Below are 132,233 nucleotides of genomic sequence, written 5' to 3' on the forward strand. Positions count from 1 at the left end.
TCTTATAAATTTATTTTCAACTCTAACTAAGTTATGTGTTAAACAAAATGAGGGTTGTTGTGCTTGAAAAATATAATAGGACAACAGTTGTTGTTCATAGAATACAATTTAGGTGCACATGTTCCGTGCCAACTGGAACAGAACAAGAGTTTCATTTGTATTGGTTAAAACTAAGTTTTAACACTATATATAGCTTCTACAAGCTCAAACCTTCATAGGGAAGGTGATTTTAGATAAATCCAAGTATCGTAGGGCCATCAGTGGGTTTTGACCAAAACCCACTGATGGACCTACACATCTCTTATTGTGACCATTGCAAGTCTTGTGAGTTCCTAGTATTCCAAGGACTCTAATAGTGCTATCCATTACTGATTTAAAGATACCTAGAGGTGATCAAACATTACGAAACATCTCAGCCTTATTGTGGGCCTGATATACTAGAATATCAGGCCCAACGTTAGGCGGATAGGTTGGGATCTTAGCTACATTGTTCAGTCGATCACTTCCAAGTTTTTGCTCCCTAAATCTAAAACTTGACACCATTTCTCCCTTCTATAAACTATAAACTCACTACGGATTGCGAAAAAAGTATAGAAATTCTAGTAGGCTAGGTCAATCAGTGGGTTTTAAGGCTACGGCGTGTGATTGGAAATTGCTAATAGTAGTGTAATATAGCTTTAACCTCTAAGTTGTCACTCAAAAATAAAATGGTGGTGCTTGGTGTTGCTGTAAATTAATGATGTTCATTTAAAGAAATATAATAGGTGCACATGCTCCGTGCCAACTAGCACGGAGCAAGAGCTTCATTTGTATTGGTTAAAACTAAGTGTTGACACCATATAGAGCTTCTACAAGCTCAAACCTTCATAGGGAAGATAATTTTATAGAAATCCAAGTACCATAGGGCCATAAGTGGGTTTTGACCAAAACCCACTGATGGACCTACACATCTCTGATTGCGGTCATTTCAAGTCTTATGAGTTTCTAGTATTCCAAGGACTCCAATGGTGCTATACATTACTAATTTAAAGATTCCTAGAAGTGATCGAACATACCGAAACATCTCAGACCCATATTGGGCTAATAGGTTAGGACCTTGGCCGCATTGTTCAGCTGATCACTTCCAAGTTTTTGCTCCCCAAATCTAAAACTTGACACCATCTCTCCCTTCTATAAACTATAAACTCACTACAGATTATGAAAAAGTATAGAAATTCTAGTAGGTTAGGTCCAACAATGGGTTTTAAGGCTATGGCGTGTGATTGGAAATTACTAATAGTAGTGTAATATAACTTTAACCTCTAACTAAGTTGTCACTCAAAAATAAAATGGTAGTGCTTAGTGTTGTTGTAAATGTAATGATGTTCATTTAAAGAAATCCAATAGGTGCATATGTTCTGTGCTAACTGACACGGAACAAGAGCTTCATTTGTATTGGTTAAAACTAAGTTTTGACACCATATATAGCTTCTACAAGTTCAAACCTTCATAGGGAAGGTGATTTTAGAAAAATCCAAGTACAATAGGGCCATTAGTGGATTTTGACCAAAATCCATTGATGAACCTATACATCTCTTATTGCACCCATTTCAAGTCTTGTGAGTTTGTGGTGTTGTGAGGACTCTAACAGTGTTATATATTACTGATTTAAATATCTCCATAGTTACTTCAACGTGACGATAGATTTCATCATGATGTTGGGCCTGATATGAATGATATCAGACCCACGATGGGCCTGATATGGGGTCATATCAGGCCCAACGTGGCCCTTGTAGGATCCGTCCTTAGCCGCATTGTTCATTGATCACAACCAAGATTTTGATCCTGTGATCTAAAATTTCATACCATATCTTATGTATCTAAACAAAATTACTAGGAGTTGAGATATTTTTTTGAAATTCAAATAGCCAAGCATCAATAGTTGGATTCAAGTCTATAGGATGCGCTTGGAAATATAAAACTGTCTTATAATTTTATTTGAACTAAAATGAAGTTATGGCTTAAACAAAATATAGTATACAGATTAAAATAAATAATATAATGAAATTAAATATATCTATAAAATATAAAATACATTTTAATAATATATATATATAAAGTAATATATAGTATAAATAAATAAAACATAAAATACTATAAAAAAGATTAATATATATAATAAATTATAGAGATTAAATAGAAAATAAATAACTAAAAAGTTAACAAATTAAAATAAATGAATTTTCAACGTTAGGCCTGATTTTGGGAGATATCAGGCCAACATTTGAATCACAGCGCAATCTCCCACTCTTCTGCCTCAGCCCAATCATCTTTTCGAAGGCAACGTACGTAGCTCCATTCGAGGCGTGCCTCTAGCATCACCAGCATCCGACCATTGGTTTTGTATGTAGTTCTGTTGCGTATTCAGTGGTAATATCTACAATGGTTTCACCTAGGGTTTGTGTTATTGTTAAGGGGTATTGTTAAAAAAGAGCACAGTCGTTATTATAGAATCTAAGAGTTTTTTTCCTATGTGTGATTGTTGATTTATGGTTGCTAAGTTCAGAATGGCTACAAAAGGAGCGTCGATAAGTGGAGGTGATGCTTGACCCAGTTATCCAAGTTATATCAACAGAGGAAGAACTAAAAGAATGAACTGGAAAAGTACCATTTGTCATTTCAAAAAATTTATTTCTTCTATTCAACCATCTGTAGAACAAGAACAGATGATTCGAGGGGCACCCTTTTCGTGGATCCTCGACCTCCCTATTAGTTCCTTTGTATGAGCTCAGGTCCAAAATATGTTTGATAATTGGGATCAGGAGGAACACAACTTCATCTTCCATGGAAAAAAAAAACTAAAATTTACCAAGATAGATGTTGCACTGATTCTAGGTCTACTCGATAATGGAGAGATAGTTCAGCTTGATTTAAATGTGGCCTCCAGCCAACTGTACGTAGAGTTTTTCCAAGAGTCAGATTGTTCTGCCAAACATTTGGCGAAACTTATATGGAAGTTAAGATCAAATGACAAGTTGTACTGTCAGCTGTATATCCTGTATTTTTTTACAACTGTTCTATTTTGTGGTAGTAGCAGCATTCTTAGAATACCTATGCTATCCCTAATTGACTGTGTAGATGATTTTGCCAACTTAGCTAGGTTTAACTGGTGCAATGTGGTATACAGTTTCATGGCTCCTCAGTTAGAAGCCATTGGCCCCCTTGCTCAAGGGATTTCTAAATATTTTGGCTATATGTTAGATTATAATTATCTCATGATATTTGTTATGAATATTACTTATTTTTATAAACATATTATAGGTATGGGTGTGTGAGTACATCAGTATCATTGATCCAGACCATCATGAACAATTTCCTAGAATCCTACGGTGGAGTTGGCTTAACTATCATATTGACACAGTCAAAAAGTTGATAGACCGTGTGACTACAGATAAAATTATTGTAGGTTTAATTCCGAAAGAGACAGAGTTGGATTTACTACCAAACTGGGATCCTCCAACTCAAGCCCTTGAGTTGGTTGGCTAAGGATCTTCACAACAAAGGCAAGAAGGTATACTACAGTGGCCAGAGATGGTAAACTGTAGTCAATGCAAGGAAAAGGGAGAACAAATTAAAATTTTAAAGCAATAATTACATAGAGCTGTTAAAAGTTTGGAGGATGCTAATAGCAACATAGCAACGGTCATAGATGAAAAGAATAGTCTCTTAACAGTAAAGGATATTTTAATTGCTGAAATGGAGTATGCTTAAAGAAAAAGATCTTCAAATAAGTCACCTTCGTGACATACAGGATAGGAGTGGCAAAATTGCTGACACTAGCAATGTTCTTGTGGACAACAAAATTTTAATTGTAAAAGACAAAATCATAGCCGATGCTGAAAATAAAATCAAAGATCTTTAAAAAAAATCCTGCAAAGCAAGGTCTCAGAAGAGTCATGAACATCTCCTACCACAGATAAAGAGGGCATAGAACCTAATCCGCCAAGACTACCAACTAATTTTAGACTATGCCCCCAAAAAAAACTCAAAGAAAACAAATAGCTGGGTGTAAAAAAAGGCAAACAAATTGTTAAGGATGTAGAACCAGAAGCTACTGCCCCATTAAAGATTGAAGACACATGTTCATTAAATATAGAAATAAAATGTGATGAACTTAAAAAGCTCAAGACCAAAATATTGAAGGTATGGTTGATTGTAGGTAATTCGTTACTTTGTAATCCTTATTGATATATTAGAATTTGATTTTTTTTCCAACAAGCGAAGACATTTTTTAAGAAGAATAAAGATGGTGTGATAGTAGATGCAATATTGAAGCTAAGTCAATTAAAGTCAGTTAGTTGGTAGTTTAATTGCATACTCATGTAAACCAGTTATGAGGATTGGAGTTGAATAATAATTAATAGTGCTAACTTATTTATTTTGTTTTTTGACTGATTATGTAGGATTACGATGCTTCCAATATGGTCCAATGATACTTTCTCTTTAGATATGCAATCTTTTAAAACAATATTTGATTGGACTCAATACACCAATGAGGATTGTATAAATGCTTATTGGACTATTTTAGCTAATGAAGCCAAAACCTCTAACTCACCATACTACCCATCCATATTTTATGGGGTTGGATTTCAAGTAAGTATTTGAGCATCTGATCTTATTTTTATATATAACAGATGTAGTAAACTAAAAATTTATCTTGTTTACATAGGAAATGTTTGGAATGATGCATGTGGACGCATTAAAATAGAGTGCTAAAACTGATGACGACAAGTCTATTAGATATATTTTCTATCCACTAAATAATGAAGATGATCATTGTCATCACAAATCGTAAGTATTTGTTTATGTTCCATCATCTTTACCTCAAAATAGACTCTTATAAGTTTAATATTATTTTCTTGTAGGTTAGATTGTGTTGTTTTTATGATGCACTATGTAGAGAGTTTGATGTTTCAGCGATCAACGTACTTTATACAAGCTGAAATGAGAGCTTATAGATTTAGACTTGGCCATAAAATAATGACTAACAAAAACCTTAAATTGTAAATTGTATATTTGTAATTTCAAATAAGTATAATATTCTATTCTTGTAATGACTGACACCCTGTCACATTTTAATTTATAAAAATAACAACCACCAATTTAAATTATCCCATATCTATTGTTCGACCTAGCCTATTTGAAATTATAAACTCATTCACAAATTAGAATCCGTAGCAAGTTTTTAGTTTATAGAACGGAGATATAGTCTCAGGTTTTAGATATTAGGATCAAAAAATTGGATTATGATCGGTTGAATAAAGTAGGCGAGGTGCCAACCAATCAGGCCCACAATTAGACTAAAAAATTTTGTAACGCTTGATCATCTATAGAGAGCTTTAAATAAGTAATGCATAGCACCGTTAGAGTCCTTGCAAGACTAGAAACTCATAACGCTTGAAATGGGTTCAATCGGAGAATTATAGGTCCATCAGTGGATTTTGACCGAAATCCACTGATAAGCCTATGACACTTGGATTTATTTAATTTCATGTTCCCTAAGAAGGTTTGAGAGGAAAGAAGCTAGATATAGTGTCAAATATTGGTTCTAACCACCACAAATAAAGTTCATGCCCTGTGCCAGTTGGCATGGAACATTTGAATTTTATGAATTTCCATTCAATGAACAACACAAACCCTATCAAATTTTAATATCCGGGGATAACACCTACCACCAATTTTTTTAAGTAAAAAATTACTTAGATATTTAAGCTAAATTACAATACAATTAGAAATTTCCAATAGCTTGTTGTAGACTTCAAATCAAGTGTTCAACCTAACCTATTTGAAATTCTAAACTAATTCATAAATTAGAATCTGTAGCAAGTTTTTAGTTTATAGAATAGAGATATAGTCTCAGGTTTTAGATATCGGGATCAAAAAATTGGATTATGATCGGTTGAACAAAATGGGCGAGGTGCCAACCAATCAAGCCCACGTTGGGCCTGATATGATATCATATCAGGCCCAACGTGGGCCTGATAAAAGATAATATCAGGCCCACGTTAGACCTGATACTATCCCATATCATACTCACAATCAAGTTAAAAATTTTTGTCTGCTCGATCACCTATAGAGAGCTTTAAATAAGTAATGCATAGCACCGTTGGAGTCCTTGCAAGACTAGAAACTCAGAACGCTTGAAATGGGTTCAATAGGAGAATTTTATGTCCATCAGTGGATTTTGACTGAAACCCACTGATAAGTCTATGACACTTGGATTTCTTTAATTTCATGTTCCCTAAGAAGGTTTGAAAGGAGAGAAGCTAGATATGGTGTCAAATATTGGTTCTAACCGCCACAAATGAAGTTCTTGCTCCGTGCCAGTTGGCACGGAACATGTGAATCTTATGAATTATATTCAATGAATAACACAAACCCTGCCGAATTTTAATATCTGGGGATAACACCTACCACCAATTTATTTTTAAGTCAAAAATTACTTAGATATTTAAGCTAAATTACAATACAATTAGAAATTTCTAATAACTTGTTATAGACTTCAAATCAAGTGTTCAACCTAGCCTATTTGAAATTCTAAACTAATTCACAAATCACAATCCATAGCAAGTTTTTAGTTTATATAACAAAGATATAGTCTCAGGTTTTAGATGTCTTGATTAAAAAATTGGATTGTTTTTGGTTGAACAAAGCGGGTGAGGTGCCAACCAATCAGGCCTACATTGGGCTTGATATGATACCATATCAAGCCCAACGTGGGCCTGATATAAGATAATATCAGACCCACATTGCGCATGATATTATCTCATATCAAGCCTACAATCAAGTTGAAAATTTTCGTAACGCTCGATCACCAATAGAGAGCTTTAAATAAGTAATGCATAGTACCGTTGGAGTCCTTGCTAGACTAGAAACTCAGAACACTTGAAATTGGTTCAATCGGAGAAGTCTAGGTCCATCAGTAGATTTTGACCGAAACCCATTAATGGACCTACGACACTTGGATTTCTTTAATTTCATGTTCCCAAGGAAGGTTTGAGAGGGGAGAAGCTATATATGGTGCTAAATCTTAGTTCCAACCACCACAAATGAAGTTCTTGCTCTGTGCCAGTTGGCATGGAACATGTGAATCTTATGGATTTCCATTCAATGAACAACACACACCTTGTCAAATTTCAAGTTACGAGGATAATAATAACCATTTATTTTAACTCATAACTTAGTTGCTTTGGAGTTCCCAAATTACATGCCTACTTTATATTTCCAAACAAACCTTGTAGACTTGAAACCAGTGTTAGACCTAGCCTATTTGGATTTATGAAAAATTCCAATGGTTACCAAGTTTTTAGCTTTCATAAGAGAGATATGGTGTAAAGTTATGTCTCTTGTCACTAATCTACACCATCATGGCAATTTGGATATTGTGAATTTTATTTCACTAAGCAAAAGTATTGTTATTCTTGTGACAATTTAGTTTAAACATCTTATATCATACATGTCATGCTATTCAACAGCAAATACTACATACAAAGATATAAAACTAATAATGCTACATAATTGTACCTTTACATTCCCTGCCCAACTTTTTAGCTTACAATACTATAGATAATTAATCCAATGTTTTACAGAACATGTCCCTCCAAATTGATATAATTACATCAATTCTAATTTTTTTCATGTCTCCTTGTTTGAAGTCCATCTTCAGATCATATAGAAGACATCAAATGTATTGCATCACAAAGAAGCCACAATCAACGTTGTAAATAACATCAGCAATTTAATATTCAATATTTTATATCAATATTTTCTATTCACACTGTTTGATCTCGACTTACCTGGCTTCTTGTTGTGGGCATTCTATTGTGAGAAACACCCATTGGTCGAAGAGATGATGCCTTTCAAACTTTGGATCAATAACAGCAAGGTGCTCACAACTATATTGTGTTAAATCTAATACCTATAAGATTGAACAGGAAATTAAAATTTTACATCAACTAGCAATTATACTATATTTCTAACATACACATGAATATTAGATGCTCAGTACCGCTGCTTCAAAATCATATTTGGATTTACTTCCACTTGCTAGAGAATTGTAATGATTGAACATCATTAATTTGGTATCCACCATCAATAAGAGGAAGTGTACATTATCACTGCACAAAGGTACACAAATATACCTAAACTCTTCATCTTCTTTATTTGTCTTTATCACTTGTTGCAAGCCAAACTTGCTTGATGATTTTATTGATGACTACAAATATACAAAGTCATACATACTTAATCAAATAATAAAATGTATTCAAATATTATATATTCTCAAATCATTTAGATTCCTTACTGTGAAGAAAGTTGAACAATATATAGATATGTTGTATGACCTACCAGACGAGCATGCTCCCCTAAATAGTATTTTACATTACATGTCAATTAACTCCCCTTTTGTCAAAATCTCTCCATTCACACCAGATAAGAAGGAATGCATATTTAAACCAAAGGGTGGATCCTCCCAAACTAATTCACTTGTAAACCTGCAAAGTAAATCAATGACTATAAATCACATAATAAAATCAAAAAACCATATAATTATCTATATTAGAGAACTATATAATTATCTTGACTTATCACTTAATTAAATTAACTATGTATTTAACATACTTTATGTTCTCCAATTATTTTTACAAGTAGGCCACATCTTCATCTTGTTTTTTCTTCTTCCAAGTCTTAAATTGCTTCTTCACAAACTATGCCCATAAACATAAAATCCATTTAATTAATGAATTAAAACAAACAAATTACTATTTTATATGAAAATATAGACTTACAGCAATGACTTGTTTCCTCATTTTATTACATTGGTCAATCCTAACAGCATCCTATTATTGCCTCTTCTTCAGAATTGCCTTCCATTATTGTGACAATGTCTATTTCTTCTTTTATATCATCCACATCAATTTTTCCTTTCCCCTTGTCCACAACATTAGGTTCTTTTATAAATTTGTTATCCTCTACTTCTGGTAAAATGTTCTCCATAGGCTCGCATATTTGTATATTTCTTCACTTTCTTTTAGTAAAATTTGGAGCCACAATGGACTATCAATTGGAGTATCCTTATAATCATAGCGACTTCTGTCACGTCCTCTCCTACTTCTTGTTCCCAAAGCTACTGGTTCACATTGAGGATTGACTACAGGATTGCATGATTAAGGTTGCATGCCTTTATTTTCTATTATTTTCAGTAATTCTTTCACCCTTTCATTCAAATGTATGTTCTTCATTGTTAGTTCCTTAATTCGGTTTGCTTGAATAATATAGTTATAACATCCCTTATTATTTTCACTTCTTGCTTCGTTGTCTTCAAATTATAATGTCTCCATTAGATGTGGAATGTCATCAATGAAATCAAGGTTCTCAACCAATGATTTTTCATATTGGGTAGGGATTAGGTCAATCATAACTTGTCATATTATTAAAAAAATGATAAAAAGCATATTAACCTAACTTAAGTGACAATTTTCAAACTTTACCTCTTCAAATGAGACTCGATCCACCAAATCCCTCACCGTACTAATATGTGAAGGAATATTCCTTCACTTATTTATTCGTGATCCTTCAATTTTGTATGGTTTTTGGATTAGAACATACTCCAAAAGTCATGCCTGATTCATCATCACAAGTGTTAGATATTCATACACGCCCACAAAAATTTGTTACATTTAATATCAAAAATATACTCACTGCCAAAAGACCAGCAAAGCCCTTTAGGTAAGAGAGGTTGGTATTGGCATGCATTGTCTGAGTTGATGAAAATATGTCCCCAATCTTAGCTAATTATGGAGCTATAAATTCATGGATGACTTCAACCCAGTTAAATCTAGCAAGATTCTTAAAATCATCTATTATATCTATAAGACATAAAGAGACCTTATATGTACTAGAAGAAAATAAGACACAAACAAATATATACAAGATGTAGAATATGTAAAATAATAAAATATCTTCTTCTTCTTCAACACGATTGGCATAAAATTTAAGCAACTCCTTAATTCTTGATCTGGTAGCTTCTTTTTTATTTAAGGAGTAAGTTAGAAAGAGGTCACCCGATGCTTTAGTTGAATTTATCGAAACCGAGGCACCACGGTTTGCAATACCAAGCAATAATAAAATATTTCTTTTTGTGAATGCAACTGGTACACCTAAAAGATTAATATCAGGCCCAACATTATATATGATAATATATTATATATGATAATATTATGGCAAATAAGACTTTGAAATGATACTATATCAGGCCCCACATTGGGCCTAATATTCAATCATATCAAAATCATATTGGGTTTGATATGAGATCATTTCAAGCCCTTAGTTGCCATGATTTACCAATAACCAGGGTTATTAGTGGACCAACATAAATAAATATTAAGATTTTCAAACTATTTTATTTTAATAAACTACTACTTCGTGCTTAAAATTCACAACTATAAGCTGTACTTGAGAATCTAAAGGTTTGAGAAGTTGAATCCCAATTTTGAAATATATTGACCAATATACCACAGATATACTGCATATCTTGTATGTCTAAGAAAATAATAAAGGGGGACTGTTTGATCATAACTACATGTCGATCATGTAAAATAATACATCAATGATGTCTTCCTTTCTTTGTAGATTTTTCAAAAAAAAAAATGTTAAAGTGACTTGACACGTTGTTTTAATATAGTTTCTGTCCAAATTGATTCAGGCTTTGCAAATCCGATGGTTTCGAAGGTGATACCTTTGTGGATAATTTAACAGCAGAGGATGAAATACCCAGCCCACTTCGTTCCGCCATTATGAAAGGAGGGTATTGGCAAAAACCCTAAACTTCACTGTAGAGATGGGGCCAATGTTGATTTTCGTCGAAAACTCTTGATGTCGCTTGACAGACACACGAAGACGCCTACGTACTCTTTCGTTGGGGGTGCGATCTCGCAACTAAAAATGTGTGAATATTTTTCGTAATCGGAGAGTTAGAAAAGTCCGAGGCTTGCACGTGTTGAGAGAGGGAGGGAGAAAATATTGACGTGATCAACATCTGAACCATCAATGAAATTTTTAAATCTAAATAATTCAAATGTACTTCGGACACCTTGAAAAATGGGATAATAAAAAATGATGTTAACGGGAGGAGTATACAAGGACTTTCATATTTATTAATACATCTTTTGATAATTATAAAATCATAATATATCTTTTTGATAAATATGTAATTCTATCTATGCCTTTTTTACCAAAAGCTGAAAATAGAATGATGCCTCTGTTGTGGCTCGTTGAGGGTAGGGTTAGGATTTTGAAGGTGAGAAGGGGGAACGCGCATCCGACGGTTGGTGTTGCAGCCGGCCCATAGGAAATTGGGCCGAACGTGGCCGAGCATACGTAAACCTAATGGGGCTTTTCCAGATTTATTTTCTCGATCTGTCTCCTGCCCCGATTCAAGTGCTTGAGGTTTGAGAGGAAGCTACCAGTCGGTGGCTGGAAGACCAATTGGGGATCAGGATCGAGTAGGCGCATTCTTTTCGCTCTGCCGACTATGTTGCCATCCAATTTGGTCGCTCGACGTCTCGTACCTTTCGCTCTTCCGTCTTTGCCATCAGCACCGCTTCCTTCTCCGAGGTTATCTTCACGACTTTCACTTTTTTAGCCTTCAGTTGAATCTGCTGTGGTCAATTTTTATAGCGATTCTCATATTGCAAAGTAAAATCTTACATTCAGGACAACAATTTTAACTTTGGTCTATTATTTGAAGGAATTCACTCTGCTAATGTGAAAATCTACCAATTTGCCTAGTTTTTGGATGCCTCACTTTCTGAAGGTCTATGTTTTGATCATACTCTCACATATAGCTTTGCTTTGTGAACTTGTGAACTTGTTAATTTTATCAATAAGACAATGGTTTGAGAAACTTAGATAAGGCTTTACCTGGATTGTGTGGAACAGGATGGATGAATGTCAGTTGTTAAGAATACCAAATCAGAATTCCTACATTTTTCCTGGTTGGAGAAAAAAGATACAGTGGATGAGCTTATTTTCAACAACTTTCTCAACCTGCATGCAGTATATTTTGATCTTTTATCACATTTCACTTTTGGCAATTTAATCTTTCTCCCTTCTTTTATTGATTAGTTCTTTTGATAACGCCAAAAAATGATAGAAAAGTAGTATGCTGGTTTTATTATAGGTATTTTGTTCATTACTTGCAGGGAGGCACATCTTTGGTGTGTAAAACCTGATGAGCTGAAGGATGCTTCCTTATTGCAAGAGTATATGAAAATTCTCTCTCCATGTGAAAAGGAAAATGTTTTATCTGTAAAAGGAGAAGTGCTGCAAAAATGTGCTCTGCTTTCTCGTGTACTTGTCAGAACTACACTTGCAAGATGTATGCTTGATTTTCTTCATGTTATTTATTTATTTAAAGGTGTAAAAATCTCCATGCACAAGCTTCTTATGGGGAGATTTTAACAAAAATGCCATGGTAAAAAAGCTAGATAATGTGGTATCACTTCTTTATTTTCCAAGATTTCTGTAATTGAGGTCTAGATGTTATCTAATAAGTTGTTACTTGTAAGTACCTCTGAACAGGTAGTAATAGCTGTACTGAAGTAATCGTGGAAACCTGGTGTTGCGCTTCCACAAATTTTGTTTTGGCATAAAATTTTGTAGTTGAGCAGAACTCAATTATAGAAGACAATTGCTCACAATTACTTTTTTGTTAGATTAATCTTATAAATGCAAGTGCCATGGCAAATCATTAAGCCAAAGTTAACATCATTTTTTCCTTTACAAGTAATAACACTTACGATACCTGCCTAACATCAAAAGAAATCTCTCAATCACTAGTTTTAATAGTAGTTCTAATATGGTCCCCGAGCAAAAGTGTCTCTTCATTTTATTTTGTGAGACAAAATATTATGGTTTTTTTTTTAACTCAAATATGCTATATGATTTTGTATAATACATGCACTCACTGACTAGTCACTACTGTTTGTAGCTTGCTGGCTTACCTAGAACTTTTCAGTTTTTCTTCTTTTAATTTTCCCCTCTCCCTTCAATGTCAATTATCAATATTATAGCTTTTTTTGTTGAAAATAGGTACAAAGTGCATTTATTTTTTACTTTCAACAATTTTTTTAAATGGCTCTCAATTATTCATGTGTCACATACAGCTTAGGGATTGTCGACTTTGCTCGAGGCTGTTATGTGTCTCATCATGAATGGTTTAGTTTCAATCGTTTATACTAAGCTTAACATGGAATCACTCTGAAGCATAATGTTATTATCTATGACCATTTACTAGGTTTTTAATTCCAACATAGCTCCTATTCTAGTTTGGTAATCCTGTGGTTTCCAGGTTTATGGATTGAAGGGTTATCTTCGGTATCATTGTAGACATTTATTAGCACAATGTTTTACTTGCCAATACTCTAGGCAACTGAACTAACTATAACTTACAGACTCACCATTGCAAAACCAAATTGAAATATGTTCATTTCTTGTTACGTATTCCTTGTTTTTCTCTTTTCGTATTGTTTGTTTTTTTATTTTCTTCTTGTTTACACATAGTTTTCATAAATTCTAAAAAGTACCTTCTTTTCTTTTTGTAAATACTGTTCTCTCTCACTCACAATATAAATTGTGTATCTTTTATGCATAGTGCATCATCATTGCTTCTCTGGTATATGCAGATTTCAAAACATAAATATGAAAATTTACGTTCACTAGAATTCTAAACAGGTTGTTTCTTTCATGTTAGAATGGATATGTTGATTGGCTTTAAGTTTGTATTCTCTGCAATACTAAACAGGGTTGTCTCTTCCATGCTAGACTAGATACTGATTATCGAATCAATCCAAGATCATTCAAGTTCAAGAAGAATAGATTTGGAAAGCCTGAGGTAATGGATGAGTTGACTCCTGGCTGTCATTGCTAAACTTTTTTTCATTCAAATCCACGTGTAATTAACTAATTGCAATTGTGAATTTCCAAACAGGTAGAATGGCAACATAATGATGTCAGTTTTCTGCCATCATTGCAATTCAATGTTTCACATACATCCTCCTTGATTGCATGTGGCATTACAGTAAATGATCCTGTAAAATTCTGATCAAATTCTCCTACCTTGTTTCTTTATCTCGAAGCTTTGGGTTTTGTGTTTCTGGTCTTGTAAAGACAAATTGATGGTTGCTTCTGCATTACAGATTGGAATTGATGTTGAAGAAAAACAACGGAGACCAAATGCCGATGTTCTATCTCTAGCTAGCCGTTATTTTTCTCCTCCTGAAGTTCAATATTTGAAATCTCTGGTGGACTCTGATAGTCAGAAAATTGAATTTATTAAACTCTGGACCCTTAAAGTAAGACTTCTCTTAGTTGACTTTTCATCTTAAACATTATGACTGATTTTTTTTTCCTTCCAGTTTGCATGCGTTGCTTTTAGGGTCAATTTTAACAACTTGTCTTGGATCCTGCAGAAGTTTTTAGGGCAAGATGATCCTATTAAATTTGATTGGATGTTCATATCCAAAGCTTGTTAGAAATCAGCTTGATCTTTTATAATATATGAGTTTCGGATCATAGGGGCCATCACCCATTGGCGTATTTTCTCTCTATTACATTAACTAAAACAAAATGCTAGATCTTGAAAGACTCCCAATTTGTAAATTTTCTTTCTTTTACAAATGTGAAGTTATAATTTTCTTCTAGGGCTTGCATGATAATATTCTCACAAAAGCTTAGTTGCTTAGTGTTTCCCTTTATGATTCAAATGAATTGCTTTTATGCCCAACACAGCTATCGTAGAATCTTAACGTATTGACATTAGTGGATAACTTTTGTCAACATGTTCTCTCAGTCAAGTTAGAAAATTTGTGGTCTTTGTTCTATTCTAAATGGCAACCAAAAGGAAAAAAAGTAATATGTTTAAGACAGCACAATTAATTTGTTCTCAAAAGTTCAGATCTTTGTACAATTCTGAATGACGTGTTTGTTTAGTGCATGTAATAACTGTCATTTTGCCCTCCGGACTACAGGTTGTATGCTTCATCTATTATTATGAAATATTTGAATGGTTACTGCTCTTGTTTATGTTTCATGTCAAACCTACAAACTGATAGAAATATCGAAGATAAGCATACAGTAGGAAAAAGTGCCGGGCATATAACTGATGGAATTGGTTATCTTACTTGCAGGAAGCCTATGTTAAAGCCCTCGGGAGGGGATTTTCTGGTGCACCCTTTCGGAAATTTACTATCCGGTTTGAAACAAGAGGAGACCTTGTTTCTGAGAAGCTGAAAACTGGAGTATGTGCCAATTATTCTATCTGCAAACTGCTCTTCGGTTTCTTATGCATTTAAAAGTGTAAACTACGTGAGAAACACAACAACAAAGCCTATTCTCTACTGTATTATTATTAATATTTAAATAAATTTTATCTTATTTTATTATTACTAACTAACTTTTATTTAATCTAGTTTCATATCATCTAACGATCTAACGGGAAGATCTCTGATATTGTTTCAGGAATTCAGAATAGCTGTGGAACCAGTTTCTGATCATGAAACCCTGACTGCAAACTGGCAGTTTGCGTTGGCTGAAATCACCGGGTCACACTTCGCTGCAATTTGTATGGGAATTGATGAAAACGACACAGGTAAACGAAACACTCGAACAACTTCATAAACTAGATTTTTTTTTTTTTCACTAGAAAGCTTTTTTTTTCTGTAGGTAAAGAGCATGATTTACTCAAACTAAAAGTTTGGAAGACTCTCCCTTACATGGAAGATGAATGTTTATCAGACTCAGAGGCAGTCATAAAAATTAGTGGATTGTCTTGATCATCGTTGTCGTCTGACTACGGCGCCGTCTTCTCCTCTGTTCCCCTGCTGAGCTCAAGAAAATTCTTTTTCCCTCCACATCATCCTCGACACTATGATGCTGACAAACTCCAAAAGCTCTCCATCCTCCTTGCCATCCTTTTTCCAGGTAGTAAGGCGGGATCTCTATCTTAAAGGTTCCTTTGCCCGAATCAGATGAGGGCGGCGGCAGAGGGTCTCTGGCAGCGGCGGAGAGGGTGGTTGATTAAATGATACATCAATAAATTAAATGTGGTTAATTAAATAAATAAAAGCAAACGAAATGTGTCAGAAAAAATTCAATTATAATTTTGCACTATTCATTCCTGAATGCAATTCATAGAAAAGAAAAATTATAATACACTTTATAAGATAAAAATTATACAATGCATACCCTTCAATGGGTGTCAACTAATTTGTATGTTTGATTATTTTGTAAGTCAATTTTTATTACGATTATGTGTAATGGTGGTAACTCTAACTCTAATCCTTCACAAAGAAGGAATAAAAGTATCGAAAACAGAGAAGTGGATGGACTTCTTCCAGTCTCACAACCTTGTTTAAAAGGGTAAATTTCACCTTGCTTGTACAGATAGTGCCTCAACCTTTCACAATGAGAGGGTGAGACCTATTACTTAAGTATGGATTCCACCATCCTAATGTGAGAGGTTGGGGCACTGCCTATACAAGCAGGATCGAATTAACCGTTTAAAAGACTTTATGCGTGCGTTGAGTTGTTCTAGATAATTAAGGTTATTAGATTGTTGTCAATAAAAATTTTATTTAATTTAATGAATCGATAGTTTTTGAATAATAATCTATCCAACATATTAATAAAAGGGGTATATAATCTGAAAATTTTGAAAAAATGAGATTTTTTTTAATTACGAGTTAATAAAAAATTTTAGTCAAAAATATCTTCTCATTTTTATATTTCGAGATAAAAATATTCCTAAAATTTTTATAACTAAAATTTTATTTTAAATTATAAAAAAGTATTAGTTTTTGTAATTGAGAATAATAAAGTAAAATATTAAATTAAGTTATATATTAAAATATTCAAATAAATAAATTTTTATTGTATTCCTTACTCTCTGGACCAAATAATATCATATTATATTTTATGTTTTATAATTTTGATTATATGATTATCTGTTAATTATATAACTAATATCATATATAATAATTTGAACCAAGCACAATCCTATAATATCCATAGCCATTGAATTATTTAATTTATTTCCATCATCTAAAACTCTATCAATCCATTCAGTTGTCTCATAGTTCGGAGATGTTATGAAAAGTACAAATAAAACTCCTAAGCTTCTTTTTTTTTCACTCACTCATCCCCGAAGCTATGGTATAATAGTAGGATATCTAGGTTGTTACCTAGATATTCACAGTTTGAGTCACAGTTATGATGAATTTATAGGAATTTTTCTTCCAAATAAAGCACGCAACTAAAGGATGTTGGGCTCCTGAACTGTTCATTACGAGTGCTTCCTGATTTATTTTGATGATAGATAAAAAATTTTTATGAGATTAAATTGATCATCCTAAACGATCAACATTATCCAACTTAATTAATATTTTTTTTCTTTTCATTCACTCGGATGGGCTATATGACTTTTGAACATACTGACCTCTCAATTCTCGATAAGTATCATGAACGGAGGGTTGGGCAACATAACACTCTGTGTTGCGTGCTGTCCATTATGATTGGGACATCTTTATTTTTGCAACCATTTTAGGGATAAAATTATAATTCTTTTGCCTTGCAAGCAATGGACAGTTGAGGATGGTGCAGCTGTACGTGTACATATCCACCAGCATCTGAATTTAATTAACTGTCAAAGTTTTGTAGAAAGTTCTTGCACAGTTTTTAATATTATCAGAATGTCCTTAGATCTGCTACAAAGCGAAGTTAAAATAATCGATGCTACAAAGCGAAGTTAAAATAATCGATTCCAATATGATTTAAGAAATACTACTGAATGGGGATGTAAAATGGATCTATCCATCAACTCATTCTGAATTAATCCAAAAACATATAGGATTAGAATTAGGGGTTTTTTATTTTGAATTGAGTTAGGATTGGAGGTTTTTTTTTAGATTGATTTAGGTTTGGATTGGATTGGGATTGAAATCTAAATTTAGGATTTAAAATTTTCGGATTGAATTAAACTTCAGATCAGATTCGAATTAAGATTTTTTTTTTACAATATTCGTTCCATCCGATCCAAACTCATATGATCCATCCACATTCCTTCAAGTAAATTTAACAAATTTTAATTTTTTTTATAAACTGAGTGTTAGAATTTCACCAAATTAATTTGAAAGTAGATAGTCTTCCCTTAGCATATGATCATATCTGAAAATATTGAAGTCCCCTCGGATGGGTCTAGTGACTAGTGCATGAGGTGTTGTCATAATGAGGTCTGGAGTTCGAATCTCAGCAAAGCCGAGGTAAATACCTCCTTTATGTGCTAGTCACTATTCCAAAGGCTAGTAGCCGTCAGTGATTTATCTCCTTCGTGTTGGCCCTGGGACGGATTGGCGGGGGCGTTGGGGGCGAGCATATTCGTCTTTTGCCACAATATTTGAAAGTAATGAAGGTGGCTAGTTAGGAATGCGACTCTGAGCTATCTAGCATAACACAGAGAGCATTAGTGTTAGGCCAAGAAAGGGATCTCCCACGTTAGCTCTCCAACGCTCAAGTCAGTGTCAGTGATTGAGTCAAGTAGATACTTCCGCCTGTAAATAAAGATCTCTTTTTATAGTGTCATTATTATTTCTATACACGCATCTCAAAATATTTACACACTTTCCAAAGCACTACTGAAAAAGGATAAGTCATAAAGTGACTCTGACACTTACTTTAAATAAGCCTGTAAATCTTTGTGATTTAATAGGATGGAAACTTTGGAAATACGATTTGTCTGCAGGATATTTTCTGTCTTTCATGGCACAAACTTCTAAAATAGAGTATGAAGACTTGGGTTTGGGGCTCATACTGGGCCGACTGGCCACCATTCAAGAGTGTTAATAGCTCGACCTTGAATAATATGGGCATTGACCCGATTTGCATTCGACCTATCCAATGGCTTCAAAGGAACGCTATGTTCGATCGGCCACAACCCCGATCGGCAGAGCAGTTGGTCAAGTTACTTAATACTTAGCAATGAGGTTTACCCGATTGTCCCAGGTTGAGGCACAAAATCAGACCGATCTGAAGGTCCGGTCGACCAGGTTCTCGCTACTCTGTGCACTCTACCTACACGTAAGATGATCTGTGCTCAAGCTTTAAAGCCCGATCGGCCACGCGTGCCCGATTAGCAATTCAAGGCCCGATCAGCCACGCATTCAACAAGCAGTTCAAGACTCGATCAACCACGTGGGCTTTCAGGCACACCCCTACTCTTGTTTGTGGCATTGACCATTTCTTGACTTTGACTACTACATCAGTCTGTCTTTCCTACCTTGACCTGCTTTTTGGAGATCTATGCTGAAACTAATAGATAGAGGAAAGAAATAGTGCAGAAAATAATTCTTTGATCTGTAATTTACAAAAACCAATAGACTTATTTATCCAAGTTATCCAAATAAAAATGAAAAAAATTAAATATGACATACAATTATAAGCATGCAATAAATATAATAGATTTGGAAGTATTATTTTTGTTATTTGATTCATGTCGATATTGATTGTAATGTCAAATATAATAAATTTCAATTGATTAAAATAAATTCGAGATTATTTTTCATTATTATCATTACCCCCCCCCCCAACAAACTCAACGGGAGTGTCTTAACGTTGAGTTTGAGTGCTAACTTTGTAAAACATTATTTGGATAATGGTTTAGTAAATATATCAGCAATTTGATCTTTAATAGAGATGTAAGAAATTGAAAGTTGTCGAGTTGCCATATGCTCATGAACAAAATGAAAATCAGTCTCGACATGCTTAGTACGAGCATGAAAAATAGGATTTGCTACAAGATAAGTAGCTCCAATATTATCACACCAAATTTTGGGTGTAGCAGTTGGGGAAAAGTGTAATTCCAAAAGAAGATATTGTAGCCAAATAATTTCTGACGTTGCATTAGTTATAATTTTAAATTTAACTTCAGTACTTGAGTGAGAGACTGTAGGTTACTTCTTTAAAAGCCAGGAAACAAGATTTCACCCAAGAAATATGGCATATTCACTAGTAGAACGTCTATCTTCGGGAGATCCAGCCTAATCTGTATCACTGTAGGAAATCAATCTTGTGAGGACTGACAATATAAAAGAAGACCATCTAAAATAATACCTTTGAGATATCGAAGAATTCTCTTAACACCTTCCCAATGGTGTTCAGTAAAAGTATGCATAAATTGACAGGCACGATTGCAGCGAAAGCAATATTGGGTCTTGTAATTGTGACATATTGTAGGACACCAATAATGCTTCGGTAAATCTAGGGGTCAGTCATTGAAGAGGATGATGAAGGTGCAATGAAACCACCTTCAATGATTGGTGAGGAGATAGGACATGCACCATCCATTTTAGCTCGTTGTAGAAATCTAGTAATATATTTACTCTAAGAGAGAAGACAACCTTCAGAATGTAAGAGAAACTCTATGTCAAGGAAAAAATGAGCATTGCCAAGATCTCGAATAGGAAACTCTTGACACAGAAGATTGAGTAAAGTAGTAATGTCATTTTGATCACTACCAGTTATTAAGATATAATCCACATAAATCAGAATAAATATTAAAATTCCTCATTACATTTATAACATAGGGAAGAGTCAGTTTTTGAGCTAGAAAATCTCTAAGTATGAAGCCAGATAGATAAATGATGAAACCATGCACGAGGTGTTTGCCCAAGATCATATATAGATTTCTGAAATTGACACACATGTGTTGGAAGTTATAGATGAATGAATCTAGGTGGTTGCTCTATAAAAATAGTTTAGACGTGCATGATAAGAAAATTTGTCTGTGTGTTCTCCAACAAAGGTTTTGAGAGAGGTGGGTTGAAAATGATAAAAATTATTTTTTGAGTCTCCATAGAGTTGAATAGTTCCTATCGTAGGATCCTTCACAAGACAATGATGAAGATGAAATTCAAAAAATATATTATTATCAAGAACAAATTGATGTACGGAAAATAAATTTTTAGTGATAAAAGAAACATGAAGAGTGATGCACATGTGAAAAGTATGACCACATGAATGAAGGAATGTATTTCCAATGTTGGATCCATGACAAGGCGAAACTTCTATAATACTCCGGTGTAACATAATGAGTCACTCCAGATCTAGATGTCATCTTGAGGTTTCAGAAATCGATGACGTTACATTAGGAGGGATGAAGAGTGAGAATGCTCCAGAATGAGATGATCAAGTACGAGATTGCCAAGATAAGGGAGGGGTCGATTTGATAATACAAGTCCTCCTCAAAATTTTGAATCATATCTTTTATAACAATTTTGAGCATAATGACCATAAACGTTGTCGACCTCGACTTCGGCCTCTGAAACCTCAAATCTGATTTTGATGACCATATTGGAGAGGAGACTGATTATATTGATCAAGTTGTGGAGCTTTGCTAATCATGTGTACTGATACAGACAGAATCTGACATCCTTTGAGATTGTATTTGTAAAAGTCTTTCATGAGAAGATAGCATACTGATCCTGTCCGAAAATGAGAAGATGGAAAGTTGGGGATGTGCCTGCTACGCTAACTACTGTAGAACATGCTCCGCTCTAGAAAACAAGTAATGTCAGTGCTCGAGCCAGGGAATGGATCTCTAGCATTGGCCCTTCGACGTTCAAGTCAGTCACCGGAAGTGTAGAAGGAAGCGGAGCAACGGTAACACAAGCGTAAATAGTAATCACACGTACCTCCAACGGTAATGGACCCCCCTTTATATAGAGCCCTGGTGGGTGACATGCACGCTCCTCAAGGCATGCATACGTTCTCTAATATGTCCTATGAAGGGACCCGTCAGGAAAGTACCTCTAACACCATACCTCAACAGGGCATGCATATCCCTAACAAGACAGTAAAAGCTTTCATCGTACGATCTGTCTATCGACCATGCCTCGTGTCAACGGTACTATCTCTCATAAGGATATCGAGAGATACGACAATGGTCCCGCTACTTGGCTGAGCGAGGTGGCCGCTCGGCCGGAACTCCTCCGCTCTGTCGGCTTCAGAGAGATGATAAGGGTCTCGCTTCTTAGCTGAGTGAGGTAGCCGCTCGGTCGAGATCCCTCTGCTCTGTCGACCTCAGTTGCTCTTCCTTGCAGTGATTGAGTGTAGTAGCATGCCCTCCCCGTTCGAACAAGCTCTCAGGTCTCCTTAACGTCCTGTTGCTCCACACTAAGCGTCTGGCTGTCTTACCGTATTATCCGAGCTAGACAGTTGGCCCGCCCTGACACTTATTGCTTGACCGGCTTTTGTACCCTCTTGCCGATTAAACCCTGATTACCCCGACCGACCGCTGTAGCCGGCCTCCTCTCAGCCACCGTAGGCGAGCCTTTTAACACCTTCGCGTTGACCACCTTGACTGTTGACCTGTGCTAGGTGAGCCCCACTCTATCGCCACATCACATACCATGAAGAGTTTCGAGTGATACTTGATCCATCACATTAAGAACAAAATTATCATATTGAGGACCCAAACCTATAGGAACATGCATTAATAGTTCTGGATCAGAGACCGGATGCCCAGTTGCAACTAGTTTGTTGGTAATAGTCTTGACTAATTACATATAGTCATTGATAAAGACATATGCTCATTGCACATATTATAATTGTAGACGAAGTTCGAGAATCCGTGCTTGAGAGTGGGATGTAAAAGGATGATCAAGAGCTTTCCAAACTTGACAAGAGGTGTTGAGGTCAATAACCATAGGAAGTATAGACTCAATAATTGATGAGATTAATCAAGTCAAGATTAATTGATTCTTCTTAAACTCAATAATAGAATGAATCATCTTTTTGAGGTGGAGATGAAGTACTATCAATATGACTAAATACGTCATGAATATAAAGTAGCGGAAGAAATTGTAATTTTCATAATAAATAATTATCAGTATCAAATTTAATAAAAAAAATTATATGGAAAGGGAAAGAGATTTTTCTTTTTTTAATGGTGCAAGGATATCCGTAGAATTAAAAGAAGACGTTTTTTTTTTTTTGGCACTCTGTTTTTTTGTCTTTTTTTTTTACTGATTTTTTTCCTGTGTTTTTTTTACAGAGCGAAGATGGAGAAGGGGAAAAAAACAAAAACGAAAAAGGAAAAAACGAAGAGATGAATAAAGCAAATAAATAGTAGCTATGTCTTATCATAATTAACGTTGCTAAAATTATTGTTGTCGACGGAAAAGGGTTATTAATAAAAGGAGAAGAAAAGTTATTACTATCGAAGTTGTTGTTGCCGTCGTTGAAATTGTCGAGGTTGCCATACTATAGATAATGATATCAAATTAGCACGTAGAAACTCTTATAGTTATTATAATAAAAATTCTAAAAAGGAAAATTAGAAAGAAAAGAAATGACTCTGATATCATGATAAAACTAAGAGATAGAGAAAAGAAATAAAATAGAGAATAATTCTTTGATAAGAATAAAATGAAGCTCCCAGTCTTATCTACTTTTTATAAGAAGTTATTTTTAAAATTCGAACTCATGATCTTTTAGTCATATGGTAATAATTTTATCGTTATGTTAAGGTTCCCCTTAAAATAGAAAATAATTATTTGATCTATAATATATAAAATTATTAGATTTGTTTATACAAGTTGTTTAAATAATAATCAAAAGATTAAATATGAAATATAATAATTATAAGTGTAATAATAAATATAATAAATTTAAAAATATTATATATATATATATATATTTGAAATTAAAATTTCTGATCCTCGTGATATTTCTTGTAGGCAAAAATTTAATTTGAGGGACAGAGGGGCATGTTGGGATATGCCTTGCACATGCATCTTTTTGTTTAGTCCAAAATGCCAAAGGGCACATGACACAGATCTTGTCCGGCTCTTTGCCTACAACTTTTAATGATCGACATCTCTGTGCATTGCATATTTCTGTGCATGAATCCATCCACACCTTATTAAAGCATCCATTTGGGTATCATATAATCAATTGCATCCTCTCTCTATATTTTAATATCCGTGATATATATATAAGGTATTACTAAACGGTCAGAATCTGACCAGCTAGAATATATACATGCATGCATATGCATAGGTATTTTAGTAACTTCATATGGCCACATTAATTATATGCATGTCCATGCATGCATTTTAATTGGGAGATAGAGATTTCTAGCTGGCCAGATTCTGGCCAGCAAGATTTACTCATATATATATACACACATGCCTTGGATGATAAAATATGTATTTATACAATGGAAATTTACCATTGCACCGGATCAATATCAATAACGAAACTTGTCCTGCGATATGATCAGATCTACATGAATCAACACATATTCGAAGTTATCCTTAGTAAGGCTCCTCTAATGTTTAAGTCATCTAGGATAATGAAAAATAGAATAGTATTAAAAAATATAAAAGAAAAAAAAAACTAAGACAAGGATTCATGCCATATAAAAATTGCTCATGCCATGGACTCAACATTTATAGAGAATTGTTGTCCATTAACCCTAATGAGTTATTAGATCTATCTTAGGGTTACGAATCGTGTATGAGTCACACCCAATTTTGATCTGGAGTAAGATCGTTCGACAGTGTATTGCAATAGAAGGGGATTATTATACACATCATAATTTCCAATAAATTTAAATTTGTGTACATTATCAAACCATGGATATTGCATTATTATATTCTAGAATTAGCTCTACTAAAAACTAAGTTACTAACTCAATTTAAGCCAATTAAATTTGTGTAATATGTTTACATTTCTCTACTCTATAAAGGATCTAATATTTGTAACTATTAGTCTAATTAATCAATCTATTTATCCATTGTGTTTAGATGCCTCCACATCATCTCAATCATAAACATCCAATTACACAAGGACTAACTAATTACTAAGGCTCCGTTTGGTATGCATGATAGGATATGATTGGATTGATTAGGATAGGATTAAAGGTAGGATAAATAATCCCTCTTGAGACCAAGGTATTATGAATCCTACTCCTAATCATTCACAATCCTATCTCTAATCAACTCTACCAAACGCTTGATTAAAAACTTTTTGAAAATATAATCCTATCCTATCATGCATACCATGCATACCAAACAGAGCCTAACAATATTATCAAACTTCTAAGATTTCAAAAGGACCGCATGCTATCAGGAATAGTTAACTATAAATTAATCCTATAATTTATTTTCCTTCACATAATCTAGAGTCGGACTATACATGAGCATACTTTTGTTACAATAAAATTTCAAAAGGACTCGATTTGATTTTTTTTTATTTTTTTTTTGATAACTTATACATTGATTTCCTTAACACAATAAATTAAATACAAGAGTAACTAGCTAATTTTCATTAACAAAGAAACAAATTCACAATTAAAGTTCATCTTGTTCGAAAATCTTGGAAAAGACTAGCTGAGGATGTGACTTCTATATTGGCTGGATGTAGACTCTGCTCTACTCCTGTAATACAAGAAATGTCAGTGTCGGGACAGGAAAGGGGTCTCGGCGTTGGCCCTCCAACGCTCAAATTAGTCATCAGAATAGTAGAAGAAAGCGGAACAACAGTAAGCGCAAGCATAAATAGTGAATAATATGTACCGATGCATGGACCCATTTTTATTTAGCGCCCCAACGGGCACGTGTACACTCCTCAAGAAGTGGCACATTATTCTCCAATTTGTTCTATGAAAGGACATGTCAAGAAAATGTTTTGACACCATACCTTAACAGGGCATGCAAATCCCTAACGAAACAGTAGAAGCTTCCGCCGTACGATTCGCCTGTTGACCATGCTTGGTTGTCAGCGGCGTTATCTCCCAAAGGGATATCAAGAGATATATAAAGGGGTCCCACTGTTTGACCGAGCGAGGGAACCACTCGGTAGGGGATCCCCGCCCGATGGGCCTCTGCTGCTTCCTTGCGATGACTCAATTCGATAGATTATTTCTGCACGACCAGACTAACGCTCTAGTTGTCTCAACGTTCCTCTGCTTTGTGATGAGCGTCTGATGATCTTGGCTATACGGGCATTCTGCTTGGCCTAGCTCTTTGCCGGTTGGGCGGTTCATGCCCGATCGACCACTGCAATAGAACCCCGCTCGGCCTTCTTTGATGGGTTCGTTGGTTATCTAGCGTTGACGTCTTGATTTTGATCTCCACATTAACTATTGTCTCCGTCCTTTTGACCCACACCTGATAGACCCCTTTTTATCACCGCATCAACAGCAAACACAAAGTCTGAACAATTTGATATATATATATATTTTGATAGACCCCCTTTTATCACCGCATCAATTAACAATCTTAACAATGTCAAACTTAAAATCTGAACAATTATATATATATATATATATACCCCCTTTTATTACTGCATCAATAGTCTTAACAATGTTAAACTCAAAGTCTGAACAATTTTATATATATATATATATATATATATTGATAAACCCCCTTTTATCACCGCATCAACCATCTTAACAATGTCAAACTCAAAATCTGAACAATTATAGGTTGATGCGGTGATAAAAGGGGGTTTATCAATAGATATATATATACCCTTTAATTTTATCACCGCATCAACCGTCTTAACAATGTCAAACCCAAAGTCTGAACAATTATATATAAGTGATGTTTCGGACACAGTTGAAATTATGAAGTTATCTACCATCCATAAACATTGAAAGCCACCGCCACCATTGCAGTTCCTGCTCTATATATACTCTTGCAATATGCACTTCAGCTTTGATCTGAGCTTCTAAAGCAGTCTTCATCTTGATCGAGATATACATATCGCTAGCTGTACGAATGGATAGGTATATCTTGGAGGGAGGAGGGGAGGAGTGCTTGAACCTGGAGCTGGGGCTGCTGCCGTCGTCAGCGCCAACGCCGGTGCCGGGGTTCACCTGCACGTACTGCCGCCGGAGGTTCTTCAGCTCGCAGGCGCTGGGCGGCCACCAGAACGCCCACAAGCTGGAGCGCAGCATCGCCCGGCGGAGCCGTGAGCTGGCCGCCGCCTTCGCTGCCGTGAGGAGCGCGCGGATGAGGCCCCCGCCGCAGATGCCGCCGGCGTTCGAGAGGAGGGAGGAGGTTGGTGAGGATAGGAAGAGGCGGCAGCCGGCGGAGCAGGATATCGACTTGTCTCTCAGACTGTGACACAGTGGCTAATTAATTACTAATTAGTTGTATGCATAATTAAGCGGCAGATGGTTAGTTAATTAACTACGCGCATGTTGCTAATTATATTAATTAGTAGAGGTTAATCGACTTAAATGTATTATGTGCCCTAATAATATTGTTGTGGATGAAACTTTAACGGTGTGATCAATTCAATGTATTATATTTACTAAGTATGTGATCAAGGTTACAAATAGATAAATTCAAATTAATAATTTTAAAATTATTATATTATATAAGTTATTGAAAGGTTGAATTAATCGAGATCATGAGTATTAATAAATTTTGTATAGTTCTATTAATTAGTTACCACATAATGATATTTTTTATATATAATTTTGTTATGAAGTTGGTGCATGTTTAAATATATTTTCCTAAAAACTTTACACGATTATTTTATTAATATATTTTTGGGCCCTTTAGTTAATTCTTTAGCTAGTTAGCTATTATAATATTGATTTACTGGCAAAGTAAACAATACAGCAACAGAAAACAGCAAAACAACAAAAGAACTTACAATTAATGGCACAAATTAAAAATAGAAGAAATTTTGTGGATTAATTCATTTATTTATTGAGGCAGATGTTTATTTATCATATAAAATCTATCCCTGAATTCTACAATATTATCTAAAAACAAGGAAAACTATAGAATCTGATTGAATCAAAAATCAACAGCCAACAGCAGTAGTTGTCGGTAGCACAGCTTAATTGATTCAGAAACAAAATTTCCAACATTCATAAAGTTGTGCAAGTGTCAAAGTTGAGAACAAACAAAGAAAACCATCGAGCTCGGAGGTCCAATGAAAAGGCAGCTCTTAGCGTGTATCGTGAATCGATAGACAATACTTCTATAGGGAAGAATTTTCCTTTCGGAGATTTGAAGCGAGCGAAATTTCACCTGACACCATAAGAAATCGAGTCAATGATAATAAATGAACATTGCTAATCAGGGACAGTCCCCCAAAATGATTAAGAGACAACAAAAGTAACTAGCATGCTCCCAGATACACTTAAAATTAGGCATTCTAACGATGGAGTGGTAGGTAATGTAGCTTGCAAACTGTTTATGAAACTATCTATTATAGGAAGAAAGGAGTGTCTTTGGATTAGAGATTCCAAGAAACTAAAACCAAGTCACCCATACTCTTAACTTTATAATAGACAAAATACCAGATCAATTTGCCTAACATTGCCATTTATACTATTTATCAGTATTTTTTTTTAACTTTCATTCTTGTATCATTTAGCTAATGTTTATTATTGTCATATGCTAATAGAGAGATACAAAAAAATGTTTAAAGAGGAAATGACATAATCATGACATTAAAATTAATAAATAAAGTTAACCTTCAAGTCAAAAGATTGAAGGTGAAAGTCACATGTAGAGTCCCTCAGGCACTCCTTGCTTCTTCTTATACATAATTTTTTCTTTGGCCTTTTTAAAGTCTACATGAGTTACCTGTACAGAGAAAAATGTGTTCAATTATATGCCAATTGAAACAAAGTCACAAGGAAATGAAAAAAAAAAAAGAGAAAAAACTTCAGATTTTTGAAACAGATTAAAGTTCTCAATCCACTCAAGGTTTCAGAAGTGTCGTGACAAAGATGTAGGACAAGAAGAATAAGATTTGATCACAAGGAGAAACAAATTCAATGGAACAAATTTCCACTCTTCTTTGATGAACTCAATGACTAAAGGACACAAATAACCACATAGCACCTAAGCTATTGAATGTCTATTTCCTAAACTTCAGTTTCAAATTAAAAAAAGGAAGACATGATATATTGGATACGTTTCTTGATGCAAAATAGGTTCTAAAATAAAATAATGCTTCTGTCTGCACTCAAAGGAACAAGAACACTGGATCACAGTCCCCATTAGACGTTTAATGGGAAATATTGAAGGCAAAAATTGGAATCAGCAGACTATCTAGTTACAGAACTGCAGTAATAGGTGTTATGAACAACAGAAGCAATCAACAGAATGGAGTAAATAGAGCTACTGCCCACGAGATAAACAAAAATTTACATAGATAAGTGACCAACAAAAAAATGTCACCAGCAATAGATCTTAGCTGTTCAGCATTCAGCAAGTATAGGTCCTTTAATATGTCACAGTAATCAAAATTAGTATCCTTTAAAAACTGAAATCTATTACAAAAAACATGCCATTGAGAAAGGCTTGGCATCCTTGAGAAGAGTATGATTAACAATTTATTCTATTGCCTTTTCCCTTTTCTTTGGGATGTATAGTGTGCGGATCCCTAAGGGAAAGAAATATACATTTAGCAATTTGACAAAAAAAAAGTTTTAGTTACCTTCATCCTACGCTCTCTCAAAGCAAGCAGGCCAGCTTCAGTACAGATTGCCTTGATATCAGCTCCAGAAAACTCATCCTTGGTCATGACAAACTCTTCTAGGTTGACATCATCAGCCAGAGTCATTCTGGATGTATGAATCTTACCAGAATATTTAAAACAAGAGAAAAGATTTAGTGAGAATCTACTGAGGCTAATAAAATTACGATCTACTAAATACAGTCCTGAATCTATTCATGAAAAATAACATACCTGAAAAATCCGTCTTTTTGTCTTAATGTCAGGCAGAGGGAATTCAATCTTTCTGTCAATACGGCCAGGCCGAAGCAAGGCTGGATCAAGGCTTTCAATTTTGTTGGTTGCAAGAATAACTTTAACATCTCCCCTTGAATCGAAACCATCTAACTGGTTCAGCAACTCCAACATGGTTCTCTGTATTTCACGTTCACCACCTGAATGAGCATCATATCTGGAAAGAACCATGATATTTTCTTCGATAGGATTAGTCATGATTTACAACATGGAATAAGGTGAATATCATTTCTCATTGTTTAATACCTTTTGGTGCCAACTGCATCTATCTCATCAATAAATACAATTGAAGGAGAAAGTTCATCTGCCACTCTAAACAATTCTCTCAGCAGCTTAGGTCCATCACCCAAGTATTTCTGGATCAACTCACTTCCAACAACACGCAAGAACGTTGCAGAAGTTGAATTAGCTACAGCCTGATAATAGAAAAGTAATCAGAAAAAAAAAAGTGTTGTACATATTAGTGCAGCAGTCAGCAATCTAGTGAACAAAATAATAAAGGAAAGAAGGTATAATCTCAAAACTACAAGAAAGATAATTCTACTACTACTAAATGCAGTCAATGATCACTTAGCCAAAGCGCTCATCTAACACAGCTATTAAAAAACATGAATTGGTGTAAACACTGAATATACTTTGTTGAGCTTGATATCTATCTAAAATAAAATATTGTTTCTATATGCCTAACAACTTTAGAGATCTACTATGTGAGGTAACATTTTCTATCCTTGTTACTAAGAGATAATTGAGTGTCATATCTATATCACTTGTGACTTTGTTTCATGAAGATGGATGAACATGAAATTCTTGAAAGTAGGACTTTGTTAAATATCATTCATATATTAAACAAGGAGGTATTGATGAAGCTATTATTAATAGGATAAAGGTGAATGATTAAAATGGATGGAAGCTTCTACTTGTGACCTTTAGCCTAGAAAGAAAATTATATAACATTGTGGTCCAATCAGCCATTCTTTATAGATCAGTGTGCAGAAGTTTAGGGGAGAAAACACAAAATGCTAATTTAAATGTGTTGGATTACTAGAAAAATAAAATAACAAGCATTACTATCTAGGAGTAGGCTGATAGCTTAAATAAATGACAAAATGAGAAAATAGATTGAGATGCTATGGACATGTTTACAGGCAATCGACGAGTTGAATCAATTAGAATTGAAGTTGAAAAGGACGGAAGAAATAAAAGATAGCTCTAATAAATATCATGAAAGGTGATTTAATTTAATACTGGTGTAGAATCCTACATGGAGTTCAATGGAAGGATAAGATCCAACCTCAAATAGCTAGGACTGACACAACCTGATGATACTTGTGACTTTATACGTTAAATGGCATGCACATAGGTATATTTACACGCTAATACTATATAAGTAAGTGCTCCACTTTTTACTAATTTCACACTTGAAGTTACAAACCTGACTTCTTAAAGCACAGTGCTCAAAACTGATAACCAAACCAATAATCACAAATATCTGAAAAGTTACAGATATTTATAGGTATATGCTTATGAACATATGCACGGTGATAATTTTTTTTGATTTCCAGATGTATGTTGTTTAAAGAAGTTTATATGACTCAGAATATAATCAAATTGGCAAATATCCACAAAAAGAACAAGAGGCAAAAAAAAAAAATGTAGAAAAGTTCATGTTACAAAAATTCATATGCTAACATCACATTTACATTTATCAAAATCAACAATGGTGAAATAAAAATGCTCTCACCTTGGCAAGTAAAGTTTTACCAGTTCCAGGTTCACCGTATAATATTACTCCCTTGGGAGGCCTAATTCCAATATCCTCATATAACTCAGGATGAGTAAGTGGAAGTTCAACAGCTTCTTTAATTTCTTGGATTTGAGCATCTAAGCCACCAATATCAACATAAGACTCCAAAGGAGCCTTTTCAACTTTCATAACAGAAACCATAGGATTCACTTCATCCTGAAGTATTCCAACAACAGATAGAACCTGCAAAAGATTTAGCATAATCAGCAGTGTAAATTGTAAACCACGTTATACAAACTTTGGAAATTTTCATTACAATAAGATAAAACAAGAAGTCCAACGCAAAAATAAGACAAATAAAAAAGGATTAGAAATAACATAGACATGAAGATAACAGAAGGAAGAATTAGATACAGAAAAGCAGATGCGAAAACAAGAAGAAAGGCAGCAACAAATTCTAGAATGGAGTCAAATATGTTGCTTGAGAATAGAAGGTAAAAATTCTAAAGCAAAATTTTTTCTTCTTTGAAAAATAGTGAGGCAGATGTGTTCTAACAGCTTTCTTCTGCCACATTCATGGACAGACTACATTGCATATTGATTCTGTCAAACAGACAAGTCTAAGATAGACAAATGCTTTGAAAGCTAGGAATAGAAAAAAGATGAGGCAAAAGCAGGCAAACAAGTGCCAACAAGCTACATGAGAGACCTCTATCTGTTGTATCATTTTCTCCAGCAAACAGACAAATAAATCATTGGTATCCTCGAACAAAATATAGGGCTGAAGGTAACATAAGCAAAACGCATGAATGAAAACATTTGGACACGCGGACAACGATACCAGGAGCAACAAGGAATACATAGAATTATAGATGACCACAACCAAGATTACGATCTGAGGAGCCATAAGGCTTCTCCGTTTCTGGTCGTTCAACCGCCCATAGCAATATAGTAATTAGAGCAACACAAAACACATAAGAAATAAGGGGGAAAAAAACGATCACCTTGTTGTGCATGAGGATTGCGCAGCCCGGTTCCAACTGATCTTTGTCAACAAGCGTCAGTATACCAACATAGTACTCCGGACCAACCGAGGAAGACACGATGGCATGGTTCTCGTCCATGAGCTCCTTAATGTTCCCGACGCTCATCGGCGAACCACGGAGGTCGTCGACCTTGGATCGGTCCTCCTCATTCTTCTCCTCATGGGGGCGCAGGCGCTCCTGGTTAGCGACGAACTCCTCGTCCATGAGGAGGTAGTCCTTGATGCGCTCCAGCTTGAGGAGGCGAAGGCGGCACTTGGAAAGCGGGGTGACGGCGGGAATGCGGCCGGAAGCCTCAGGTCCCTTCTGCTTGCGCTTCTTCCGGCCGACCCGTGACGGCGGAGCCGCCCGCTCGAACTTCTTCCCCTTGTTGTCGCCGTCCTGCTTGCGGTCGCCGGGGAGCTCCTGCCACCCCATGCCGCCAGGAGTACCCTGCCCCATGGATCCTAAAATTTGGAACAGGCGAAGAGACCGAGTACAACAATGTCGGGGAAATGAGAGTCCCTGCTTCGTGCCTTCGTAGTAGAACGGTAGGTAAAAACAGAGTAAGCTTCCTCGGTCCTCTTCTTTTATACACACAGGTCACAGGTGACTTGAAGAACACGATTCACACGAAGCTGCAACGGCCGCTGTGCTGGGCTAAGTACGGACCATAGGCCCAATGCACGCAGGCCCACAGGCTCTTATGACGAATCTCTCCGAGGAGGAGAGGGGACCTACGCAAAGCTCTCCTAGTTACTTGATTAGTTGAAATCATAATGTCGCGTAATCTACACGAAACACTGGATCCTGTAAACACCCCGTATACATTAAGACCACTGCATCAGGATCAAATTTTAGCCGTTCAGCTAAACACAGTTAGTGGCTCCGCATGATACCGTATCCGTGTGATCAGACGTCCCTCCTCGTCGTACGATATCCTGTCGTACAACAGACACGGTACGCGAGTATTCGCCGATAAAATGGAGAAGCTCGAATCTGGAAGCGACGTCGAGTTCTTGTGGCTTCGGCCCGGTTCCTGTGCAAGTTGACACGGCCGACCTCAACGTAAGAGTAATCTTGATCTTTTCTCTCGTTGCTGTTGGGATTCGGAAGTTTAGACATTTGGTTGGTAGTATTTTGATTGGTGATGATTAATTTTTGCAAGTATTTTCATAACATATGTCAAATTTCAGTGATATTGTTGCGTTCCCTACTTTATGGGAAGTGCTTATTTGTTTTTAAAAGTTTGGATTTTTTATACTCTCAGCAAAACTCGATCCCTTCTGATTCATCTTGTGTTTGCTCGATTGCACAGGAGAACCCATAATCAGTCTTTTGGGGGTTTCAATATTCTGAAATTGGGCGGATAAGTTCATGATTTAGATCACTGAAGAGTTCGATTCTGCTTTTGCCTTCTGGTTTATTTCCCAGTGGCTTTGTTATTGCTTTCTTTTCCAGGTTATTGTTTTTCTTTGGAAAATCTGGATTTTCTTTGCTTTCTTATTTTAATGTTCTAACTCATATTTTACTTGGTGTTTTTGTAGCTGAAATATTTTAGGTCAATGAGGAATTCAGCTCGGCCTCTTCAACAAATCCGATATCTTTTCTGTTTTTACCGAACAGACATTTCATTAAACAAAGCAGGGAAAATTGATCAAGTTTCTATTTTTGTTAACCCTATTGCTTGTCATCCAAATGGGGCCATTTATGGTAGAGAAATCAATAAAGACCTGACTTACAGTATGCTGTTTTCCAGGGCTTTATGCTCTACCTCAGAAAAGTTCTCTATCAGAGGTTTACTTTTATCGTCATTGTTTATTACCATGCAGAAGAGCCTTATTGTTATAGTCATAGCTGAAATTCTGTTTTGCCTTTACCTCAGCAATCATAATTGTATACTAATTAATGCTATATGAATATACGAAGTATGGATTTTATTTATATTTTTTATTTTGTTATACTGTCTACTTGAAATAGATTCTTCTAATGTTGGAGGAGTTGGTCCTTTGTTGGAGTATGAAAAGAGAATTGCCGTGGGAGAGCTTGTTGGTGGAGACAGCTTCCAGGTTTGGGTTACTGCTCTCTTGTATCAATGGTGCCTCTGGGCTGACAGTATCATTGGGTGATCTGAGATCTCTTTGATTGTGACCACAGATAGAATCACTTCGAGCACTACAAAGGCTTTATGAAGAGCTCGTGGAGCATGAAGATGATTGCCAATTGGATAGGTATCTGTCATCAAAAAAATCTGGGAGGTAAGTGAAATGCACAATCTATTAGTGGGACATCTCGTTGAGCTTCTACTCCAATCTATATTTATATATTGTTTAATTGTTTTTTAATGTGTGAGTGTGCAGGAGTAGGTGGTTGTGGTCTCGTCTTATGCCTCGGTCTAATTATTCACCAATCAAAGGACTGTACCTTTATGGAGGAGTAGGCACTGGAAAGACAATGCTTATGGATTTGTTCTACAATCAGCTGTTTGTCTCCTCTAAGTTCTTTGTTGTTATGATTCGGAGAATTCATTGCTTGTAACAATCTTTTTTAGTATATAAACTATTAGTTGATTATAGGAATCTACTTGTATATATATAGAGAGAGAAATGATAGCTTCCACACCCTTATCCGGCACATTCATGGGCAACCCTCACAGGGCGCCCGAATTCTCAAAAGTGAATCGGAGCACCCAAGAGTGCCTTCGGGCACTCGGACCTATGAGAGTCGCCCATGATGTGCAGAATAAGGGTGTGCGGGCTAAAAACTTCCTATATATATATATATATATATATAGTTGTCATTTTTTTAGTAGGTTGATTTTCACTTATGAGGAACCATGATGTAGAGTGATTTACCATTTGAGAAGCTAGTATTTGTTTCAGTTATTATTTTTAAACCCTTGCCATTATATATATATATTTTTTTTTGAAAAGTGAAAAAAAATGAACAGCTGTTCACTCGGTGAGGATTTGTTAGGAACTGATACAGTCACAGCACATTCCAAAATTAGAATGGAGTCATCAACAGCAAGTTTTGCTGCTATTCCCTCCAAGACCATGAAAAGATACGGCCAGAATCTAGCAAAGAACAACATATTTACACCTTCAGCCATTGGCCAATCCTTTTCCTTAAGTGCCATCCTTGGCAAACATTTTACCCATTAATTTCCTTATAAATGCCCAATAGTGTGTTGGTGATCTTATCATCCAAATGCTAGTAGCCATTGTATTTTATTTATTTTGGATAGCAAATGGAAACAGCCTTGGCGCAACGATAAAGTTGTTACTTTGTGACCAAAAGGTCATAAGTTCGAATCCTAGAAATAGCCTCTTGCAAAAAGCAAGGTAAGACTGCATACAATGAATCCTTCCCTGAGACCCCGCATGACGGGAGCTTCGTGCACCAGACTACCTTTTAACAAATGGAAACTTTTTTGCTTTTCAAACCCTTTTGTCTTTGCTTAAGCTGTCCACTTTCTTTCACTTCTGTATCTAATTCCATCTTTATTTGTATAGGCCATCATATTGGAGGAAGAAAAGGATGCACTTTCATGATTTTATGTTGAATGTGCATAGAAGGCTGCAGGTGAAGTTGGGTTGAAATTTATCATTGATATATTTTTATTAGGTTAATGATCATTCTAAATTTTTGTTTTCTTGAACTAGTCCCATGGTATTGCTGTATGCTCATTTTGACTTCATATATGTACAAATTCTGTCTTAAAAAATATAACCGTAGGTGCATAAAGGTGTAGCAGATCCACTTGAAATTGTTGCTGCTGAGATATCAGATGAGTCCATTCTGTTATGTCTTGATGAATTCATGGTATGCTTTGATTTTCAGATTAGTTGTTATTCTTTCTACTTTTGGGATTATTGTATTTGACGATTAAATAACTGTCAAAACAAATGCTTGTAGGTAACTGATGTAGCAGATGCATTGATACTAAACCGTCTTTTCCAACATCTTTTCAGCAATGGCATGGTCTGTGTTATTTGATGCTTTTTGTACTTCAATTTTTTTTAAATATATATAAAGCTGATTATTGAAGTGAAGTCTTGGCACAACGGTAAAGTTGTTGCCGTATGACCTGGAGGTCACAAGTTCGAGTATCGGAAATAACCTCTTGTAAAGTAGGATAAGGTTGCGTATAATAGACTCTTCCTCAGGACCCCGCATTGGCGGGAGCTTCGTGCACAGGTTGCTCTTTATATATAAAGCAGATTATAATGTGTGATTTATTCTTTGGAAACTTTGTTCACCTTTTTATTCCTTTCCTGGTGCTGCCCATTCTTCTTCAGGTTCTTGTCTCTACTTCAAATCGTGCTCCTGACCAGCTTTATGAAGGTGGTTTGCAAAGGGACCTATTTTTACCTTTTATTGATATCTTGAAGGTAATGAATGGTTTACTTGAACCTGTAGCGTATCTTAGTATATATTAACTTCTAACTTACCTTGTGTCACTTTGAGAAAGGAAAGATGTGTAATTCATGAAATTAGCTCATCAACCGACTACCGGAAGCTGCGTTCTGTAAGTTTTGTGCTTTATTCATCAATCAATCCATTCATACTTGCACAATTTCCTTAAACGATAAATTGCACTTCTTGCAGGCGGAGAAGGGCTACTATTTCATTGAGAAGAAACCCACTGGACTTCTTACAGAGATGTTTAATCAGTTAATAGGGCCTGAGAAACCTTGTCCTCAAGTTGTTGAAGTTGTAATGGGTCGGAAATTGCAGGTCCCATTTCAATTAATTGGATTCTTCAAAATTCATACTCTTGTTGGAAATAAGTCCAGCATTTCTGTTCTCATTTAGGTCCCACTTGGAGCTAATGGATATGCGTATTTCACTTTTGAGGATCTCTGTGAAAGACCTTTGGGGGCAGCAGATTACCTTGGATTGTTTAGTAAGTTATTTGTACTCTTCTGCATCAACTACATCCAATATGTATTTCTACGCCATTCCATGTCAAATGGGAGTGCAAGGAATTCTTCTCTCATATCTTTTGGATCGATGTAATGATTTTGATCTATCAAATGAAAGTTATCCAATAAATTCCTTATGAAAAGCTATACATGTTTTCCTATATCTTGTTTTTATGATTTCCGCTATTTTTATGCAGAGAAATTTCATACACTTGCACTTGAAGGAGTTCCCAAGTTTGGGATCCACAACAGAACTGCTGCATATCGGTTCGTCACATTGGTTGATGTGCGTCTCAAACTTCCCTGAATTCTTGTCATCACAAATTATATAGTCATAGACTGTTCTAAAGAATAGTTATTTAGGTTGTATCTTTTGATGCCTTATTCATTCTGCCTTAATTAGAGCTATCTGAAAAAATAATTTCAATCATATGAAGCATGGATGAGGTAGATGATCAATTATACAAGAATATAAATATGCATTTACATTGCAATTAAGTTAGCCAGTAGTGCTAATTTCAGCTGGTTTGTGATAGATTTGCAATTAAGTTCAAGGCTAAATATTTTTTTAGTTTATTAATTGAATAATATAGCTGACACCAAAAATTTGGAAATGATGGTATTTTGTTATTGATGTTTTTTTTAAGAACAGAAGCAAGCAATTTCATGTATATTATGTTTCTCGTGTAAAGGTTGGTTCTTGGTTGGTTAGAGTCCTAGAGAACAGGACATGAGTATGGCTAATATCTGATGCTCCTGATGATAATGCATGAATTTTTTTTTTTGTAAGGGTTCAGTTCTTGCATTAAGTTAGGTTTTAAAGTTGTTCATCCTTCTTTTTTGTAGTGTTGGCCATTATATAAACTATTAAGTTGTTTAAATATTACGCTTTGCATCTCTGTTAGATTTCCTCTTAGTTTTTGCACACCTTTCCACTTGAATGATGCATCTCTAAATGAGACTTGATGAGGGGAGAACTACTGAGACAGGGAGATGGCAGGCAGGACTTCTTTTTGCCCCGTCTATTTTTTTGTCCAACTTAAGCTCTGCGGATAACTAGAGCAGTATCTAATTTAGTGTTAACAAAGCAATGATATGTTGCGTAGAAAATTTATGTTACCAGTACTGGGACTTTAGTCCGTATTCTCATAGTAACATTGCAAATATATGGTGTTAATTAGCTATTCAAATTTCAGTCAAAATGTTTATCACTATATCCATTCTAGCCTTGCTAGGTGGACAAAAGCCTTAAATTGACCAGTGACCACTTGTCTTAAACCTTGATGTTGGTGCTGGAAATTGATTATATGATGAATATTATGTTTGAACGCATTTTGTTTGAGGCCACAAGAAGTCTTATTTGTATCGTTTCTTAATCATTGTTGCCGATGAAGAATTTCTATGATGAAAACACTTTCTCAGAGGATAACTTATTGAGGATGCCGATTATTGTCTATTGCTTTCTGAATGCTGAGCTTTAACAGCTCTCGTAGTTGGCATACATAACCTTCGAATCTTTGTCTGTGTATGTTTAAGAAATTAATGTCTATCAAGTTTTCTTGAGCAATTAGACAAGATTCTGAAAATTTACCACAAGTGACATGATATAAATACAACTGTTAGATGGGAGAAAGTAGAGAAATAGAAAGAGATGAATTACTTAGGTAGCTTTCTGTTGAAATACAATACATGACATATAAAAGAAAGAATAGAGAGACAACTAAAGAAAAGACAATTGCTTCGTTATTATTGATGATTGTCATAGACTAACAAGCCTATTTATACATATTGCCAAAATAATATATGTAAAATATAATGATAAGCATGATAAATATAGAAATATTAATAAATATGATTGAGATTGAAATTCATAGTAATTGAAACCAATTGTTGGACAGATATTTTTGTGGGAGATGTTGAACATTGAGTTTTGTTACCAATTTATTGGAACATCTTCAACTAGACGACCAATCAAATCATCTAAAACAATGGCCACTAGTAAAGAAAGAGTTAAAAGCTATAGTTTTGCTACTGCTGAATTTCTGGAAGAGGCAGCGAACTTAGTGACTTTGGAAGAAGAAGAAGAGTCACGACTGCAATTCTGATGGTTGGAATTTGCTGGAGCAGAGGAAAGGAAGAAAATCTGTTGTTGTGCGCTAAGCAAAACTTGGAAAAGCTTGCTATTTGGCCGGTTAGGAGATGGCTAAAAAGAGACAACACTCAATGGAGGAAAGATTGCTGCAAAGCAGAAGAGGTATAAGAAGAAGAAAGGGAGAGGAAGACAACGAGAGGGAAGTAGTTTGTTGTCCTTGAAATTAAAGATAAGGAAAGTGATGTTGCTCTGGCTATGGGAAAGACAGGAAGTGGAAGAGTAAGAGGAAGAAAATGCAGTTGTGATTAATGGAATCATGGTTCTTGAAAGAGGAAGAAGTAGAAGAGGTGGAATGTGTTGCTGCTATTGAGAAGAGAAAGAAAGAAGGTCGTTGCGAGGAGAAGCTTTGACGTGTGCCTGTCGTTGGTGGTTGAAAAGAAAATACAGAGGAGTAATAAGGAAGCGGTCGACGGCCAGAAAAGAGCAGCAAGGTGCTGCTATTACAACTATAAAGCAAAGAGAAAAAGTACTGCTGGAGAAAAAGAAAAAGCATGAGACTGATCTCTCTTGAGAGTTTTATTGATGGTAAGGAGGTGAAAGTAAAGGGAAAAAAAAGGACACGTAGTTGTGGTGGCAGGATGAAAAAGAAGAAAGAGAAACTAAATAGAGGAAAGAAAAAAGTAGAGCAACATAGAAAGGAGAAGATTGTTGTTGTGAAGAGAAGAAATAAAGAGGAGGGATAGAAGCATGCTTTCATTGATGAAGGAGCAAATTTTGATACCTAGTTAGCAGCATCTTGATGAATCTAAGACCATTGAACCTTGGCATGTACTTATCCATGGTACTAGAGAGCAAGGCAGAAAAAGGAGAATAGTTTTTTTTTTTTTTTGGCTCAAAAGAGAGTAAAGCTGAACTGCACGTTGGGAAAAAAAATTAAAGAAAAAGAGAGAAAGAAATTAAGGTTGGGAAGCAATTGAAATTGAGGGAAAGTGCTTTTGATTGCTGGTGGTGGAAGAGGGGGAGATGGTGGTACCTAGATGAGGAAGTAGGAGGTAGCGGCCAATTGTTTTTTGTTTTTATTTTAGGAAAAAAAAAAGCAGATAAGGAAGGGAAAATAGGGGAGAGAAATCTTAAATCCTCCTTAGGGGAAAAAAACGACAAAGTGCAATGCGAAAGAAACAAAAAAAATGAGAGAATAACATTATAAGAATAGGAAAGAAGATAGAAGAGCAAGGCGCGATGGAAAAGGAGGAGGACTATTGGGATGGAGATGGGGAAGGGGAAGGCCTGTTGTTGTTGTTTGCTGAAAAGAGAGTGAAGGCTACAGGGAAGATGCTGAACTTGCTATTGCTAGAAGTGGAGATCGGTGTGCATATGGCGGTGGGGCTGCTGCTGCGTGGGTGGAAGAGAAAAGGGGAAAGAGAGGAAAGAGGAAGGTGTGAAGGATTGGCTTTGATACCATGTTAAAATACAAAACATGAACACATAAACACAGAAAAGAAAGAAGCAAGAGACAACTAAAGAAAAGACAATTGCTTTATTATTGATGGTTGTCATAGACTAACAAATGTATTTATACATATTGCCAAAATATATGGAAAATATAATGATAAGCATGATAATATATTATGATGAATTTGGTAATAATAAATTTAGAAATACTAATAAATATGGTTGCGATTGCAATCCAAACATGGTAAGTCATCTTAATTGAAACCAATTTCTGGACTGCTGTCTTTGTAATCATTATCCGAATCTTCGTAAGAATAATAGGTTTGCTAAAAGGACATTCCTGCATCCATTTTGCAGCTATATTCCCCCGGTAAAAATAGAAGATTCTAAGATTGTAATTGCAATACCTTTTGTAACAGGTAATGTATGAGAATAAAGCTGTATTATTATGCACTGCAGAGACATCACCTGTGGAGTTATTTGAAAAAATTGTGACAGTCACTGATGCCCAGAAAATTTCTCCTCGATCTTCTTCACGGTCACAGAGATATGATGATATCGATCTTTGTGTTGATAATGAGCTAGGATTTGCCAAAGAGCGAACCATTAGCAGGTATGACTGAGAAAGTAATTGAATGTATATATATTGAATCTATTGTTAAGTGATTGATAAACTTTATTAGGACCTTGACAACCTGTGTAGTTTCATTCTTCAGACTTCTTTCTCCTAATTCAAACTTATGATTCTAGTGTTATTACTTTTACTGTGGTCCTCTTTGACTATGGTGCTTCTGTCAGATTGACGGAGATGAATAGCAAGGAGTATTTGGAACATCATGAAGTTCATCGGCTGGCTCGACATTAGTGCGATTCTTTTTCCCACCATCTTTAAAGGTGTGTTTGGCATAAAATCTGCCCAAAGGAGTCGATTCATGAGTTCATTCCCTTCTTATTATCCCAGGACTCAAAAGTAGGCATTCCATCTGGCTTGTTCCATAAATTTCCTTGTGTTATATGATTATAAAAGAAAAACACTAAATTGATATTTTATTACCATGATCTCTTACAATGTATGTATTTATATAAAATAAATAAATTACAAGAGTTAATTTGGCCTATCACTGAATGATTTTGCTTGCATAGTTGCTGAAAGAGTAGATACTGCTTCAAGGAACACTCAGAAAGTCTGTTAGCATTGTTAGACTCCATATTCTCTGAATTTGTTGGTGTTGTATCAAAATTACCTCTTCATATCTTTGCCATGAATCTGGTACCAAGAATGTTAAGCAAGGTTTAAAATTTCGACTCGTGTCGAGGTTTCGGTCTTGCACTAGAACGATACGGTTTCGGTATCATATCGTATTGTGCCGATATAGTTTCGATATTTTTTTAATATAAAATATATTAATTAAAAATTAAAATATTTAACATAAATATTTAAAAAATAAACAAGATAAAAAAATAATCTTTTAAAAAAGGAAAAGATATGAAAATAGATAAATAAATAAATAAATAATTTATTATAATTTTTTAAATTAAAATAAATGAAATATAAAATTAATTAGATAATTTTATTATGGTTTAATAAAGTCTCTTTAGATTATCTCCATCATAACTAGAAGTTGATTAAAAAAATTAAACTAAATTTAATTAAAAAAATCTAAAATCTGACACCACTCATGAACCTGCACGACTTCAGTGTTGTCGCAGGTTGCACGATCAGCTATGGTCGCGGGGATTGCATGACTCCTTTGGTGTCACCACGTTGGTTGTGCGACCCCTCTGCAGCGATCGCAGGATAGCACGATGCCTCCACGACAACAGCAGAAGGATTATGCGACCTCTTCGCTACTGTTGCAGGGTTGAACGACCCCTCTACTGTGACCACGAGGTCGCGCAATATGTCGCACATGTCGTAGGTCTGGTGCCGGGGTTGTGCCGGTGCTGATTGCCGAGTGGAATGAGACGTTTGGTCCGTTTCGATCATTTCAGCATGATACTTTAAATCATGATGTTAAGTTTATCGGTTAAACGAAGCTGAACAAGGTTCAATTTATTTAGCAGCACACAGTAGTACAACTGATGGATCTCTTTGACTGCAAGCTTTATTCCTCAAGGCTAAGATGGCTCTCAGGTTTTATCTGTAAAACACAAGCCTTATTTAAGTACTCTCTACTCTCACTGGGAAGCAACAGCTGCTTCCCTAGTGAATCTTGGTGCAAAAAGGCCAATCTCATTGCCCCTATTGAACTTCAACCTCATCGCCTCTTCTCTAGAGACGCGGTAGGAGTTCATCAGCACCTCCACAGGCATGCCGCGCAGAGCCGATGTCTTCCCCACGACATGGCTGACCATGGCGTTGTCGTTCGTCTTGAAGGCCACCCACTCGAAGCTCTCACTCTGCGCCTTCTTCATTGCCATGTAATGCTGTGGAATCACAATCAACTGGCCCTGCCGAAGCTCGCCGTCGAAGACGGTTCTACCACGAGGTCCGACCACCTGCATCCGACAGCTTCCGCGCACGACGTACTTTATGCTGTGTGCGTTTATGTTCCAGTAAGGCGCAGTTAAAGCATCCTGCAATTATATTATGATTTCTGTTGAAAAATAGTTTGATAACTAACATGTTTTGCAGTGATTCTACGTACCCGACGGAGAACTCCTCGCTCGGCGCTCATCTGGATGAATCTGAGAATGGGAAGCTTTTGGCTGTTGATGGTGGTCATCGTTCCGGCTCGAGGGTTGTAGTAGTCTGCCAGTGCGGTGACTGCCATGTTTTGCCTAGCTTTCATGGTGCAGAAGGTCTCGTCTAGTCCATTACGTTCACAGCGTTGACTTTCTTGTCTCTCCTCGAAGCTTTCCTGCTGCTGCGTTTGCTCTTCTCTCGTTTGGGATGGATGCAGCACCTGCAGGCCCCTCTCCACTCGAACGATTTCTCCCCTGTTGTCGTCGAGATTCTGCATCCTCTTGACCATCTCCGGGTCGACGCCTAAAGCCTGGGCGAGCAGCTCGCGGTCGAAGCCCATGAGGAGATTCTTCCCCATCCTCTGCTGTTCTCTCTGTTCTGGCTCGAATGGCTGCTGGGCTTGTCGTTCTTTTCCGGCCAGTAGGAACTCCTGCACCGAAGTCAGGATTATTTCCACATCTAAGTTTTGTAGTTAATTGAGTTGACTAACTCTGTGTGTGCGATCTAGCTGGTTGGCGTTGCTGCCGATGTCGGTGACGGTGACTGCTACGACGGGGACTTCGCCGTAATTATAACACCAATGAGCCACTCCGGCGGGCATGGCGATGACATCTCCCTCACGGAAATAGTGGATCCTTTGGTGTTCGTCCCTGAACCTCTGGCTTTGGCTTGCCTCCTCTCCCATTTGTTGCTCCGTTTGTCGGAACGATTGGTACGTCTCAGGGCAACCAGGCATCACCATTCCCATCATGCCCTTTCCTGTATATTGTTCCATTAATCATAAATATAAGCAATGCGGGTGAAGTGATCGATGAACCTTGGAGGATGTAGACGAGGCTGGGGGCGCTAGAGAAGGATGGCAGGAGCAGGCCTCTTGGCATGATGGTCCGCCGGTGCGCGGTCACGGCAGCACACTGTAACTGCTCATTGTTCTGGTCGAAGTACTCAGTGAAGCCGGCCTCGGAGGGAACGCGCCGGTTGGGCTCGAGGGCAGTGAGCCTCTCGAGTTGGCATTGACTCCGGTAGCCAAGGCGACGCATGCTACTGAACGGCTGGCCCATGGACTGCTGGCCGAAGCCAAGCTGAGCCTGAGAGCCATAAGAAAGGTGGAGCACGAAGAGCGCAATGAGGAAGATGGTGGATCTCGCCATGACTACGTTGCTGTTGCTCTCAGTGGAAGTAACTACTTTGAAGATGAACGGAGAGCGTACGTGTAGGTATTTATAGGACCATGAGTTCGGAGGCCCGTGGAAGGTTTGGTGAGTGGTTGCAAGGCTTATCGAAAAGGGCAAGAAGCGTTGTGTGGTTTGGTAAGAACTGGACAAGCTAATCTGTTGAGAACTTGAAGAACAGTCAGCAGCGAAGAACATGTGAGGTTAGTTTTTTCATTTTTATTTTTACTGTGTAAATTCATTTTCAAAAATTTGTAAAAGTTTTAATTAATTTTTCAAGTTAATGTCATTTGATCACTTTTTTTTTCCTTACCCCAAGCTACTTCAAGAGTTTGATGATTTTGTTGATTTCATATTGTTATTTTGAAACTATATATGTTAGAAAAGAAATAAAATATAAAAAATTAGAAACAAAATTCAGCTGAATTAGAAAAGTTTAAAAAATATTTAAATCATGTACTCTAATTTTAAAAGTATTCCAATTCTATGTTACCCTTATTACTGTCCCAGTTCCATTTTAGCAGTCAAACTTATAATTATTATTTTTTTTTTTTAAAAAAAAATCCATAGAAGTGTTTAAAGATAATTTGATCCTTGAGTTTACAATGCTCGATTGAAATGAGAAACACCACTGTTTATTAGGTGAAGGCTCTAAAGAAAATCAAACACCTCACTTGGTTAAAACTTGTACACTGATTTGTTGATCAAATTTCATCATAGATGTTTTAGGCCAGTATTGTTATTGTAGATGATGTCAATTTTCCTTGAGCTTAGAAATAAGGACAAGTAATTCAGTTCCTTAGTTTGGTCTTTGATAGTTTTTTTTTGTGAAGGTGCTTTTATTTTATTTTCCCATGGTACATAAAAACCATCTCCATTAACTCTTTACTTCAAGATGATGACAAATCATTTGTAAGCTCTTAGAGATTTAGCTCAGTTTAAATATTAACTATTACTCGCTGCTTTTGTTGATAAATATATCTATGTTTAATACAGATTCTTGAAAATGCTTCCCCTGGTCTAGTAATTTGTCTGTATATATACGAGTAAAATTACCAGCATACGTTCTATGACATCCAGGCTCTCTCAGTTACCTATTCATACATGCATAAAGAGTGTTGTTCAAGGGCCTTGAACTTGTATGCATAATTGTTCATTCATAAAGAATGATGAGTGTATTCATCATACATGCATAATAGCTGTGCAGTTCCCTATGAGAGATTTAGCTCATTCTCTCTGTTGTATGCATACTCTCTAACCTTGAACTACTTCAAAAAAATTTCAAGGTTAAAAGGCCTTATGGGGATAAGTTCACGAGTTTCATGATAAGGCCAGTGCAAATTCTGAATTTCAAGTTCTACAGAGTGGTCTTCAACAATTCTGATATACATGTTAGCCATTTCACTTACAATGATCAAACATGCAAAAGAAGGTTACCTCCATTTTATTCTCTTTATCTGTCTCTGTCTGTGAATCGCAATGTATTGATGATGTTGGATATCAGTCGTTGGCCCCGCTAGCTTGATCTCCATCAAATGCATCCATCTCGTAGAACAGCATACAGATTTCTGTGTCAATTATTATTTGTTCTGAATCCTTTTGCAGGTTAGGTTAGCAGATGGATACTGCATCCTTCTTCCAATTATCAGGCAGAGTTTGAAGAACTGAAGCTTCCCATAGCCACCGCAGTCAACATCGTACCCGACATCCATGTTTTCATTTCATCCCTTTCAAAGATAATATCACTCATAATGTTCAAATCCAGAGGTAGCCATTTCGATTTGCCTTTCTAAATCAATCCATCAAACGCAGTCTGTTCCAGTCTGATTTCATAGACACTGTTGTAAATAAGAAACCAGCAGATGAGAATCACAAGACCGAAGTCAACCTTTTCTTCCCCGCTGCAAGAAATGCAGAGTCAAACATCAGTTTCTCTAAGACGACCAACCCAAGAACCCAACTTGGACTGCTAGTTCTTTCACAAGGAAGCTTGATTCCTCAGGCATCATACTTCTTCCCAAACTCCTAAATTATATTCTACACGCCATCGTAGATCTCTTGACTCAACAAAGGTACTTCTTAGTTAGTTATCAAATTTGAAACATATTCATGCATCATGAAGACAAAGGTTTGGTTTCAGCTGACTTTATTTATATATATATATATAAACGTCTCCTTTAAATTCTTACAATGTTAGGCATGGCTTGGAAAACTGAAGCTTCCTATTTGGCACACCCTGACTTTGTATGTTTTTTGTAACCTTTTGCCACTTGGCATTTTTCCATTTATCCCATGCATCATTCATGTAGCTGATATCTTCAATTATATAACTAATTCTTCATACCAACTAATGATCGAAACTGCACGTTGAGCATGAGTTCTTCATTTCCTTGGTCAGAAGTCCATGAGTCAATGTGTGACAAGATGTATAAGTAGGCTTTAGGATCCGTTCTTGAACTAAAATTTTCATTTAGGTTTGTTAGATAGATTGTGTGTGCATGATGATGGAAAAGAAGGGCTTAAAGTTTAGTTGTAAGCTTGTTGTGAAATGTGTGATTTTTGTGGTTTTGTTGATGAACGATACTCTGTTTCCGAGTAGTGCCTTTGCTTCGTCGGAGTACAGGGAGGCGCTTGCCGAGAGCCTTCTGTACTTTGAAGCGCAGCGCTCCGGCCGCCTCCCGTACCACCAGCGCGTTCAGTGGCGCGGCCACTCCGGCCTCACCGACGGGCTCGAGCAAGGAGTGCGTTTGATTTTTCTTATTGGAGTTTTGATATGGATTGATATTTACAATTGGGGTCGACGATTGCTGCAGGTGGATTTGGTGGGAGGATACTACGACGCCGGCGACAACGTCAAGTTCGGCCTGCCGATGGCGTTCACGGTGACGATGCTGTCGTGGGGGGTGGCGGAGTACGGCGGGGACATGGCGGCGGCCGGCGAGCTGCGGCACGCGATGGAGGCCATCAAGTGGGGCACCGACTATTTCGTGAAGGCCCACACGCAGCCCCACGTGCTGTGGGCTCAGGTGGGGGACGGCGACACCGACCACGGCTGCTGGCAGCGGCCGGAGGACATGACGACGTCGAGGAAGGCGTACAAGGTGGACGCGGAGCACCCGGGGTCGGAGGTCGCGGCGGAGACGGCGGCGGCGATGGCCGCGGCCTCGCTGGTCTTCAAACAAACCGACCCTCACTACTCCCACGTCCTCCGGCACCACGCTCAACAGGTAAATCAACCAACCAACCAACCAACCAATCAATTTGCTTTTTTTTTCTTTGGTTTTTAAATCTTAGTTCGATCGCTGCTTTTAATTTCTTTCAGTTATTTGAGTTCGGGGACAAGTACAGGGGGAGGTACGACGAGAGCGTGGAGTCGGCGGCGGAGTACTACCCGTCGGAGAGCGGGTACGGGGACGAGCTGCTGTGGGCGGCGCTTTGGCTGCACCGGGCGACGGGGAAAGCGGAGTACTTGGACTACGCCGTCGACAACGCGCACGCCCTTAACGGCGCTGCGTGGGCCGTGGCCGAGTTCAGCTGGGACATCAAGCACGCCGGCGTTCAGATTCTTGCTTCCAAGGTTCGCTAGCTACAACCATTTTTCTACTGATCGATCCAAGTTTAGAGTCTCGCGTTTGATCGAAAAGTCTTTTCGATTGGCCGTGTCGATCGGTTGCGGAAATGACGAGCTTTAGGTAGGCAAGGATTGACTTCAGGTTTGTTGTCATGCGTAGTAAAATGCTAATGCTCACGGCGAAGTCAACGTGTTTGAACTTTAAGATACGATCACCAAATTTTGCCTTGGTTTTGGAATTGCGTAATTTAATGCGGAGAATATTTTGGAATAAAAAACGTTGACTAAGATCTTTTTTTTTTCAGATATTGATGGAGAAAGGAAGGCAATTGGAAGAGGAGCAGGTGAAGACGTTAGAGGAGTACAGGTCCAAAGCGGAGCACTACTTGTGTGCCTGCTTGAGCATGAACCTTGACGACGCCGACAACGTCCGCCGCACCCCCGCCGGGCTCCTCTTCGTCCGCCCCTGGAACAACATGCAGTACGTCGCCAGCGCCGCGTGGCTGCTCACCGTGTTCGCCGACTACCTGTCGTCAGCGGGAGGATCAGGTCTCCGCTGCGCCCGGGGCCCGGTGGGGCCCCCGGAGCTGGCGGCCCTCGCGCGGGCACAGGTGGACTACGCCCTCGGCGAAAACCCGGCGGGGATGAGCTACCTGGTGGGGCACGGGCAGAGTTTCCCGGCGATGGTGCACCACCGGGCGGCGTCGAGCGCGTCGCAGCGGGAGGCGAAAGCCTTCGTCGGGTGCGCGCAGGGGTATGACGAGTGGTACGCACGCCGCGGTGCCAACCCACACATTCTCGTCGGGGCGGTGGTGGGCGGCCCCGACGAGAGGGACGCGTTCGCCGACGGGAGGGAAAACTACATGCAGACGGAGGCGTGCACTTACAACACAGCGCCGTTGGTCGGAGTCTTCGCCAGGCTGAGTCGCCTCGAAGGAGATCAAAGGGACAAGACATGAATGCAACAGAAGAGTTTCGATTTTTGCTGTTCATTTTTGGGATTCTCGTGGAAACTGGAAATGTAAATTATTGTTTTTTTTTCTTTTTTTTTCTTTTTAAGAAAACATGTAAAATTAAAAGACGACACACACACGAAAGTAGCAAATACAAAATGGAAAGAATGTATTTTTATTGCCTTAAATCTATTTCAAAAGTTCTTGGAAGTCGAGCAACTTGAGAATTAACGAATTATGAAGTAGCATATGAAAAGACAGAAGCTTGCCCATTGATTGATCAGCAAAATGAAGTGTTCAAATACTCTAATCACATAGAGTGATTTCTTAAGATAGAACAGACTCAAACAGGTCTGCATGGGCATGACAAGTAAGATCTTTGGCTCTAAGAAATTCTAAAAGCTATTAAAAGTTGCAAAGATAATCATCAACATGAATAACAATTGTCCACTGGAATGAAAACTTCCAAGAGATTACACTATGCATCAAATCATACCTTCTAAATGGCAGCTGAATTAGCAAGGCCTGCTTCCTTAATAATAAAAGTCATTAAGCTGCTTAGGAAGAAAATAAACACTTACGTTGAAAAGAACTTGACGATCCAAGGCGTGATGTGCACATATGGTAAAGCGTGACCAATGGTGAGAGAATATTACCAGATGTAGGTAGCAGTAGCGCCGGTGACTTCACGGAGAGATCGGTCCAACCCGACGATCCATTTCCTGGTGTCTAACTGCAACTTGAGACAGATTAGGAGTCAGAAATGGACATAATCAGGCCAACCTTGAGTTGAAGTTCAAAATAGTGTTGGAACAATTGCATCTCCTTCCAATTTTGGAAAGGAATTATATGCCAAAATGTACTTAGGCATCAAAAGATCACACAGGTACATGATTTATTTGTTTATCACCTTCTATTCTTTTAGTATAGCGACAAGGATTTAATATGAAAATAACTGTTATCTATCATATTCATAACTTCGGTAACGGAATTACATTTCCACTTTAACAAATTGAACGAGACATACTATACAGAAATTGAACAAATTGAAACATAATTTTTGTTAAAAGTAAAAGTATCTGATAGATGACTAAAATCTTAAATGTGAACGGCATATTTAGCAATTAACTCTAACGTAATAACATGTTTGCAAATTGTATAATAGTGAATGCCAACTTCTGTGGATAAATTCTTAATCTCACAGCACCAGACAATGAAGTAAATCATCTGGGCCGAAATCATGGTTGTTCAGTTTAAACTTACAGAAGCAACAAAATCGCTTACCCAATTTGATAGTTAAATGGGTATTTCAAAATAGCTACTGTGGTGAATCCACAACAAGAAAAATATTAAAAACAAGTTTCATAGCACTTACCTGAGGAGAACACCTTCGCTGACATCAAGACCAGCCATGTAGTGTACCTCGTTAGAATGAAGTTTGTAATATATCATCCCAAAATAAAGCAGCTTGATTCATCACCAGAATTCAACTTTCAAATGACGCCTCTTAAGTCTCTTCTCTTCCGGTACTTTACATTCGGCCAATCTGTTTCATGAAATTTGCTCCAGACTTTCCATACAAATGTAGTTCATCATCAAATGGTGACCATATATGCTCACCAGATGCAAGGTTGTACTTCCCAAAATAAAGCAGATTGCTTCATCGCCAGAATTCCTCTTGCGAACAATGCCTCTTTAGTCTATAATTTTCTCTTCGTGTACATAACATTCGACTACTCTGTTGTACAAAAATTATTCCAAATTTCTATACAAATGTAGTTCATCATGACATGGTTGTCAAAACACTTCAGCACCATTCATGTTGATCCTATAACTGGAAATGTTGAATACTCAAAGAACCTTGTGATGACCAACTGACCAAACCTCAATAACCAAGGGAAGAGCCGCCTGTGGTTTCTCGTTAACTCTTATCGTCAAACCAAGTTGACGTCAACTACTCTTTTTATAAGGTAAGGCATAAGGATGGCAAGAAATTGAATAATACTGCCAACACTTGAGAAATCAAGATGTTCTTAAATACCAGATGATGGAGAGGACCAGTAGCAGCTCAGGAACTTTTGAGACAATAATCCAAATATAGAAAATACCTTATGTTTTGCTAATCCATCAGCACAGACAGCTCAAAACTTCTCGCAGACATGCAATCTGCAGGATAACGAAACAATGGTCCATAGCGAAGATGAATGTTATATCACCCACTTGCAATTCTATCTGCAAATATCTCGAGAAGTCTCATCAGATGCAGCAATATACGATGCCAAACAAACATAAAAGATTTTCTTGTAAAGATAGATGCTCTTGGCTAGTCTACGATGTCGTTGAGGATGCTCTCAGTTAGTCTATTATCTTGTCGAGAAATATCAGAAAATGGATGACAGAAGCTCACTCAATTCGCCAATCAGAAGCAAAATGGCATAGTTGAGCTCCAACTATAACTGAAACACCACATTGTATTTGGAGAGATTTCTCCCAGAATTGCCCCATGGATTGAGATCCTCCCTATGGCACAAACTTCAGTTAACTTCGCATTAGATTACAGATCAGTTCAACATTCAGATTTTATGGTCAGAGGTAGAAAGAAAAATACAGACAATTTTCATAGACTAGCACTTAAACTAATTATGTCCCCTTCCAGTGTAAGATCTTCAAAAGTCAAGCTACATAAGTTCATTTGAGCATGTAAAGGATAATACACTCTGAAGCCAAATGTGTAACCATTGCATATACCATAAATCTGATGAATAAATCTCTTTTGACAAAAAGAACTTGCATGTGATAACAAAATTATATGGAACATGATGAATAGCACTTGAAAAGAAAGACAACAGCCATTGAAGAAAGAACAAAAATGTTAAACATATCCAAAATCAAAGATGTGTGTAAGAAATTTCTTTATGAACTCTTCAAATACCCTGTATGTAAAATCATAGTGGATTCAAAAGATCATTACATAAACCAATATATATGTATCTACAGTATTGAATAAAGAAAATTCCTTTGCCATAACAAATGCAACAAATACTACCTTATATGCTAATGGTAAGACAAGAACCCAACTTACAATTAATGACACCAGTAAAAGCAAAACAAATTTACAATAACACTTGAACTTTGTCCTATGTAACAAATTTGCATTAACATAGTGCTAACTTTCATTCATTGTATGTCTGCCTGAGAATGCACTCATCCATACATATGAAGAACACATTCCCCCAAAATTAAATTACCAAAAACAGTTCTTATACAGTTGATACCTACACATATACACACAATGTTTTTCTTGTGACAAAATAATATAAGCTCTATATTAATGAAATGCAAAAGACACAGTTATCCTCAGTTAAGAAACAGTCACTGGATGAAAAATGAAAGAAGATAGCAAGTAGATCACTCTTCCTAGGTTCTTGAACTCATGCTACAAGATCGAGAGAGGCGAAGAGCCAAGGTTGGTATTTCACTCATAATGCCAACCTCGCCACCTGCCACAGGAGCATAATGCTTCCTGCATCCCGGCCAGCGCCCATCTGCCTCAAGAATTCGCTTGTGGCAGAACAGGCAGAGGCGGAAGCCACAATTGCAGGGTAAGAAGCTTGAGTCCGTTAGATCCAGATCCTCACAGCAGATGGGGCACGGAGTAGAGAGGATGTCACGCTGTGCCCACCCAGATGCTGCGAAGCGACGTGCCATGCTAACAGGGAAACTCCGCTGCTTTGAGAGGTTGGGCAGACTCTGGGGTCGGAGAGTGTCATCTGGCCTCCAAGCCCTATTGACTGCCTGCTTAGCCTCAGGTTTTTCCAAACTCTCCTGGTTACCCTTGTTAGTGCGACCCAATTCTGCAGTAGAATCAGGCAGAGTGGCTATAGGGTTCTGATCAGGCTGACTGTGGTCATCTGCTAACTCATCCGCTAAGGTCTCCCAATCGTCAACTCCCTCATCTCCTCTCTCCTCGTGGTCATCCGCTTCCACTTCGGCGTCGCTGAGGCTTCTCGATGACGATGCAAAACTGCTACCGCTACTAACACTATTAGCAGGACATCCATTTGCATTGCCCCCATGAGTCGGAGAGCCTCCCTCGCTGTCGTGTGAACTGGATCCATCACGCTCCGTCGAAACCCGAATTTCCTCCTCCTCTTCCTTCAGCCCGATATTCATCTTCTTAGACAGCGCCGGATGAGGGGGCGGCGACGACGCAGGCGATCTACTTGCAGACACCAAGCAATCCTTGTTCTTCACTGCAGATCGGGAACAGAGACCTGTGACAAAATCAAATTTTTAAGACTGCACAACGAATCGAGAAAACCCTAGAAAAGAGAGACCGAGAGATCGGAAAAATCAAACAAACAGAATCCCACCCAAAATCGAGCAAGTACCTTGAGAGAGCCACTGCTCGCGCCGAGCGTCGAGTTTGCACTGCTTCAATTTCGCCGACCGGTGGGTCTAATCCGAGAATAGAACAGCGTCAGGCACGCAAATTGCGATCGAATTGCATGAATTAACGAAGAAGGATAAGAAAAAAGGAAATCGAATTCTTACCTTCTTTTTCTTGGCGATGGCAACGGCGCCTTCAGACACGAACTCGGAGCCCATATCCTGTGGAAATCACGTAGAGAATAGCCTTCTTCCGGAGACGGAGACGGAGCAAGCAGAGTACGAGGAGGAAGCGGCAGAGAAGACGAGACCGAAGCGAAAAGGATAACAGGACACACTTGCGGTTTTCGCTTTCGTTCCATTTTATCTTCAACCCGTAGGTTCGTCAAAGAGAGTCAGTTACCAAAATACCCTTAAGGCCATGTTTACTAGAAAGGAGATAGGTGAAAGGATCAAAGGAGATAGGAGAAAGGAGAAAATCTAGCTTCCGTGGTTTACAATTTTAGAGAGGGGAAGATTAAAGGACGAATTTACCCTCACACACTCTGTCAATCTCTCGCGGCTAACCCTTATCGGTCACATATACCGGTCACATATACGTGTGACATTGGTTATGCCTATTCACACTCACTTGTGCTCATACACACCTAGATAATATCTATATCATCATTGTTTAATTGTGTCAAAAGATGAATACGTTCGCCCCTAACGCCCCCGTCAATCCGTCCCAAGGTCAATACGAAAGAGATAAATCACGGACAATTACTAACCTTTGGAATAATGATTAGCACATAAGAGAGGTATTTATCTTAACTTTGCCGAGATTTAAACCCCAGACCTCATTGTGGTAACACCTCATATGCTAGCCACTAGACTCATCCGAGGGGACACCTATATCATCATTGTTCAAGGTTGATATGTCTATCAACTCTTTTAGCACTTTTATGATATTTAAAGTACCCGGCTATGTTATTAGATCTATCACGGTGGTTCAAGGTTGATATGTCTATCAATTCTTTTAGCACTTTTATGATATTTAAAATACCCAGCTATGTTATTAGATCTATTACGATAAACCAACACGGAGTTAGCATTGTTAGATCAAATTCAAATTTATCCCTATTGTAGTAACAAAGATAATTATATTCATTGTAGACCCACTTCACAATCCGTTCTCAAATTATATAAAAAAAAATAAATCATGAAATAAGATGTATGCCTATTGTACTATGGGAAATGGATTTTCTGACTTTGAGTCCAACCTTTTTCTATAGCGGACCAGGTGGGTTTGGATGAAGATTTTGGAAGGGGTAAATGTGGAAAAGTGGTTTGTTTGAGACGAGTATTAAAATGATTTCTTTCAGTCGCCTAATAGATTTTTGTTGACAACCATGTCAGCTATTGTTTCTGTTCATTTCATTTCATTTCATTTCATTTCATTTGAGAAACAATTGGCTTTGCCTATTTATTTTATTTCACCCCTCAAATTTTATAAAATACATTTTGCTTTCTAGCCTTTGCAAACCTATAAAAGCATCCACATCTATCAATTTTCTAAATTATACATTTATGAATAGTATTTCTCTAAATTTAAGAAATAAATTCTATTCCCTAAATATTATAGAGGAGCGAGAAGAAATAGGGAAGTTGATAATATTGCTTTACAATAAATTCCATTCCCTAAATTCTTTACAATGTTGCTTTCACCCTATTATCTATCTCCTCTTTTACTAAAATATCTCTCATAATTCTAAAATCACCAAAAAAAAAAAAAGTCTTTAGTATAAATCATAATCAATTTTGTAATTTAATTAGGAATTCTCTTGTATTGACTTTATTATCTTATTTCTGCCTTAAGAATATACAAAAAAAAAAAATAACTATAAGGGTATGATTTTGTAAAAGCTAAAGGGGCGAAATGAAAAGGTTAGCAAACTCCAAGGGGCAAAATGAAATGAACTCTTTCCTTTTGGGGGGTTTCGTTGGAGAAGATATTTTTTTGCTTTGCGAGGCAGCTGAGACTTGAGATGATCAGATCAGAGCATGGTGGAAGACATGGCACGTAGGTCGTAGGAAAGAGATGTGGTTAGTGTTGCTTCTGATGAGAACATGTTTCAGTGATCAGAAATGTACATATGAGAATATGAACCAAAAAGTCCTAAATAAATGAAATGACAACTCTGTTCTTTTCTTTGTCTGTTTGTTTCCTCCAGGTCAGTGCAGTGATATGCCATTAGGGATGATAATTACAACTCTGTATGGTATTGAATCAATTAAAACAAAAGTGCCTCAGTTCAGTAGAGATCTGCTAATTGCATTTCATTTTTGTAGAGCTTTGACAGCCAAAGTTTGAGCATGAGTTAGAAACTAAAACAGAAAAGAAAGGAAAGGAAGATACTAAACTGTCTTCATATGGTGAGGGGCTTGGCCAAGTAGAACCAGTCGAGATCACTAAAATTATAAATAGCCAACAGGAGGGGAAAAGAAATGCAAATGTTGCACTTGAATGTATAGCATTGTTTTTGCCTCATCGTTTTGCTCATTCAGTTGTGCTACTTGTGTTCTTTGTTTATCTTGCAGCAAAAATGCATGCTTGGAGGATAAATACCTGAACTCGGTCTTCAAAAAATGAACTTCATTTTGGATATAACAGTAGCTCTACCACCGTCTCCTCTCAGACAAGGAAATGAGCTAAAAATGAATGAAAAAGAGATTAAATCCTAACAGTTTCAATATATGGTGAAATCCAGCAGCCTATACAAAAAAGTCTAGTATCTTCAAATCCACTATATCAAACTTGTAGTTATGAAATCTCTAACAGTACTGGATCAATGGTAAAATCTAAGATGATTTAAAAATATCAACAAAAAAAAAATCTACTTTTATACAAACCTTGTTATGATATCTAGGGAGTAGGTACTAGAACCAAACTAGGTTTCAATTGAACATTTAACCTGTTGTTTCTATTCTTCAGATTTGCTAGAAATGATTAAGCACACAAATCCAAGTAGTAAAGCATTTCAATAGAACGTCAATCGATAAAATCCCAGTTTGCAGATTTCCAAGCAGTAAACTAGAGACTGATAAGAAGATTTCACTAACCTGCCGAGCAACCTGTGCCATCCTCCTGCTGTCTCTCGATGATTCAACGACCATGCTAGATTTCTGGTTCTCCACCAAAACATTATCATCATTTTCCATCATTCTTGTAGAAACATTTTCCTCATTATCTTTAACCACATTTCTCGGAGACATGTTCTCTTCATTACCTTTGTTTGTCTTTTTCTTAGGCACATGCTCCTCCATAGATTTGAATTCAGCTTTAGTATCCATGGATCCCCTCTTCCGCTTCCTCTGAAAAGTGTATTTGAGTAATTTGGCACCTCCAACTACTGCATCTGGTTCAGTTAATATGCAAGGTTCATCTTTATGATCATCCAGTGGTGCATTAGTTGTTTTTTTAATTTCTTTTGTCACAGGAGTACCAAGATCCTCTGCTACTTTACAATATGATTTCTCTGACATTTCTAGTTCTGTTGTTATGCCAGTTTTACCATCATCATCAATCACCACACTTGTACTCATTATGAGTGGTTCCTTACGACCATTTTCTTGGCAAGTGATTCTGCTCGAAGTATAGCTTCTAGCAATATGATTCTCAGGAGTAGAGTTGCATGCCTTTAGAATGGTTCCACTTTTCATTACTCCATTACCATCCAAAAGCCCCAAGTTATTCTCCCCTAAAGGCGTGTTCAAATTAGACTTCTGATTTTGTATTGATTCCTGGTTCTCTCCAGACACTTGAGCTGAGCACTTTGGAGAAGCCATACTGCCATTCCTGTTCCTATCTTCATCAATATCACTTTCTCTAACCCTGGAATAACTAGACTCTAATAATCCGCAATGATGCATGTCATGTAGGGTATCAGAATTTCTGGGCCATGCAATGAATTTTCGTCGTCTCCTATGTCTTCTTCTTATCCTTTTTATGGTGGTACCAAACTTCTGAGGAAAGGCCCTTTCAGCCTTCTTATTCACACATGTGGTTGTGGGATTTGATTTCTGATCATGGACTTGCTTAAATGCTTGTGCCCTATGAATGCAACCATTTTGATAAAACTCTGGCTTTTTGTTGTTTGGTGTCATGGATGCCAAGTCCAGATTACCACCAAAATGATTTGACCTGGCCAAATTTCTCATGGGTTCATGTCTCATCACATCTTTGGTGAAGCAGCGGCTAGAATTCTTTATAATTTCATGCTCATTGGGAAAGTGCGGGTATGAATCAGACTTGTCTATGTCCTCCTGAATATTATATTTCATGCAACTTATGTTGCTACGAGGTTTATTCCCATCTAAAAATTTGGCTTCAGTATCCCTCTTATTGCCCAATTCAGAATTCAGTCTCATTATTTCAGATTTAAGATGATGTATCATGACATTTGCTTCTCTGAGTTGAACTTCAAGTTCTTCAATCTTTCTTGACTGGGACAAATTTTCCTTTTCTGATTCAGTGATCTGTGGAACCAACACTCTGTCAGTGAAATGATTCAGCATGTACTTCAGTAAAGGAAATAGGTATTTAGCAAATGGCACTAGCAAAAGAACTAAAAGATACCAAAAAAATAAATTAACTTGGAACTGAAATGAGTATCGTAACTACTCTACACAAACATTCACTAATTGGTATTAATTCAGATCCCTTCCTTGCATTTCCCTGCAAGCTACAATTTCTGACTGAAGATGAATGGAGCTATTGTGTGATACCTAGACAACAAAGAATGGGATGGAGCCATTAGTAGTGCTAAGATGTTTTATTTGAATTTCAACAACCCACAATTATGATAAAACATACTTTAGGGGAAAATATATCTAAGAAACAGTATGTCAACAATTAATAGAAGTTAAGGTGGCTTACTCTGCCTACTGCAGGATCATTGAGGTGTATACAACTGTCTAGATTGACAAGGATAAGTAGTAAGTGCAAAGAGGTATAAACCAGGTTTTTCTATATGTGTGTGTATACAACAACAACTACTAAGCCTTGTCCACTAGATGGAGTCGGCTATATGGATTGCTAGACCATTGGACTCTATCCTCCACTAAATCATCATCTATATTTAAATAAATTTTATCTTGTTTTATTATTGCTAACCAAGCCCTTTTTTTTTTTTCTCTTCCTCATTTGATTTTTTTCTTTTGTATATGAAAAAAAATTACAAAAACAATATTGCAAAGTAACCCCAGAAAAGTCCAGTCTGGCCCAAGGCCTAAACCTAGAAAAGTTAATCTAAACACATCAACTGATTCACAGCAGATTGAACCTGAAGAACTCAGAAATACTAACCTGGCTCTCTATTTTTTCTTCCTAAAAAAACACTTTTTTAAGCAATGTGATTGGCTAGTTGGACTATAAAACCCATAACTGGATGCCTTGGTCTATTTGTTTACCAGTTCAGGTTTAAAAATTAGCCAAATTGCAGATTCTATTTAAAATTCAAGTGAAAAAAAAATGACACTGATCCTGGGTTTGCTAGGTTATAGCCAAGATGAAGTTATAGACCAACCATGCTCATATAACTGGTATATGTATTAGTAACAATAAGTATTTTATTGTATTTAAATTTCCAATTTCGTTGGTGATATATCTGTTTAGAAGCTCATTAAGAAAACAAAAGTTGACTTAATTCAGAATGTGAGACAATGGTTGGCAAACAGCTGGAAAAAAAGGATATCAAAAACTATATTATCTTGGTTCTATTGTTGAATAAGAAGGCAATGGAATGTTTTCACTTCAATCTGTTTTCAAAAGAAAAAGAAAAAAATGAAAGACTAGGCAGGGAAAGTTAATGCTCATGCAATTCAAACAAGAGAGGTTATATGGAATATAGTGCATGATCGCCGAGTACATTTTAAATTACAAGGAATACCTTGTCACATCGCCTATTGTGCAATATGCTATTGAATAATTAAAATGCAATATGTTAGGTGCTAAAGCAAGGTTGTTCCATGAACATACTCTCACAGCATCAAGTATGGGCATCTCATGTGTATTTATAATAAGGGGGGATTCCCTCACAAGTGGCTAGTCATTTTGGGACAGATTAGGCTTTGCCCTACTTGAGCATATATCATAGCTTCTTCAACCTGTACCTCTAAACTAGAAATATCCAACGGCTTAAGAAATGAAGAAAATAATCGACGAGTAGAGGTTTCCATTGTTCCCTGGTCAGACAATCTAATTTCTGGTTATTAAAAAGAGGTTTGTTTATTTCGTATTTATATCAGTCTCCAAGACACTTCGTCTTGCCATTACATTAATGGAAAAAAAGGAGAGCTAGTCTAATATGGCATGATTCAGATTACACTCGATTAGGAAATATTTAGAAGAACTAAGGAAGTAGCTTAGACTTAATCCTCATTTTAGGACCAGAATAGAATTGTGTAATAAGCAACGGACTTTCACTTAGGAAACTTCTAAGAGAAACTATAACAAAGCAGCATAACAGGATGTAGTTGTCACTACCAATGATCCTTAGTACTTGAACAGGCTTTGTCAACCATTGAACCAATTTTTTAGGGACTGGGTTTTGTCAAAAGGATAAAAGGATAAAAGGATAAAGATAACCTAAACATTTAAGTTTGAATAAATGTTGCTTGAACTTTCAATTTTTGCATTTTGGTGCATTGAACTTCTAAATTCGATTCAATTGAAGCCATTAGTTGATCCATTGTTAAAGTATACTATCTTGTTCAGTTGGCATATTCTTGCCAAAGCAATCTCAAGGACTTAATAACACTATACATGTCCACCTCAAGCCCATTAAGTTGCAGAAGGAAGAATGATTCCAGTTTCTCCTTCAATGGCATCCATTGCAGAATCAGCTTTGCCCTGTTATCCAAGGACTTCAGTCCCCCCTTATCTGCTTTGTTAGGGCCTGACCTATATGCCACAATCACTACAATGCGAAAGTTCAACCCTTGCCAAGGTGCGACCCTCTCCAAAAGATGGAAAAACAAGATAAAATGCTATATATACAGAAAATTCAGTAGAGACATTCTTGAAAACTCCAACAAAAAATTATTCTGTAATAAGTGTCCTTTATAACATCAATATAATTGCTAGATACCTTCCAGTATGCCAAAATACTTCACTGTACCTTAAACTATTCTACTGATAGGGCAACAGACTAAAGATGATGACAATCCACAGTTGGAAAATGATGGAGAAGAAGATTAGCCTTGTTATGGTATGCTTCTCCTCCTACTCTCTTTCACCTTATTTTCTTCTCTCTTCCTCAAGCTATGAACAAAAACACTACCAGACCATTGATCTGATGGGAAAAGTGTGTTGATTCAGTCAGTTTCTCTGGATTCAACCTTTATTATCTTCAAGTTTTGATTTTTTATGTAGACCATACAAAATATATTTGAGTACTTAACGAGTTCCAATTGGTTCACCATCAATCCATCAAATAATTTAGTGACAAGAGTTTGTTTGGGTCATTGGCTGACTCAAATCTAAATAGTTTAGTTTCCAACTAAATTCTGCAGACTTTCAGTATCATAAATTATAACCTTTCTTTAATATTTAATTCACTTAAGTAATCAACAACAGTGTAAGCCATTCAACTTGTTGAGAACTTGAAAAAGAAGTTAGCATTAGGATAATTTGTCTCAGGAAATATAGTTATGGGCATAAGGCTCTTCGGTTGCTTCGAGTAGTTGGAAGTAAAAGAAGGGTGGAAATCACGACTTGTAACAACAACATCATCTCATCATCTTTTCTTATAATTAGAATAACAAGCATTTGAGAGAAGGCACAAGAGAAAACAGTAAAACTCAGGCTTTAATAGAAAAAAATAACAAGCCAAATTTGACTTGGAAGGTGCATAACCGAAAATATTGAGCATCTAGAAATGAAATTCAAACAAGAGAGATCTTGCCCAAAAACGTAACTGGATAGCACTAAGCAGTTAAAGCAGTGTGAAGCAGAAAGAGATAAAGGCAGCACCTTTGCCTCCATGATCGCTTTCAAACGGAGAAGCATCGCCAACGACTCTTCCTTGACTACCGACAGGTTCTGCTGCAGCTGGTGTGCCCTCCGCTCCGAGGCCAGAATTCGAGTCGCTGACTCCTTCGTTGTATTCAAGATAATGTCCGCGTAAGCGCTCTTAAGCGCCGCCATTCTCTGACGGATACCGCGGTAAAGACAAGTATAATAAGAAAATTCAAAATCGTTGGCAAACGATCAAACGAAACCACACGAAAACCGGCATCAAGGAGGGCAACCAAAGAGGAACCAACCAAAGAAAAGATTGAGCAAAAAGTCGGGTGTTTTTTTCGTGATGTAGCAACAGCAAGGTCATACCTGGGCCTCGTCGGACATAGGAGGCGATTGGCAGTTGAGAGAGGCGGCGGAAAGTTAGCAAAAGGGAGAGGAGGAAGCGATGGCGGAAATGACTGCTGCGGGTTTCCGTTCGCCTCTTCTCTTTCCGTTTCCTTCCCTTGTCTGTTATGACGCGGAATGGGGAGCCGAGGCGTTATTTACGCTTTTGCCCCCGGCGTTTGCTTCGGACTAAAATATCCTACTGCATTCCCTCAGACAGCAAACAGCTCTGCCCCCTGTCGCTCCAAGTCAGCCCCACCAGGAATGCCAAGGTTCGTTCTCCTTAGACGATTCCAATTGGACGATAAGATTGGAACGTGTCCAAAATTTGTTCTCCCAAATAAATGCTGGAACACGTACCGGTGGCGTGAGCGCAGTGGGTATAAACTTTGTATTCTGTCTTAGCGGTAGAGGCGTCGCTGTCGGTTCCCAAAGGACGAAGATGGACCACGAAAATTTTTGAACTGGAAGCCGTCCCGGTTCGGGCAGACCGCCATGGGCCGGTTTTTATTGGCTGGCTCATCATGTGAATTCCCTCATTCGAGAGGCTAAAGTTATCTAGAACTCGAGTTTGATCAGGAACTAGTTGGCCTTGGTCATTGAGATTAATTATTTAATCATTAATAGCCTTGGTGATTAATGTTAAAACTAGATCTTTAATATTAGTTATGTTAGATCGGTCGCATGTGAAAAAAAGATGAATTAGATGATTTTAAAAATTTTGCTCTTTTCAATTTTCAAATTGACATAAAGTTAAAAAATATGCAAAGTAAAAAAAAAATCATGTAGGAAAAAAATTTGACAGTACAAAACTATTTTCAAAATTATTGCAAGAGGAAGTTTAGAAAAAATTTTAACTTTAACAAAAGATTTACTCAATCTTTTCAACGTTTTTATAAAACATATATGAAAGTGTTTAAAGTAGTTTACAAAGCACTTGAAAAAATATTTAAATCCTCAAAATATTTATTTTGAATGAGTTTCAAAATTTTTACAAGAAAAATTTTGAAAGAATATACTCGATTTTGAAAGTGAGCTTTTGCAAAAGCAACTTGTCCAAGATAATTTTAAGGTAAGTTTTTAACTATGTTAACTGTTAGTAAAGTGTTATCAAAAATATTTTTCAAATATGTTTAAAATAATTTTTAAAATATTTGTATTTATTTTTTAAAGGGAAAGTTTGAAAAGTACTTTGGAAAATAACACATTTTAGATAAATAAATTTTAAAGTAAATTTTTTTTTAAGAATTTCAATATAAGGAATTTCAGACTATTTAAGATAAGAATTTTCAAATATTTAAAATACTTCAAACAAGAGTTTTGAACTTAAAAATTTTTTAAATAATTTTTTTTTAAAAAAAAATAGTATTATTATTCAAATAGATGAAACTATTATTCAAATATGCTCTCCTAGATCTGATATTATTTAAAAATAGTAGACATCTATAAATTATCTTTAAATGTCTAACCGGTATGATGCGGATATGTTGAGGGGCTCAAAAGGAAATAGGAGAAAGGAGAGGGGCATTTCCGTCATTGCACATGTTGAGGGTTTGATACATTAAAGGAGCCACTCATCGTCTTCGTGGAAAGGGGCTGGGTTCGTGGTTCAGAGGGCAGCCGCCAGGGAGAAGCTTTGCTTCCTCTCCCGCCCCTCGTCGGCTCCGAGGCCTGTGGTCGGCAGATCCCCTCCTTTTCTCCATTACCTCCTTTCCTTCGGCTTTCTTCACGTCAACACCGTCGAGAAGCATTGTCGTCTACTCCATTCCCTCTACTCCACGCTGACACCATCTGCTCCTCACATCGGTTGTCGCCTCCTCTGCCCCTTCGTGCTGGCTGTCGCCACAAGAGGAATGCACGGCCAAGTCATGCTGCCGCCACCTCATCCCCCGGCTGACGCAGACGCCACCGGGAGAGCGTCTGTCGATGCCGCCGCTGACGCATCCGGCAGCTGCTGACGCCTCCGGCGACAACCGCTGACACTTCTAGCATTGCTGACATCGCCCCCAGCAGGTGTCGCCTCCGCCAATACCTCCTGGCAGCCGTCGCCACCCTCCGAGCAGCCGCCATCCGAGGGCTCAGGTATTGTACTGGGCCTATATTCTGACCTACGAGCCGAGAGTGTGTTCGGCCTTCGTGCTGCTATTGTATCCCGGCCTGCGAGCCAATAGAGTGTTCGACCTTCGTGCCATTGTTGCATATCGGCCTGCGAGCCGAGACTGTAGTCGTACCGTGCGTCGCCTTGCGGACCCGTATCGTGCCTGGCTTCGAGCCACTAGAGCCAGCTACTTGCCTGGTGGACATTTATCTACTATTCAGGGTCACGACGACTCGATCAGCTCACCCACCTATCCGAGGGTGCCCCCCTGGGGCCAGGGTACGTTCTCGTACTCTTTATTCGTGCATTTATTTCTCTATTATTATCTAGCTGCTCATATGTTCGCGGGACCCACCTCGAGTATCGAGGTACCAAGGATCGGGGTAACCCGGTCGCTGGCTGCAGGTATTGTTGACCAGAGGACTTCGGACGACTTGGTCAATGTAGAGGACAACTCACCATCCAGGTCATGGAGATGCGGTCAACCTTCCAGATATGTCACGCCGGTAGGTTCGTCTTCTCAGATTCCCGACAAGATCACGGTAGTTAATAACTAACTAGCAGTATTCACTTGGTTAATTAAGTTAAGTAATAGTATCCAGTTAGTGTTTGACTAAAATTGGATTACTTGATTTGATCACTGTATTATTTGGTATTTTACTCCTAGACTTGTGTTGATGCACTGATATAAGCTTCTTAAGTCTAGGCAAAAGGTCTACACATCTCACGTTGTTTTAAGTTTATGAATACACAATCAAAGTACACCTAGTATGTTTATGAGATGCTCAAGTCTTAGATCTATAGGAGAATGCTTTCTATGAATTTGATTTAAACTAAAGCTAAAATCAATTTTAAAATTCTAAGAAAATGAGAATTTTAAGAAAATAAAGATTTTTTCCTAGAATTTTTAAATTATTTTAAGAAATTATTTGAAGAGTGGTAGTCCTATTCTATGAAACACATTTATAGTTGTCGTCGCAAATTGCTAAATTCACTCTCAGAGAGAGGTTTGGTAAATATGTCAGCTAAGTTTGACTTACACTCAATGTAACTAGTTCAATGTCGCCTTTAGTTACATTATCCTTGATAAAGTGATGTTTAATTTTGATATGTTTAGTTCTTAAATAATGCACTGGATTTTTTGTTCAGTTGATTGAGCTAATATTGTCAATTAGTACTTTTGTATTTTTAAGGTTTAGAGTAAAATCTTTTAGGATGTATATCATCCATAATAGTTGTGCAACTCAAACTCCTATTACTATATATTCTACCTCAATAGTAGATAATGTGGCATAATGTTACTTTCTACTAAACCAGCTAACAAGTGATGGTCCATGTAGATGACACCCAACACTTGTACTTTTTTGTCTAATTTATAGCCGGCATGATCTGAGTCAGAGAATCATATAAGTTCAAAATTGATCGTTCTAAGGTACCACATACCTACGTTGGGTGTTCCTTTTAGGTATCTAAAAATTCTTTTAACATTGGCCAAGTGTGACTCCTTGGCAGATGTTTGGTACCTCGCACACCTACTAACTACAAATAGAATGTCAGGTCGACTGACAGTTAGGTACAGGAGGCTTCCTATGGCACTTTTGTAATATTTGAGGTCTATAAATTTTTCATTTGGATCACTGTCTAGGATTATATTGGTGGTCATTGAAGTTTTAATTTCCTTAGAGTTTTCCATACCAAATTTATTAAGTAATTCAAGTGTATATTTTTGTTAATAAACGTAAGTTCCTTCATTTGTTTGTTTGATTTGGAGACCTAGGAAAAATGTTAGTTGTCCAACTATATTCATTTCGAATTCTTGTTCCATCAATTTTATGAATTCTTATGGAAATTTTGAATTAGTTTACCCAAATATTATATCATCTATGTAGATTTGAGCTATAAAGAAGTCTTGATTAATTGTTTTGACGAATAGGGTTGAGTCTACTTGACCTTGTTTGAAGCTTTTTGAGATTAAGTATGTGGTTAACCTTTCATAACACGCTCTAGGAGCTTGTTTTAGGCTATAAAGAGCTTTCTTTAGTTTAAACACATAGTTAAGGTATTCCAGGTTTTCAAACCCTGGAGGTTGACCTACATATACTTCTTCCTTAATCAGCCCATTTAGAAATGCTAATTTAATATCTATTTGGTATAATTTGAAACCCGTATAGGTCGCATAGCTTAATAACATTCTAATTAATTCAAGTCTAGCGACCGGGGCATAGGTTTCATCATAGTCAAGTCTCTCAACCTGACTAAAGCCTTTTGCTACTAATCTGGCTTTGTTTCTAACAACTTCCCCTTATTCATTTAATTTGTTTCTAAAAACTCATTTTGTTTCTATTAATTTTTTAGGTTCCAGTAATAGAACTAGATCTCATACTTTATTTCTTTCAAATTGGGTCAATTCTTCTGCATAGCTAATGTAACGCCCCGCCCCTCCTGCTAAGGCGGCGGGGGTTACTTTACTCATACATACTTACTTAGTACAGCGGAAGTCTTACTTATAGGTTTTAAAACTTTTCTTTTCTTTAAAATCACCATGACTAATCAACTGGACGTATAAAACCACATAGCATACTTAATATGATTTTTAGGTCATAATACCCAAACACAAAATTAAATGTCAAAGAGTCATAATGCAGTAACATAAACTAGGCATAGTTCTTATTAAACAAACGCAGGTCTTTCTCCTTTAGCCAAGCTACTACCACACACATCCTTCTAGCCCCTCCTGCTGCTCCCCTAGTTCATCCATTCCTTGCCTTTATCTGTGGTACAAGAAAGTAAGCTGTGAGCACTCATGGCTCAGTAAGTTCCTTTCCTACTCACAAAAATCATATAACATATCAAAATCACAAGACATAACACATGGAGACAATTTCATCATAGCATGTAGCATATCATGGCATATCGTAACATAATCGTAAGGTATCATGACATAACATAACATAACATAATCATCAAATGCACCCTGACATATCATAACATCATCATAAATATCATGGCATAATCATAAGATATATGCAAGGTGAATTTCTAAACATGTATCATGAAAACATATGCAACATGTCTTTTGAAAACTTATAATATACATACTTAAACATAATCTCAACATAAGGGGGGCCCCGGCTTGTACCACATACATAAATGCGGGCGTCCTATGTAGGTTCAAGGTAGCAAGTCTTGAACCCTACAAGGCATACATACTAGGTCCGTTTCTTAGTCCATCGACCTAGGGGCACTTAGGAGCCCATCCCTAACGAGGCCTGTTTCTTAGTCCATCGACCCCGGGGCACTTATGGAGCTCACCCTTGGTACAAGCCTTAAAAGTAAAGTAGCATGTCATACATATCTTTAATTCTTAACCTATCATTCATGTCATAATCATATCATGAAGAGTGCTCCTAGTCCCAATTGATAGGGAAGCAACTCTTAGGCATAACATAAAGCATGTATAATTGGCACACAGCTCATCATGAATTTTTGGGCACACAGCACATCATGATCACATGCATAATTGGGCACACAGCACATCATGAACTTGGGCACATAGCATATCATAGATTTGGGCACATAGCATATCATAAATTTAAGCACATAGCATATCATAAATTTAGGCACATGGCACATCATAAACTTGGGCACATAACACATCATCATACATAGATCATAAGCATACATAAGTATAGCAGCATATCATATTCCTATCATATCATAAGCATTGCATATGAAGCATATGGGAAAAAACATAAGTAGGTCTCTAACCCAAAGGTCATGTGGTTGGCCGAAACAGGTAGTTGTAGCCTAGGTTAGCAAGCAACATAAGAGCATGTGAACCCTAAACCTTTATCACATCTTATATCATAAGGAACACCTTAAGCATATTTGGTTTGGGTTCCAAGCTTCCTAGGTCTTTACTTATATCATGGCCGAAACCCATCAAGCCTCAAATTAGGTTATAAGCAACATATAAACATGTAAACCCTAACTAATGTCATATCATATATCATAAGAAACAACTTGAGCATGTTTAGTTGGGTTCTAAGTTCTCTAAGCTTTTAACCTTAACATGGCCGAATCCTAGCAAGTATGATTCTAGGTTACAAGTAGCATGAAAGTGTTGAACCTTAAATCCATATCATAATACATATCATGAGGAACATCATAGGCACATTTAGTTCAAGTTCCAAACTTCCTAAGCCCTTTAATCCAAGGTGGCCGAAACTTATCAAGCATGGGAATTAGGTTTTTAGTGGCATAAGAGTATGAAAACCATAAGTAATTTCATAGTATTTATTACAAGAACATCATGAGCATATCTAAGTTGGGTTCTAAGTTTCCTTAGGCCTTTAACCTAAAGGTGGCCGAAACATGTAAGGCATAGACTAGTTTTCATGTGCCATAAAAGCATGTAAACCCTACATAAATTTCATGGCATTTATTACAAGGAATAACATGAGCAAACTTAGTTTAAGTTCTAAACATCCTAGGTCCTAAAACCTTGTGTGGCCGAAAGTTGTAGAGCATGTAACTAAATTTCTATGCAACAAACAAGCATAAGGACATCAAGTTAGTTTCATATCTTTTCATCAAGAAGGCCATGAGCATCTTAAACTTGTTTTAAACTTTCCCTAGGCCTCATATCTCAACATAGCCGAATCTTCATAAACATGAAATAAAGTTCAAATCAACATAACTCATGGGCATATCATATTAGCTTCATATTTTTATCTTAGGGAAAAATCATGGCATGCTTAGTTTTAGGTTTAAAGCTCTTCTAATCCCTTAGTTCTACCATGGCCGAATGTTCATGAGCTTGAAGCTGAAGTTCAAATCAACATACAAGTGGAAGAAAATGTTGACAACACTATTATCATAGGGCACATATCATAAGAACAAGGGAGCATGCTTAGTTTGAGTCATACGCTTAGTTCTTTTGTTCATGCTTGGCCGAGAATCTAAGATCATAAATCTAAGTTCTAACTAAACATTCTAGCATAAAAACATTAGGTTAACCTCCTACCATAAAATACATATCATAAGAAATATATTGAGCACATCTAGTTGAATTTTAAAGTTCCTTAAATTCTTCTTTTTATCTTGGCCGAAATTTCCATGAAGCAACCCTAGGTTTTTAAGCAATCTATCTTCATGAAAACCATATGAACTATTGTACCACATGTGAGGGGAAGCTTACCTCCTTTCGCTTGTGGTTTTTCTTAAGAAGAAAAGTATCCTAGGTGCCAAGGAAGGAGAGAGCTTCTTCTTCTTGTACCTCCTTTTGTTCCTCTTGCTTGAAAGGGATAGATTTTGAAGGTCTCCTCTCTAAACTTAGTTTTTCTTGAAGAGAAGATTAGCTTAGCTCTCGGGCAAAGGAGAGGGAGGGAGTTCTTGGTTCGGTGAGGAATGAAGAAGAAAGAGGAAGGAGGAAGAAATGATTTAATCCCTTATTTTTCTTCTCCCAATCTATTTATTCCCTTGCCCATGAAACATGTCCTCATTCACTCCCTCAACTCCTCTTTTCCCCCACTCCATTAATTCCCACGAAAATAGAGAGAGGGAGGGAAGTAGTAAATCCTTCTTTTGCTTGCTCCTTTTCTTAACCAAGAGGGAAAAGAAGGTAAGCAACTTGGTTTTCTCTTGTTCTTTTTGCTTAGTTTTCTTTTCTCCTTTAACTAAATTTTTCATTCCTTTCTATCCAATTATTTCTCCTTATCATAATGGTTATCATTCATCAATTTATCTCCATAAATTGTGGGAGGTTCAAGGTTCAATCCTTGACCTCACCTCTTCTTATTCTAATTTTCTTTTGTTTTTGTTTTCCTTTTTCTTTTATTCTTATCATTTCTTTATGCTCTAAGGAAAATAATATTCATATACCTATTTTATAATTTCGTGGGTGTTACAGCTAAGATCCAATCTGGATCACTTAATGATTCTTCTATTATTTTGGGTTCGGTGTTAGAGATTAAAACTATTTGGCTTATATTTCTAAAGGTTGATATGGTTTGGACTCTTAAGTCTGGGTCGCCAATTATTTATTCAAGTGGATGACTTGGGTTAACTCTTATTATTCTAGTTGGTTCATTTTCTTGTGGTTGATGTTCTTCTTCATATTCTTGACTTAGGTTTTCACTTACTCCCCCTTAACTTGTGCTACCTCTTATAAAATCAATTGGTTGAATCTGAGTTTGTTCTAAGTTTAGGGTAGATTCCTCAAACTTTACATTTATAGTTTCTTCAATTCTTAGTGTATTTTTGTTATAGACTCTGTACTCTCTATTGTTTAATGAGTAACCTACAAAAATATCATTTTCTACTTTTGAGGTAAATTTACCTAAGTGTTCTCTTGTATTTAATGTTGGTGCGGAAAGCACCAAATGATCGAACCTATGTTTTGATTATGTCAAAGAGTTCAAAATTAAGATTATTTGTTGTCTGACAAGTTTGAATGAGATTGTAGGAAAGTCCTAAGTGTTCTTAGGCAAAAGTCCTAGTGGATTCTAGGCAGGTGGAAAACCCTAGGAGTGGTAACCCTAGGTCCTAGGGGGTGGTAACCCTAAGTGATGAAAAGTCCTAGATGCGGTTAGGAAGGTGAAAAATCCTAGGGGGTGGTAACTCTAGGTGGAAAGTCTTGACGGGTCGAGCGCTTCAGGCAAAATCCTAGAGTCGGGGACTCTAGATTGAAATCCTGATGTCATGAACCAGGTGGAAGTCTGGACGGGTTATGGAGCGAACGTCCAGCATGAAGACCGGAAGCTTCGGACGCTAAGCAAAAGTCCAGTTGATCTGGAGGATTAATCTGGCAACAAGTAATTTCTCCCGAGAGGAGTAATTTCTCCTAAGATGGAACAATAGACTTTGGTTCGACCTAGGGGTTCCGAGAAACTCGAAGTCAAAACCAGACAATCCGGTGACTGTCAAATACTTGTATTTATCTTATATTAATGTGCTAACTTGGTTTTGTATGATATACTTTGTTTATGGACTAATATACCTTGCAGGAATGAAGTTGCCCAAGGGATACTCGGATGAACAGTGTCCGAGGTGCCTCCGGGCTGTTGGAGGCACCTTGGGCGCCATGGCTGCAACTGTGCAGGGAGCAGGGCAGAAGGCGCCTTCTAAGGATGCTGAAGGTGCCTTGGATGCTGGATGGAGGGCACCCTCCATGTTTGGAGGCACCTTTGAGTGGATAATCAGCGACCACAACGGAGCTTATCGACGACCGAGATTGGGGGGATTAGAGTTCGTTAAAGGCGCCTTCCAAGGAGCTTGAAGGCGCCTTCAATGACCCTATATAAGTAGGTCACAAATTGATGCATAGCACAGATCTGAAACTTGCAATCTTTCTTCCGTGTGCTGCTAACAAGACGATCCTGCGAAGTCATAACACTCTCCGACGACCAGAAGCTCTCAATTTAAACATCATTGTTGTCAGTATAATATTTGATAACACTTTAATTATTGTACTCGTTTGTAATATTTCGGATTGATAGTGAATTGCCCAAAGTAAACACTCAACGAGTGTGGCCTTGAAGTAGGAGTCATCACAGGCTCCGTGTAATACATCAAAATATAACAAAGATTTAAAATAATTAAATGTTAATGTAATTAAATGATTTTAAGAGAAATAAATGGGTTTTAGTGGATAATATATCAGGAAGTAAGATTCTATGAATTTATAGAATTTTATGAATTTTTTTTAGATTTTAAATGACACGTTTTAGATTTTATAAGGATCAACGGGTAGGATTTAAAGCCTGTTTTGAAATACCCTATTTAAAGGAGTTGATTGAGATAAAGTTAGGCTTTTCATTATTAAACCCTAAGTTCGCTAATCTAATTGTGGTCGCCTCCTCTCGCACGCGCACACCGGCGCTGTGCGCTCGACCACAGTCGCATCCTTCCTACCGTCCACCGAGAACCCCTCCTCCAGCCATGGAGAGCAGCCCTACCCCCGTAAGCACCGGTGGCGGTTCGTCGTCACACCGTTCTCCTCTGCCGCTGCTCCGCAGTGTAATCCGACGCTACCGCGGCACCGTACACTGACACTGCCCACACCTAAGCAGATGCCACGTCTCGTTTGTTCCCGGTGATGACCTCCCATCTGCCGACGTGCGATTACGCTGCCATCGTCGACAACGCTATGCGATGACACCACTATTGCACATCTCGATGGACTGCCACAGCCTCGAGCCACCGCGTCGCCTTCCATTGCCTGCCGCGCGACGTCTCAAAGACCACACCACAGCTTGTTATAGCCACCGTCCTTCTCATCGGATGCCATTGTCGGACGTCACCAACCTTGTTCAAGTTGTGGCGTGCTGAGCCACCTCTATTGCGACACAAGCCTCTTATTGCCATCGCTAGAAGTAACCATCACCTCTTGGTGGTCGTGGGGGTGCCACCTCCACGCACAATCTGTTGGTGCAACCTTAGGTCAAGGTTGACCTGATTGACCCAACTCGAGTTGACTTGACTCGAGTTGTATTTTGATGTTTGACGAGAATAGAAAAGTTGTATCTTGATGTTTGACAAGAATACAAACTTGGAGATTGTGGGTGCAACCTTCAGTTAAGGTTGATCTGGTTGACCCGACTTGAGTTGACTTGATTCGATAAAGTCCAAGTATGGAGACTTGGCACGGGTAAAGTCCAAGTATGGAGACTTGGCACGGGAAAAGTCCAAGTATGGAGACTTGGCACGGAAAAGTCCAAGCAGGGAGCTTGGCACGGGGAAAAGTCCAAGTATGGAGACTTGGCACGGAAAAGTCCAAGCAGGGAGCTTGGCACGGGAAAAGTCCAAGTATGGAGACTTGGCACGGAAAAGTCCAAGCAGGGAGCTTGGCACGGGAGAAGTCCAAGTATGGAAGCTTGGCATGGGAAGTTGGAGAGGGCTCGGGAGCTCGTTCTCTGGACCAGACGAAGTCGGAGAGGGCTCGGCAGCTCGTTCTCCGGACTAGGTCAGAGAGAGCTCGGGAGCTCGTTCTCTGGACCAGACAGAGTTGGAGAGGGCTCGGTAGCTCGTTCTCCGGACTAGGTCAAAGAGGGCTCGGTAGCTCGTTCTCTGGACCGGATGAAGTTGGAGAGGGCTCGGTAGCTCATTCTCCGGACTAGGTCAGAGAGGGCTCGGTAGCTCGTTCTCTGGACCGGATGAAGTCGGAGAGGGCTCGGTAGCTCGTTCTCCGGACTAAGTCAGAGAGGGCTCGGTAGCTCGTTCTCTGGAGCAGATGAAGTCGGAGATGGCTCGGTAGCTCGTTCTCCAGACTAGGTCAGAGAGGGCTCGGTAGCTCGTTCTCTGGACCGGACGTGGAAGTCGGAGAGGGCTCGGTAGCTCGTTCTCTGGACCGGACATGGAAGTCGGAGAGGGCTCGGTAGCTCGTTTCTCCAGACTAGGTCAGAGAGGGCTCAGTATCTCGTTCTCTAGACCGGGAAGGCTTTAGGATTTAGGGCTGGGAAGCTCTAAGGCATTGGATCGGTCTGGTGACCGATCCAGTGATACTCAGGTTTATCTGATCGGTCTGGTGACCGATCAGTAACCAAACAGTGGTTCGCTGTAGGTTATCTGATCGGTCCACAGACCGATCAGAAAACGATCAGGAAGCTACTGATCGTTGCCTGATCGGTCCACAGACCGATCAGGCTTTAAAGCCAACCCTCACAGAGATGGCTGACCGGTCTGGGGACCGATAAGCCTAGGGCCTGATTGGTCCACAGACCGATTAGATGGCTCCCAGACCGATCAAGGTGGAGCCTGATCGGTCCATGCCTAGCCGTTGCGACACAACGGCTAGATTTCTGTGTTGCTCTTTGTCTTCTTCACAAGTGCAGCAGGTGCAGGATATATATCGAGGTCGAGGGCCTCTATAGGAACGGTTCTTGCTCTTCCTCCTTACTGCGATTTGAGCTTTGTTGAGCTCCTCTTTGCTGAAGCTTCGTGTGAGCTTCCCTCGACTGGTTGATCAGCTGCTGTTGGCATCATCCGTGAAGTTGCTGCTTCATCAACGGACTCCAGTCGACGAGAAGAAGGCAAGCAAACTTGGTAGAGTGTATTTACATTTATATTATCCATGTTTCTTGCTTTATTTCTTGTACTCCTTTATTGCTGTTGCAAAAGAGATTATGGCGAGGTTTCTCCACCCAGAAGGAGTTCTTATTAGCCAGTTTTTCGGGGTCTCATTCACCGACAGATTGATAGGATTCGTCCACCTTACGGACACGCTGAGGAGTAGGAGTATCATCTCCGAACCTCGTTATATCGTTGCGTTTGAGGTTTGCCCTTTTCCATTTTCGTTTCTACGTTTATTTCCTCTGCGCTAACCTAAATTGTAGTCGGGCCGGGAAGGGGTTCCCGGCGACGACCCTCCGACGCTCAAGTCAGGCAAGCAAGCAGTGAAAAAGTGGCTCTCCAAATATTAGAACGCGTACCTCCGGCGAAGGATGAGGGCCTTTATATAGGGCAGCGGAGAAGCGAGTGTACACATACCGAGGTGTACACGTGTCCGTGGCCCATACCCCAGTAAGGGCATGTCAGCGAGCTTACCTGACCCATACTGCTACAGTCCAAGCATGTCCTCGATGGGACAGCGGAACCCCCTGTCATAAGATTTGGAGTATGGCCTACATGTGGAACATACCCGCTGTCAGAAAAAGATGTCACTTGTCCTTTTGCCCTTACTCCCTGGAGGGCGTCCGGCCGGCCAGCTTCCGCGACATCCGGCCGGACATATACGGTGGTTTACTTAGGGAGATTCTCAATCACGTGTTTTGTGGAGACTATTAGCAGTATGCTACCTGATGGCTTTGGTCGAGCGTGCAGTCCGATCGACCCTGCGATCTTGTCCGCTGAGCGCCGGAATCCTGACTTTCGACAGGGCGCCTTTAACCATCAACTAGACACCGGACGGCCGCCCGGCCAGTCGAACCCACCCCTCTCCGACCGGCCACCTGCCACTTTGACTTCCACGTGGCGTTGACTCCACCGGACGGGGGGCCCCTGTTCTTACAACCGGATCACTTGCCTCCCCTTCAACTCTAGTCGAAGGAGGCGATTAGTCCGACTGACTGGACTGTTAGCCTAGCCGGGCGGCGCCTTCAGGCACACCTAATCCGCTCAGCTTTTCACAGGGATGACATTTAGTAACCGGATAAGTCTTGTATACAAAAAGTGTGATGGAAACGTGGTGGTATTTCTTGTACTATACGTAGATAACATTTTTGGTAGTTGGAAACAATATCAAAATGTTGTCAGAAGTTAGGGTATGGTTGTCCAAACAATTCGATATGAAGGACTTGAGAGAATGTATATATTCTTGGGATCAAAGTAATAAGGGATCGCAAGAAAAGAATATTTTACTTATCCTAAGCTTCATATATCGAAAAAATCCTTGCTCGTTTTAAGCATGCAAAACTCCAATAAAGGTTTCTTACCTTTTTGGCATGAAGGAACTTTATCTAAAGAAATGTCTCCGTATACATCAAAGGAGATAGAGGAAATGAAGGCAGTTCTTTATGCTTCGGCTGTCGGAAGCCTAATGTATGCTATGCACGAGATCATAAATCTGTTTTGCCAAGGGCATAGTTAGCAGATATCAAAGTTGTAACGCTCCGCCCCTCCTGCTAAGGCGACGGGGGTTACTTGCGACACATACATACTTAACACAGCGGAAGTCTTACTTAGAGAATTTTAAAAAAAACATTTTCTTACTTAAAAATTCACCATAGATATAAAAGAAATCTTCAGGGATTTCAAAATTATCGGTTAGAGTGTCAAAGTCACGCTGATCAAATCGTGACTGCATGGTAGTGTACCAAGGGCCAAGGGACTGGTCTTCGGGATGGGAAGAGCTAGCCATGGGCCGATCGGAAGAAATCAAAAAGGCAGGAGAAAAACAACAGCAAGCGAAAAGAGGTTTCAAGGATTGAAACTGGGGAGAGAAATACGGAGTAAACACCAGAAATAAGAAAGAAAAGGTATAGAGCCTTACCGCGAGGAAAAAGGATCAAGGAAGAGGCGTCGGAAAGCGTCGGAAAGCAGGAATGGAATCGCCGGAGCACCGAAACACCAGAGACAAGGGTAGAAATCGCGAAAACAAGTGAGGGGAATAGGAGAGAGCGAAGATTTTATATAGCGGGGGTCGGGCGGCCTCCGCCGTTGGATCCAGGTCACGGGAATCAAAGTGCACATCGCGCTGTCCATTTCGAACCGCCTCGATCCCATCAAAGCACCACACCGCCGCCGCCGTACGATGATGACAGTTCGCCACGTGGCGTTCGGTCATTCGATGCATTTAATGAGCGCACGCTCAGCCTTAATGTCGAAGATTGGCACGGGGATCTGATTTTGCATTTTTTTTTGTAAGTTGATGTGGGTTTGGAGTCTAGTCCGGTGGTTACAGGTTTTGTGGTTAATGACTTTTGTTAGTCATACATTCATATTTCTTTGTGATTTCCGTTATGTTTATTTCCAACCGTGTGGGTTGTTATTAACTGCGTGGTTGTTTATTTTGTTTATTTCCAGCCGAGTGGATTGAATATATATAACTGCGTGGTTGACAATATATTTCAGTCATATGTGGTTGATGTATTTTGTATGTATGTATGCTTCAGATTGTCACCGGTACAGGGGGTATGCTACCGAAATTTTTGTCTGGCAGGGACTCCTCTGGGGCGTGACACTCCGAACCAAGTAAAACCAACTTGTGTCATTGTTTTTCTTTAATTGTTCTTATTCCGCTGTGATTTACTCGATTATTTTAAAATGAACGAATTAGTCACGAGTGTTATTCGCCCCCCTAGCACACTACGCTCCTACATTTAATATATAGACTATACATCTGAATACTTTAAAATAGTTGATATTGGGTATGTTCTTATAATAGAGTTCGAATGAAGTCTTATTATTATTTTATTTATTGTGGTTTTGTTTTGTACATAGCGTGCTATATTAACAGCTTCTGCTCAAAAATATTTTAGAAGTTTATATTCGTTTAGCATTGTCCTGGAGGCTTCAAGTAGGGTTCTATTATTTCTTTCCACTATTCCATTTTGTTGGGGTGTTTTAGGGTAGAAAAATTCATAATGATACCCATTTTCATTGCAAAATTGATTAAAGTTGTGATTTTTAAACTTACCTCCGTTATCACTTCTAATTCGTTTAATTTTTTTTTATCTTTTTTATTTTTAGTTTGTTTGCAAAAATTACTGAAGATTTCAAAAGTTTCATCTTTATTTTTTAAGAATTTTACCCAGGTGAATCTTGAGTAATCATCTATTATTACTAGGCAATAAAAACTTCCATTTATGGATTTGATTCCATGGGAGTCAAATAGGTCCAGATGTAGTAATTCTAGTATTGCATTAGTTTGAGTTTGATTAGTTGATTTGTGTATTGACTTGGTTTGCTTTCCTTGTTGACAAGCATTACAGATTATTGAATCTAAGTTGGGTAATTTTGGTAAGTCTCTAACTAATCCATTTAATTTTGTTAAGTTTCTAAAGTTGGTGTGGGACATTCTTCTATGTCATAACCAGATTTCTTCCTTTTGGGTCAAGTGACACTTAAGTGAAAAGATGGTCAGGTTAATTATATAGATGTTGTCCCTTCTAAGCCCTTTGAGATTTATATTAGGATTATCTATGTATTTAATTAAGCATTCAGATGATAAGAACCTAACCTTATATCCAGAATCACACAACTGACTAATAATAAATAGATTGTATTTGAAATTATCAACAAGTAATACTTTTTTAATAATAAAGTTAGTTTTGAGTTTGATATTACCTATCCCAATTACATTGAGTTTGTCATTGTTTCCAAAGGCAACTGTTCCTAAGTTTTTGTATGCTAGTTAAGCTAACTTGATGTGATTCTCAGTCATGTGTCTGGAATAACCACTACCCAATATCCATTTGGCTTTCTACAAAAGGTAGGAGTCATTAACTACATTAAGGATTAAGCTTTTAAGTATAATTCTTAATTTATTTTCATTCATTTAATTTACTTTAATTAATTTTATTTTAATTTAATTTAATTAATTCTAATTAAATTTATTTTTAATTAATTTAATATATTTAATTAATTTTTAATTAAATTAAATTAATTTAATTTAATTTAATTTATTTTAATTAATTAAATTTAATTTAATTAACTTTAATTTATTTTAGTTAATTTAATTTTAATTTATTTTATTTTATTTTATTTTAATTTTAATTTCAAATTCTTAATCATCTCACCCGATCTATATTTTCAATCAGGAAATCCTATAATTTTCTGAGATAAGTTAAGTTTAATTTCAGAAATGGATTTAATTTTGTGTTAGATTCAAATTTAGTCTTGGGTTCAACAAGTAGAAATTCTTTGATAAACTTCTAAGCTATAGTGAGTCACCTGGACATCATTAGAGTAATCATGCCTTCGAAAATTTTCAAATAGTCCTCCTATCCACTGAACTTAATAACAAAACTTTGGTCTAACCGGTTGGGATTAGTAAGGAGTAATTTCAATTAGTTTCACTCAACTAAATGCACCAGGCCAAAGTTATATCTTTCTAGACATGCATAGACAAAGCTTCCCTAACCTATTATCATCTAAAACTTTTTCAGTACCGTTTATCAAGTTAAACTTTTGTCTTTATTTAACTTAGTCCTAATTATTCAGCCAGATAAACTATTATTTTGGAGGTGCCAGCTAATTTGGAATCTCCTCCTAAATTATTGAGCTAAATTTAAGTTTTAGATTCGTGTCAATTTTTATAATTATATTAAACTTAGTTATAGTTGGAGTTTAGGTTAATTTTGGTTCTACTTAATTTAGGTTGATTTAATTTTTTTTTATTCCTTTGGTTTGAATTTATTGAAGGTTTAATTTTGGAGGTTGAGAGTGAGTTATTTGATTTATTTTGATTGATATAGTAAATTTTGTTTGTAGGGACATAGTATTGATTGACTCCTACTTGCGTAGTTAGGCACACTTTTGGAACTCGGACCTTAGTTTGATTTTTTATTTTGATTTACCAGAAATATAAAGGTTTTGTTAGTTGAGCTAGACTTGTATCTAAGTCCGGATTTATTGTACACAGCTCTTTGTGATCCAAGTATCATGTCAAGGTACTTGGATCTAGTTGTGAATTTCTCTAGTAGTTCCTTTAATTCAACTACTTCGTCTTTCAATCTAGAATTGTCTTCTTCAAGTTTTGCAACTTGAATTTGGATTTCAGCTTGAATTAACTCAGTTGTTGAATCTGAATTTAGTTGATTATTAAGTATTTTATTTTCTTTGATTAGTTCGTTTATTTGATCTTCAGATACAGTCAATTTCTTATGTAAAGCACGCAATAGTTTAAAAAAAATCTTTTGCTTAAAGTAGATTGTACCTCATCGGAACCTTCCGAAACGAATGCGGGCTCGTGGCTTGATTCGGGTTAGGACCCGTTTTCTGATTCGCTTTTCGATTTTGGTATGTACGCCATCAGTGTGAGGTAGTTGGTATGTCTTAGTTCATCGTTGTCTGATTCCTCTGCGGACGATTTATCCCAAGTTACCTTGAGGGCTTTCTTCCTTTTGAGATTCGGGTAGTCGATCTTGTAGTGTCCCTTCTTGTTGCATCCAAAGCATGTGATGTTTGACTTGTTGTTGGAGTTAGAAGTGGAGTTAATCTTCTGCAGGTCCTTTTTGAGAAAGTTCTTCTTTCTCCTAGTAAACATCTTCCTTACTAGGCTCACTAGGTATTTTTCATCGTCTGAGTCTTGGTCAAACTCAACTTCAAGTTCTGGCTTGGTTCTGAATTTTTCTTTCAATGTTTCTGCAATAAAAGCAACATCTTTCTCGGGTTTGGCGTTAGTCTATTCGTGTAGCTCCAATTCATAAAAAAAATTCATCTAACTTTAACTTGGATAAGTTTCTCGAAATCTTATAGGCATCCATGATGGATGCCCACAATGCATTTCGAGGAAATGCGTTTAGAGCGTACCTTATAAGATCACGATTCTCCATCTGATGGCAGATCATGTGAAGTCCGTTGAGGATGTCCTTCATCCTTACATGTAGCTAATTGGCAGTCTCACATTCTTGCATTTTTATATTAAATAATTTATTTAAATATATATATATCTTTTTTTGTTACCTTTGCAGCGTTAGTTCCCTCGTGTAGTTTAATGAGTTTGTCTCATAGCTCTTTGGCGTTTTCGTATGGGTCGACGCAATTCAGCTCCTCCTTTGTTAACCCGCACTAGATTGTGTTGAGGGCCTTGAAGTCAATCTGGGCCTTCTTCTTCATTTCCGGATTCTAATTTTCCTGGTTTATTGGAATTCCGGTGTCAATTAGCGTCTTGTACCCTTTGGTGACGCTGAACCATTGATCGAAGTTAGTTTTCAGGTACACCTCCATCCGTTTATTCCAGTATGGGAAATCGTCTCCGTTGAAAAGTGGAGGATGAACGGTGTTGTACCCTTCGTTTTGAACCATTTAGAGCTGTAGATAGAAAACTAAAGAAATGTATCAATACTTGGTCTTGAATTAGCAGAGTTTTATATGAAAAGTAAGAAATTTTGAAGAACTCGAGCGGTGTTGCACCAACTTCGAGTTAAAAAGTGAATGAGAAATTGTTATTTGAAAGGGTAAATTCTACCCATTCAAATTGAATACAAAAAACCAAATTCGAAAACAATTCCCCCTGGTTTGATTGGTGGTTGCACCAATTCAAAGTAGAACCTGCTCTGATACCACTTGTTGGATCGAGTCGCACGTGAGAGGGGGGGTGAATCACATGGTTTTGAAAATCTCGTTCTTTTCAATTTTTAAATCAACATACGAACGCAGCGGAATAAGAGAATAGACAAACGAAAAAATAATATGAACACAAGTAGTTTACTTGGTTCGAAGCCTTTGACGACTCCTACTCCAAGACTCATGTCCCGCGAACTTATCAATGGGCAATCCACTAACAAACCTATTCTAGTACCTCCGGAAGAGGAGATCGAGTACAAAGATATTGAAAAAGTGTAATAGACTACCGTTTTCGTTTGTATAAATTAAGTACAAAAAATTTTTTACCTTGTTACCGACACGTAGAGATCAAAGTGAAAGTGCACGAGTGTCAGTGTTGATCTGCCGACCTCGGAAGTCCTCGGAGCAGTTGTCGAGCGCAACAGCTTCGCAGCAAGAAGTCGGAGCAGTCGGAACATCAAATAAACGCATAGTAGCTCATATAATAGTTGTTAAATGAAGTTTGATCGAGACTGCCTTAAATAGGGCATGGAAGGCGCCTTTCATAGCCATTGAAGGCGCCTCAATATGGTAAATTTGACCCCTACTTCGCTATGTCTTATCTGCAACGGGGTCCAAAATTTATCCCTTGAAAGACACCTTCAAGCCATGAAGGCACCTTCGGGTACTGTTCATCCGAAGGTTTTTTGCTCCTTTTGCACTGCAAGTTGTGTTAGTCAAAATCTAAAACATCTAACCTGCAAAACAAAGTTAACACAATGATAATAAGAAATAGTAATTAGCTCCTGTCCTCCTATAACCATAAACTAGTCAAGGTTTCAAATTAAGGATCCAAAATGAACCTAACTTGGACCGATACCTATTATCCCTCAACCTGGACGCATTCTCATTTAGTCACTCTCCTCCAGTGACTTACCTTTACTTATCAATTTGTTGTTGGTTGACTAGCCTCTTAACCCAGCAGGTCTTCATAATAACTGTCCGGTCCACAGACCCAACTGGACTTCTACCGATTATCCGGTCCCGCGGACCCAACTAGTCTTTCTACCAGATATTCGGTCGACCCGTTGACCTATCTGGACTTCTCACTGACTATCCGATCCCGTGGACCTAGCTAAATTTCAACATGATGTCCGGTCTTTCGGACTTGTCAATTGCAACATACTCGGTAAAGTAATTAGATCACAAAATATCTAACTTAACTCTTTTATCATTCAATATTTATCAAAACCTAAATTACACCGATAATTTAATCTGCACTAACAAATTACACTCTTTTAGCATGTACTTTACCTTTAACAACCCTATATGGCCCTAAAATCTTCATCTTAAATACTTGTTGCGACAACAATTCCTTTGAAATTTTATTTGTAAAATCGTTTTCACTTTGCATATCATTTCTTAATGACAATTAAACAAGCCTATTTCGAAATTGAATTTGTTGATATAAGTTTACTAAAGCTTGATATGTCGTTCTAAGTCGTTTTCGCCTTACATGAAATCACGTGTCCAGATGCTTTGCGATGTGCTTAAGTTAGACATTATTTGTCGTGCAAAGTCGTGCAAGCATGACATGATTAGGCTCATGGCAAAGTTAGCAGTAGGCAATATAAATTACTCATAAGATATTTATTTCTTTTTTTTCCCCATCTATTACATTATATACTTGTAATATTCATATTCATAAAAACAAAAAAGCAAAATACATGTTAACAAGAAATCGATTCTGCTTAACAAAATCAGTGACCATCTCCCGGACTCGGTCCTGACTTCTTTACTCCATCCAAACGGTACTTTACGAAAGTACAACCCTGGCTTCCGCTTTGACCTTCGATTTTGATCCCTTCGAGTAATTGGACACCGATCGAATGATCTATAGTGTTCAAAAGATCAACGTCTTCATGAACTTTAAGGGGCCTAGCTTGCGCTGGGAAGACAAATTCACTCGCAAATAAGAGGAAGATGAAGAACAAGACCTTGCTTTGCGTATCCATGGTTAGGTGCCACAATGGAAACGGTATCTAAGCGATAATATTAGTATTGCGAAGTGACTACTAAGTGTTGGGGATTATATAGGGATCTACGGGAAGGGTTTTATTTTGACTCTTGAGTTATTCCAAGGAGGAAGCATCCAAGTTTGAGCATTAGGTGGAATTATGAGGGTTTGAATTGAGAGTTAAAATCAAATAAGGAAATGGGAAAAAAAAAACAAAAACAAAATTTGAATTTAGTAGAAAAGGGGGAAAATGGTGAGATAGGGTTGATTAAATTGTGGCAAGAAATTTGACTAAATAAAGTTGGAATATGTTATTGAGAAAAATAGGCATGCATGCGGAACCATAGCGACACGTGTTAGAAATTAAAAGTGTATGGATTAACATCTAAACTAGAAATTAATAAATGTGAAAAACAAAGTAATGATTTAAGTTATATTTAATTGTATTTCTTGACTCATATACAATTACAATTAACTATAAATTGTGGGCATTGTCAATTGGAACTTCACAAGCCAAATTGATCACAAAGTTGGTCATACAAAACTCCCGTTTACCATCAACAACCACTCCAACAAAATTCTCTGTGGTTCGGTCAACCATCATGACTTGGATTTTATTTGCATTAAATTCCATCTCATCTTCTATTATCACGTGGCAAAAGGCAATCTCCAACGCTCCGTTAACCCATCCCTAAGGTAACACAGAGAAAATAAATCACAAATGACTATTAGTCATTATTACAAGTTACTAAAGCATGAGGGAAGACATACTCGGACGCGCCGAGTTTCGACTTGAAAACCTCATGTGACAACACCCCATACCTCCACCACTGTACCGCCCCAATCTTCTATTATCACGATTCAACCATTAGAAGCATCAAAATTTGAATCCAAACCTCCATTCAACTTGCCTGCACAGCCTAGTTCATTGGCCTGCTTGGTCCAACATGTCTGCCTACCAAGTATAGTTTGTTCCCTCACTCGATCTGATCAGGTCAGAGAAGCCATTCGACAGGACCATCACGCTCAACCTACTAGGTTCGATCGACTTGACTGGCCTCCGCAGCATGTTCAACTGGTCTGTTGGGTCCAGCAGCCAATTTTAGTCACCCAATTTCCTTGCCGAATTGTCTTGACAGGACCAACTCAAACCGATTGACTCATTTTACCGACCCAGCCCACTTGACCGCAACAGCCTAACCAATTGGCTTGACTCTAATATTTTAGGACTCATAACAAGGAATGTTATGAGTTTATCTTCCAATATATCTACTTTAGAATTACGCCACACCTTAATTCTAGAAATAGGATGCACACACTAAATAAATACATTATGAAATTTTAAGTTGCGGCGATGCTAAAAGGACGTAAGAATATCCATAAATGTCTAAAAATAACACGAAGACAGACTGTAAATGAATCGTAAAAGCGACGTTTGATCAACTTTAAGATTGTTCAACTCAATCAGCACAAAAGAGGGCAAACAAAAAAATAACTGGATCTAGAAGTAGTACCTACTGCAAGGAAGCACATCGTTCAGGACCAGAAAATGGCCTAGCTAAGCAGCTTTTGGAATGGAAACAGCCTCCAGATGCGGCAACGTGACTGATCGCAGTAGTTCCAGCGAGAACACAAGCCCCAAGAAATGAGAGAGGATCGTGTTGGCAGAAGCCTATTAAATGACTCATAAGATAAGCAAGCAGAGTAAACTTTTTTAGAATATCATTGTTTAGAAACTGTATTTGTTCAGTGAAAAAGCTCAAGTATAAATTTGTTAGAGGCATAAAGCAGGTGTTGATCTGATGCTTGTTGATTGTGCCTAAGAAATGCTTGAGTTTTCAAATGAACTAAAATGTGTGATTTTGTCCTGTAATTGAACACTAATATCTAAATTTTTATCTCGGAGTATATATGTGTACCGAAAACAAAATGAGAAAGTAATAGAGTCACACAAGTAAACTCTTATCTAAATATTCAACTACAGGCCTGAGGATTATCATTTCCAATTGACCAATAATAATTTTGTATAAATCCAGCAGAAAGGTGAAACTTTCTTGTTATGCTCTTGGATCTGGATATGAACAATACAATTGCTATATTAGCAGATTTATTGAAGTGCATGATAGTCCTAGAGCTCCATGAATATAGCCAAGATGAACTGAGTTGGAACACGCTTGTATAAGAATCAGCCAAAAGCTAAACCCAAGCTCAATGATGAACTGAACTTGAACATGCTCAGTATAAGTATCAGTTAAAAGCTTAACAAAGCTCAAAGATTCTGCTCAAGCTTGTTAGACAAAGCAGATATCTAGCTAGACGATCTTTGAGTAATCCCCATTTTTTTTTTTATCAAAAGTGCTAGAAACTTAATATTATTTGCATTTTGTTATCGATGGTGAGTTTAGATTACTTCTTAGAATTGATTGTTATTCTCAACTAGTTAAATTATGCTTTTATGAATAGAATCAATTTTAAATTTGTTGAAATAAAAATCGTTAGTGTCCAACTACTACTTTCCATGAGAATACCGCCAAAATATTTTGTTGAAAACCTGGCCACCATTAACTTGATATACTTGGACATGACTGAAAATTTATAACCACAAGTCAAAGGTAGAAGATCTATCAAAGTTGCATTAACTAGCATGCTGACCAAACCCAACATGGACTAAATAAGGAGTTACAAGCTTCTTAATGTTAGGCTTGAATTGCTCATGAAGGCCCAAAGTTAACAAATAGCGAAATAAAATCGTACAGAATATCTAGCACCAAAAGCGGCCCTAGTACTGATTATTAACTTAGCCTGTTGAGACAATCAACCCTTTAACTATATTTCCCTGAGCCACAGGATAAAATATGTAGAAGTCAATGGTAAGCAATCCAATGAAATGTTTCCAAGAAGCTGGTTAGGGTCGTGACTAAGATATCCTACCTCCCGTACGCTGATTTTTTTATGATTGAACCGTCACCTGGCTCTTATGTGAATGATCAGATTGAACTGCTGTCTAGACCGAATTTAGAAACACTAGCTTCATCTAGGTCTAAAACCCACACAACACAACACAACTAACCCAAGTTTAATGAACCTAGTTTAACAATATTAGCTGCCAGGTATCAAATGGGAATATATCCAAGCCCACCTAGTGAGATAAGGCTTAGTTGTTGTATCAAATGGAAATATCTGCGGCATTTATGATTCATCTATATTACTGACAAGTTCAATTCAGAAGCTATGTACATGAAACTCAACGAGCTTGTTCACCAATTATCACTCATGTTACAGTGCCAAAATGTATGGCATACATATGAGAAGCATTTGTTTGGCATCTAAGTGGTGTATCAGTGCATGTCCTAAGAGAGAGATATGAGCTGAGTAAAAAGCCGCAAGGAAAATTCACTATTACCTGAACTAAGAAGACATCCAAGGCCAACACAGGACTCTGACCAGCAGACATCTGGTTGTAAGGAACTGCTGAAGTAGTAAGTGCTTTTGCAACCAATAACCCAACAGTTGCTTGCATGCCAAGAATTGCAGAACCCATTCCCAGAAGGTTTAACACAATGCCATTTTTCAAACTTTTCACTACATCAGCTCTTGGAGGAGCCTGGAAAACAGTCTCAAGAGTAAGTTAAATAAATGAACCAAAAAGAATATGATCTTCACTAGATAAAGTTCTACAACGCAAAGCGGACATGATAAAAAGCAAGACTCCTTACTGACAATTGAATGCCATGTATCATATGGAGCTACTTATTAATCCTATTTTGCTACATCCTCTTGGCCTAGGTTTAAGTTACCTTAAAATTTAGTTTAAATTACATCTCATGCAAAGTAAAAAAATAAATAAAATAAAAAATACATGCAACATTAATCACTATCCCATTTGAAAAAATGTGCATTTATGCTCTCAGCTAACCAATTTGTATAGGTAACATTCAAAGACCTGAATACTGAGATTTTATTTTAAAAATAAAAGCAAAGGATATCTAATAGTCTTGAAGTTTTCAAGATGTAGAAAGTTGGAGTACTTATTTTCATCTTTCTTAAGACTATAAGTAAACAATGCAAAAGAACAAATATTGATGACGGAAATGCAATGAAGGCCAAGCAGGTATATCTCAAATCTAACCAGATAATGATCATAAAAAATCATTGATAAAAATATGGAATGAATATCGAAGAGATTAAGCTACTTTCCCACTATATGCAGGTAAGTTCCATAGAAAGAATTGAACTTTGTGAAAGGGATCACCTTTGCAGGATCATTTGCAGTTCTTCGCAGTCTTTCTGAAAGCCTTATGTAACCAAATGACCAAAAGACTGAAATAAATGCAGCTACAATACCACCAGCAGTGGTGTAAAATGTGACAGGTGAAGTAACCTTCCCAGTGATAACTAAGGAGAATGACAAAATAACAGCAGATACAACAGTGCATACTAGCTGCCCCCAGAATCCTAGACTCCCCAAACGCTTAAAATATCTAGATGTGTTCTCTAATCTCTTGGAGACCTGGTCAAAAATTAGAAGCAAAACAAAATATTAAATGTGATACTGTATGCAAAGTTAATCAAAGGCATTGTTATAAATATATGTTAAGAGTATTTTCTTTCGAATGAGTGGTATTAGAGAAGGGTCCTCTATTTTGAACCTGGCAAGTATCAACATATATCTAATATCCCCAGTTGTTGTCAGCTAAGTTAAGTAGGCCAACTTATTGGGCTTGGGTTGGTGCATTCCAGACCGATCACACACAAGTGAGGGGCATCCACGAGTAAATATATGTGTAGATCATCCTTTTCAAAATAGCTCAAGTTTTTTTCAATAAATCATCAGCCTTTCAAATTTCACATGCATAAAAGAAGTTGTAGGGGGACAGAATAAGAGTTCAAAGAATAATTGCATGAAAAAAAATCAAATATGAATTATCAAAATAAAATGTTTCAGAAATCTAATTGTTCCTGGTTGAACTAAGCCCCATCGGTGATATACCCCTCAATATCTTGTTTCCAGTCATTCTTCAAGTTTTTCAATTGATCAGCACCTCTAATCTACCACAGCGCATAGTTTCTCATCTTCTTCAAATAGTTTAACCCATCAAAATAACCTCAAAAGAAATTATCTCAATTTATCATCAATCAAACACTACTCCAAAATAAAAAATGGTTCTAATTCTCCAGTGTCTTTAGTAATAATAGACATCATTGTCAAGATACTCATATTTATCACACCAATTTCTTTAACTCATTGCTAGCAACATAATGATATCAAAATTGGGGCAAATCCAGTCCTGCAGAGGTCTCAATTTAATGTATGGTTACCTACACAGTTGCACTTGCACTCTAAGTCCATATTCCTCTTCATCTTGTCCAACTTTAATGTTACTATAATCTTCTCCATACGACTTCTTATTTGCAAACTAAGTACCATAGAGGATCTATTATTTTTTCATTCATGTACTATGGTTCCTCTTCATTCTTTGTCAATGCACAAGTTTTAGTTTCTCTGATCTCCATTTTGCCTATGACAACATTACTTGTTTCATATACTAGGATAGTTTGAAGCAAATCATCAGTTATTAATAGTAACCAACACAATGCCGATAAAAGGAGACAAACCTGATGGGTCAAATCTGACAATATACATAGGTTAGAAAGAGAAGACTACTTCCTGTGATCTCTATCTTGCTACCTAAAGTCCTCAACTACTAGTTTCTACTTCATGGACGCATAAAAGCCACCTCCTCTAAGTAACCATGTATCGCACCTCGACAAATTGTATAACAAGTCTAACTATCAACGAATAAAAATCATTTGCAAGTTTCTGTTTCTGTCTCTTTGTTTTTCACCAAGAATGGAAGCGATCTCGTGGTTAGAATCTTAGAATCCATCGAAAAACTTCTCCTGAATTGATAAATCAAGATGAGATTATTTATTAGCAGGAAAGGAAAACAACGGCGAACCTGCGCGAGCTTTGCCTTCTCGGATTCAGCATCGGACGAAGGTAGCCCCGCGGAGGCTCGCACCAAAATCCCGCGGTTGGGCTCGAGGAGCGGAGATGCGGAGCTTCGAAACGCGGGGGTAGCGGGAGAAAGGAGGCCTTGGAGAAGGGGAGGAGTTGGGAGATTCAGGCGGTGATAAGAGCGGCACGAGGTAGGGCTTAGGGCTCCGGGAATCGGTGGAGGCGGCAAGGAGGAGGCGGCAACCAGCGGCCGTAGCTGGCCCGCATTGCAGCGGGAGGGAATTTGGCACAGCAACGCTTGCATTTCTGCTGCCGCTGCTCCGTGCGCTTGATCCGATCTCGGGGAAAAGAAGGCATAGGAAGGTTCTAATACACAGGGGCGGAGAATATCAGACACTATCCAGTATCCACAATTAAAACATAAAAACATATAAAAGTGGTATAATACAATTATTTTAGTGTACAAAATAAAATCAATGATGTAAATTAATATATTTGATGCGGTGATAAGGGACCCACCCCGTTGTCACGGTAAGAATACATGGACAAAATAAAGTGCAGAGTCTTTCTCATGACTTTTTCCCGATTGACACAGTGATGGTTCAGAAGGCTGCCGGATGGCTCGATATGAAGTTTCAAAGACTTCCGAACTGCCTTCCAGCACCACTTCGCCAACAGCCGACACTACCGGAAGACAAACGTTAGCCTCTTGGCCCTGAAACAAGGGCCCAAGGAAGCACTCCGGGCGTACATCCAGCGCTTCAACCAGGTGGTCATAGATATCCTCTCGATCTCGTCCGAGACCATGATGAATGTCTTCACTCAGAGGCTCACCGAAGGGCACTTCTTTCGGTCGCTCATACGGAAGCCGCCTCGGGACTTCGATCACATGTTGAAAAAGGCCAACGAATACATCAGCGTGGAGGAGGCCCAAGCAGTCAAAAGGAAGGAGGCGTCGATCGAGCATTCGGCGCCGACCGAGCATCGACTAGCAGCCATATGCAGCCCAAAGGACATAGGGCTGAAGGAGTACGACTACATCAAGAGACCAAGACACATGTCGTGCAACACGTGGTGTCTGGTCAACCTAAGGGGCCCAAGGGCAAGGTATGGACGTCCATGTTTTGCTCGTTTCACCAGTCGGCAACGCACAACACACGGGACTGCCGAGGACTGACACCAATCGTCAGCCAACCGGCACCCAAGGGATGTCGTCGTCGCTCCCCATCTCCCGATCGACGGGATCATCATCGCTCAGCCGAGCAACGAGAAGAGAGAAGGGAGCCTGTGCGCCATCACCATCAGCGGAGGGAGGAAATCGATCCCTCCAGGATCCCGACCGAGCGAACTAGGTCGTCTGCCCGAGAAGAGGAAAACAGGAATAACGTTTCCCGAGGAGAGATAGACATGATTGCAAGAGGGTCGATCGGCGAAGACTCCAACCGAGTCAAAAAATCATACGCGCGGCGGTTGGAAATCTATGTTGTCGGGTGCAGCAAAGAGAAGGTCGAAGGGCCTCGGATCAGGTTCGGCCCCAACGATATGGAAGGGGTCGAAATCCCCTACGATGATGCATTGATCATCCAAGCGGTGATCGCCAACTACATCATCCATCGAACCTTCGTCAACACGGGGAGTTCGGTAAATATCATTTTCAAGAAGGCATTTGATCAACTGCAGATTGGCCGTAGCAAACTGCTGCCCATGGCGACTCTGCTTTACGGGTTCACGGGCAATGAAGTCTTGCTGATCGGCCAAGCAAGATTAGTCATCTCGTTGGGAGAAGAGCCGTTAAGGAAAACCCGGACCACCAACTTCATAATTGTGGGCGCACCATTGGCCTACAACATTATCTTAAGCCGACCGACCCTCAATGAGTTCTGGGCAATAGTATCCATGTACTGCCAGAAGATAAAATTCCTAGTGGACGACTAGGTGGGCGAGGTTAAGGGCGACCAACTAGCTGCTCGACGATGCTACGTGGAGATGGTCAAGTCTGAGGCCAAAGCGGCACGGAAGGCTCCACGGCTAGAGGTAAACACTATTACTGAAAAACCTCCCACCTTGGTATATGAAGAAAAGGAGAAGGTGCAGATCCACCCGAGCCGGTCAGAAGCCACGACTTTTGTGGCTACCGGCCTGGAGGAGAAGTAGAAGGCGGAGCTGATCGCCTACCTCAGGAAAACCCACGATGTGTTTACATGGTCAACGCACGAGCTGCCCGACATCTCTCCAAGCGTGGCTCAGCATGAGCTACATGTCCGACCGGATGCCCGTCCGGTAAAGCAGCGCAAGAGGGATTTCAGCGTCGAGCAGAACTTGATCATCCGGGCGGAGGTAGAAAAGTTGTTGCAGGCCAGACACTTGCGGGAAGTCCAGTTCCCAAGCTGGCTCACCAATGTCGTCCTCGTCTCTAAGCGGGGCAACAAATGGCGAGTCTGCATCGACTTCCGCGATCAGAATAAGGCGTGCCTTAAGGACTTCTACCCGCTACCTCAAATCGACCAGATGGTGGACTCCACTACGAGATGTGAGCTGATCTGCATGCTAGATGCCTACCAAGGTTATCATCAAGTACCACTCGCTCGAGAAGATCAAGAAAAGGTAAGTTTTATTACGGCCGACGGAATGTACTGTTATAACATCATGTCGTTCAAACTCAAGAATGTCGGAGCCACTTATCAAAGACTGATGAACAAAGTGTTCTGACGATAGATCGGTCGTAACATAGAGGTATACGTGGATGACATATTAATAAAATCCCTCTGAGCTGCTGGCCTATGTGTAGATATTGAGGAGACTCGCCGAACGCTGAGGACCTATGTGATAAAGCTAAATCCGAGCAAGTGTTTGTTCGGCACAAGAGTGGACGCTTCTTAGGCTACATCGTCACCAAGCGGGGCATTGAGGCAAACCCAAGCAAAATAAAAGCACTGCAAGACATGCCACCACCTCAGAATTTGAAGGAAGCTCAACGTCTCACCGGTCGGATCACAGCGCTGTCCAGATTCATCTCTAAGTTGTCCGATCGGAGCTTACCATTCTTCAAAATACTGCATCAGGTGACAAAATTTCAATGGGACACGGAGTGCGATTGGGCGTTCGAGGAGCTCAAAGAGTATCTCAACTCCCTTCTTGTCCTAGCTAAGTCATGTGTCGGCGAACTGCTCCGGATCTACCTGGCATCTACAAAGCATGCGGTCAGTTTGGCATTAATTAGGCAGAACGATGAGGAACAACCAATGTACTTTTAAAGCCACATATTAAAAGATGTTGAGTCCCGCTACACTGGTGTTGAGAAGTTAGCTTATGCTTTAGTGCTCGTCGCACGGAGACTTCGCCCATACTTCCTTGCTCACTCGATAATCGTGATGACCAACATTCCCTTGGGAAGTGTTCTTCTCAACCCCGAGGCGTCTGGCCGGCGGATCAAATGGACGACGGAGCTTAGTGAGTTTGACATCCAGTATCAACCCCGTACGACTATCAAGGCACAATCCTTGGCATTTTTTGTTACCAAAGTCCAAAGCCCTGAGATAGAGGTCGTGTGGAGGATATATGTGGATGGTTCATCCACTCGGCAGGGGAGCGACATCGGCATATTGCTCGTCTCACCACAAGAAGACCGGATGCAACTGTCCGTTCGGTTGGACTACAGGGCCACCAATAACGAAGCGGAATATGAGGCGCTAATAGCTAGCTTACAGCCCGCTCTGAATGTAGGAGCCATCAAGGTCCTCATCACTCGGACTCCCAGCTCGCTGCCCAACAATTATCCGGTGTTGGAGCAATCCCAATGGTCCGTGTAACCATGTGTTTTGGTGTTTAGGCAAAGAGTTTAAGTTAGGTTCACCCTTATTATTTGATATGTGTATGTGAGTGTGCAGATTTGTAAGATACACATATGACTCAGCTTGATGGCTTCAAATCCGGAGAAGGATGGAGCATCCGAGGGACCATGGACAAAGCAGCAAGGATAAGGGACGAAGGAAGCGACTTCGAGGCAAACGTGAAGGATGACATTGGGGACGAGCCGCGGGCTTGGATGCATTCGAGGGACGTGAGCCAAAAGAAGTAGGCTTGAAGGCTAAAGGTCAAGGCTGCAATGAAGGGTCAAGTGAGTCGTGAGGGTACGAGTGCATGAGAGATTATACTCAGAGTAAAATCCTAGGTTTAGGGTTTAACTATAGCAGTACTGTAGTAGTTACTGTAGCAGTCGACTGGTATTTTCATCAGTCGACTGATGTAGTCGATTGGGCAGTCGATTGGGAGTGAACAAAATGCTTCTGTTCGCTCGACCAGTGTGGAGCAGTCGACTAGTACTTTTACCAGTCAACTGGTATCGAGCCGTTGGGATGTAACGATCGAATCTCTATAGACGACAATCGATTGATGGTTTTAGCAGTCGATTGGTAAGCGAGATTTTTCAACCCGTGGCCTATATAACCAAGGCTTGGGAGCTTAGTTATAGTTGACGAAATAGAGGTGGTTAACCCCTATTAGTAGTCTACCAGTGCCCTAGCTTGTAAAGAGTTCTTGTGAGAGTTGTGGTGGGGTTTCTCCACCCACAAGGAGCTACGTGAGCTAGCCGGAGGTCTTTCGGGGAGTAATCCACCGACGGATAGGGATCGCCCACCTTACGGTCAGCCGTGGGGTAGGAGTCTTATCTCTGAACCACATAAATCAGCGTATCGGTTTGTTTGCATTCTTTCCTTTAGTATTTAACTTTCGTATTTGTGTTTTATATTATTGTATTTCCGCTTGTGCAACAAACAAATATGTAGGAAGCGATTATTTGGTCGTCGTCTATCCAACCCCCCTTCTAGCCTGCTACTGATCCCTACAAGTTGTATCAGAGCGAGAACGCACTTCACCGGACTAATCGCCAAGAAGAGCAATGCTTAAGAAGATGACCGGCTTGATAGAACCGCCGAAGTTCGAAGGAGGAATCTTATGGGACATCACCTTTTGGTTGGTAAAAATGAAGAACTTCTTCAAGATGGATTGGGACATGATGATGGTCGTCGAGAAATCATTCGAAGTCCCGAAGGATAAGAAAGGGAAGAAGCTCCGACCACGACATTGGACAGAGGAGCAAACCGCACGATCGGAGGTAAATTCAAAGGTAATATCAATGTTGATTGAAATTTTACCTTCTAACGTGATAAGTCGTGTAGGTAAATATGAGAACGCCCAAGAATTGTGGAGCAAAGTGAAGAAAGTTCTAAGAAAAGAACTTTTACCTACACATGAAGAGATAGAGCCCAAGGAGATGATTTCAATTACTCAAGGAAAGGAGGTGGAGCAACCATAAGTTGAGCCATGCTCAACATCCGAGGAGGAGAAGGAAGATGAGGCATTATCTATATCCTCAAGAATTGAAGAAAATTTCAAGACAAGTGAAAAAGAAGAAGAGGTCTTGGAAGTGGTCAACCTAGCAAGCACCTCCACCGAAGTAAAGTCAAAGGAACACATAATTTGCTTCGGGTGCCTTAATATTTTTAACCCATTCTACTTTTCCTATGCAATTTTCCTATAAGATTCCTCTTCTCTTGCTACTCTAAGGTCATGAAGAGAGGTGTCTATGTTGAGGTCAAACCTTGACAGGAGAATTGCTTTGAGGACACTTTGTGCAATTTTGAGACATTTGGGATTTCCTTGGAGTGCCAAGTCCAAAAGCTAAGGAATAAGAAAATTCAAATAGTGTGGGTCGCATGGGAAATCAGTTGATGGGCGAGGCTACCTGAGAGACTGAACTAGATATGTGTGACTGCTACCCCGAACTATTTGATAAGTCAAATTTTGAGGATGAAATTTTTTTAAGAGGGGAGAATTGTAAGGACCCACGAGCAAAATAAAAAAATTTATTTACGAAAATGTCTAAGGTCACACAAGCGCTAATTAAAGGATTAACTTATAAAATATTCTACAAATTTTAGGATTTTTTTTTTGAATCTTAATTGAACTTATAGGACATATTTTGAGGGGATAGAACTATTAAGTTCTGGGGAAAATATATAATGCTCAGTTAGGTTAGGAGTTGATCAACTTAATTAACTTAAGGTTAGGAAAAAAAACCTAGGTATTTATCTATTTTGAGGGGATATCTATACCTTTCGCCGATTCCTAAGGTTTTCGCCCGAAATCGCCGACACCCCCCTTGTGGTTCACCTCCGTGTGGTGCTTCCCACCATGCCCTAAGCTCCGGTCAGGCAACATCTCACACCGCCGATCTTGTGGAGGGCATCCGAGGGAACGCCGGAACCTTCGACAACCTCATCGTTGGCGCGAGAGCATTGGGCGAGGGCTTCTGACGGAGGCACAAAGCAGAGAAAAGGCAAGTACTTCTCCTATGAACGTAGGGGATCTGTGAGGTATGGAATTGGAACCTAGGAGGTGTTGAAACGACTAATATGAGGTCCGATTGTTTGAAGTAGGTTGTGATTCGGTGTTGTTCCGTGAAGTTCTTGTTTTAACTTGAGGTTTCTGTGGTGTGTTTTTTGGTAGGTGCCCTTCTTGAGATACTTGTATTGGTTTTGTGAGCTTGTTAGACGATGGCTCGTTCGGGTTTTCCGCAAAGATTTGAGGTCTTGGATGTGCTTATCAACTGTTCGATGGATGGTGTGTGTCGCGAGTTGATTTATGGTGCTCTTCTTGCTCCATTGTGTGATTCCTACTGGTTTTCTTCAACGAATTTGGGTGTTGGGATCAGAATGAGTTACGCTTGGTCCTACCCGAGGTTTGCAGGGGAATGGGTTGTGATTCAGACTTCGGTGATGATTCTATTCTATTGCATGGTTTTATATCGGTTTTCCGCAACAGATTTGGGGATTTGGCCGCTCGCGTTTGTTGGAATGTATACTAAAAGCCTAGCTTTTGTATAAATATTTACTTAGAAATAAGAATTATATTAGTCAATATCTACATTTATGTGCTAAATGTAGTTGTTCAATTAATTTATATTATAGATAACATAGTGTATGGTGTTACACACAGAAGATTATGTTATCGGTTCTTTATGAATTATAAACAGTAGCTCACGACTAAGATGGAAAGGAACAAACCGTTGGAATAGTCGTAGTGTAATTAGGTATTAGTTTATCTTGACTAATAAATTACACTAGTACACTCTAAGTGTATTGAGTAGGACCATTTAAGGTAAGTTCTTTTTATACTGACTTAATAAAAGAACAAGACCTTAGTTATTATGGAAGTGTGTGCTCTTAATCCTAATATAATAACAAGCACATATATTTAGTATTTATTTCTTTGACTTATCAAAGGGTGAGATTTAGCTCGATAAATCAATAGGTCCGATAAGTTGGGAAATGATATTACTTATAGTGTGTGTTGTTGATTATAGAAGAAAATTATGTCCTAGTAATCTAGGTTGATAATGTCCCCAAGAGAAGCTCATAAAGATTGTTATGTTAAACCCTGCAGGTGGACTTAGTCCGACATGACGATAAGGTTGAGTGGTACTACTCTTGGACTAAGAAATTAATTAACGTGAGTTGTTAGTAACTCATTTAATTAGTGGACATTCGACATCTTAAACACAGGGAGATTAACACACTCATAATAAGAAGGAGCTCAAAACGTAATTTGGGATTGGTGTGGTAGTTCAATAATAATTCTTTAGTGGTATGAATTATTATTGATGAAATTAAGTTGGGTGTTCGGGGCGAACACGGGAAGCTTAATTTCATCGGGAGACCAAAACCAATTTCTCTTCTTGGTCCCTATCGTAGCCTCTTATTTATAAAGTATTATACTCACTTTTATACCCATCCTAATGGGGATGGCCAAGCTAGCTTGGAACCTAAGCTAGGGGTCGACCAAGACCAATAGGATGAGCCAAGTATGTGGCCGGCCAATGCTTGGAGCTCAAGCATGGTGTGGGCGGCCCTAAGAAAATTAAAAGGATTTTTATTTTTAAATTTTTCTTATGTGGATTCCATGGTTTTAAAAGAGAGTTTAAAATTTAAATATTTCCTTTTATAGCTTTCTACAAAAAATTGAGAAAAGATTTGATATCTTTCCTTATTTGTAGATTGAAAGGAAGATTTTAATTTTGATAAAACTTTCCTTTTTTTAACCATGTTCATGATTTAAAAAGAGAGTTTAAAATTAAATATTTTCTTTTATAAGTTTCTACAAAATATTAAGAAAAGATTTGATATCTTTCATTATTTGTAGATTATAAGGAGATTTTAATTTTAAAGATAACTTTCCTTTTTGGAAATCATCCACATGTTTTAATAGAGAAATTTTAATTTATATATTTCCTTTTATAACCAACCATGAAGGGATAAATTATTAGAGAAATTTTTATTTTAAAATTTCTGGAAACAAATTAGGAAGTTTTAATTCTTGTTAAAACTTTCCTTGTTTGGGATTATGAGGTGGTCGACCATATTGTTTTAAGAAAAGGAAATAATTTTTAATTAATTAAATTTTCCTTTTCATGGCAAAGAAAATAAGGAAGATTTTATATAATTTTTCTTTATTTGCCAAGACCAAGGATTATAAAAGAGGGGGGTAGGGATGTCTTCATGGCTAAGAACTCTATTCTCCTCCTGTTTTCCTTTGTGGTGTGGTCGGCCCTTCTAGTTCTCCCTTCTCCTTTTTCTTTCTTCTCCTTGGCTGAAACTCTTCATCCTTTAGAGCTTGGAAGGTGGCCGGATATTGCTTGGAGAAGAAGGAGAGAAAGGAGGCTTTGTTTCTTGCATCCCTTGGAGCTTGGTGGTGGTGGTCGAACCTCTACATCCTTGGAGGAGTTTTTGGTGGCCAAAACTTGGTGAGGAAGAAGAAGGGCTTGGGTAGTTCTCATCTCAGTAGATCGTTGCCCACACAACGTCTGAGATAAGAAGAGAAATACGGTAGAAGATCAAGAGGTCGTTGCGTACAAAGAAAGATATAACTAGTAATTATTTTCCGCATCATACTAGTTTTTCTTTGTATAAATTCCAAACACAAGAGGCATATGATTCTAGAGTTTCGAATTTGTGATTCGAGTTTGTGTTTTTTTTTTATTTTTCGAATTTGTGATTCGATTGTTCTTTTTGGTTAAACCTAGAGTTATATAAGGAAATTAAATATTAGCTTTCCTTAAAAGACTTTGTCTAGACGGTGGTGGATGATCCCAAACATAAGAAGGATTAGTGCCTCGCCATGCAGTCCTGGAAGCCAATTTTGGAAATTAATATTTAATTGAATTTATAACATAGGTAAATTTGGATCAATAATGTTAAGCATCGTTTACGATCCAAATCTAAACCATTAAGAACAGATAAGTTAAATTTGGAATCAATAATATTAAGTTTCGTTTGCGATTCCTAATTTAATTTCTAAAGAACACAATAGGTTGTTTAGGAAAGGTTCGACACTTGTACAAAATTATGTACAATGGAGCCGGTACGATCTTCCTATGACCAACCAACAACGTTTTGGTATTTTGGTTTAGATCAGTTTTCTTTAATGGATTGAGTGTTGTAGGCCTCAGGGGTTGGTTCTGGTATTGCTAGCCAGCAATACTGTGTGATGTTCATTAATAATGGACGGAGAATTTTATTTCTTTTAGTTGTGAAATGAAAAGTTGATTGGTTTCAGCGCAAAGCTTCTTGATCGATTGTTTCAGATTCGTGATACTTTGATAGGTTCATGGCATTTGGTGTTGTCTTTATGCTTAAGGTGATATTTGGGGGATGGATGTCGATTTGGAATTTTATCGTATTTTCTCGAAATCTTTTGCGATCACTGGTCTACTGTTGATTGGGAATGTTGTTGGTTCTCTTGTGAAACCGTGAGGAAATTTTTGTAGTGTAGTTGGTAATTCATACTTGGATCTCCGTCATTAAGATGTTCTCTAAATTGTGAAGGTTGCAATTAGCTTTGGATTACTTTGAATTGGGTTTTGTTATACTTCCCTGGTAAGCTTGGTCTGCAGTAATTGGTTGGGAGTTGGTTTTGGATTGGATTTGATATTTTCTTCGTGAATCACAGTCTACTGAGAGAAGTGTTCTATTCTATGTCTAGCAGTGGGATTTGGTGTGATTTCATTTGTGGTAGCTGCAGATTTATGAATAGTTTTGATGTTCTATTTTTTTTTTCTGGATGCTCTCGGGTTCATGAATGGGGTTGATGTGCTTTGGATGGGTTTTAGTTCGTGTTCATTGATTCTAGAAGATGTTTTATTTATGTTGATGCAGATTTAAATCACTTAATGTGTATTGTAGATATTCTTCCTTGTCATTTTAAATGAGTATGAAGACAGACTGAATAGATAAAGTTCTCTACTGTTCATGAATGACTCTAAAGAGTGTATACTGAATGGATGAAATAGGTTATTGTTACTATGGATAGATCATGTTTTCTTATGAAGTTAATAGGATGAGTATGAACATATGTGGTAGCAATACGGAATGGATGATCCGGGATGAGCTCCGGAGAGGGTCCATCCAAACTTGACTGATAAATTATATATGTTAGCTTCGGCTATATGACTGCATGTTCTCTAGGGGGTACCTCTAGGATCATGAGACTGTTGACTGGCTCTAACTGTGGTTACCGGATATGTGACATATTCACCCTAATTAGCTACATAGGATCATTTATGTATGGTATATTTTTCTTTGCTGTATCGTAATTGGGTGATGCTTGTATTTGGCTTCTAGTGACTAATTCTACTACTTTATGGATATCCACTTATTCATGTTGGATTTGTGTTTGTTGGGTCGTAGACTCATGATGTCTACATTACAGGTGAGGATGGTTCTCAAGATATGACAGAAGGCCCTCGGACAGAATATACGAGGAGGTGAGATGGACGCATGGTACTGTCCGCTGGTCTAGGAGTGCAGAGCATATTGGCTTCATTGCGGGAGATTATTCCTTTGATATTCGTAAGAGGGAGGTTTGGGGAACTTATTGTTCTTCATTCACTAAATCTTGATGTTACAGACATTTCCATAAATAAAGATAGTTATCCATGATGGGGATTGTACTACGACTTTCCACTTAGCGGTTGATGAGAATGTAGTTTTTAAAAAAAAACTGGAGAGTAAATTTGGGGATGTTTCAGTAGGTGTCCAATAGGTAAGAAGAAGGTAACTTCTAAACTCATTCAAGTTAATTTGAATACTAACAAGGGTTGTAGGAATGAAGAAACCCAAGGAAGGAGGATGCACATCATATGCTTCACGTGTGGAGAGAAGGGCCACTATCACACCAAATGTCCCAAGAAGGGAGAGATTAAGAAGCTAGCGCATCTAAAGAAATGGAAGAAGAAGAAGAGAAGCAAGAGTCAAGGGGGAGCTTCAAGGGTAAGGGAGGTATATCCTAACTTGAAGTTTACTTCAAATTTAAACTCCTCCATGCATGCTAGAAATAATTATTATTATTTATCCATGCATAACTTTGGCTTTAGATATCATAATAGGAGTAGGGTTAATGTAGATCAAAATCCTAAGGTACCTATGCATGATAGACCTAGACAATTTAAATTCTCATTACCTAAAGAGAAGAAGGTAATAGAGAACCTAGGTATTAATCCCAAGAATGGGAGACACATGCCTAGAAAGGGTAGGTATAGGAGTATCCATAATGGACGTGTTGACTCTAGGTTTAGGAACCTAGAAAGGGAAAATCAAGCCTTAAAGGCAAAGCTTGATAAGTTGGAGAAAACCCTAGAAAGATTCAATGTTGGATCTAAGGGTTTAGGTATGGTGTTGAGTAGACAAAGACCAGCAATAATAGATCGGGTTTGGGATACCAATCTAATGTCTCCAGGGCTAAGGAAAAATCTTATGCTAGGGTTGCATATGACTATAGCAAGGAGAAATCAAGAAATGACAAGAAAAAGTCATTTAATGGTAAGATTAAATTAACCAAGGACAAGGTGTCCAAGGTTAAAAAGGTTAGGTTTGTAGGCCAATTGTCACCGGAGGTGCACCGATGTGGCCTAGCAATTGTGGATGAGTCACCTAGGGAGGTGGCTAAGGCTAAGAGCTCTAGGAGAAGCTCTAAGAGTCAATTTGTGACCCATGACCAATGGATCTCAAGTGGATTTTACTTGGGAGTCTAGAGGTGCCATGGAGTGTGTCAAATGATTTGGAGATTGACTTGAATCTCAAACTTAGGGAATTAGCACACATAAGATATGTTTCATGCAAGGAAATATGACATTGGGGTCATATTACATGATAATTAGTTTTGGATGTATAGATGTCATATAAACCAATGCTAGAGATGCATTGTGGGTTAGTATGGGCAAATACATCAAGAGAAAGCCAAAACTAGGACTTTAGGTCAAGGTTCAATTGAACCATTTAGCTAGTTTTTGTTGGCGCAGCGGAGACCGGCAAGCGGGGGTGAATTGCTGAAAACAAAAATAAAAATACCCTCCTCGGATTTCAACTCAGAATAAATGCAGTAGTAAAATAATAAAGACAAAAAATTAAAAATAGAAACAGAAATTTAACCTGATTACAACCAAGGAGGTTGTTAATCCAGAGCAGTGAAAAGCGCACTAAGAAAATTCTCCTTCTCTGAAGGCGGAAAAGCCTTTTATACTCTAATTGCTCAGAACTACTGCTGGGAATTGCTTACAGATTGATTGCTTGAGTTGTTCTTGAATTCCTAGGTCCAGGGGCCTTTATATAGCTCCTAGAAAGTTTATCCCGAGGGTCCAAGGCGCCTCCAACAAGGTTCAAGGCGCCTCCAGCTCGGTCAGCGGATAAAACTTTATCCGCAACGCAAACGGTCAAATCTGACCTGTTGAAGGCGCCTTCATGATGGAGGTGCCTCCAAGCCTGCTGGAGGCGCCTCCAAGCTTGCTGCACAGATTCCAGCTTGGTTTTTCCAGCTTCCGACGCTCCGTTCTTTTGGGTGATTTCGGCCAACCGGAATAGGGCTCACCCGAACTCAATTTCCGACCTTCTCCTCGAGCGGCCTTCCGTCCCGGCTTAACGTCCCTCGAGCGCCGTGCACGCTCTTCACGCCCACCGGAGTACTCTTCCGCAGCTCTCTCGTACTTCGGACGCACCGAGCTCGTCGGCTCCCTTCCCGTGCCGTCCTTCTCGCTAGCTACGTCTTCCGCTCGACTTCCTATGTTCCTAAGCTCCTGCACACTTAGACACAGGGATCAAACACAGCAGGACCTAACCAACTTGGTTGATCACATCAAAACTACCACGGGGTCCAACAATCTCCCCCTTTTTGATGTGCATCAACCCAAGTTCAAGTTAGGGTTAAAAATAGACATAAACAGTAATTTTAAAGAAAAAAATTACTAAACTAACAAGTGAAGAAATTTTTTTTGCAATTTAGTAAAATTGCAACATTATAAAAAAAATTTAAGTTTTCTTAAGTTTTCTCTAACTCCCCCTAAACTTGTACTTTTCTCTCCCCCTTTGATCACAGCAAAAATGGGGTCTTAAGAATTTTCAAGTAAGATAGAAGTTTTTTTTTTTAAAAAAAAAAATTCTAAGTTAAAAATGAATTTTTGAAAAAGTTGCTAAGTTAAAATAAATTTTCCAAAAAAAAATTCTAAGTAAAAAAAATCCTAAGTAAATGTTCAAATGTTCCCAAAAAATATTTCTAAGTCAAGTGAATGAACTTTTAGAATTCTCCAAAAAAATTTCTAACCCCAAAAAAATTAAGTTAGAAAAAAAAAATTCTAAGGAATTTTTGTTTATTTTAACAAATATTTGATAAACTTTCAAAGCATTATTTAATTCTTGTTTAATGTTTTTTCAGAAAGTTAATTAAATATTTTCTTTCAATATTTTAGCTTCCAGGTCGTGGCGAGACACTAGGCCTTCTTGGTTATTGGAGCAACAACCACTTCCTTAGACAAAACTTCCATAAAGAATTTCAATGTTTAATTTTCTCACTATAAGCTTTTTAATTTTTGAAAAATTAATTAAGCACAGATTTTGGAACCCAATAGAGGTTGCTTCCTACAGGATTATTCAAAAATCTAGGGGGTACATAGTTTCTTGGTATTTTTCTAAGTTGACCTTGATGCTTCCTTATATACCAATTTAATTTACCATAAATTCTAATTTTTGACTTTGGAAATTTCTTTAATCATGCATCATTTTTCAATTTTTTAATTTCTAATTTTAAATTTTCATTTTCTGTTTCTAATTTATCTAATTCTCTAGAAAGAGCTTTAATAAATCTAAAAGATTGATTCGGGGTTAGATTGCGTACCTTACTTACCTGATCTGGTGACGCTCCCCCTTCACTACAGCTTTCTTCTGACGTTCCTCCCCCTTCATCAATGCTCATCTCTGAGCTGGACGTTTCTTCTAGCTGTTGGTTGGTCATCAGTGCTAGTCCCGAGAATTCTTCGACTTCCGATTCGGAGGATGACGAATCATCCCACGTGGCTTTTAGGTTCTTGTGTTTGGAGGGTTCTGACTTCTTGTACTTTACCCTTTCTTTCTCCTTTCTCTTTAGCTTTGGGCAGTCATCTTTGATGTGCCCATCTTTGTTGCAGTTGTAGCAACGAATCGTCCTCTTCTTTCGATGATGCCTCTGTGATTTAAATTTGTTAGTACTAAAAAACTTATTGAAGCGTCTTACCAGTAGTGCCGCTTCAGATTCGTTGACTGAGGCTTCGGAGTTAGAACTGTTCATCTTTACCTTTAAGGCAATGTTCTGACTTGTCTTCTTTGCTCCATTGGGTTCTGAAACTCGAGATTCGTGAAGTTCAAAAGTCGAAAATAATTGTTCTAAAGTACTTACCTCGAGGTCCTTAGAGATGTAATACGCATCTACTAAGGAGGCCCATTCTGGAGTTCTCGGGAAGGCATTGAGCGCGTATCGGATGGAATCCCGGTTAGTTACCTCTTCTCCAAGGTTCGTTAGTTGCGTTATCAGCTCCTTGATTCTCGCTTGGAGTTGCGCTACCTTCTCGCCTTGGTTCATCCGGAGGTTCGTTAAGTGGTTCCGGAGGATATCGCGCTTCGCTAGCTTAGCTTCGAAAGTACCTTCGTGAAGCTCCAGGAATTTTTCCCAGAGATCTTTCGCGGAGTCGTAGCTTCCGATACGATTTACCTCCTGCGGCGGTAGAACGCTGAGTAGGTGGAACTCAGCCTTTCCATTAGCGACGAAGTCTGCTTGCTCCTTTTTCGTCTAGGTATTTTCCTCCTTGTCTTTCGGAACTGTATAGCCATATTTCATTATTAAAAGAATGTCAAATTCGGTTTTAAAAAATACCTCCATTTTGCGCTTCCATGTGGCGAAGTCTCCGTCGAACTTCGGGGGATGGATGTTCGCTCCGGCCATCGTCTTGATCGTAGTGCTTCAGTTGGCGGTTAGTCCTTCTGAGGCGATCAGGCTCTGATACCACTTGTTGGTGCAGCGGAGGCCGGCAAGAGTGGGGTGAATTGCTTCTGAAATCAAAAGTAACTATACCCTCCTCGGATTTCAACTCAGAAATAAAATCAGCAGTAAAAATAACTAGCAACTATATAAAATTAAAGACAGAAATAAAACGGAAGACCGAGGTTTAACCTGGTTACAACCAATGAGGTTGTTAATACAGGACAATCGAAAGTCGCACTAGCAGAGTTTCCTTCACTGTAGGCGGAGAAGCCTTTTTACACACTTAATGAACTCACAAGTTGCTAGGAATTGAAAGCTTGAATGAATGAATGAATTCCTAGGTCCAGGGGTCCTTTTATAGCCCCTGGAAAGTCTATCCCGAAGCTCCAAGGTGCCTCCAACAATGGTCCAAGGCGCCTCCAAGCAAGTGATCAAATAGAACTCTATCCGAAGGTAAACGGTCGGATTGACTGGGTTGAAGGCGCCTTCAACCTGGCTGAAGGCGTCCTCAAGCTGGAGGCGCCTTCAACCTGGCTGAAGGCGCCTTCAACTTGACTTCCAGCTTTCGACGCTCCGTTCTTTTGGGTGATTTCGGCCAACCGGAATAGGGCTCACCCGAACCCAATTCCCGGCCTTCTCCTCGAGCAGCCTTCCGTCCCTGCTTAACATCCCTCGAGCGCCGCGCATGCTCTTCACGCCCACCGAAGTACTCTTCCGCAGCTCTCTCATCCTTCGGACGCACCGAGCCCGTCGGCTCCCTTCCCGTGCCGTCCTTCTCGCTAGCTGTGTCTTCCGCTCGACTTCCTGTGTTCCTAAGCTCCTGCACACTCAGACACAGGGATCAAACACAGCAGGACCTAACCAACTTGGTTGATCACATCAAAACTACCACGGGGTCCAACAGTTTTGAGTTTTGTATTAATCTTGGGATTTGTGATAAATATATGTTTATATATAGTTTTTTTAAAGTAGATATTGATAAAATAGACTTCTCCATAAAATTTGGGAATTTTTGGAGGTCTGTGAAATTTTTGGTGCTTTTCTGAAGTTGGATCAAAAAGGTTAATTTTTGAAGAAAAAGTGTACCAGTCGACTGGTACAGTTATCATTCTATTGGTAACAATATTTTTGAGCGCAGAATATCTTTGTAAGCTGATTTCGATAAGGTCAGTCGACTGGTACTTCTAGCAGCCAACTGATATTAGCCTGAAACTATTTTTCAGCGTTGTTCTTGACCGTGTCAACTTGTTTAGATGTATGAGATCCATAGGAGATAAATACATGAGTTTAGGGTCAGTTGGATGATAAGTTTTCAACAATTGGAATATTGTTGGAAAGCTTTTTGGATTTTAGGCAAAGGGGGAGAATTAAGGTTTAGTTGGGAAGACCTTAGTATCTTTGCGTAGAGGGAGCCTTGTGATAGGTTCTTAAATATCCCTGTGGAAAAATCCTAGTTCATTTGGGAGCATAGGTGTAGGGGGAGCCTTGGAATAGGTTTCAATGCATGTTTTCATTTTTCATTCAGTGGTGTAAGTCCAAGTGTGTAGCCTTGGCAACGTAAGTTCATTCGGTAGTGTAAGTCCAAGTGTATAGCCTTGGTAACGTAAGTCCATTTGGCGGTGTAAGTCTAAGTGTGTAGCCTTGACAACGTAAGTTCATTTGTTTTAGCATATTTATTTGTTATTATGTTTCCCTAACTTAAACGTATTGCCAAACATCAAAAAGGGGGAGATTGTTGGAGCAATCCCAATGATCCGTGCGACCATGTGTTTTGGTATTTAGGCAAAGGGTTTAAGTTAGGTTCACCCTTGTTATTTGATATGTGTATGTGAGTGTGCAGGTTTGCAGGATACACATATGACTCGGCTTGATAGCTTCGGGTCCGAAGAAAGATGGAGCATTCGAGGGACCGTGGACAAAGTAGCAAGGACAAGGGTCAAAGGAAGCGACTTCGAGGCATAGGCGAAGGATGACATTGGGGGCGAGCCGTGGGCTTGGATGATCCGAGGGATGAGAGCTAAAGGAAGTACGGTTGAAGGTTAAAGGTCAAGGCTGTAATGAAGGATCAAGTGAGTCGTGAGGGTACGAGTGCATGCGAGATTGTACTCAGGGTAAAATTCTAGGTTTAGGGTTTTACTGTAGCAGTTACTGTAGCAGCACTGTAGCAGTCGACTGGGAGCGAGCAGAATGCTTCTGTTCGCTCGACCAGTGTGGAGCAGCCGACTAATACTTTTATTAGTCGACTGGGATCGAACCGTTGGGATGTAACAGTCGAATCTCTACAAAGGGCAGTCGATTGATGATTTTAGCAGTTGACTGGTAGGCAGGGTTTTTCAACCCGTGGCCTATATAACCAAGGCTTGGGAGCTTGGTTATAGTTGACGAAATAGAGGTGGTTAACCCCTATTAGTACTCTACCAGTACCAGTGCCCTAGCTTGTAAAGAGTCCTTGTGAGAGTTATGGTGAGGTTTCTCCACCCACAAGGAGCTACGTGAGCTAGCCGGAGGTCTTCTGGGGAGTAATCCACCGACGAATAGGGATCGTCCACCTTACGGGCAACCGTGAAGTAGGAGTCTTATCTCTGAACCACATAAATCAGCGTGTCGGTTTGTTTGCATTCTTTCCTTTAGTATTTAGCTCTCGTATTTGTGTTTGTATTATTGTATTTCTGATTGCGCAATTGACAAATACGTAGGAAGCGATTGTTTGGGAGCGCCATCTATCCAACCTCCCTTCTAGCCGACCACCGATCCCCTACATCCAGGACCTTTGAAATAAGTAGCTTGCGGTTAAGGCTCTATGTAGAGGTTTTTGAAAAGATGAAGGTCAGCTTTCAAGAAGTGGTGATACAAAAGATCCCCCGATGGGAGAATCAGGCGGCAGATGAGCTTGCAAAACTGGCCAATTTGTTGACGTTGATCGTCATAGGTCAGCCGATCGAGCAAGTTTCACTGGTGGCCCACATCGACCGAATGGAAGTAGTCACCTTCCCGAATGACTAGAGGGCAGTCCTAACAGAGTTCTTGTGTTCAAGAACTATACCTGCTGAGCCGGAGGAGGCTCGGCTGACAAAAAAGAGGGGCAGTCGGTTTACACTGATCTGCAACCAACTCTATAAGAAGGCCTTTGCCCTACCCTTAATCAAATGCGTCAGGTCGGAGGACGTCGATTACATCTTGAAGGAGGTACACTAAGGTGCTTGCGGAGGTCATCCGAGCGGCCGCGCGTTGGCTCGAAAAATACTTCTGGCTGACCCTCCAGGAGGACACCGCTCGGACGGTGGCAACTTGCCTATCTTGCTAGAAGTACCACAACATGCTGCACCGACCGGTCGAGGAAATAAAAGCGTCCACAGTATCGTGTCCGTTCGACCAATGGGACATGGACATCATGGGGGCTTTCCCCATGGGGACCGGTCAAAGAAAGTTCCTGCTGATGGCGGTGGACTACTTCTCAAAGTGGGTAGAAGTTGAGCCGCTTGCAAGAATCACCGAGCGGATGACTACCAAGTTTATCTGGCAGAACATTGTCTGTCGGTTCGGGATCCCCCGCCGACTCGTGTCTGACAATGGGAGCCAGTTCGTCGGTCGAGAGCTCAGAGAATGGTGTGAAGGCTATGACATCTAACAATCCTTCACCTCGATGGCCTATCCTCAAGGCAATGGGCAAGCGGAAGTTACCAATCGGGAGATCCTCAGGGTCTTGCGTGTTCGGCTCGACCTTGTGGGAGGCATCTGGGTCGACGAGCTCCCTAGCGTGTTATAGTCTCTCCGCACGACTCTGAAAGAGGTGACCAACGTAACCCCATTTTAGCTGGTATATGGCAAAGAAGTGGTTGTCCCCGTAGAGATCGAGGTAGAGTCTGACCGAGTTCAGCATTACGACGAGGGGAATGTTAAACAGAGATTAATGGAGCTCGACCTGGTGGACGAGGGGAAAGGTTTACAAAAAGGGGGGTTACAAAAGATCAAGCCCTAGGTCTCACTCTAGGTAGTCTAATACATCATCGGGCAGAGCAGCTGTGAGCTTGTACCGACTTATGACTTTGTCTGTCGCAGCGGGCGACAAGTGACCCCCCCCCCTCGTGAAGTTGACCAATCGTCCCTTCGATCGCCAAGTTAAACAGTTGAATGGCCCGATCGATGAACCTATTGCAGAATGCGTCCGAACGGAGGTATGCCTGCTTCATGGTTTCGAACCTACTCCCCTCGGCGTCTTGATAAATTCGTAGCGTCGTGCGAGAGCCTTCCAGCTCGTCCTTGGCAACGGCCAGCGCTGCATCTTTGGAGGCCAGCTGGTCGCGGAGGGACTTCTCTTCGACCGATAGGCTGCTCCGCTCGGCAACCAAGAAGTCTTCAAGCTCCTTTAGCTTCTGGGAAAGCTTTCGGGCCTCCTGGTTCTTCAACTTGAGGTCGTCAATGACCCGTTGCTTCCGAGCGATGGCCGACTCGATCTTCTTATCGAAGGTGCTGACCTATTTTTTGAACCGGGCCAACATCACCTCCTGGTTGGCGGACTTTTTCCGCTCGACCTCCAGAAGCCGGTTACTTTTCTCCAGATCGATCTTCAGCTTCTCAACCTCGGAGAGGGATAACCCCTGGGAGGAAGAGGCGCCGCTCAAGACCTTGAGCTTCCTGAACGCATCCTCCAAATGAGCCAACCGGTGGCACATGGCCAGGCTCTTCACTCGGTACTGCAGGTAAACATAAGAAGGTCAGGGCCAAACAGAGGTAAGCCATGAATTTGCAATAAAGAACTTACCCCGGTGGCTATTTGGGTATGACTGTTTGCCAAGGTGCCTGGAGGGAGCATCGCCGCTCGGGCCCTGTTGTCCTCCCATACTTCGACGAGCTGCCCCCGGATGAGGATCTGGTGCTTAGGAGTCCGGGATTGGGCGCTCGGCTCGCTGTAGTCCTCCGTCGGCAGATGGAGGATCGCCGTGACAGATCGTCGGCCGCCCAGAGCCAAGTGGGAGGAGGTCGCTAGACCATAAGCCGTTAAGATCCTGGACCTTTGGACTGCTATAAGCTTTGGGGTGGTGGCAGGAAGGCCACAGGCGCTGCAACCACGACCCCTTGCGGCAGCTCGGCCAAGGAGGGCGTCCGATCGGACGATGAAGCCTCCACGATTGCCGAGAACGGAGCCGGAGTCGAAGTTTCGACCCCCTCGACCAGCTGCTCGCCCGAGGTGACGGATCGTGAAGACGGCTCCGCTCGGTGCCTCTTGCGTTGGGCCAGCGGCACATCAGAGGAGGCCGAGCCCAAGGGTTCGTCAACAGGAAGGAGGGGGCGCCACTCTGTCTGAGGTTGCGAGCTCGGGGTGGCCCCTCCGCTCAGCGCATGGTTGGCCGCGCCTTCACCCACTTCTGCGAGCGTCTCCTGCCTCACCCCAAGCGGATATTCGTGGGCGCCGACAGGTGGCAGACCGCGGCTCGTCAGTTCTTCAGTGGCCACCGCCTTAATCACGGCGTTTGACAGCTTCGCTTTGCTGGCCATCCATGTTCACATCATGACTCCGGCTGCAGAAGAAAAAGAAAAATCAGTTAGCATCAAAGGGACAGGATAAAGTGGTTGCATACCTAAGCTGGTTGGCAGCCGGGTGCGGATCGGGCTGAGTCCGAAGATATAGAGAACACCCTCAAGCAACAGCTTGTGGATGTGGTACTTCTGATCAGCCAGCATAGAAGCCGCGTGGAGATAATCCGATCGGCTCTTATATCGCTTCAGGTCGGGCTGAGGCGCCACTTCAAGTTGCCAATGGATCGCGAATTCTGGCTGCTCAGGGAGACGCATGAAAAAGAAGTATTCCTTCTAGTGTTTATTAGATGTCAGCATTTTGTCAAAGAAAACTATACCGACCCGAGACTGGAAAAGGAAAGTCCCCAACTCAGATTGTTTGGGGTAATAAAAGTAATGGAAGACTCAAGGAATAAGAGGAATGTCATGCAGTCAAAACAAGACAGTGACGCTGCATAGCAGATGGAAAGAGTTCGACATGAGTTGGGGGAGCGAGATGCGGAAGTATTTACAAACGGTGATAATAAAATAATGGATGGGGAATCGCAAACCGATGACAAAGTGGTCTCTGAACAAACAGATGATGTCGGTCGGGGGATTACGGAGTTGATCGAACGAAGAAGGTAAAACGATCTTGTGCCCAGGAGGGAGTTCAAAAGTATTTTTTTAGAGCCTCGGTGTCGCCCACATCAAACCGAGACTCCATGGTGGTATACCAGAGTCCGGGAACGGCGGCCGACGGTTGCGAAGAACTTTCCATGGCAAAAATAAAAGGAAAAAACAACGAGACAAGATGAGGGAAGGAAAGGCGGTTGAAAGAAATCCAAAGGGTCGCGGGAAGACCATCGGAACAAAGGAAAAAACATAAGCAAAGGAGAAAGCTTACTGGAAAAGAAAGAGATCACGGGGAAGGAAATGCAGGTGGTCGTCAGAGTGAAGGAGGCAGAGGAGCAGCGGTCACCGGAAATGCGGAGGAAGACGCAAGTGCGGGCGAGAAGTCGACGCTGCGGGTTTATAAACGTTGCACTTGGCCAACTAGAGCCGCCCGATCTAGGTCGTGAAAACCTATGCGAGGATCCGACCGTCAAATTTAAATCGCCAAACGTCACCATCAATGCCTATCACATCAGGCGTGCGGTGGTGGTGGGAGCGACACGTGGTGAACTACCACAGGTCGACAATTAATGCAGGCATGTGAACTTGTTTGGCCTTAATGCACTGGGATTTGCATGAATTCCAAGATATTTGGATGACGTCAGTCGAGCCCATGCTCGCCCAAAACTGCCCGAGGAAAAAATTCTACAAGTGCAAGCCTTTGACCGCCCGATCAGATCAAGGGAGCATGTCCAGGACCGAGCGACAAGATTCAGAAGGCCGATCAGCGAGGATCGGGTACTTCCTTGCCGGAGTCCATACAATGATGAAGGTCGATCAGGAGGGAATCTGAGCACCCTAGTCCAGTCAGTCGAACTACGGGCTCCTTCGACTAGACTTGAAGGGGAGGCTTGTGATGCGGTGATAAGGGAGGACCCAACCCCGCTGCCACGGTGGCGGTCAACGGAGGTCAAAGTTAAGACGATCAACGTCCCACTATCACTGGCCGATCGGGCAAGTGGTTCCAATGATCGAGATACGAAAAGGTTTGACCCGACAGCATCACTGGCTCGACCACCAGCTGAGCATCTGACACTCAATAAAGGAATGAACACCAAGTGTATGCAGAAGCAGACCGAGTGGCTACCTCGCTCGGCCTTACATCCGTACTCAGAACAACAGAGTATAGTCGAGGCCAAGCAGACCATACACGAACAACGCTATTACAATCGAGCGGTTATTCCGTTCGGTTAGAGTACACGTGTAGAAGCCAAACAATGGAGGTATCGGCTGAGTGGCCACCCCACTCAGCCAGACAGGAGACTCAAGCTGAGTGGCCATCTCACTCGACCCACAACGAACGATACTATAGGGGGTTCTCAGTCGAGCGGTCATTTCGTTCGGCTAAGCGACAGATACAGTAGGATGTCCCTCGACATCCTTTTGGGAGTTAGTACCATTGACGGGCGGCATGGTCAGACAGAGGATAGTACTGTGTCACTTTCAGAGATATGCTCGGCTCGTTAAGGTACTGTGTCAGGGACACTTTCCTAACATGTCTCTTCAGGGAAAGCTTGGGATAGTATGCCCGCTTTAATAAGCGTGCACACACGCTACAGGAGCTCTATATAAAGAGGAGTCCAGACATCGGTGGAGGTATGATTTTCTCGCGATCTCTATAGTTGTGCTACAATTTCCTTTGCTTCTTGCTTCACTGGAGACTGACTTGAGCGTCGGAGGGTCACCGTCGGGACCCCTTCCTTGGTTCTGCACTGACGTAACTATGGTTGTCGATCGGAGCAAAGTCTACATGCGGTCAGCAGAAGCGTCACATCCCAACATTCGTCGCCTTGACTCTCGGACATGATCAATATTAAATAAGAATATTTTTTTTTCCAATATTTAATATTTGTTAATCATATAATTTTCAATGAAACAAAAGAAACGAAAAGGAAAAGGAAATATTTATCTTTTTTTTTCTCACAAATTTGGAATAAATGAGTATATGCTTTAATTAAATTAAGTAAATTTGGCAGTGACTGAGCTCGTCCCAGTGCCCTGCTCATCAGGGATGGCTAATCTCAAGTTGGCAGGGACATTAACAAAGAGAGGAGGACGGAGGAAGAGGTGGTAATTTTTCCAGCACTTGAACTGCCTCCTTCATCGCCGGCCTTCTTTGCGGCGCCACTGTGCAGCAAGCGAACCCGAGCCTGAAGCAGCTCGTCATCGCATCCTCCTTCCCCTCCACCTCCCCCCTCACAGCCAGATCCGCCATCCTCACCACCCTGTGTCTTTCCTCCGTCACCAACCCCCCGGCGTTCCACTCGTCCACCTCCACCTCCGACACCACCCTCCCGGCCAGCACCTCCAGCAGCACCGCCCCGAACGAGTACACGTCCCACTTCGCGCTCGGCTTCAGATTCTTCAGAAACTCCGGGGCCTGGTACACCGCCGACGCGGCGGAGGAGGACTCGCACGGACTGGCTACGGCCGATGCCGGCGGTGAAAGCTCCGGTAAAATTCCCTTCCACTGCAACGACCTCTTACTGTCGAACAGCCGCGACGACGTGCCCAGGCGGTATCCGCCGCCGCCGCCTTCGCAGGAGAGAAGGCGTTCGAGGCCTAAGTCGGCAATCTTTGGCTCCATGTCCGCGTCCAGAAGGATGTTGCTCGGATTCAGATTGCCGTGCACGCTCTTCTTCTCGTGGAGGTAGGCGAGGCCTCGCGCCAGGCCCCGCGCGATCCGGAGCTGCGATTCCCAGCTCAGGTGAAACGGCGACGAACTCTGCCTCTCTGAGAACAACCGTCGAACACGATCACGTCGGTGAATTGAGTTTGTACTGTGCAAAATGAATGTGATATCAAACCTACTGGTGCCGAATGAGATGTTGGCTAAGCTGCCGTTGGGGGCATACTCATGGATCAGGAGCTTCTCATCGGCGCTCCAGTAGAATCCCCAGAGGCGGAGGAGGTTCGGGTGGCGGAGCTTGGCGATGCAGCGTACCCGAGCCTCGAAGTCCTTGAGCTTGTCGATGGCGCTGCTCTCGTCGATTCGCCGGACGGCCAGGGCTGTGCCGTCTGCGAGCACCGCCTTGTAGACGATACTCGACCCCGAGGCGGCGAGTATGAAGGCCGAGGCTTTGAGAAGGGTCTCCAGCTCCAGCTCCGTCTCTCCATCGACGGTGACGAGAGTGCCATCCGGTTGCAGTGGTGTTCTTCCGCTGCTGACCTTCTCCGCTCCGTTTCTTGTCTCTTCCCCGGCTTCTGTGTCAGAGGAGGTCGACGACTCTTCCCTGTCTTCTTCTTCCTCATCGTCCTTTCCCTTTAAACAGCAGAAGAGCCAACTAAATCCTCTCGATTCCGATGACGGCGGCGGCGGCGGCGGCGGATGTTGCTTATTCATGCCAAGAGCCACTGCATTTCCCTGTTGTAGCTGTTGATGATGTTCCTCTCCGTTCTTCATTTTCATGTAGTATATGTAATAAAACATGACGCAGAGAAATCCAATTCCGGCCATATCTCCAACGGTGATCGCTATGATTACCGCAGGGCGAAGCCCCTGTTGCGCGCCGCCAGCTGTAGGCGTCCTGTCCGCAGCGTTCTCCGGCATCGCCGCGAAGGCTGGAGGACGATCCAGTGGCGTCCCCGTCGTCGAATTGGGGGGACTGAAGAGGGTGGATGGGATCGTGCAGAGGTTCTCGAGCGGCTTCCCACAGAGTTGGAAATTCCCGGCGAACGCCTCCGGCTTCTGCTTAGCGAACACTCCCATCTGCGGGATCTCTCCGGAGAGATCATTGAACGCGAGATCCACGGTGGAGTTGGTTGGGATTCCCGATGCCAGCTCCGGCGGGATTGTGCCGGAGATATGGTTGCGCGATAAGATCAAATACAGGAGGCTCTGCCCTCCCAGGTTCGGCGGCAAAGAGCCGTTAATGAAGTTAGCGCTTAAGTTCACGTACTCCGCCCGACCGCCGAACCCGCCCGGCGGGAGCTCCCCGGAAAAATCATTGTTGCCCAACGACAGCACGCGCACTCCGACGAGTTGAAGATGGACGGCGGGAGACTTCCATTAAGGGCATTGCCGGAGAGCTCGAGGTGGCGGAGGTGCCTGATGAGGCCAAGCTCCGGCGGCAAGCTACCGGCGAGCTCAGAATTGGGAAGCACCAACCCGACGACTCTCGAAGCGGCGGCTGCGGCGGCGTCAGCCGTTGCACTGCCGCTGGTGCCGGCGTCCGGGAAACCCATGCAAATGACTCCACTCCACGCGCAGGGCATGGGATCGTCGTAGTTCCAGTCGTCGAGTGCCTCAAGGGGGTCGACGACGGAATACTTGAACTGCAACAGCAGCACGCCGTCCTCGCTGAGAGCGACCAATTCCTCGAATAAGAGAAAAAGAGAAGAGAAGAACAGAGCAAGAATTCTGCATTGGGAGGTCATGCCGGTGCCCTGAAGCAGCTCATGCTCTCTCACATGGCGGAAGAAAAAGAGGAAGATGATGGTGGAATTGGAATACCTGCTGCCTTTTGCAAAGGGAGTCGTTGAAGCTCAAGGAAGATTTCGACGACCAACTCTTAAACAAGAAATTGGAAAAGGAATCGGACAGAAAATAAGTGCACCTCAAGCCTGAAGAATGTTAAACGCAGTGAGGAACGAAGAATGATCATGATCTAAAGTTCTTCAGTTCCTCCACGTCGAACAGACTAGAATTGCTGTTTCTTTTAGTCTTGATCTAAAGTTTATACCTGAAACACTAAAAGAAAGAAGAATAAGAATACAAGAGAATCTTGGGGCCATGGAAGAGGACATGTAGATGAAGAGTGGGATTGACCTGCAGAATTTGCAGAAACCCCACTTAAACTACTGTGACGGCGGCCACCGGGCACAGTGAACCAAGGAAGGGGGGGGAAAATGTAGTGTCTGTTCTGAAATTACGTCTGTTCCCATGTCCGACGAAGAAAACAACAAAGACATGAATAGTATTTGGCATGCAAAACACGTGTTTCTATGCCAAAACTCACTCGCCGAACCCTTTGGCTCTCAAAAGCCATCTCTGTAACCTAACTCGAACTCCAACCGAACCCTGCTGCTTCCGCCATTGTCACCGGCAACGCCATCTCATCCTCTCCCGAAGTCGATGATTACTGACAACTTCATCTCCATCAAGTTCGGTGCCTTTCTTTCTCCCCCTCTCTCCCCTTCTCCAGGCGCGGCCGGCCAAGGACCGCACCCTTAGCCAGCTGTCTAACCGTGTCCTTGGTTGGCAGCGGCATCCGGTTTCCTTCATCTATATTCATTGATATATCATTGTTGTTCTCTATGATTATGTTGGAGCTTTGTTGTTCTTGATTACATTATTAGTATTACAATGTCAGATCATGCATAGTTTCTTACTTGCTTTGGTAGCAATTCTAATAGTTTGAAGCTTCAATATCCTAGCTTTCCCTAATTTTTGAAATTTCAATATCATTATGATTAAGAAGTACATGAAGTTTACTTCTCCGTAGAAGATGATGATTTGTTCATGTTTACACAGCATATATACAATTCATTCTATAGTTAAATTCTAGTTGCACATTAAGTTGCAATCATTCCTTTGGAATGCTCCATATTTTATCACTTCGATACCATCTATGTGATTCATTAAAGATATTCCAAACACTGTAATATAATTTCTTGCAAATTGGATTAATTTTATCTTAATTTTGTTCTGCCTATTTTGAGTGAAGTTTGTCAAATTATTCATAAAAATTATGTAATTTGTCATTACTTATGCAAACTGTTATTGTTTAGCTTAATTTTATCGAATTTTACTTTTTAGGTTGTTGTTAAATGACATCATCAAGTAATAGCAGTATCGATCATACAAAATTTGAAACTGTACAATGCAGAGACTGCGGACTGAGAGTATTTGTACTAGTCTCTAGATCGATTAATAATCCAGAAAGACTATATTATGGATGTAAGCAGCATGGATGGTTAAAGTGAGTGAGGTCTGATACTGGACTAAATAAAGACACTAGTGATATACATTTTAGGATGTTGGCAAGAATGGAGTTAAGGGTAGGAAGTGAACACATTGCTTATCCTAGACATAATATGGATGTTGCCTATGATCTTGATATTAGTGATAGTGAATGTTGCGGATGTCTTATATGACATAAGAGAGATTACATAGAAGGAGGGGGGCATTTTTGTCATGAGGGTTGGTTAGGGCTTTAAGGGAGGAACACTATTGAGGGCTAGGCGGGCTCTTCGTGTGGTTGGGACTGCCGTCACCACGAAACAGGAGGGTGGCTTTGTGGGTGCTAAGGCAGCCGACTCCCGTCCTTCTCCTCCTGGAAGTGGTCGTCGACTCCCATCCTTCTCCTCCTCGCAGTGCCGTTGACTCCTCTTCTCCTCCTCGCAACGTCGCCGACTCCTCTCCTCCTCCTCGCAGCGCCGTTGACTCCTCTCCTCCTCCTCGCAGTGCCGTTGACTCCTCTTCTCCTCCTCGCAGCGTCGTTGACTCCTCTTCTCCTCCTTGCAGTGTCGTCGACTCCTCTCCTCCTCCTCGCAGTGCCGTTGACTCCTCTTCTCCTCCTCGCAGCGTCGCCGACTCCTCTCCTCCTCCTCGCAGCGCTGTTGACTCCTCTTCTCCTCCTCGCAGCGTCACCGACTCCTCTCCTCCTCCTCGCAGTGCCATTGACAGGAATGAGGAGGCCTTTCTTCCTCCTTCCCACGTTCCTCGCCTGTGCCAACGTCGGCCGCCGGCCGCTATCTCTTCTCCACTCGCCTCCTATGCACTGAGATCGCCTCCTCGCGGTGCCGCCACCGGACGGACTCGACGCCTCTCTCCCTCACGTACACCGCCGCCGCTCCAGCGGCCTTTGCCACCGAGTCCAGTGGCTACCTCTGTCGCGGCCAGTCGCCACCTCTGTCGTGTCCAGTCGCCACCTCTGTCGTGTCCAGTAGCCGCTGCCGCCACCAAGTCCATCAGTCACCGCAGCCACTTCTGATGGCCGCTACCGCCCTCCGATGCCACCTACAGCGACGGTCACCAGTCGATCCACGACCACCACTGATTTCACAACTGTTGTCATCCTCCGATTTGGTACCGCGCTGGCCTATGAGCCACCGTTGTATTTCGGCTTATGAGTCGTTGTGGTGTGTTTGGCCTGCGTGCCGATATTATATCTCGATCGATGTGCCGCTAGTATCTCTAGGTCGACTTGTTGTTTGTCGGATTCAGGTTACACTCGGCTCCCGGCGGGTAGATCCAGCTCCTCAGCTGACACATTCATCTATCCTTCAGGGCCGTGACGACTCAATCAGCAGCGCGATCAACTCACCGATCCATCCGAGAGTGCCCCCCGGGGCCAGGGTACGTCACCGTATTCATCTTGTATTTATTTCATTGTGATGTTATTATTTGGCTGCTTATATATTCACGGGACCCACCTCGAGCATCGGGGTACTAGAGACCAGGACAATCCGACCGCTGGCTGCAAGTAGTGTTGACCAAAGGGCATCGGACGACTTGGTCAACACAGGAGATAGCTCACCATTCGGGTCATGCAGATGCGGGCAACATTCTAGACATGTCGTTCCGGCAGTTCGGTCTTCTCAGCTTCCCGACAGGAACAGTGAACTTCATTGTTTTAGTTATATACTTATTTTATTTGTTAGTTGGTTTCGTTAAGTAGTGCTAGTATTGTAATGTGATAAAAAAAATATATAATTATGGATGATATCGACATTAAAAAAATTAAGATAAGTTAATCACGTTTCTGGATTATAAACTTTATGATAATGTTTTCATGTAACAAAATGTAATGACTTATCATACTGTTGTATTTCTTAGCCTAGCTCCATCGATTGTGTGACTTTTAAAACCTATCATAAGATCCTACAACTTAGCATTTTGATAGTAGAGATAGTTTAGCTTTGTAGTTGCTAAGCTTGTGCTGATGAATCATCCTCTTTAAGACAGCATATAACAACCTTCCTTGCCCTTGCTCAATCAATCACAAAAAGTAATTTTGTGTCAATGTATAAACACACTCGGCATTTCCACTGAAAAAGAACAAAGTTAGATCACTAGACTAGCAGCCACACAAAGCAAAGAGGGAAAAACATACAAACAATAATAGGAAGCAGAAGGTCACTTCCATCTTCCATCTTCAACACAATTGCAAGGCTGAGGATAATCTGATAATTTCCCTTCTTGGGGATTATATGATTATCACCATATCAATGTAAGATATAATCTATAACACCAGTTTCATCCCGACTAAAACAAGCTGCACGTGGACATCTAAATTCGAATGCCCTATTCTTTATGAATTTGTTTTTTTTTATATATATATCTGCGAGTGATCCACTCTCTATTCTCAGATGGTTAACTATAACCCAAGCCTCAAATATCTTAGATTTGAGACTCAACTGAAGTTAACATATCATGAATGAATAGGAGATGTGTGCAATTTGATGATTACAACAATATAATTAATATGGGCTACAGTCACTATGGTAATTGTTATGTTGAGAGAAAACGTAAGGCCCACGTGGACTTGATATGAACCATATCAGATCCACATTGAGCCTAATATCGAACCATATTAGATCCAACTTAGGTTGTTTTAGTTGAATTTCCTAAGACATTTTAACACCTCCGGACAAGTCAAAATATATAATGGACGACACCATTGGACTCCTTGTAACATCAAAAATCAACAGGACTTGAAATAGATCTAATATGATGTCTCTAAGTCCATCAGTGGATTTTGACCAAAATCTATTGATGGACCTAAAGACCTCAGATTGTACCCATTTTAATTCCTATGGATTTATGAGGTTCCAAGGAGTCCAACGGTACTGTCCATTATATATTTTGACTTGCCCAGAGGTGTTAAAATGTTATAGGAAATTCAGCTAAAATAACTAAAGTTGATCTTGATATGATTCCATATTAGGTCCAACGTGGACTTGATATGATTCGTATCAGGCCCACGTTGGGCTGTTTTAGCTGATATAGGATATCAATAGGCTATTAATTATCCTACAATAGTCAAAGTATAAGATTTCCGGATACTTTGACCATTCTTGCTTATACTCATCTAAACTTCTATTTTCTATTAGTTATTTTTCTAACTAATAGCTATACTGTATGAACATATATTCTCACCCTAATCATTTTGGCTATCTTTCTTCGTGCCTATGAAGAATAACCACAACCACTAGTGCAATTTTTAAGTATTTCTTTTTCTAATCTATCATCAACATTATTTTACAGACTCTTCAGTTTTTTTGAAGTCATAGTTTTATTTGTATATATCAATGACATCTTAGTTCTCTTAACTTCTTACAAATGAACTGTTTGTAATTCTTACCATACATTTTTATTATTCTACATCAAGCCCTCCACATTTGAATCCTAATTACAAGATGGGTGGTGCTATTTGCATCAACCCTCTTTATTACTTGGTTTGCTAAATGGGTTTAGCTCATTTGATTTATCCGAAGGTGTTAAAATGTTATAGGAAAAATAAGCTAAAATAACCCAAGTTAGATTTGATATGTTTAATATCAGGTCTAAATTGGGCCTGATATGGTTCGTATCAGGTTTAACATGGGCCTGATATGATTCGTATCAGGCTCAACGTGGACTCATGGACAACATCCACATGTACTTATAAAAAAGTTCATAGTGGAAAAGAGTGCCTATATTCTCTTGATCCAACATAGAGATTTAATTCTACTAACTGAAATTGTTGAACAGCATTTTGGAACAAGTAGAAAGTGTGATAAGAGATACCTAGTGCATTTATACCTGCATGCACTGTTTGAGATTGATCCACAAGCTGGGAAAGATTTTCATTACTTGTAGGTGATTTCCTTTTCATTTATTAACTTTTAGTTGTTTAGAAAAAGTTGCAATACTTAGCAATCGCTTCCATTACCAAATATATATGAAGCAATTGATACTGCTTTTATTAACTCACAGCCTATTTGTGTGCAATCAATTGATACTTAGCTGGTAAATTGTCGTAGTTCAAAGATGTTACCAGCTTCAATCACAGTGGAGTTTACACAGTTCTCATCATTTGCATTGAAATTGTCAGCCATATTTCCTTTACCATTATCAGCTATCATCAGATCCAACAAATTTAGTGGATCCAACAATTTGTGTCAATGTATCAGCTATCGTAAGATCCAACAAATTAGCCACGTCATCCATAATTACAAAAAACGAAATTCTAGCTACATAGAAAGCATTGCACAATTTCCTACAACTGAGTTACAAAAAACAAAATTCTCGACACAACTTCTTACCCCATTGCACAATGTCCACTCCAACTCCTAATTCACCAACAAGCATTCTTCCAGTAACCAGTTCCAGAAGAACAACTCTGAAGCTGTAAACAACACTCTTCTCGTCCATCTTAAGGGTGTAGGCATACTCTGTACAGCAAAATAAAGCAAACAAATTAAACAACAACAAATGCAGAGAGCAAACATATTTATTCTAAAATAGTACTCCAATAAGCATAAAAACAAATCAAAAGGCATAATGTAAAAAATTAATTAAAAATGTCATTTCAGCATTGTGATATTTTTGGTTTGAAACATGAAACATTATAATGTTTCTCGAAAATAATCTATATGATTGAGAAGAGTGCAAACATGATATGGAAAATAGTTAACAAAGCAATTGTTTAATGAATTGTTCATCAGAAGGGTTAGTTTCTTACCATCCTTTTCGATTATTTGTCCGAAAATAACCAATATTAGAGTGAACTTGAGACAGTTGTGTTGACAAAAGTGGTGAAAATTGAGTTTCAGTCATACTCAAACCTTCAACATAGCTATGATTTGTAGGCTAAATCAATACAATATAAATTTAGATAGTGATAACATAATTATTTTAGTTTGACCTGATTGATCATCTGTTGACATTCTATACTGGGCATGTTGGATATAGTTTCATAATGCTCTTCTATAGCCTGTTATACAAAAAACTAGAATGATTTAATTCTATATGCTTTCTCAAATGTAACGACAAAAATAAACAACACTTTAGTAAGAATGGGGGCGAAATCTTAACAATTGTTAAAGTTTGGTTGGTTTTTCTCTCTGCTTTCCTTTTTTTTGAAATTTTATCTAATGCACCTTTCAACCTCTTACCTGAAACCATTTTCTTCTTTGTTTTAATTCCTGTGACTCTAAGAGAGTTTCCTACATCAATTTCGAACTCTCTTTCAATCGAGTGTTGGACAGTTGATTCATTAACTTATAACTTCTCATCCACAATCTTAAACATACTCAGCAAACCATCTTTAACAATCTTGTAAGTGTCTTCCCTCTCTGCTGCCTTGGTAACCAATTGAACATACAACCCACTCAATTCTTTATATTGCATATTGTTGCAAGTTTTTGGATCCAAACTACTTTTGTTTGCAATTGAATCAATAACTCCAAAGTATCCATCTTTTGCTTTTCGTGTCCACCTTTTCAATTTATACTCACTTGGGATCTTCATTATATTTTTTATCGTAAATATTTTCAAAATATGAGAACACAAAATCCCAACAAAATCAAATTTTCTATAGCTATACTCAATTTTTTGACCCGATGAATCAAGTATAATTATATGATGGTAACTCTTTTTGTGAGAAGTAATCTTGTATTTATATGTGATTCAACATCCTCACAAATTTCTACACTAGAATCATGAGATTTGTATTACTCTTGTTCGAAACACTTGTATGTCTCAGGAGTATAAATACAACTTGCATGCTTTAAAATTTCAATTGGATACACTAAACATAGAACACTTATATTTGATCTAAAATCTGCTTTTAACTCCTCATATCGACGATCATCAAGCAGTCTTCGGAAGTGATTGAAAAAGTCTAAAAACTTGTGTTGCTAAGTGGCATACCTTTTCAAAATACTATTCATACTCTTACTTCTTTAGATTGTAGTCATATCCGCACAAAATATTTATCATCCATATACTAAAGCTCATTTTTTCTTTATACGAAAGAGACGTCTCAACCAATCATTGTCTTCAAGTGCATACTTGGTTAACATCATTTTCCAAACTGAAATAAAATCTTCCTGTTCATCAAAATCATATATGCATGAGGAAAAATCTTGATTAAACTCTTTGAAATCAGAAAAAAAAACTCCACTCAAATGTATTGCGACATTTTGATAAATGTGTCAAATACATAAACGATGATGTGTTTCAAGCCATTTGGAAGCTAAAGCCTCTGTCATTGCTGTATCTTGATCTATAAGAATAGTTGTTGGTTTTTTCTCACAAATAGCTTTGGTAAATGTATCAAACAACCACTCAAACGTCAAAAAGGTTTCATCATAAAATAAAGCAACACCAAAAATTATGGATTGCTTATGATGATTAACACCTGCAAACAATGCAATTGGACGACCTTCATTATTCTTCTTGTAGGTTGTGTCAAAGCAAACAATATCTCCAAAATTTATATAATCAGCTCTCATATTAGCATTACACCAAAAAATATTAGTTATCAAATCATCTTCATCAACTTGAATAGCATAAAAAAATTAGGATCATCAAATTATATTTTCTGTAAATATTCTAATACACCTCCTGTATCACCAACTCTCATATATCTTGTTCTTTTGAATCACAAGTAGTTTTTGTAATCTTCAGGAATAAAACCTAAATTCTCCCTCCCACCTACTTGTCTCACCATAAGATCATGAGATGCTTTTGGGGGGATTCCCATATCACTTGTCATCTCAATCTGTATCACCGCAGAAGAAGATATATTCCTATAACATCTATAGAGGTGAGTTTTGTTTGGACCCGAAAGATAATGATTATGCTCTTTAACAAATTGCTCCATACTAAAGTTATCATTTTTTCGACAACTAACCTTCATTTTAGCCTCACAATCAAACTTTGTTTCATGACGACTTGATTTCACATAAACATCTTGTTTGTCCTTTCCCCTTTTACTTTGCGCACTACAATAAAAAATTTTGTTAACTAATTTACCTAATTTATCATTGGTACTTTTACTCCTTATGCCAAATTCAACTTGTTTAGCATATTTCAAATAAAATTCATAGGCATCCTCTTCTATCTTAAATTCCATACTCATTTTGGTATAAATTCTTCTGTGATAGATGCGTCAAAACTCATCAATAACATGATAGAGTTCATACCCTCATCAATAACATCAAACTCATCTGTTCTACAGTCTTCATTTGCATCAAAATTCAACATATGACAACTCGTATATTCAACCAACGACAACTCCATGATAATTACCTTGATATTGAAAAAAAAAAACCAAGAAATGTAAATTTCAAAAATTTTGGAATGAGCTAGGGTATTGATGTTATATCTTTTCTTTTTTAAAAAAACAACAAAACTATTACACCTTACATATATGATGTAATTATGACAATTATCACAAGTTTCAGTATAGTTAGAAAAGAAGATATGTATTTTCAGCATGTTGAGAAATAGTAAGAAAGCCCAAGTTATATAAATTAGCACAAACTGAAAGATAATGATATTACAATTATCACAAGTTTAGCTTCATGCGAATAAAACTTAGGAATAAAAGTTTTAAGTGTCATTGGCTAAATGACTAATTACTGAAGAGGGTATTGAAGTTTCAAACTATTAGAATTGCTACCAAAGCAAGTAAGAAACTATGCATGATCTGGTATTGTAGTAGTAGTAGTGTAATCAAGAACAACAAAGCTCCAATACAGTCATAGAGAAGAACAATGATATATTAATGAATATAGATGAAGGAAACGGATGCCGCTGGCATCCAAAGACACAGCCAGACAGCTGGCCAAGGACGACTGACCAAGGACGTGGTCCTTGGCCGGCCGCGACGGTCGTGCTTGGAGAAGGGGAGAGAGGGGGAGGAAGAAAGGTACCGAGTTTGACGGAGATGAAGTTGTCGGTGATCGTCGACTTCGGAAGGGGATGGAGATGGCGTTGCCGGCGACCGTTGACAGCGGAAGCAGCAAGGTTCAGCTGGAGTTCGGGTTAGGGCACAGAGATGACTTTCGGGAGCAAAAGGGTTCGGCGAGTGGATTTTAGCACAAAACACATGTGTTTTGAACGCCAAATACTGTTCACATCTTTGTCATTTTCTTTGTGGAATACGAGGCTGGACGTAATTTCAGGATAGAGGATCCGATCTTCATCTTTTCCTTTTTCTTCACATGTCATTCTGAGCCCAAGCACTGGAATCAAAGATCTCTTCAGTGTCCATTTTCAAATTCAGATTGAAGTGTATGATAAGGCCTGCATCATTTGTTGTTCAGAATTAAGATTACTGACAATGACGCTCTGCAAAGTCTAGTGACAGTGGTCGGTGCAAGGATCTCTCTCTCTCTCTCTGGGAATCCTAAAGGCAACGGATCGACTGCTTGCCTTCACAAATTAGTTAGACAACAGCCTTGTGTGAAGGAAAAGGTAGCCCTCTGTTTTGAAGTCAAGATGAGGACTTCATTTCACCATTCTCATATTTTATTTGCTTATCTTTTCCATCATATTTAAGATATTAAAGAAAAAATTTAAGCATTTCAAACCCACCCTAACAGTTAAAAAATATATATGAACTACCATAAATAAAATATTCTCAAATTGCTTTCATCCAACACCTAATACTTTTATCATAATTGAAAAGCATGAACTAGGGTACCTATCAACTCCAATATCATCATCATTTGAAGTCAGTAGCCATAATTAAAATACCCAATTAACTTATATATGTATGCCCATCTCCATCCTCTTTTTTCAGTATTAACATGACGCATATCTCCTTTATTGAATGACACAAGCTGTTCCTATCACGAATCTATATAGATACGCATCTAATTTATTGCAGGCTCCCCAACTGTAACTGGATAGCTGGGCTAGATTGCATCGCTGCATCCTGTTGTTTGCATTGAATGTCAGAAAAACTTAATCGTACTTTTTTAGATGTAAAATTGCAGAACTTAAATCGTATGTTAAATGGTAAACAAATAATATATAATGAGGAGAGTTTTGAAACAAACAAAATCCAAAGCATTCACTATTTGGTAATAACACTTGCAAAATAGTTATTGCTCCTGAGTTTATCATTTTTATAGAACATGCATGATTTATCCATGTTGACTTTGTTAATGCTATATCAAATATGAATTTGTACAATGAATTTATGAACAGAAGCAGGTTTGAAACTTTATGGAAACAAACATTTATCAGTTTCGTGTTATCAGTCTTTATTAATACTTGATCATCTTTATTGCATTCACAGTATAGCATGACCAGACTGGAGCACAATTTTAGCTCCTTGTTTTATCATGTACTTTCAACAAAGATGAAGCGAAATACAGTGCAAGAAACAGAATTTGTTAGACAAACTTCAATTTCTCATTTCCTGTGTTGGCAACAGTTTTAGCACATCAACCAGTCGGCATACAGGAATATTAAATGGTAAAGGAAAAACCAATTGGTCAGGACTTCATAAGCACAATGATGAAGTAGCAACTCAAGTTGTTTGAACCTTTTAACTTGCTTAGGAATTGTGTTCCTCGATAGGCATTGAATTCATCAGGAAATTTCAACATCAGATTTAACTATCTGGTATTTTGAGACTTGAGTTGACGACTTGCTCAATATGCAGGTGGAGATGGATCACCAAGTTTCCAAAAATAAAAGATCAATGGAAGTAACTTGTAAGAATTGGATAAGAACTGTGAATATTGAAGAGGGAGAAACATTTACTGAGGTTTTTGCCCAACTTCTAAAGTAGACAATTTGACAGTATCCACACTCTTGAGTTGTTCGAGCTGTTTATTGCCTTGTGAATATTGAAGAGGGAAAAACATTTACTGAGGGTTTTGCCCAACTTCTAAAGTAGACAATTTGACAGTATCCACACTCTTGAGTTGTTCGAGCTGTTTATTGCCTCGACGGAGCAAATACTCAATGTAAAGGAAATTTTTTCGGTCCACAGCTTCCACATTCTTCCGAAATTCAGCTGAGACGATGGATTCAATCTGTGAGCGCTCTTCGGGTGACTTTAGACGAGCTGCTCGGAGAAATCCTCTATATAGCCCTAGTACCTGCTTTTGCAAGCCAGAGAGCTTCGGCCGAGAAGTCATCAAAATCCTTTAAGTTACAACAAATCACATTGCATTTGGAGAAGAACCACCAGCCCTTCTTGAGATTTCACTCAGAAGGATAGCCTAGAAACGAAAAGATATGGTTAGGCATTCATTATTGGCATTAATCATTAGAAAGTGTGTTCTTCAGGATTGTTGTCATTCTGTTTACTGCATTGAATAAGGATTCATAAAATTTGTTTTCAAATGCATTGTTAAGATAGTCTCAGGTAAAAACTCTAATATTCGCTACTGTCGTGGCACAAACATTAAGACTAGGAAAGAATAACCCTGTATCAGTAGTTGGTAAAAACTGATGGTCTACCAGGTTATTTGGAACCAAATCCTGCTGGAGTGTAATATTTCTGATGTATGATAATTTCAATTTGACAGATGCTAAGAAACTGAAAGAACCTGCTACCAAGGAACCACCAAGTTGGAAGATAAAACTCAAAATAACTTGACCAGTGAACACTGCCATTGATTACTCGTGCAATCATTCAAAAGTTGATACTTGATGAGTGAATGGATAATATATTCAAGATTAATATCACATAAAGGTTTCAAACTCACAATATCATCCCAAATACTTGGCCAATTTGCAGTGTTGAACTACCACATTCCCTTCAAAACAGTGACCTTATACTATTGATCAGTCCAACCACACTGTTTGATCCTTCTTGATGGTTTGGGCTCTCTGGCTCAACATCCAGAACTTCTTCTAATTGCCAAGGAAATAAATACTGGAATCCTATGATTTTTGTACTGCTTGTGGCTAAAATATTGTTATGGGCTTCCTCCACTTGATTGCCCTCCTAAATAATTTTATCTATTAGGGAGGGAATATATCAAACAGCAAAAAATCCTTTCTGTCGCATAAGAGACAATACAACACGCCTAATCTAAGAATGCAATGTAGTAGAAGAGGCATGGAAGGACATCATCATTTTGCTAACTAAGAATTATAATCCTTTCCGTATACTCAGTAGGATCTCAGCTCTCCTTGAACCCAAGTAGTGCTGATATATCCCAAAGTATATATGATTTACTCCGGCACTATTTTGGACTATAGGAACAATGTATAACAATCAATATTACACTCTTCCTTTGTGATATTGTTAGCAAAAATTTTAAGTCCACTCAATACTTGATATATCCTTTTTATCCTCTCTTCAATTTTGTACTCAGCAGTACTCATTTCTTCCTTAAATGAAATCATAGGTTATTTCTTTATCAAAAACAAAAAAGCCCATAATTTTTAGATTTAAATGAGCTAAAATTTATGTGAAAAAAATTATAAATTTCAATTTTCAAATACCATGTTCAGAATCATAGGATTTGAATAATAATTTATTGGACTGTATCACATCTTTTACTTTCATGATTTTTCATAAAATTATCAGGCACAAATTGACCCTCTTTCATCGGATTTGCAAAAATTTTGGGACAATATATAAGACTAATTCCTTCATCTTTTCCTCTTACAAACACATGGGGAAGAACTAAAATAACAGAATTAGAATTATAATTCCATACGATTTTATGGTTCCAAACAAGAGGTAAACTTTACCAAACTGTTATCCCCTAAGCGAATAACAAAGAGAGAAAATGACATTATGAAGTATGACCAAGTCAAAATTTGTTTTTTTTCCTCATTTTTTAACAAACAACTTAAAAGAACAAAAAGTGGATAAAAAAGGGGGGATCCAAACTTGCAGAATAGCAGAGAAAGCATACCGCAGCACTCCAAACCGACCACGGAACACTTATCATTCCGATTCAGATCCATGATGAACTAATAACTATTACTAAATTCAGAACGGAAGGACAGACAGACTGGACAGGAATAGTTTAAACAAAATATCGGAAAACACAATATCAAGTATGGAAGGGAAGAGAGAAAGGCAGCAAACCTCGCGAGAAGGAAACGAAAGATAGACAGTGTCGGTGGCGAAATGAGGTGCAGGCCGGCCGCATTGCCCGGTGAGCGGTGCCGCCGCAATGAAACGAATGCATAAAAATTAATACCCTAAACTTTTAAGTTGGGCCCGGTCCATGATCAAATCAGGTTCGGGTACGGTATCCTCTCAAGAGAACCCAAACCCGTGCGTTGGCTATCGGGTATGAATTTTAGGATCCGCGAAGGAAGGCCGCAAAAGAGGGCAACGGGAACGCAGTGCTGATCGGGACACCATTCTCCCTTTCTTGCTCGATCGATCGATCGATCGATCATGGCGTCTTCCATCTCCTCTTCCGTTCTCCGCCTTCTTTCATCTCCTAGGATCCTCCCAAATCCCTCCGCTTTCTCCTCCATTAGCGCCTTCCTTCTCCCCTCGAGATCGCTCGTCTTCTCCTCCCCCATCTCCTTCCAACCCCTCCCCAAATCGCCCCCCTTAGCCGGTCCCCTCCGCGCACAACAGCAGCAGCAGCGGGAGGAAGATCGAGAAGCCACCGCCTCCGTCGACGTTTCTCTCCTCCCTCCCAAGCTCCGCGACATCATCGCCCTTTTCCAGTCCGTCCCCGAGCCCAAGGCCAAGTACCAGCAGCTCCTCCACTACGGCGCCCGGCTGCCGCCTCTCGATCCGGCCTTCAAGATCGACGCCTACCGAGTTCGCGGTTGCGTCTCCCAGGTCTGGGTCCGCGCCTTCGCAGACCCCGACGACCCCGCCGCCGTCCGCTTTGAGGCAGATTCCGACTCCGCCCTCACCAAGGGCCTCGCGGCCCTCCTCGTCTCGGGCCTTTCCGGTTCCCCTGCCTCCGTGATTGCCCGAGTCCCACCCGACTTTGTTCAACTCCTTGGCCTTCGCCAGAGCCTGACTCCCTCCCGGAACAATGGATTCCTCAACATGTTAAAGCTCATGCAGCAGAAAGCCCTCCAGCTATACATAGAAGACGCCAAGGCAGAGAAAAATAAGGCCATAGAATCTGAGACGAAGGGTACAGGTAAAGTAGAGAAAGATCCAATCTTGGATCAAGAAAAAGCCAAGGAAATCAGCAGGGAATCGCTCTCGCCGAGCAATGGCAGTGCGAGTCCATCCATCAGTTCTGTGGCCGATAAAAAAGATAGTTCTGAAATCTATGGGGACGGGATTGGTGGGAGAAAAAAGAGGATTGTGGTGAGATTGCAACAAGCTCTGTCTCCTATGGAATTGGAGGTGAAGGATGTGTCTTATCTCCACGCTGGCCATGCTGGAGTCAGGGGGAGCGCCGATGGAGAAACTCATTTCAATGTCAGGGCGATCTCGAAGGAGTTCGAAGGGAAGAGCTTGGTGAAGAGACACAGGCTTATATATGATCTGCTGCAAGAAGAGCTGCAGCAAGGATTACATGCGCTCTCCATCGATGCCAAAACTCCATCAGAAGCTCAATGAAGTTAAGTTTCTCATTACTTATTCCTTCTTGTTTTTCCCACTATCGAATGAGGGACCATGATTTTAGAGCATCCATAGATTTATGAACAGGCTGAAAGAAAGTTTTTCTCTTCCAATGTTTAGCTAGTTAAACACATGATATCTTCAGAATACAATCATGTTCGATTATGCTTGTGTTTAATTTCTCTGTTTATTGTTAGTAATTTCAGCCTTCTTGTGATCTAGTTAATCCTAATCACATAATTTCGTTTTATTTGAATGCACTAGATTTTGTCAACTTTTACGAGTTTCCTTGGAACTGTGATCATTGTTGTGGAATTTCATGCCACGGCAACAATTCAAATTTTGCTAATCTATGCTCATGGTGGCAAAAGGTGAATACGCTTCGCCCTAGCGCCCCTGTCCCAGGGCCAACACGAAGGAGGTAATCACGGGTGACTACTAGCCTTTGGAATAGTGACTAACACATAAGGGAGATATTTACCTCGGCTTTGCCGAGATTCGAACCTCAGACCTCATGATAATAACACCTCATGTGCTAACCATTAAACCCATCCGAAGGGACCTGCTAATCTATGCTCATGAACTTTCAATTTCATGAGTAAATGTTTTATTAAGATAATTAGAATTTTTATTAAACAATTATTATTTTATTAGTAATCATTCATATTAATAAGTAGAATTATAGATGAATCATATGTTAGTAAGTGAATGAAAGGGATCCCGAGGGAAAGGAATCCCGGGGGAAAATAAATCTTTCGAACGAAGGAAGAGAATAGAGAAAGGAAAAGAGAGAGAAGTAGAGAAACAAATCCTGCGGAAAGCCTACGAAAGGAAGGAAGAGGGAAAGAAAGAAAAAACAAGGAAAAAAAAAGGGGAAAACGGCGATACCTTCCGTGCCACAAACAGCTCGAGTGTCATTGCTGGATTATGTCAAGTGCCCCATCTTAATCAAAACCCCTCCGCCATCAGCCACAAAGACGAAAGTCGACCACTGCTCGCGGGAAGCGAGGTGAAAAGAAAAGGAAGGGTCGCAGCAAGCACGAGGTGGACCTGGAGGAGAAGAGGTAGAGGGCAAGGAGCGGAAGAAATGCTCGCTTCATCCTGCTTCTTCTCAATGACTTCACAAGAGATCCTTCTGATCATCTTATGAGCAAATCAATCAATGGTTGCTTCTGTTATCTCAAGGTGCCTTGTAACTACTTCTGGCCTTCTTCCATTTCTTCCACGACTGAGGCACAAGGCGGCCTTACAGGGCCGCTGGCTAGTGATCGAGTGAGGTGGCATGTAGGACAGATTGGTGGAGGGCAGCGTGTGACGAGGAAGGAAGGAAAGTAGCATTCCGTCCGAGCAGTGGGGGCAGCTCTCCAGGGCTCGCGAGCAGCCGTGAGGGTGGACACCTGCCACTCGCACTCGTAAACAACCGTGAGGGGAACACGTTCTTCTTGTCCTCAACCTCGCGAGCATGAGTGGCGGGCGTCCCCTCACAGCTGCCCGCGAGCACGAGTGGCGGGATGCGACAGGAAGGAAGAAACATGTTCCGCTTGATTTTAGGGAGATAAAAATTTATTAACAAATCAACCGGCGCATGGATTCATAAATCCATAAGTCTATTTTTTTTATAATAAATAAACGACGGAAAGAATAAATAATCCTTCTTTATAAAATAAACAGGGAAAAAATTTCTGAATGAAAAACTTTCGTTAATTTTTGAATCGGTCCTCTTATGTAAACTGAGTGTGAGAGTGGAAATTGTTAAATATCAACTCCAATCTAAATAAAGGATAAAACTTATCCAATAAAAGATAGTAGTTATAAATAAGATTTGCTATTTAATTATTTATTTTTCTAATAGATAAAGATGACGACTTGGTAAAAGATAAAATTAAATGTGTGGTCAAGAGTGTTTTTCTCATTTCATGGATAACAATTAGAATTTCAATGGCTAGGATTTAATTTAATTGAACGATTCAGATTGTATGAAGAGTACTATAAATACTCTACCTTGTATTTAGTTTCAATCATCAATCAAGTATCAATTTGTGAGTCAAAGTTTTTTTTTCTCTTCTTTGTCTTAGAATTGTGAGTGATCCACAAAAAGGGTGCTGTAGTGTTGTTATTGTTAGTGTAAGACAAGTAATTTATTTACTTGTTTGTTGGTCCAATTTTCAACAATTGGTATTAGAGCCAAGTTAATCAGGGATTATTCT

At 39.3% G+C, this 132,233-nt stretch overlaps 11 protein-coding genes and 1 pseudogene across 19 annotated transcripts; 6 read left to right on the forward strand and 6 right to left on the reverse strand.

The window, feature by feature from the left end:
* The first annotated feature begins 11,464 nt into the window (after positions 1–11,464).
* LOC121970341 (4'-phosphopantetheinyl transferase HetI-like) lies at positions 11,465–16,223 on the forward strand. 4 transcript variants are annotated; one of them, XM_042520993.1, is made up of 10 exons: positions 11,479–11,652; positions 11,786–11,851; positions 11,977–12,093; positions 12,240–12,415; positions 13,866–13,930; positions 14,027–14,128; positions 14,235–14,390; positions 15,225–15,335; positions 15,556–15,685; positions 15,760–16,223. In XM_042520993.1, exons 3-10 carry the CDS (start codon positions 11,978–11,980, stop codon positions 15,867–15,869), a joined length of 966 nt encoding a protein of 321 aa, XP_042376927.1. In that variant the 5' UTR covers positions 11,479–11,652; positions 11,786–11,851; position 11,977; the 3' UTR covers positions 15,870–16,223. The 4 variants fall into 4 exon arrangements, with proteins under 4 accessions (XP_042376926.1, XP_042376928.1, XP_042376927.1 ...); XM_042520992.1 differs by lacking the exon at positions 11,786–11,851 and having other exon boundaries at positions 11,465–11,652; XM_042520994.1 differs by lacking the exons at positions 11,786–11,851; positions 11,977–12,093 and having other exon boundaries at positions 11,465–11,652.
* Positions 16,224–26,873: 10,650 nt separating this feature from the next.
* On the forward strand, positions 26,874–27,221 carry LOC121972548 (zinc finger protein 2-like). The gene has a single exon (XM_042524204.1). The coding sequence runs from the start codon at positions 26,874–26,876 to the stop codon at positions 27,219–27,221; it is 348 nt and encodes a 115-aa protein (XP_042380138.1).
* Positions 27,222–27,781: 560 nt separating this feature from the next.
* Positions 27,782–33,197, reverse strand: LOC121970344 (26S proteasome regulatory subunit 4 homolog B-like). The gene is made up of 7 exons (XM_042520996.1): positions 32,623–33,197; positions 31,616–31,861; positions 30,121–30,290; positions 29,815–30,031; positions 29,563–29,703; positions 28,592–28,703; positions 27,782–28,142 (listed from the first exon to the last, which is right to left on the reverse strand). Exons 1-6 carry the CDS (start codon positions 33,100–33,102, stop codon positions 28,620–28,622), a joined length of 1,338 nt encoding a protein of 445 aa, XP_042376930.1. The 5' UTR covers positions 33,103–33,197; the 3' UTR covers positions 27,782–28,142; positions 28,592–28,619.
* A 352-nt stretch (positions 33,198–33,549) lies between these two features.
* Positions 33,550–42,233, forward strand: LOC121970345 (AFG1-like ATPase). Of its 4 annotated transcripts, none has more exons than XR_006108905.1 (16): positions 33,550–33,708; positions 33,959–34,101; positions 34,188–34,437; positions 34,621–34,709; positions 34,798–34,898; positions 35,001–35,123; positions 36,156–36,225; positions 36,379–36,465; positions 36,559–36,624; positions 36,942–37,034; positions 37,115–37,171; positions 37,252–37,380; positions 37,459–37,549; positions 37,766–37,854; positions 41,572–41,725; positions 41,911–42,233. XR_006108905.1 is itself a non-coding variant. In XM_042520997.1 (16 exons), exons 3-16 carry the CDS (start codon positions 34,206–34,208, stop codon positions 41,975–41,977), a joined length of 1,488 nt encoding a protein of 495 aa, XP_042376931.1. In that variant the 5' UTR covers positions 33,550–33,708; positions 33,959–34,101; positions 34,188–34,205; the 3' UTR covers positions 41,978–42,233. The 4 variants fall into 4 exon arrangements, 2 of the variants coding, with proteins under 2 accessions (XP_042376931.1, XP_042376932.1); XM_042520997.1 differs by having other exon boundaries at positions 41,532–41,725; XM_042520998.1 differs by having other exon boundaries at positions 33,568–33,768; positions 41,532–41,725.
* Positions 42,234–43,021: 788 nt separating this feature from the next.
* Positions 43,022–45,205, reverse strand: LOC121970346 (cocosin 1-like). The gene is made up of 4 exons (XM_042521000.1): positions 44,616–45,205; positions 44,289–44,557; positions 43,761–44,228; positions 43,022–43,689 (listed from the first exon to the last, which is right to left on the reverse strand). The coding sequence occupies exons 1-4, from the start codon at positions 45,166–45,168 to the stop codon at positions 43,291–43,293; spliced, it is 1,689 nt and encodes a 562-aa protein (XP_042376934.1). The 5' UTR covers positions 45,169–45,205; the 3' UTR covers positions 43,022–43,290.
* Positions 45,043–49,683, forward strand: LOC121970347 (endoglucanase 16-like). Its single transcript, XM_042521001.1, has 5 exons — positions 45,043–45,173; positions 46,576–47,711; positions 47,784–48,197; positions 48,293–48,547; positions 48,847–49,683. Exons 2-5 carry the CDS (start codon positions 47,469–47,471, stop codon positions 49,498–49,500), a joined length of 1,566 nt encoding a protein of 521 aa, XP_042376935.1. The 5' UTR covers positions 45,043–45,173; positions 46,576–47,468; the 3' UTR covers positions 49,501–49,683.
* A 105-nt stretch (positions 49,684–49,788) lies between these two features.
* Positions 49,789–55,676, reverse strand: LOC121970349. The gene is made up of 3 exons (XM_042521003.1): positions 54,049–55,676; positions 53,886–53,952; positions 49,789–53,768 (listed from the first exon to the last, which is right to left on the reverse strand). The coding sequence occupies exons 1-3, from the start codon at positions 54,100–54,102 to the stop codon at positions 52,912–52,914; spliced, it is 978 nt and encodes a 325-aa protein (XP_042376937.1). The 5' UTR covers positions 54,103–55,676; the 3' UTR covers positions 49,789–52,911.
* Positions 55,677–56,156: 480 nt separating this feature from the next.
* On the reverse strand, positions 56,157–62,406 carry LOC121970348. The gene is made up of 4 exons (XM_042521002.1): positions 62,255–62,406; positions 61,898–62,074; positions 56,986–58,401; positions 56,157–56,574 (listed from the first exon to the last, which is right to left on the reverse strand). The coding sequence occupies exons 1-4, from the start codon at positions 62,270–62,272 to the stop codon at positions 56,542–56,544; spliced, it is 1,644 nt and encodes a 547-aa protein (XP_042376936.1). The 5' UTR covers positions 62,273–62,406; the 3' UTR covers positions 56,157–56,541.
* Positions 62,407–67,079: 4,673 nt separating this feature from the next.
* On the reverse strand, positions 67,080–89,425 carry LOC121970350 (protein TIC 21, chloroplastic-like). Of its 3 annotated transcripts, none has more exons than XM_042521006.1 (5): positions 89,055–89,425; positions 87,347–87,604; positions 86,498–86,698; positions 84,609–84,766; positions 67,080–67,141 (listed from the first exon to the last, which is right to left on the reverse strand). In XM_042521006.1, the coding sequence occupies exons 1-4, from the start codon at positions 89,355–89,357 to the stop codon at positions 84,653–84,655; spliced, it is 876 nt and encodes a 291-aa protein (XP_042376940.1). In that variant the 5' UTR covers positions 89,358–89,425; the 3' UTR covers positions 67,080–67,141; positions 84,609–84,652. The 3 variants fall into 3 exon arrangements, with proteins under 3 accessions (XP_042376940.1, XP_042376939.1, XP_042376938.1); XM_042521005.1 differs by lacking the exon at positions 67,080–67,141 and adding an exon at positions 83,517–83,785; XM_042521004.1 differs by lacking the exon at positions 67,080–67,141 and having other exon boundaries at positions 84,511–84,766.
* A 20,466-nt stretch (positions 89,426–109,891) lies between these two features.
* Positions 109,892–114,937, reverse strand: LOC121972549 (annotated as a pseudogene).
* A 2,265-nt stretch (positions 114,938–117,202) lies between these two features.
* On the forward strand, positions 117,203–118,264 carry LOC121973495. The gene is made up of 2 exons (XM_042524910.1): positions 117,203–117,860; positions 117,958–118,264. Exons 1-2 carry the CDS (start codon positions 117,495–117,497, stop codon positions 118,180–118,182), a joined length of 591 nt encoding a protein of 196 aa, XP_042380844.1. The 5' UTR covers positions 117,203–117,494; the 3' UTR covers positions 118,183–118,264.
* A 10,301-nt stretch (positions 118,265–128,565) lies between these two features.
* On the forward strand, positions 128,566–131,034 carry LOC121970351 (sufE-like protein 1, chloroplastic/mitochondrial). Its single transcript, XM_042521007.1, has one exon. It carries the CDS (start codon positions 128,884–128,886, stop codon positions 130,021–130,023), a length of 1,140 nt encoding a protein of 379 aa, XP_042376941.1. The 5' UTR covers positions 128,566–128,883; the 3' UTR covers positions 130,024–131,034.
* The last annotated feature ends 1,199 nt before the right edge of the window (positions 131,035–132,233 follow it).

This window comes from Zingiber officinale, chromosome 4A (genome assembly GCF_018446385.1).
Source record: "Zingiber officinale cultivar Zhangliang chromosome 4A, Zo_v1.1, whole genome shotgun sequence".
Classification (NCBI taxonomy): domain Eukaryota; kingdom Viridiplantae; phylum Streptophyta; class Magnoliopsida; order Zingiberales; family Zingiberaceae; genus Zingiber; species Zingiber officinale.

Excerpts from the sequence above, each read along its gene's own strand:
- LOC121970348 (XM_042521002.1), bottom strand. Across the intron at positions 58,402-61,897 it reads AAGCGATCATGGAGGCAAAG|ATCACTGAATCAGAAAAGGA; the intron begins GTGCTGCCTTTA and ends TTGGTTCCACAG. Across the intron at positions 56,575-56,985 it reads TGGCACAGGTTGCTCGGCAG|CTCATTTCCTTGTCTGAGAG; the intron begins GTTAGTGAAATC and ends ATTCATTTTTAG.
- LOC121970350 (XM_042521006.1), bottom strand. The coding sequence starts at position 89,357 with ATGCAAGCGTTGCTGTGCCAAATTCCCTCCCGCTGCAATGCGGGCCAG. Across the intron at positions 86,699-87,346 it reads CTGCAAATGATCCTGCAAAG|GCTCCTCCAAGAGCTGATGT; the intron begins GTGATCCCTTTC and ends ACTGTTTTCCAG. Across the intron at positions 84,767-86,497 it reads TGGATGTCTTCTTAGTTCAG|GCTTCTGCCAACACGATCCT; the intron begins GTAATAGTGAAT and ends GTCATTTAATAG.
- LOC121970351 (XM_042521007.1), top strand. The coding sequence starts at position 128,884 with ATGGCGTCTTCCATCTCCTCTTCCGTTCTCCGCCTTCTTTCATCTCCT.
- LOC121970345 (XM_042520997.1), top strand. The coding sequence starts at position 34,206 with ATGAGGAATTCAGCTCGGCCTCTTCAACAAATCCGATATCTTTTCTGT. Across the intron at positions 35,124-36,155 it reads GATTTGTTCTACAATCAGCT|GCCATCATATTGGAGGAAGA; the intron begins GTTTGTCTCCTC and ends TTATTTGTATAG. Across the intron at positions 36,625-36,941 it reads ATCTTTTCAGCAATGGCATG|GTTCTTGTCTCTACTTCAAA; the intron begins GTCTGTGTTATT and ends ATTCTTCTTCAG.
- LOC121970347 (XM_042521001.1), top strand. The coding sequence starts at position 47,469 with ATGATGATGGAAAAGAAGGGCTTAAAGTTTAGTTGTAAGCTTGTTGTG. Across the intron at positions 48,198-48,292 it reads TCCGGCACCACGCTCAACAG|TTATTTGAGTTCGGGGACAA; the intron begins GTAAATCAACCA and ends AATTTCTTTCAG. Across the intron at positions 48,548-48,846 it reads TTCAGATTCTTGCTTCCAAG|ATATTGATGGAGAAAGGAAG; the intron begins GTTCGCTAGCTA and ends TTTTTTTTTCAG.
- LOC121973495 (XM_042524910.1), top strand. The coding sequence starts at position 117,495 with ATGGCCGCTACCGCCCTCCGATGCCACCTACAGCGACGGTCACCAGTC. Across the intron at positions 117,861-117,957 it reads GAGTGCCCCCCGGGGCCAGG|AGACCAGGACAATCCGACCG; the intron begins GTACGTCACCGT and ends TCGGGGTACTAG.
- LOC121970344 (XM_042520996.1), bottom strand. The coding sequence starts at position 33,102 with ATGGGGCAGGGTACTCCTGGCGGCATGGGGTGGCAGGAGCTCCCCGGC. Across the intron at positions 31,862-32,622 it reads CAATCCTCATGCACAACAAG|GTTCTATCTGTTGTTGGAAT; the intron begins GTGATCGTTTTT and ends AATCTTTTGCAG. Across the intron at positions 28,704-29,562 it reads TGAGAGAGCGTAGGATGAAG|GTAACTCATGTAGACTTTAA; the intron begins GTAACTAAAACT and ends TTCTCTGTACAG.
- LOC121970341 (XM_042520992.1), top strand. The coding sequence starts at position 11,570 with ATGTTGCCATCCAATTTGGTCGCTCGACGTCTCGTACCTTTCGCTCTT. Across the intron at positions 14,391-15,224 it reads TTAAACTCTGGACCCTTAAA|GAAGCCTATGTTAAAGCCCT; the intron begins GTAAGACTTCTC and ends TCTTACTTGCAG. Across the intron at positions 15,336-15,555 it reads CTGAGAAGCTGAAAACTGGA|GAATTCAGAATAGCTGTGGA; the intron begins GTATGTGCCAAT and ends ATATTGTTTCAG.
- LOC121970346 (XM_042521000.1), bottom strand. The coding sequence starts at position 45,168 with ATGTTCTTCGCTGCTGACTGTTCTTCAAGTTCTCAACAGATTAGCTTG. Across the intron at positions 44,558-44,615 it reads CCTCGTCTACATCCTCCAAG|GAAAGGGCATGATGGGAATG; the intron begins GTTCATCGATCA and ends AACAATATACAG. Across the intron at positions 44,229-44,288 it reads AGCTAGATCGCACACACAGA|GAGTTCCTACTGGCCGGAAA; the intron begins GTTAGTCAACTC and ends ACTTCGGTGCAG.
- LOC121972548 (XM_042524204.1), top strand. The coding sequence starts at position 26,874 with ATGGATAGGTATATCTTGGAGGGAGGAGGGGAGGAGTGCTTGAACCTG.
- LOC121970349 (XM_042521003.1), bottom strand. The coding sequence starts at position 54,102 with ATGGGCTCCGAGTTCGTGTCTGAAGGCGCCGTTGCCATCGCCAAGAAA. Across the intron at positions 53,953-54,048 it reads CCATCGCCAAGAAAAAGAAG|ACCCACCGGTCGGCGAAATT; the intron begins GTAAGAATTCGA and ends TTCTCGGATTAG. Across the intron at positions 53,769-53,885 it reads CGAGCAGTGGCTCTCTCAAG|GTCTCTGTTCCCGATCTGCA; the intron begins GTACTTGCTCGA and ends ATTTTGTCACAG.